Source organism: Neovison vison, chromosome 11 (assembly GCF_020171115.1).
Source record: "Neovison vison isolate M4711 chromosome 11, ASM_NN_V1, whole genome shotgun sequence".
NCBI lineage: Eukaryota > Metazoa > Chordata > Mammalia > Carnivora > Mustelidae > Neogale > Neogale vison.
The window spans coordinates 20,579,231-20,723,409 of record NC_058101.1 but is presented as its reverse complement, the minus strand read 5'-3'; positions in this window follow the sequence as shown (position 1 = coordinate 20,723,409).

The window sequence follows — 144,179 nt, the reverse complement described above, 5'->3', positions numbered from 1 at the left end:
GTTTACTATTTTTTAAATAGAAAAAAAATTGATCCATATAAGTCTTCCTTCCTAGAAAATTAATACCATTATTTCATTGCTAATGACATACACATTCCTTATGTAGAAAATGATCAGCGATGATATTCAAGTATCAAAACTGATAATATAGAAACAATACATGAGAAGCGGTAGACAATTTAACCAATTCCTATCACTAAGGATCATACAGTAAATGGCTGAATTGGTGGAATCATACAGTCCCTGGTTTAAAGTTTATTTTATTTTTGATTTATCAAAAAGCATACACCGAGACCAAAAAGTATTACAATACAAGGACTTTACTTGGAGGGTCCCAGGAAGTACATGTAGGGGGATGTAGAAATGAATCTGGAAGGAGAACACAGATAATAAAGTGTTAACAGTCAAGAAAGTGGTTTTGTAGATAAAATAAGCTTAATCTGACAAACCCAACTCTGGCACCCAGTGTGGAACATCTGATTTAGAATCATCTCACCAGAGGGGAAGGGAGCTGAGGATATAAAGACCACCATTTGGTAGTGGTTGAGAGCTGTTCTTCAGAGATGGGAACTGCTTTGCACTTTTGGCTCACTGCAGTGATGGATAGGATGCCTTCAAGACCCAGATGAACCTCTTGAGGTGAAGAAATGCATGGACTAGCAGTTGGACATCTGCCAACCATGTACTGAAGAAGAGGTAAGGTTGAGTTATCGGAGTCATAATTCAGTAATCAGTGAAATAGAACAGTGGGAAGTAACTAGCAATAAAAACTAAAAGGGCAACTTACATGAGTGATCTATAACCGGATTACTATCTTACACATACTGGGGAGTTAAAATAATTACTAGGCATCCATAATCCCCCAGACTATATTAGATGCTCATTCTGTGAACTCCCATAGCATTTTATACTTCCTCAGTTGAAGTATATCAACCTTTATTTATTATTTTCACTCTAATGGTCTGTCTTTTGTAGAAAATAAGCTGTGTGAGCACAGGGGCTGTACACATCTTAATGTCATATCCCGGTAATTAACAGAATGCCTGCCTTGTAATGAATAGGTTCTCTGTAAATACCTGCTGGATAATGGGTCAGTAATTCTAAGTATATTTTGAAATGCTATTCTGTAAAAGGAGGGTATGCTTTTAAAATCAGACATAATGAAATACAGCTTTTGGGACTTCATTTAAAATGGCTTTAAATAATATTCATTTATAAAAATTCAACAGAAATAGTATTGTTGCACTTTGTTTTTTCCTATGTAGCTCATACTTGTTGGGAAAGATTTCACCTTTATAATTTCACCTAAATTAGTTTCAGTTAAATCAATTCGCTGGTATTTTTAGAAAGTTACTAATAGTTGAAAAGGGTAAGTTTGTGCTACGATCTGATAGCATTTACTTTTGATCTAGATGTCCTTTCAGACTCAGATAAGAATGTTTCTGAACTGGCAGGAAAAAAAAATAGTAAACATTAAATGTATTATGGTATTCAGGTGATGTTACTTTGAAGCAAGCATAAACCCTCAGGAAAAATAAAGGAAATCAGCAGAGCACTTAACTAGCACTTACCAAACCTTTCTAAAATAATGTTTAATAGGCCATACGATAGGTAACATTTGATTCTTCTCTAAAAATTTTGAGACTGCATTGATTTGGTAAAATATCAAAATAAATGCTTTCAGGTTTAAGGAAAAAAATGTCCCCTCTGAGTGATCCTGTATAATGCATTTTTTTTTTTTTTGTCAACTTTTTAGAGTTGTGAGAAGCAGCAAATTAGTGTAATTATAGGAAGGGGTAGAAATTGGGAGGGGGGAAGAAAGCTCAGGGCTTTTAAGTTTATATAAACAAGAAGCTTTCTCTTTAAGCTTTACAGATTTGCCTTCTTTGGGAAAGTGGAGGTTCTCAGATGTTTCATAACTAAATTGGCAACAAAATTATTGTTGAGAGTAATGGTAAGTTTCCCACCATGTACATTAACTTTACACAGCTGATGTTTTAGGCAACATTTTGTTTTTCTCTAGTTAGAGATTTTATCTGTGTTTCTTAAATGGAGAATTATGATTGCTGAGTGTGGCCGACTTTGGGCTCTATCTCAAGAGCCTGAAACTATGACCTGAGCTGAAATCAAAAGCTGGACCTTTGGGACGCCTGGGTGGCTCAGTTGGTTAAGCAGCTGCCTTCAGCTCGGGTCATGATCCCAGCGTCCTGAGATCGAGTCCCACATGGGACTCCTTGCTCGGCAGGGAGCCTGCTTCTCCCTCTGCCTCTGCCTGCCATTCTGTCTGCCTGTGCTCGCTCTCCCCCCGCCCTCTGATAAATAAATAAAAATCTTAAAAAAAAAAAAAGTTGGACCTTTAACCAACTATGTCACCCAGGCACCCTAAACTCTTTACTTTTAAATGAAAACCTATTATTTTATTAATTCATAATTGAGAAATTGTGCAATTTATGAAATTTCCGTAGCATTTCAAAACTTGTCAGTCTTATGAGGTCATTGACTAAAATGTATCTTTAGCTAGACAGTGAATGAATGACAGGTTAAATTCCCTTTGGTTCCCTCATTGGAAATGTGATTGCTCACCTTTGTAGCTGCCATAGATCATTGATTAGGAGAGTTCAAACTCCTTGCTAACTCTGGAATATCAAAGGGGAGGGATTAATTAGACTCTGCACACCCACAAAGACTGTCAGAAGACCAGTGGCTTTTCCTGAACTATTGCAGATAGACTTACTTTTAATGAATTAAATTGATGAGTTTAGGGAGAAGTTTGATGCTGTTAAATACATCTAGAGTGGTTTTACTAAAGTCTCAATGAGAATCAACTCCTCCATGTCAAAGCTGGAACATTTTGGCTTTTAAATGCCTAAAACAGCTGATTCATGGCCATCCTGAGTTATCATAGATCAGTTATTTCAATAGCCATTCAATCAGCACTGAGAATTAAAGCAGAGTGAAGCCTATAATTATGGAAATTACAATTTACACCTTGCTGTAGTAGCAATAATATAATTAAATGGATCTTATACGACATGTACAAATTTTCACTATCAGTTTTTGGTAAGTGTTAAATAATTTAATGGCTAAGTTTAAGACTAAGGTCAACATCAATATTAATCAGGTTATCTTTGTAACCTATACATAAGCATATGCTTTTTGTTTTTGTAAATATACTATTGGTTAATAATGTTTTAGGCACAAATTACTTTATAAATATACATTCTTATATATATTACACAAACACATATTTATGTTACACAAATGCATATTTAGGGGCACCTGGGTGGCTCAGTGGGTTACGCCTCTGCCTTCAACTCACGTTATGATCCAGAGTCCTGGGATCGAGCCCGGCATCAGGTTGCCGGTTCAGCAGGGAGCCTGCTTCCCTCTTACTCTCTGCCTACTTGTGATATATCTTTCTCTGCCAAATAAATAAAATCTTTAAAAAATGCATATTTAAGATAAAGCATATCTCTATATACTTTTAGCGGATATGGTTTTTGTTTTGAATGTATGAATATAATTTAAATATTAGTAGTGTTATTAGCTCTCAATAAAAATTCTGAGTCCATTTTCCAAAAGTATAAATAGTGGCTTTTTATATTTTCCTTGAATTTGGAATTCTTTTTTTCTTACTTTAGAAACCAAGACTCTTTACATTATGTTATAATTTGTTCATTCTTTTTTGAAGTCATTAGAGATTTTTGCTATAAATACCACTTTTTGTTCTATGATGAGAAATCTAAGCTGGTGCATAATTTAACTGGCAAGGGACACATTCGTATTACATGCTTGCATTTTTTTTTTCCCTTGTGCTACTTTTTGCTTTATAAGATTCCTGTGAAGAAATCTTGATGGAAGATGGAAGGGAAATGTCAAATGGAATGTTTCGATCTCCTCTGGCTTTGGAAAACATTAAAAATACATAGGTCAAAGTATGTTCAGTTCCTACTCTAGCTTTATCATTGAGTTTTTTTATTCCATGTGCATATAGCGTTTTACCTAACAAGTGCTCCATCGGATCCACGTATCTTCTTTATGATAATGATTCATATGCTTAGTTCTGAGAAGAGCTTAAGTCGATGATGATGTTACAGACATGAAACTATAATAATCTAGGCATTTTAAAAAAATGTTTAATCATTTGAAGGAGGACCTAAATACAAGATATAAAAATACAACTGGTCAGTTTTGAGATTATAGACTTTCAAGAAGTAATCAAATTTTATCAAGTAAAAATTAATCAGGAGCACCTGGGTGGCACAATCAGTTAAGCATGTGACTCCTGGTATCAGCTCTGGCAGTGACCTCAGGATCATGAGATTGAGCCCCACGTCCAGCTCCATCTTCTGAGTGGAGACCACTTGAGACTCTCTCCTTCTCCTTCTGCTCCTCCTGTTTGTGCTTTCTCTCTCTCTCTGTGTGTCTCCCTCTCAAATTAAATATATATATTTTTTAAATAAATAGGTACTTATCAGAATCATAACTGCAAAAAGCTTTGAATCCTTACATTCATTGTATAACACAGTGTATTGGGCACTCATTTGTTTGATGCTGTGTTAGGTGTGGGAGGAATAATGGTGAACAAGATTTTCCTGGTGGAGTTTACAGTGTGATGTAGAAAAGCAAATAGGGGAATATAATAGAGTTTTAGAGAGGTCCTAACTTTCATTTATTATAATAATCATTATTGAACCACTATATGGATGGCTATATGACAAGTTGAAGCAATCCTATTTCCTCCCTGAGGTATTTCTAACGAGAATTATTTTGGGGGAAATTCTTCTGGTTATGCAGCTTAAATATTTACTCCATGGCCGTGCTTCCCACATGGATGAATGAAAAAGTGTTCAGAGACAAAGTCTACAACCTTGCTAGAGCATCTCAGATTCTCTAAACTCCCCTTTTGATTTTAATCCTTTAAATATATTTTAGCATGAACCTTACTAATATTTTTGGGGGGAGGTCAATGTGACTAATGACTATGACTGTGATTAGTCAATATAAATAATAAGCTTGCATGGTTACTCTTAATAGTTTTGATTTTGTGTAATTAGGTGACTTTGCTCCACAAGTGTTAATATAGACCTTTATGAGACTGACGCGCTACCTACTGCGCTAACGAGGCACCTAATATAGACCTTTAGATGGCAAAAAGTTGGGTTAATCTTCTATTGGAATTTTGGCAGGTGGGGGTGAGAGAGAATGAAAATAAGGAAATCAAAGGTAGCAGCAAATGAATGAGAAACTATGGTAGATGACACCTTAATCAATGACTCCTCTGTATAAATGTGTATACCTACTGTTGTCATACCTCCAGCTGCATCATTAAGCTGTCCAGAATGTCTACAGCCAGGTTAACAAACTGCCTTCTCCCCCCACACCCATCAAGGGTGTTTTCTTTAATGTTTCCTTTATTTTTTTGCCCCAGCAAAAACCTATTACTGCCCTGGGGATACAACTTCCCCTAAAGTCCCTTCACATAAATGTGTACTGTGTGAAAAGAAAGGGGGTGACTTCATCTGTTACTTTTACCACCACACATGAAGTACAGTTACTGTGACCAGAACCACAGATATGTAACTTCGATGGAGTGCTGCATTTATGCTAGGTACAATGAAGTCAGTGTTCTATATCCATTTCATGGATTATTTTACTTAGTGCTAAAAGCAATCCTTAAGATAGGCTCTAGTTTTATTTGCATTTTATAAATTATTAAAAAAAAAAAAAAAAAAGTAGGCCCTGTGTGATTCCTTAACTCCAAAGTGGCCCAGCTAGAAGAGCTTTTTGTTAACTATTGACTTCTGCACAAAGAATTCCTGTGAATACAGCTTAAAATGCTGATTTCTAAGAACCCATTCCTGACTTGTCTAGGACTCCTTGGGGTCAAAGGGCTTGTAAACCTAAATAAAGGATATAAACTGTGGCTGGTTCAGATTACCAGAAATTCAAATTGAGTTTATTTGGGAATAGAGAGAAATTACATTTTAGAAGCACACACTATAGCAAGCTACCAGTGAGTCACCGAAGTTTCGAGGTGAGTGTTATTTATGGGCAAAAGGAATTTAGGCAGGGAAAAGCCCAGTGAGAGTTCAAGTAATAATTTCATTGGCTTGAGGGTGAGAAGAGATTCTTGGCGAATGTTCATGGGCCAAGAGATAAGAATCGATTTTCTGGTATTCAGGCATTTAGTGGAAATTAGTCTCTCAGTTAAGTTCCATTCTTCTGAGGGAGCATGTGTGAGATTCTCCATTTTATATACTGTTTCCTTTTTAGATAGAAATTCTTTCATAAACCCAAGAATATGAATGTTCAGGAAATTTTCTGGAAGATACTCATGCATCCTGATGCTTGGCAACCAATGAACTTTGTAAATGAAAAGAAAATAGGATTTTAATCCATATACTCAAGAAATCTGAAATCAGGAGTCCTTACCTCTATTTAGTAACATAAAATAATGCCTCCTAATGTGAATGTCCTGGAGTCTGGGTGATTGGGTCTCAAGGAACTGCAGTCTGGTGTTACATAATACTTATTGATCTATATGTGAAAGATAATTGACCTAAAATGTGCTATGATGTATGTAATTAAAAAAAATTATTACCTTCCTAGTTACTATGAGATTCCTGGTCTGTTAGATATATATTCTTTTCTCAGAATATTTAATGACAAACTTTCTTAAGTATAATTATTAAAATTAAGTAAAATCTGAGTATGTTGTAAGTTAATTATAATATCGATTCCATACATAAGGATTATTATTGCAGTATTTATATTGCGGTATACTTTCAATAGTGTCATCAAATTTCTCGTTTGTTCTCATAATAGATCGATTTGGAGTGTTCACAAAGTGATTTTTTTTTTTCAGGTTTTCTTGCTTTCCTTTTATTTATTTATTTTTTAAAATTCAACTGAGATAAAATTTACATAACAAAAATTGACCATTTTAAAGTGTAAATCCGGGGCATCTGGATGGGTCAGTTGAGCGTCTTACTCCTGATTTTGGCTCAGATCTCAACCAGCCCAGTGTTGGGCTCCATGCTCAGTGCAGAGCCTGCTTGAGATTCTCTCTTTCTCTCTCTCTGCCCCTCACCCTGATTGCAGGCCTGTTCTCTCTCTAAAATAAATATATAAATCTTAAAAAAAATAGAGTGTACGGTTCAATTTATTTTAGTATATTCACTAAATATTCATATATATTCTCCTCACAACATTTTCTCCCTTTCTGCTCACCAAGTGATTTTTTTAAAGTCAATGCTTATTGTTTGGATGTTGAACCAGTATTTTGCAATTATATATGGTGCCATTTAGGCTATGAAAATTATACTTGACTATATTTAATTTTGTCCCTAAATTCATTTTGTGAACTTTCCATGTAACATGAGCTTATGTATTTAAGCATAATATTTTCTTTTTCAAACTATGTTGATAACAACATTTTAAAACAGTGTTTTCATTTGTTTTGTCTTTCTGATTCATGTCATTTTGATGAGTATCAGCAATTACTTTGAGCTCTGTGACACCATAATTTCCTAAAGCTATTGCAGTGATCAGGGCAAGAACAATGCTCTATCTAATTTGTTCCTTTTACACTCTTACAGGAAGAGTAACCAGAAAACCAATTTTCTTACAACGAGGTCTAAAATAATGTTTTAAAAAATCCGAGCAAGGGCTTCTATAACTACAAATGAACCCTACAGAACTACAAAAAAACCTTAAAGATCTCTAATTTCTTTCTTTGATATTGTGGTTTGCTTTTTTGTTATTTCTCAACTCCTTTGTATATTTAGCAGGCAGGAGTAGTAAACTAGTTAAGTGTAAGAATACTATCAGAATTAGCAAACTTAAAAAGGAAGCCTTGGATTGTAGAGATGAGAGCATGCTGAAAGAGGATAATTTTTTATTCATTTATGATTCACCCCATTTCTTCTTAGCCTCTTACCAGTACAGGTATAGGTTTCCCCCTTTCCCATATGCTGAAACAAGAGAATTGAAACATCATATACCAACCATTCCTCACAGGCTTAAAGGCTTTTATTCCTTATTCTCTAGTGAGGGCTGATGACAAACTATCAGAAGCTCTAGGGAAATTATCCCAGGTGGTGGCTCTAGCAAGGGAAAGGAACATTGCTCCTAAATAGTGGATTGATTCCGAATGAATGCCTTGTATTAGATGATCCCCAGTCTCAGCAGGATTTTCAAAAGAGATTATTGACTTGCTGCCCCAATGTCTCAGGCCAACAACCTGTAAATCATATGACAGAGACCAAGGGAAGTTTATCTTTTTGGACAGAAAGAAAAAGAATTCAGATTCCCGTAAAGAAGATTGAAACTCTAATTATTGATTTTTGAGAAAGACAAAATTAATAGAGGTTTCTTGCCTCCATCCAACAAAGCTCAATTTCAGCTAGCTGAAATTTTTCCTACCTTTAAAATCTAAAATGTAACACAGAATCAGTTAGAGTTAACCCTAAAAAGTTAAACCCAGACCTGTTTTCTTTTTAATTAATTTGGTTTTGCTCATTACTAGTTATGTGGGGTTTTGTTTGTTTGTTTGCTTGTTTTTGTTTTTAAGGAAAAACACTTTTTTTACTTATGTATATATGTTCAGGGATATTCTGCTAGTATTTTCCTGAAATCCAAATCAGTTTTGTCAAAGTTTATTTTTGCTGTGTTCAATTCTCTAGTTGTTTTCAGAGGTTTTATTGAGGCATTTATAACTGAAGGGAGAGTTTACATATTATGCTGGTACCAGGTAATTTGATAACAGAATCACTACTTTTGAATTGCTTGTGGTAGCTTTTTGAAACTATAAATATGACAGATATTCATCTCCCTCATGGCTACCTTTGGTCTTGAGAGCATTCCCCCAAGGCCTCTGATTATTGCCCAAATAACAATAACCTGAGAGTTACTAACAAACATGTCTCCTTGTGTGTCGCAGAGTGCAAAGAGATCAGTTATGAACACAACAAAATATCACTGTAAATCCTTTTGTCATTTGTGCATATGAAAAGGAAAAGGAAAAGGAAATCCAGAAGTAGGATCTGTGGTTAGGTTGCATGTACCCATGGAGGCATGTGACTTTTTTATGCCGACACAACATGCATGCCTAGTCTTCTCCATATCCAGTGACCTGTGGTTACAAAATGTTTCTATTTCATCTTCTTCCTCATTCTTTTCTAAAATATTCTAAACCTTTACCTTAGCTATTGAGATATGGATTATATGTATATTTTGAATTGATATCATGTGATATCATCTGAGATACATAGAAAGTTGAAAATTGATTTAATTTATAAAATTTTTATGTTAGCCCCATTAAGCATGTATGACTTATTGAGTGGTCTTTTACTTGCTCATTTTGGCAAATTATAAACAAAAACAACAAGCAGCCTTTTACCTAAGCTTTATTATTTTATACACTTCTATTACTATTTTTCTTTCTCCTAGAAGAAACAAAAAGTGGTAATGAAACATTACTAATAAACTCAAGCAGTTAAATGCATCATCTACTAGACTCATAATGCCTAATGCATTCCATTTTAGAACATACTTACCAAAGAGCTCTGTTCACTTTTATATTCCTTTATAGAATCCAGAGCCTTATATAATCACAAAGCACATAATACTGTTTTAATATGCACATACATATACGCTTATTATTCAAAAATTTAGTTCAACTGTACAAAATTCTATTATTAGAACTCCCAAACAATTTTAAACTGAATTAATTGCTAACATTCAGAAATAGTTGAGTTTTACATAACATTTAGATTCATATTGTCTCAACCATGAGAAAATCTAGGCATTCTAGGCTCCTATTTGTGTGGCATTAGTGTCCTTACACTGAAAGTTAACTGCTCTCTTTGGTTCACTACTATCACTTTCTGATGAAGCACCTTCGTTTCTATTATCTTCCTCCCATTTCTGTCTTGGACTCAGGTTAATTTATCTTCTCATCTATTTCAGGATTCCTTTCTCAAGTACCCAAGAAAAATTTCACCGAAAAGATTTCAGTTCCTCGTAACGTCATTTCTTTCATTGTTTATATTAGAGGTCTGCTTTTCATTAAACCCATGGCCTGTCTGTATAAGAAAAATCTTAGGTGTACAATAGCTAGCAACAAGCTTGCGAAAAAGTCTCACATGCAGCAAGGATGAGTTATATCCTGTGGAATTCTGGAAATGAGAAGACAGAATATATGGGAACAAAAAATATTTTCAATATATAGGAAGGCGCGGGGCACCTGGGTGGTTCAGTGGGTTAAAGCCTCTGCCTTAGGCTCAGGTCATGATCTCAGGGTCCTGGGATCGAGCCCCACATGGGGACTCTCTGCTCAGCAGGGAGCCTGCTTCCCTTCCTCTCTCTCTCTGCCTGCTTCTCTGCCTGATTGTGATCTCTGTCAAATAAATAAATAAAATCTTTTAAAAAAATATATAGGAAGGTGCTTATATGGGTATGTTTTAGTTAGGTTTTGCCGGACAACAAATCACCCCAAAATTCAGTGGCCTTAAACATGTTGTTTAGCTCACTAAACTTTATTTAGCCAACAGAGCTGGCTGTTCGTTCGATCTGCGGGAACTCAGCAGATCTTCGTCCGGCTCGTTCATGCAGCTTCAGCACTTACCCCTACGTTAGCAGGCTGTTGTTGGCCATGGCAACATAGATGACTTTGTTACTTGTCTCTCAATCTCCAGCAGGCTTCTGAACATTCCGGAGTGCCAAGAGAAGGAACATGGACTGCAGGGTCTCTTGAAGCCTAAAATGGATTTCACCCTTTAACGGGAAGCAAGCTGAAATTATTAGTTATTTTTCTGCAATCCACTAAGTAGCCACAAATAGTTCCTTATTTACCAGAAGTGGTTCTCAACAGCAAATGTAACACCTGGGATATTCTTCTCAGATAAATTCACCTATGCATGTATGGTTAGCAACTTCTACTTTCCTTCGTAGCAAAAAAGTTCTTTCCCTTTTCTTAACTGTCTTCTGGAATATCAACTAATTCTCCAATTATTGTTTTCTCTTTTAAAAAATCTATCAAGTTTACTATTTCTGATATTGTAAATATGGAGACAATATAAATACATAGGATCTATTTGTCTCTTTCTCTTCTTTTTTCTTTTTTCATTATCCTTGCCTCCAGCTCATGTCTCTATCATTTCCCTTCAAGGATTGAAACTTTGCCTCTGGCATTCCTTCCGCTGCTAAAACTTAGCTTCTACCTAACAAAATGATATGCATTCTTCATGGGTTACTTCCAACTGCTCTCATGAACTCCTTAAAAAAATTTGCTGTTCCTGTTTCCCCATCTGTTTCAATTCTACTTCACCATCGCTGACCATATTTAATGTAGTTATAACTCATTTGTGGATGTGATTTATTTCCCATGTTAGATAATTCTCTGGTTCAACTTTACTTCCCCACAACAGTGAGTGTATATGATAGTTAAGCATAGTATTAATTCAATGAGTGAAAGATAGAATTAATGGAGTTAAGAACCCATACCAGCCTACTTATTTTTCCTTGTACCCTGTCTATGATACACATTCTTTGAAGACAGAAACATATTTTATTTATTGTGGTGTAGGAGAATCTGCCTAGCATGCTGTCTGCTTTCTAGTAAACGTTCAGTGCATATTTGTGTAATCACTGAAGTACTCCAATCTCTCAGTTGTTGTGTATTAGGAAATACAGCAAGCTCAACACCCCATTATTGATATGCTTTCATTAGCACAAGATTGTATGGAACGAGTATTTTTATGTACTCAGAAATCTACTGTTTTCTAGGATAGGCTTTCATAAGAATTTCGGCTGTCACATAACATTATTAATTTGTATTCCAATGACAAATATTTAAAGCAGATGGGTGGGGTGCGATATTGGAAGGGGTCTATATAAATAGCTGTTAAGAAAGAAGGTTTCCTCCTTTTCCAAACCAGTGCTGTTTTTAAATTGAAAGTGGAATTCCACAATACTCCAGTTTTGCCTTAGTTTTTATTTCATCTTGTGAAGAATTCATGAATCTTGACTTTTTTCACAACTGTTTATTTCAGTTCATGTCATAATTAGATTTAAAAGCATACTTTCTACTTATTAATTCAAGAGAAATAGAACAGGACATCTTTTATGACAGTTACTAGACAAAATAAGCCAGGCTGACATAGATGTATGGATACTATTTGGATATTATAATTCACTCTATCCTGTTTGCTTAACTTTACTAATGAAACTAAAAATGATCATTCTTTACTTACTTAGTGTTATAATAATTACACACACACACACACACACAAAATCAGGCAAGCCAAATATCAGTTAATCTCTTTGAAAATTCCATACTTCTATCTCTGTATGCTAGTATGTCTCCAAACTGATCAATTATATTACTGTAGAAAACAGGTTAGGTATTTTATATACATGGCACCTCTCCCCAAATATTTTCAGTATCATTATTTTAATATGAGAATAATTTCTCCTTTGTTAATACACACACACACACACACACACACACACACACAAATTTACTCACTCAGTTTGTCACAGGATGGCCAAGAAGAAAGAGTATAAGAAAAAAAAAAATCAGGGTGCCCGGGTGGCTTAGTGGGTTAAAGCCTCTGCCTTTGGCTCAGGTCATGATCCTAGGGTCCTGGGATCGAGCCCCTCGTTGGACTGTCTGCTCAGCAGGGGGCCTGCTTACTCCTCTCTCTTTGCCTGCCTCTCTGCCTACTTGTGATCTCTGTCTGTCAAATAAATAAGTAAAATCTTTAAAAAAAAAGAAAAAAATCATAGTATCAATAACAAATATAATCTCTCAAATAATCATGCATATCTTATAAAATTTGTGTAGATGAATATTGTCTGAAAGGAAGTTAGGTTTCTTACTTTCATATAAATGACCATTCTAGATAGTACATGCAACTCAGTATCACTAATGTGTAAAGCATTATGGATTCCTTCTTCTGGAATTAAATCAGTGAATGTTTATCAAAAGGGAACACAGAACTGTAGATGAGAAACTACTTTTTAAATTAAATGCATTTTATAATACATCTCAGCTCTAAGGGAAGTTTATGCTGTTTAAATGTTCATTTGTTACTGGATGGAAATGAAACAGTATAAAGTAGTTATATAGATATATCTGCATCTTAAACAATCTTACATTTTTATTTCTCTTTGCACAACAATGAAACACTTAACAATATTATCTAAACTGCTGAATTAGAGAAAATTCCAAATATTGTTTTTCTACTTTTTATGCCTTATTACTGTGTTCACATTGTTTTTGCTCACATGAAACTCTACAAACAGAAGACAGAAGAGAAAGGGAGTTTACCATGTCTGTACAACTAAATTAATTTAAAGATTCCCAGAGTCTTTCCTAACAAAACATCACTGTGGCCATCCATTAGAAATGTCAAAGCACATTATTGATTTTTCTCTTCGGAAGTGATTTGTGCACAAAAATATGGATATAGACTGTACTTTTAAAATACAGAGGTTTCTAAGAAGTTATCTTCTATTCCATATTAATTTGAATTTGCAAAAGGAGAAAAACCAAATTCTAGAACCATGATTTGTACTTTTTAATATAAATGCCAAGAAGTCTTTGCTTGCTTGAAAACTGGCTTTCAATTTTTGGAATTAACATTTGTCTTAACATTGTGATGTCTCACAATGGTCAGCATTGCTTTTGTATGGTCAGCAAAAACAATCTTTTGGATAGAATAGAATCATCTCTTTTCCTGGATAAAATGCTGTTTCAAAACAAGCACCTGATTTGTGAACAGGTTCAATGGAGAATTGACTTTTTTTTGAGAATTAATTTTTTTATGCTATAGACATCTTCCAGTGTTTATGTCAGTGCTTCACTAATTGAATGTACTAATCTAGGTTTCATTTTTATTTTCTTTTTCAGTTCTATAAGAACTTTGTTTACCTTTTTGTTTACCATCTATAATCATGGTTTGATTTTTATATTTGCAGTAATATGGCTGCCATTTTTTTCTTTTTTTTCTTTGTGTTTTCTTGTTTAATACAGACACATGATCTCTTTTTTTTCTATATTTTTGGATACACAGGATGATAAATAGCATTTAATGGTATTCATAGGATACTAAAAACATGAGATTTCTGAATAACAAATGTATTATTGCCTATGTTTACTAAGTCAACATTTGAAAGGGAAAACAGCAGGGTAAATGTACTGAAAAATGAAACATATATGCACACTGAAGAAATAATTCAAATGAGTTTTGAACCTAAGTGTAGAGAAAAGTAATAAAAAAACCAAAGCAGACTTTTTTTGAAAAAAAGCATTCTAGATGGAATAAGAAACAGATTTATAGACATAAACAAAATCAGGCATGTTAGGTTAAGTAGTTCTTCCATTTTCATTTGTTACATTTTTATTTCTACTGTGTTTAGAATCTTGTAGCTTTTTTTTTTTGATGTTCAAATGTATACATTCTTCCTAAGTATCCTTTATAAATGAATACAAACTTAACTGAATGTGATCAGATAATGTGTTCTAAATATTAGCAATTTCTTCAAAAATGCTTCACTATCTTATGATATGGTTGATTTTTCAAAATGTTTAATAAATGCTTTGGGGAAAGAAGTGTTGATTCTACATTTGTTAGGTATTTTTTGTGTCTTTTAGGTCAAGCTTATGTATAGCCACCTATATCTTTTGAGTTTGGTGTTTTAATTTCATCTCCTTACTCTATCAACTCTCAAGAGTAGTTTTAAATCTCACAATAATGGTTTGTTAAGATTTTTATTAACCAATTATTGTTTATTATCATGAGAATTAAACATATCTTTAACATGAGGAATATACTTCATACAATTAGATGTTGATATAATTTTCTTTGGGAATACTTAGGATATCAATCTTTTCACTTCTGGACTATTGTTACCATTTTCTCATAGTTTTTTTTCCTTCTTAGTTTGATTCTATTATGTTCTTTTTGGTTTTGTGTGTTTCTTTGAGATGCTTTTTGGTGTGAAACTTCTTAAAATGATTCTTGCTTGGTATGTGTTAGAATTCTTGGATCTCAAGATTAGGGTCCTGAAAAATATCAGTGTTAATTTCTCGATTATTGACACTTTATTATTCTTTCTTCTCCTTTCCTTCAAGATCTCTAGTTCTAGTAATTGATATGCTCACTCCATCTTTCACATAGTTTATTTATCTTGTTTGCTTTCTTTTTACCTCTTTCTAATTTGCATTCTAGATGTTGAAGATAGCAATATACACTGAATATCTGAAACTAGATAACTGAATTCATTTCTTTAAGTTAGCGAAAGCTATGCTAAATAAGCAAAATCTCATTGAGAAGAGTAAAGTGTTGAGGTTTTGGAAAGCATCTGGGAGAGATTATGTTAACTATAAAAATGCGAGGTAGGTTGCTATAAGCTTAGAAGCATGCTCACTGGATTGAGTCCTCTGTAGATTTGCAGACTTTTAATCTATGGGGTTGTCATTGATTGGCTAAACTTCAGAAAATTCATCACTGACACAAATGGTCATTGATTTATTTGAGACTTAAAAAATAAAATAAATTCTGGGAGTGCCTGGGTGGCTTAGTGGGTTAAAGCCTCTGTCTTTGGTTGAGGTCATGATTCCAGGGTCCTGGGATTGAGCCCCACATTGGGCTCTCTGCCCAGCAGGGAGCCTGCTTCCTCCACTCTCTCTGCCTGCCTCTCTGCCTACGTGTGATCTCTGTCTGTCAAATAAATAAATAAAATATTAAAATAAATAAATAAAATCAATGCTGCAACTTACCTGATAGCATGACTATAAACAATATTTTCCTAAAAGTATAAGGACATTAAAACAATCATGGTTAATTACTTCCATTATATTACCTGTGGTTTATTAATCTGCCCTCAGTTCTATCTAATCAGCTGGTTGATCTATATACATTGAGATTATTACAATGATACTTTATATACATAAGTTTGCTTCTTACTTTTCACCTGCTTTTCTTTATCATTTTAATTTATTCTTTACACATATTATATGCAGGCATTCTACACAAATGAATCCCATTGTCTGAATTTTTCACAAGTCTGTTTACTCTGATTTTTGACTCTGCTTGTTTTCTTTGAAATTTTATCTAATATTTTGAAGCATATTTTGAAGTAAAGTTACATAAATTCTGAAAGTAGCCTGAAGATGACTCAGACTCAAATCACTTTAAATTCAATTCTTTATCTGAGGTTTATTCTTTAGTTACACAAAAAAGCATGGATTAAGAATGCAAGCATGACGGTGAAAAGTTGTGGTTATAAATTCTCAGACTTTTTCTGTGCCTTAATATATTTCCAAGATTTAGATAGTTGATGATTTTATTTGCTGTGGGGTTTGTTTCTTAGACCTCCGTGGATAGCTATGTAAACTTTTTAACTCTCATGATTAATAACATGGGAATCCTCTAATACTGCCCCCTCATTAGCAGACCTCCATTTTATCTAATCCTTCCCTTCTTTAATGCAGCTGCCCAGAGTTTAGAAGGAATTTTCAGAGTTAAGGATGGTTTTGGTATTTTGTACCAGCCAGAAATCAGTTTCACTTATTTAAGATTCTTTTCAGATTCTTTACATTTGCAACAGTTTAACAGTGGGTGTGATTGTATCCGTATCTGTTTTTATATTTAAAGACTTACTTATCTGAGAGTGAGAATGGGCCAGAACACCAGTGGGGGGAGGGGCAGAGGCAGAGTGACTCAATCCTGGGACCCCAAGATCACACCCTGAGTTAAAATAGAGAGTTGGCTGCCTAACCAACTGAGATGCCCAGGCACCCCACCTTTTTCTATATTTATATCCACCTCCTTCTATAGAGATATACCAATATGAAGCTAGATATAAGCATATACATATATATATATAAATATATACTTCCTATTTTTTAAATTTATAAATACTTATACTTAAAATCTCATCTTCATTTTCAGCTGTTCTATCTCTTATCTATTAATATTTGTTATTAGAACTATAGCACCTAATACTTAGTGACTGCCTACTATGTTCTTGCTATCACATTCAATACCATTATCCTAATTTATTCATTATCATCATTCATTCATTATCTCAATTCAATTTCAATTCAAAAATTCAATTCAATTCAATTCAAAATTTTGAATTTTCAATTCAAAATTCAATTCAAAAGTCTTTGAAGAAGATACTATTATAAGCTCTATTTTTACATGAAGGAACTGAAGTTTTAGGATGTTGAAAACCCTGAAAGATCCCATATTATAACATTTTCAAAGTCAAGAGTTAAACTCAGTGTATCATGGGCCAAAATTCTAATACTTAAGAGTAATGCTTTGGGGCGCCTGGGTGGCTCAGTGGGTTAGGCCGCTGCCTTCGGCTCAGGTCATGATCTCAGGGTCCTGGGATCAAGTCCCGCATCGGGCTCTCTGCTCAGTGGGGAGCCTGCTTCCCTTCCTCTCTCCCTCTGCCTGCCTCTCTGCCTACTTGTGATCTCTCTCTCTAAAAAAAAAAAAAAAAGTAATGCTTTGATTTTTAATAATATGCTATTTTAATAATTAGGTCAGTAAAGCACTTCTATAAATCTGACATAAGAAACAAAGACCATGTGTCCTGCTGACAGTTTGTTTCAGAGTGTGACTTAGGATGTTTCTCTGTACCACAGTGGTCCAAACTGTAAATGAGGAAGTAAATATGTGTACTTTCCTTCATAGGAAAATTGGGGATTTATTTGTTAATTGGCTTTGAGATCCTAGGATTAAAGCTTTAAGTTCTATCTTTATTAAGGATAAAAACTAATTAAATTTTTAATCTCAAATAATCCTAGGATTAAGGGATCTCTCTTAAATTTATGTAATGGTTAATTGAGATAAACTGCTCCTCTACAGTCACACACCCCTTTCCTTTTGCCTTTCTCCTTCTATGATTCTCATTCGAGTTCTGTCACTCTTCAATGGTAGAATTTTTTCTTATTTTTCTGGTGGAGTAACAAAGTTTCCAATATTTGAATCAAAAATGACTGCAATTTACTTTCAATGGGGACAATTTACCCATGTCCTAAGGATCCCTAGGTAAGTCTCAGAAATCCTAGTCTAATGAGGGTTCAGATTTTGGAGGAGAAAAGCATTTGTATGCCTATGTTTAAAATAATCTCCTGCATGTGTTTAGAAATTATTATTGGTGTAGGGAGATCAAAACCATTTATAACAGTTCTAGAAATTCTCCAGTCTCTTTTTACACTGATCTTTATCCCATGTGAATTTGGCTGGTGACACAAATTTGGGACTAGCGTTGGTTTACATAAATAAATTAAAATTTTCTTCTCACTAAGATTTTCCTTTTCCTCAAATCCAGCTCACCATGGGAAAGTACCCATTTCTGCACAAACTATTTCACTTAAGGTATTACACAGTTTCAGTGTAGCAAAAGATCTACTAAGCAATCGGGTTTATTTTATGCTTATGATAAAATGGACTTCCAAAATCAAAATGTGCAAATATTGAGCAATTTTGCATATATTATGCTTGTACATATATTATGCAATGCAAATATTATGCAAGACTAACCATGACAAGGTATCCATAGTCAATAACATTGTAGATAGGAAAAAAAAAAAAAAAAACAAAGAACATGACCCTTGCTTCCAGTGTTTTTATCTAACTTGGAAAAGTGTAAAATAAACTCTTACACAAAGTTTGTTTTGTTTTGTTTTGTTTTTAAACCATGATAACACAGTTGGAGCCTTGGAGCTTGGAGAACAGAAACATCTCAGTTTGTGATCTGTGAATACTATCTATAGAAAAAGGGAATCTGAACTTGAGATTTTAAGAATGAGGAGAATTTTTAGATACTACTGTGTTGTAGTCCTGAATTAAAGGCTTCCTCTTAGAAATCAGTTTCTCCAGTGGATTCCTAGATTTGAGTCTGGTGTCCTTCCATATAGTAGGCCACCTCAGCTCTGGTAGCTATCCTTCCTATGTTGTGCTCTTAATATGTATGTTTTCTGAGTGCTTGGTTCTCACCAATCTTTTCATATTCCATTTGCAGGTTTTCTCTGAATAAGCTGGGTGTTTATGTTCTATTCCTAGATGCCACTGCCCTAGGAATTCTCATTTATACTCATAACACAGATGCATGGGTCTATTTGGCTACTGGAGCTATCCCTGCTTATTTCAGACACCACAAATTCAACATATTTAAAGAAACAAAAATGCTAAAATACATATTGATAGAAAAACCTTTTTTCCTTATTTTATCATTGGCATTATTATTGCCCACTTTCTTTTTCATGTAAGGAAACTGAGATCTGGTCTGTCTTCCTCATCCCACCTCCATTCTCCCTCTCTATCACAAATTTTATAAACAAATACCTTTTATATTTCTAAATGCATGGCATCTTCTTCATTCCCACACTACAGATATGTCTTAGAGCCTTAACATTTCCACCCAGACTGTTGCAGTTCATTGTCTTCACCCCTTTGTTGAGGTCTCTTTCCCAGCCCAACATGTAACTTCCTTCATTGCTTTTGCTGATGGGGTGTTTCTAATGGAGGGGTTTGTTTATACTATTCTCCTGTCTAAAAATCTTCAATCACTCCATGGTCTTTTCATGATTCATCTGCCACTGCCCATAGTTTACCCCATAATTTTTACATTATGGTATCACTATAGTTTTATAACCTCTGTTTGCACTATTGCATCATCTGTGCCTTTCTTTGTGGTTTTTAACCTCTGCCTTATATATATTCCTGAGACCCCTGACCCTTGAAAAGCTATTATTCTGTATTTTTTAGATTAAGCTTGCATCCCCCTGAGTTCTTTGCAACCTATGTGGTTAGTCTTCAATTTCTAATTAAATCTTAGATACGAAGGGATTATATAATTTATCTGTTTATATGTCCTTCACTATGGTACTAGGGCACTGAGAAGATTCTCTTTTCTATGACAAACATGTAGCAAAAGTGGCTAGCATAATCTAAGTATTATCTACTTATCTAATTTGGCAAAGTATAAATTAATACCTTATTGAATTTATTCAATTGATGATAAAGCAAGTGATCATAATAGAGTATAGTTTATAGGACCATACAGATAAATGTTATAGGTAAAAGAGAAACTTGGATTCAGGCTTCAGACAAACCCCAAATACTGGAGAAGCTGAATCAATTGCTGAAGGTATTCTGAAAATGTTTCCTACATTATGTGAAGTTATCAAGAATAATAAGATAATTTTCTGAAGTTATACCTACTAGATTAGTGGTGGCTAGAATGGGAAAAGGGGTCTAATATGGGAAACCATGATAAGAGATTGATTCTCCTTTCCATATTTAGCATGACCATATTGCAACCAATGCTGAATAGTGTAGCAAGGCTGATCGTGACAAGTTATCATCGCATAGCCACAGAAATAGATGAAACTGAAAAAAGTGCTCTAGGAACTAGACTGGGAAAACTAACGGTATGTATATTGTTGCTGGTTATGGAACCAGACAGAGAGGCAATGTTTACATTAGAGCAGATTTTTTTAATTGAGCTAAAAAATGTTAAAGATCACTTCAGGTTAGATCTCTCTCTTTCTCTCTCTCTCTCTCACACACACATGCACACACATACACACACACACAAACACACAATTCTCATTCTCATGTGTTTCAATTAGAAAGACTTTATTAGACTGTGGATGTTAGAAAAAAATAGGTACAATCTCTCACCTACACACTTTCCGTCCAGCTGGAAGAAGTGGTCAATAATACATTAACAAACATTTGTATAATTTTGATTCCAAATGATGATTATAATTGAAGATCAAAATATACCATATTAGGAGAAATAATAAAGGATGTCTAATTAATTCAAATCAAGGCAATCTCTTTAAGGAAGGAATGTTCTGCTGAAATCTTAAGATAAATTGGCCAGATAAAAGAGCATGTTTGAGTGGATGCATGGCATGAGCTAAAAGAGCAGGTGGGGTTTTGTTACTCATGGCCTGAGATCCTAAGCCATGACACAGTTACACAATTTTTTCCTCACATGCTTTTTTCTCAAAACTTCAAATTAATGTTATCTTCCAAATTCTCTTTTATTTAGAAATTATTTTACTAAATATCCTACACAAACGTTAAGTGTACAAACCACTGGGACTTCTGACCAACATAGCAGTAGATGGGGAGAAAAAGGCCAGGGCTAAGGGAGAAAAGTAAATAAGTATAAACTATTGTTCCATGATGAATGAGGCCACTGTAGCCCAAAATAGCCATTGGGAGAAGTGAGAAGGGTGCTTTGTGTTTCATAGTCTTCTTAAGCCTTATCTCCTAATCAGATATTTAAAAATATGTATACATAAATAACCTCACATGTTTTTAATCTTCATTTCTTTAAAATGAATTTATTGGAACCGTAGTCCCCTCTTGAAGCCTAAGCATGAAACCTAAAGATTGTCTTCCTTTTTTTTTTTTCTAAATTTGGGACAGCTCCTCTTCAATTGGGATAGTATCTAGGCATTGCCCACATCTCCAAAACCTTAAAATTCAAAACTCTTTCAGGATATCTAATCCAATTCTTCTTGCAGAAGACCCAAATCTCAATGTAACCGTATCTCCAAGATCCTTGGAAAGAAAGAATCGGGTTAAAGCCAGAGAGATTCCACATTTCTATAGTGAATACAATTTTCTGGGATTAAAAAAAAAAATTAGAACAAAAAGTCAAAATACACTATGATAAAAACACTAAAGTCCTAGAAGTTGTTTCCTACCATATATTGTAGGATGAAATCATGTTTTCTTTTGGGCCAAATTGAAGACTTTCCTTAAGTTTGGAGAATTTTTCAGATTTGATTATATATGATTGAGCGTTTCCAATTTTTTTCTTCTAATCACCTATAAATTTAACTTTTTCTTTCTGAATTACCAGGTCCTTGATAGTAGCTGCATTTATTATGTAGCTGGAATTTACCTAGTGCATTAAATAGGATGATAATTGGACCACTAATTAAGAGAAACTTTGTTAATAAACAATGAAATTTTTACTGTTAATTGCTAGAAACATGACCATCAAAAGTTGCCCACACCTCTTGTTGATGAATTTCTGTGCATGCAATTATAACTATTTACAGTCAAATGTTGAACATCTCAAACTAATAGTGCTGCTTATTAAAGAAAGTCATTTAATGAGTAGATGTTAACTGTGTCCCTGACACAAAAGACTTCACAAGAATTATTCTTCTGTTCTTAACCACTGAAGTAATTTTTGTCCAAGTAATTAACATGACCCTATCCAAATTAAGGTGGATACTTGAGTTTTTATTTTGAAGTAAAATTTGTACATTACTTAATATGCAAAACCTCATACATGTATTGTCTTATAGCTAAATTTAGTATTGTTCCATTTCATTTATCACAATGTGTTTATTAAAGTGGCTTTTGGAAGGATGTGCAAAAGCATTTTAAATGTGGCATGCCAAATCAGAAGTATTCCTTATTTATAGAACTATGGAAACGAATATTATAATTGTAAAAGTTTTGTATTTATTTTAAAGTGTAGTAAAGTATGGGGCACCTCAGCAGCTCAGCCAGTTGAACATCAGACTATAGCTCAGGTTCTGATCTTGGGGTCCTGGGATGGGCTGCCTCAGGCTCTATGCTCTGTGTGGAGTCTGCTTGTCCCTCCCTCTACCCCTTATCCCCTCCCCATGCTCATGCATGCTTTCTGTCTCCAAAATGAACAAATATAATATTAAAAAATAAAGTATAGTAGATGACCAAACATACACGTACATAAATATGGTTTCCTTAAGTAAGCTGCACTCTGAAAGCTTTAAGATAAACATCATGTAACAGTAAAAATGTGTGTCTAAGCCTAACCCCAATGTATGTACTCTTGATTATTTTTAAGTGTTAGGCCCATATGGATACTTATTTTTAGAAGTTATTGTAATAATGCTTAAAGGTATTAGTGAAATATAATAAACCATATGATATGATTTAAATACCATTTGCCCTCTATATACAACTAATATTTTAGCAAAATGGTGGAGTCCTAATATTTCTCACCAAAAGGTTGTTTCATTCAGCAATTCAAAAGGTAAAATGTTCTCCCAAGTTCCATGTTTGAATTTTTTATTATTGTATTTCTGTTACTGGCTGACTCTTGTAAAGGAAACACATTACCCCATATTCTTTGCCCATCTGAGTTAGAAGGGGCATTTTCTTAACTAAGTTTTTATATGATTATAGACTCTTACATTGTACTTTCTCAAAGTTCAGACTTTACATATAAGCTTGATTATTTCTATATCAAAATCTACAGCTACCTTTTTTTTTTCCCCCTGAGGTACCAAAACTTGATGTCAGGCTCTGATTCTAGGAAGTTCACCTCTCTTGAGCAAAGTTCTTTCAGTGTCCACTACATGAAAACTTAATTCTATTTTTCCTCTTTGGAATGAAATTTGTGTTGTGGTATTAATAGAAATATTTTCATCAAAAAAACCTATAAGATTCAGTATCTGTAATATAGAATTTATTTCTTGACAGGCAGAAATGACTTCAGGTTTTAAACTATTCAATATTCTTGAAGATTTCAGATTGAGATTTTTCTCTTTATGATTCTAGGTAGACATGAACTGAAAAACATAACATCTACATCCTTAGTAAGTTAAACCAGATTCTTCAGAGTATTAGCTAATATTCTGTTATGTTTTCCCCTTCCAATTCCAGTTAAACATATAGTGTGGGGTTTTCAGTTCTCTCTTGCCTTCTCTCCAATAGAATTATAGTCCTTATAAATATAACTCAGTGACTGTTCTATAAGATTTAAGACTACAACATCCAGAGTTTTGAATTTCTAGGACATTAATGGCATCTTCTCTAGAAGATATAAGCATAAATATATGGCTTTCTATACCTAGACTATACAGAAATAATCATAATTTCTAGACTATTCTAGAAGATGCTAAGTTGATTTCCTTGACTATTTACTAACACTTGTTATATCAGTTTCAGACTTTACATGTGACAAGATACTGCTTCTATCACAGCTTTATCCTCCTGAAAATTATCACTGATCCCCATTAAACATCATCACCATTGATATACAGAAGCCCTTAGTTTATTAGTCAAGGTACTTCCAGCAGCACAATCTTTTTTTTTTAAATTTTTAAATTTTTATAAACATATATTTTTATCCCCGGGGTACAGGTCTGTGAATCTGCAGGTTTACACACTTCACAGCACTCACCAAAGCACATACCCTCCCCAATGTCAGCAGCGCAATCTTAGTGAATATTGGGTAACATGATTTTACAGAATCTGCCCAGGAGCATGGTTGTGTCCAACAGATTAAACCAATTTAGTACTACTTGATGTAACATCAAGAAAGAGTTTAATAAGACAGAGTTAAGATTTCTAGAGAGGAAATAATTAAAACATGAATACTCTAGAATAGTAAGAAGAGTCAGGAGAAAGAGACTGACTAGAAAGTTAGGATAAAATCCAGGGACTGAAGTTCAAAACGGCAATGATTTGAAGTTTCCAAGGCAGAGAGATGCATAAAGATAAAAGATTTTGTAGTCAGAGGGAACCATTCACAAGCTGATGTTTTCCAGTGTGTCAATTCCTAATGGTGACTAGATACATGCTATAACTCTGCGCATGGCCAAATGGAAATAGAAAAAGCTTATTTCATTTAAATTGTCAAACAACTGTGAGGTGTGGATTTGTAATGATCCTCAGAGAATATATAGATGCTAATAGGAGACATGTGGTTCAAATTTAATGTGCTAAATGTGAATAATGAGGATGAAACTCTAAGTGCTAAGTTGATAAGAGGAATGAAGCAGAAGTCAGAAATAAGAGCTCCATGCAATCTAATTTTGACTGCTCATGTGAATGCCCGGTTTTGTTGATCTGAGGTCACATCTCAAACATCATTCAAGGTGTATATAATCAAATAGGAAAAGTTTAGTAATCATGTTTCTTAATTATTCCTGCTTTTATAAAAAGCAAATTATAGTGCTTTTAATCTCTCTCTATATTCCTTTTTAATGCCATTATTCAAATTGTGTAGCCTCTCAAATAGCAACTTGCAACAGACTCGTAAACATGGTACCAGGCTATTCAGCTTGACTGGACTGGAGAGCTGGTGCATGATGGACATTGGGGAAGGTATATGCTATGGTGAGCAGTGTGAATTATGTAAGACTGATGAATCACAGCCATGTGCTCATATCCATGTATTCTTTCTCAAGGATATCGCTGTAGTTGCAGCCGTTCTCTGGCAAATTACTGATTATAAACTAATCTTTGGGTTCTTATCTAAAAAGTGACAAAAGTGACTACAATCCCTGAAATTAAAGAGATAAGGTATGTATATGTGTATTTATGTATGTCTTAGAGAAAGCAACAGAGTGGAATTCAAGTGGAGTATAAAAATAGCAACTTAGTAAGCTACATATTGAAACACAATTTATAAATTAGTTTTTGAAGAAAATTATATTTATAAACTACAAGCAAGAATAATATTCATGCTAAAACTTAAGGACAGTTGTAGGTAAATATTTAATACCCCCAAAAAAGGAAAAAAAAAAAAAAAGAGAGTATCATATCGTTCTTGTTCTTTCTTTTATTGATGTGTTGTATCACATTGACTGATTTGCGGATGTTGAACCAACCTTGCAGCCCTGGGATAAATCCCACTTGGTCGTAGTGAATAATCCTTTTAATGTACTGTCATATGATCTCCCTGATATGATGAAGTGGTGATGCAACATGGGGGCTTAAGTGGGTAGGAGAAGAATCCATGAAACAAGATGGGATAGGGAGGGAGACAAACCATAAGTGACTCTTAATCTCACGAAACAAACTGTGGGTTGCTCGGGGGAGGGGAGTTGGGAGAAGGGGGTAGGGTTATGGACATTGGGGAGGGTATGTGCTTTTGGGTAAATTGGAAGGGGAGGTGAACCATGAGAGACTATGGACTCTGAAAAACAATCTGAGGGGTTTGAAGTGGTGGGGGGGTGGGAGGTTGGGCTACCAGGTGGTGGGTATTATAGAGGGCACGGCTTGCATGGAGCACTGGGTGTGGTAAAAAAATAATGAATACTGTTTTTCTGAAAATAAATAAATTGGAAAAAAAAGAAAAGAAAAAAGAAACAATAAATAAGAAAAAGTCAAGGATAGATTTTTGCAGTTTTAGGCAATATTTTGTGGATTAACAAGTCAAGTAAAATAAACTTGACCTAAGACTGACCATGAGTTTTTACCAACATCTGGGATCCTTGCATAATAGTTTTTCTAGAGTCCTTGAAAACTCCTGCATGGTATTTAGCATGGGTATTAAAACTGGATGGGAAAAATACAGCTATACTTTTACTGTTCTTTTACTAAAATTTAACATTTCCATCAATTATGTGTGTGTGCTATAACATAATATACCTGGAATGCAGTATAACAGTACCTGGAATTTTATCCACAATAAAATCAACAGGTTTTTTCCAGCATATTATAGTTGTTGAAATATCTTGAAATAAATTTGGACTCATGTTCACTAAATTCTCATATTTATTTGAAAATTTTATAGGTTATTGAATGAGTTAATAACATAATGTTATCAGATATTGGTGAATTAATTGATTGCATTTATTTAAGAGAGAGAGAAGAGTGAGAGCAAGAAGATAACTCTTTCCTGAGCAGGGATCCCAATGTGGGGCTCAATTCCAGGATCCAGAGATCATGACCTGAGCCACCCAGGCACCCTGCCGTTAAAATTCTCACCACAGGTTCCATCCTGAATGAAAAAAATCTAAGTGGTACCCTACACCGGCTACTATAATGTTTTCCCCACATTTTGATAACTACTGTATTTAAGTATTTTTCCCTTTATATTCTCCGTGTATTGCTTTTTTTGTACATTTAAAAGCATTATTCTGAGATTTTCCTGACAATGGCCAAAGTGTCCATGTTTGAAGGGTGGTAGTTAAGAACCCTTCACCTAGGAAAGACATAAATGGGTAGAATATCAAGCCAAATTTATACCGTGGTAGCAATTTTCCCTAAATACTTACTCATGTATCAATCTGCTAAATGACTCATTAGGCTGAATTGAATAATCTGCCTGAATTATTTGGCTTGAAGAACTTCCATGGAATTCTCTGTTACCACTACCTAGATCTGTTACATCTCTGTTACATCTACCTAGATGTTTTATAAGAATACTTCCTGTGAGATTTCAGCAAAATCTGCATTGGGCTCCAGAGAAATTTCAAGTATAGGCATTCAAAAAAATTCTCTTTGCCACTCTTCCCACTCTGCTCTCAGTCAGCAGAGACTGAGAAAAATCCATGTGTTTCCGTGTGTTTCAAAACCTTAGGACAAAACAATTATTTTTGAATTTGTAACTAAATTAATTTATTGAGGAAATTATGTAATTTCTTTACTTGCTTTCTGAAGTCTCAACTAACTTAAAATTTATCCCAATGATTCTTCACTGAACAGAGTAAGATTTTAGTCTCTAAACATAAGAAAACTAGAAAATCTCAATCTCAGGTAACAAATTTATTTTCTGTAGCTAGCAGAAAATAAAAAATCTTTCTGGAGTCAGTCGTGGTCTTTTCTTATCTAAAGTCTTTATTCTTTCTCTGCTGTATTTGTCCATTTCAATCTTAATATTTTTGTTTATATTGTAAATAATTCCCTGGTACCAGGGAATGATATTTTTTTGGAAAGCTGTATCTCTGTTTATTATCTCTGTAAATTGTCTATTAACAAAGATTATGACATATACAATAGGCACTTTGTACAAATCCATCTTTCAAATTCTTTCTGTGGTGGTTAGTTTTATCTGTCAACTTGTCTGGGCCACAGTGTACCCAAATATTTGGTTACACATCAATCAGGTGTGTCTGTGAGGATGTTTTTGGATGAGATTAACATTTGAATTAGTAGACTGAGTAAAGCAGATTGCCTTCTCTAATGTGAATGGGCCTTATCCAATCTGTTCAAGACCTAAATGAAGCAAAAATGTGGAGGAAGGGAGAATTTGCTCTTTCTTACTGTCTTCTTCTTCTTCCTCTTCCTCTTCTTCTTCTTCTTCTTCTTCTTCCTCTTCTTTTCTTCTTCTTTAAGATTTTATTTAGTTGACACAGAGAGCACATGCAGGGGGACCGGCAGGCAGAGGCAGAGGGAGAGGGAGAAGCAAGCTTCCCCCTGAGCAAGAAGCCGAACTTGAGACTCAACCCCAGAACCCCTGGGATCATGACCTGAGTTGAACCAACTGAGCCAGCCAGGTGCCCCATGGTTCTTACTGTCTTCTAGCTAGAACTTCAGTCTTTTCCTACCATTGGACTCTATCTAGAACTTAGACCACCAGTTCTCTTGCTTTTCACATTTCATACTTACACTAGACCTATACCATTGCCTCTGCTACGTCGTCTTCTTGCTGTTGGCAGACCTTAGGATTTCTTTACTTCCAGAATCATGTGAGCCAATTTCTCTAATAAATCTCTTCTCTCATATTTATATGGTTGTAGATGAATACATATACTCTATTTTTCTGTCTATTGATAGAAACTATTTGGAGAAAGAGATTCTATTGATTTTGTTAGCCTGGAGACCTCTAATATACTTTCTTTCAGTCACTGAGTTACACTACTTGGTGGAAAGTTCTCTTTTTGGACTTAGTAAACAGTTCGTTAGATGATAGATTTGATAAAAAGCTAGGGGGCATAGTGGTATCAGAAATGAGGGAAAAAGTCATATTTCCCATCAACTGTAATTCACACTCTATGGCCTGAGGAGTTAGAAGGACTTAAAAGAATTCAAAATTTGATCTTTGTTTAAAGCAGATCAGTGTTTCCTGATTTACTGACCCAATTTTCCATAGATTCCAGCAACATCTATTTTGTCACTGTGGAAGAAAAAAGGCTCCAGTGCTGAGAAGTTCTGTGCTAAGGAAGTGATGAATGGAATACTCAAAGGCTAGTCCTGTCACCAGCAAAATAGATTTCTGTACAAACTGTGATATTTGGGATTTGGGCTTTCTTAGGGGGAAAATTTGTTGGTGAGTAGAAATTCTCATTTTCAACATCTATTTCAGCTGTTTTTTCAGGGAGAATGTACAAAATCGTTTTATCGAAGTAGAGGAGTCATCATTTGACATACTATGAAGTTAAAAACCAGACTCAAGAAAACACAAAGATGAAAACATAATCTGAAAATTTGGGTTGTAGGAGTATTTTTGGTGTTTTCCTTTTCTTAGGATATTTAAAGACATATATGAAGGAAGGATATTAAATAAGATGTGTAAATGAAGCTCGGGAATGTGTAGGCAGTGATATTCATTAGAATAAATACCTAGACCATTGACTTTAATGGAGGGCAGCATGCTGTTGGTCTACATCACATCCTTGAAATGGGGTTGATGATAATCTGTTTTAGTTTGGAAGTGTTTCAGAGTAAGCATTTCTCAGGAGATCTCTGGGGAAGAAGAATATTGCTTATTGGTAGAATTCTTTCATTATCTACTTATTTATTTATTTATTATTACTGTTTCAGTCTCTGGAGAGAAGGAGAACAAAGTAACTTGACATTGTAGAGCTTATATAATTCAGAGGCAGAATAAAAGATCATAGTCCTTGCAGCCATCAAAAGAAATGAAATCTTGCCATTTGCGACTACCTGAATGGAACTAGAGGGTATCATGCTTAGTGAAATAAGTCAATCAGAGAAAGACAGCTATCATATGATCTCCCTGATATGAGGAAGTGGAGATGCAACATCGAGGGTTATGGGGGTAGGAGAAGAATGAATGAAACAAGATGGGATTGGGAGGGAGAGAAACCATAAGTGACTCTTAATCTCACAAAACAAACTGAGGGTTGCTGGGGGAGGGGGGTTGGGAGAAGGGGGGTGGGGTTATGGACACTGGGGAGGGTATGTGCTATGGCGAGTGCTATGAAGTGTGTAAACCTGGGGATTCACAGACCTGTACCCCTGGGGATAAAAATATATTATATGTTTATAAAAAATAAAAAAAATTAAAAAAATCATAGTCCTATAAAGAAGCAGAGTATAGATAAGTACTATGAAGATAATGCATGGGTAATTAAATAATAAATTAGATTGAAAATTTCTAGTTTGGGTGGTCAAGGATAGTTTAAAAGGTACAATTTTAATAGAAATGTGAAGGATATAAAGTGGCCAACTATTTTTTATTAATGGAGCAAATTATTCTAAATAAAGAGCATGAGTTATCATCAAGAAGGGGCCAAAATCTTGGCCCATTTTGAGAAACAGAAAAGAGGGCATAATTGCTAGAGCACATTGAGTAAGGGGAAGAATGGTTAAGTGAAAATTCTGGAGAGATTTGAAGATATCACAGCACTCGGCATTATATAAGAGAAATATTTTGGATGTTTCTCTAAAAACAATGGACAAAATCAAGGAAATTATCACCCATTATGATATTTAACTCTGACAAGCTCAATATACATTTATTGAATATTCTGTATGAATGAATGAATTGACATAATAGTAGTGGATTGAAATAGAACATTGAGCTTCCCCAGAAGGAATTCTGTAGCTATGTCTTGATCATATTTTTGGTCAATATGACCTCAACATTTTCTATATACCCTATGTTGAGAATTCCACATTAACCTAAAAATACACAGGGAAAGAAGAAAATAGTAAGGGGGACAGGAAATACTTACAGTAAGTTTTTTTATTCTGCTCCATTGCCATCAAAAGCAATTTCAAATGAGAAAGTAAGAATAGCTTTTAACTTTTGAAGTCGTAAGAGAAATAGTTTCCATGTTTGTGCCCAACCTGATGTCCATTTGTGTCTCCTATAATAATCTGGCAATACTTAGATATAAGAAAGACATGTGTATATATAGATATCAAGAATAAGCTGGAAGACACAAGAAAATCAGTAGAATTTAGGGAAATAAAAGCAGAATCAAGATGTGAGCTGAGAAAAATGGAATTCTCTTGGCAGAAGTTCAGAGTTGTATTCATTCTCCCTATAAGACCTAATAGATCATTTATATCAGCATTTCACTTCTTATATCTTAATGTTAACTATATAGAAAAATGACTATTTTTCCTCCTATCATAAAGTGAATTTTCTAGTCTAAACAACTTATTCTTATAAATTTTGCAAATTATAGAATCCAAACCATTCATTTTCTCATTACTATACTTGTCCATTAAACAAGTATTTATAGGGTGCTAATATATGCCATATAGTGTTAGGACATATGGTAAACTAATGGGTAGTTGTAGATGATTCCTCTGTCATCAATGGGCTTTTTGGTCTAACAGTTTATATATTATAAGGTGCAATTTTAAAATAATATCAATACTGTGATGGAATGGATATAGAATTATGCCTTCATAGGAAAGCATTTTATTTATTTTTATTTTTTAATTTTTTAAAGATTTTATTTATCTGATAGACAGCAAGAGAGGGAACACAAGCTGAGGGAATGGGAGAGGGAGAGTCAGACTTCCTGCTGAGCAGGGAGCCCAATATGAAGCTCCATCTGAGGACCCTAGGATTATGACCTGAGCTGAAGGCAGACACTTACCAACTGAGCCACCCAGGTGCCCTAGGAAAGTGTTTTATTCCAAATGTGTACAATCAAAGTTTCTTTTTAATAGAATTGAAATGTAAGCTAAATCCTAAATTTGAGTAGGATTTAGCCAAGTGAAGATAAAGAGGTAATACTGACATAAATAACTTAGAGAAAACTGTTCTATAAACAAATAACCAGAAATCTGGAAAATTAGTGCCTAATAAGAATGGATAATTATGCCTGGATGAAAAATTGTACATAGTATGTGGTATGTAATGGTGGTAGAGTGAGTTATGTGAGCAGAGGTACAGGATAATACAAGAGAAAAGAAGCTTGGATAATAAGAAGAGTCTTGATTTCCCAGGGTTTGTAAGCTGTATTAACATGATTGTCTTTTTTTCTTTTTTAATTATTATTTATTTATTTATTTTCAGAAAAACAGTATTCATTATTTTTTCACCACACCCAGTGCTCCATGCAAGCTGTGCCCTCTATAATACCCACCACCTGGTACCCCAACCTCCCACACCCCCGCCACTTCAAACCCCTCAGATTGTTTTTCAGAGTCCATAGTCTCTCATGGTTCACCTCCCCTTCCAATTTACCCAAATTCCCTACTCCTCTCTAACACCCCTTGTCCTCCATGCTATTTGTTATGCTCCAAAAATAAGTGAAACCATATGATAATTGACTCTCTCTGCTTGACTTATTTCACTCAGCATAATCTCTTCCAGTCCCGTCCATGATTGTCTTTTGTCTAAGTGCTTTGTAAAGCCACAGGAAAGTTTTAATCAGAAGTATCACATAATCAAATATAATTTAAATGATTTCTCGTGCTGCAATGTGGGGAATTTATTGAAAAATGACAAAATAAGCACCAAGTGTATAGATGTTTAGATTCAGCTATCTTTCTTGAGTCTTCCAGTTGAAAGTATCTTATCAACAGAGGACACATTCAAATAAATGCTGCAGCACCCCGTAAAAAGTACTTCTTGAACAAAGCATATTTCTGGTAAAGCTCCTTTTTATGTATATGCAATAACAAAAAGTTCATATTCATTTGATATTACTAAATGCTATTCAAGGATGGATAATACAAATACTTAAATAAAATGAAGGGCAATTTGAATATTCAGAAAGCACTTTTTCATGCTGAATTTGAAGTTTGCCATATGTAATTGTCATATGCAGATATTCTGATTCCAAAAGGGAGATTTCTTTTGAATTCTTTTCAACAAGTGAAACTATTCTCCTATACCATTCAGAAAGGAATTCACATTATAACAGCATTTACCAAGAAGCAGCAGAAAAATTCAAGATAATACATAGGGGGAGAAAAAGAAGAAAATAGCATACACTATAATGACTGTAAGGAGCCAAGAAATGACTCAATGCATATTTGTAATGATGTGTGAAAATGAAGGAGAAGTTTTATAAAGAAAGCTCAAGACCTCAAAATTTTGTAAAATGGGAAGAATCGTCCTCTTGTTTTTGTTACCCAAATAGCAGGCTCTAGGATGTTTCTCCACTTATGCATATATGAGACGGACTGAAAAGAAGCACTGAATTTCCATCATGACATGATCTTTATGCTATATCTATTATTTTAAAAAAATTGCCCAGTGCTCTTTCTTAAGAACTCATATCATTTTGGTCTCAAAGTACCATCCTATAAATAGGAATAACATTTAGAAAGCAACTTTTCAGTATATGCGATGGTTCTTTATAGTAGTTGCATTCTTGACCCAGTATTTCTATTTCTAAGAATCTTTCCTAAAAGAAAGTAAAGAAAATGTTTTATCAGCGTGTGCAGTGATGTTTGTTGCATGGTTACAACTAAAAAATGAAGGGAAATTAAATCAGTATTCCAAAGTAAGGAGTCGTTTAATATGGTAGAATGCATCTATATGATGGACCATAAGGTAATTTTGAAAAATGAAGATTTAAAACAATTTTAATGAAATTTAGTGTTAAGTGAAAAAACAATATAAAAGCTGTATGTTATGATCTTAATTTATAAATGTATTTGCTATTTTAAAAATCTAGTACACCTCCAGACACACCCATTTGTATATAAGGATATAACACACACACACACACACACACACACACACTCACAGTGAATCTGCATACTAATCTACTAAATACTGTAATAGTTTTTGAGTTCTACAGATTAAGCCAATGCTGTTCCCAGCCCACTTAGCTATATTTTAGGACATAATACCTAGAAAGTTATTGTAGACTGTTGATGCTTTATTCTTGTATTGGTATTATTATGAAATACCAATATTCTCCTTATCCTAGTTTCCATGCCTATGTAAGTCAACATTAAAACTTTATATTACTCTGCTTTATATTCTTTCATTTCTGTTCCATGCATGCTTCTCTTCTCCATTATGAATACTTTTTTTTCTTCAGTTATCTCAAACATATTTTCTTTTCTATATCTACTATTATACTCTCCCAGTAAAATGTTTTCATTGAGGTATATCATATTAGTTTTTCATATACAATCTCATGATTCAATATTTGTATATAGTGCAAAGCAATCACCACAATACGTCTAGTTAACATCCACCACCATACATAGTTATGGTTTATTTTCTTGTGATGAGAACTTTTAAGATCTACTCTTAACTTTCAAGTATGTGCTACAGTCTTAAATGTAGTCACCTTACTGTACATTTTATTATTAAACTGTGTGATGGCTTGGAACTGTAGAGGTAGATCCCGGAATTCCATCTATCAAAGGGATATAAAACAAAACCATAAGAAATAAGAATCATTATATTGTCATAAGTGACCTATATATTGATAACATTTGGACCTGATAGGATAAAAAGCTTATTTAATGTCATGTTTATGTTACCCTTCTTGACCTTTGAGTTCTATTGAACTAATATACATGGAAATATTACTTGAGAAGGAAATTTTTGTTTGAAGCAAAATAGCAACATCTAATCAAATTTTTGCTGGTCACCAAATTCTCATATGAAACCAATTAGGCACAATATATCAGTATACTAACACCTAAAATTTATTTGCACACTTTTGGATAACAGTGATTGGAAAATTAGATGAACAGGAAACGTGCTCCTGACACCTAACACCAATTTTCTCTGAAGACTTTGGCTTAAAAAGACCTTTCACTACCTTTCTTAATATATGTGGAGTTATCAGTTACTCAGTGAACTCCACACTAGGCACTTAAAACATAAAAATGTATAAGATACAGATCAAGAAACCGTGTCTGGTTGGAAAAACTTAATCTCTGTTTTTGTTTTGTATTCCCAGGATAGCCTATATCCCAATTCTAATATGAACTAAATTTTCTAAGTTTTCAAAATGCAGGATAATTAGCATTGAGGATTATATGTATGAAGACACATGAGGGAAAGCCTATATGCATTAAAAAATATACTGTGCATTTGAAGTGAATTCCTTATCACATATCTAAAGTGGCTACACCCAACTATTTCTTTCCCATGTCTCTTATTGCCTTTTTCTTCACATTATTTCTAAAATATAAGTAACTTGGAGGCATTTCATGTCTGTTCCATCCTTGATAACTCAATTGCACCGTATTCATTTATTTCTTCAAATATTTTTCTCTTCTCCTGGTATTCTGATTATGCAAATCTTACTACTTTTTATATTGTCCTGGATTTCTTGACCAAAATATTCTATATTTAAATTATCTTTTCCTCTGTTTCATTTTGGGACATTGCTATTGACCTATCATACAGTTCCCTAACATTTTCCCTCATTTGTGTCAGGTCTACTGATAAACCTGTCAAATATACTCATTTATCTTACTTGGTTTCCTACTTCTAGCCATTCTTCTTTTCGATTCTTGTAGCTTTCATCTTTATGCTGATTTTATACCCATCAGATTTTGCATGTTTCTTACTTATTTCCATTAGAGTCTCTGTTGAGATCCCTCAGACTACCTCACACTTGGTGATTCACTAGAAGGACTTAGAGAAGCTAGAAAAACTTATTTATGTAGGACATGTTACATTCAAAGAATACAGGTGAGAATTTAAGGGAAAGGATCCATGGAAAGAAGTCCAGGAAACACAGGCACATGGTTTCTCAGGTGTCATCTCCCAGTAGAGGGGCACAAACGTGTTTAATGCTTTTGCAATAATCTATGATAACACAGAGTACAGGCATTCCTTGGTGTATGGCACTTCACTTTATCAAACTTTGAAGATACTACATTAAAAAAAAAAAATGGAGGTCTACGGCAATTCTGTATGGAGTGAGTCTATTGGCTGCATTTTTCCAACAGCATTTGATCATTTTTATGTCCCTGTCTCACATCTGGGTAATTCTTACAATGTTTCAAACTTTCCATTATTGTATCTGTCATGGTTATCTATGATTAGTAACTTTTATAACGTGATGGCAGTCAGAGCTTCGTGAGTGGGTAAGTGTTCCAGAAGGCACATGGCACATGTGTAGAGCTCAGAAAAGCCCCTGGAGGGCACAGGTGACATATCCCAGCACAGGCCCTCCCTCCTCTAAGAGATGGGATGTAAAGTTTTTTTTTTTTTTTTTTTAAAGATTTTATTTATTTATTTGACAGAGATCACAAGTAGGCAGAAAGGCAGGCAAAGAGAGAGAGGGGGAAGCAGGCTCCCTGCTGAGCAGAGAGCCCGATGCGGGACTTGATCCCAGGACCCTGAGATCATGACCTGAGCCGAAGGCAGTGGCTTTACCCACTGAGCCACCCAGGCACCCTGGGATGTAAAGTTTTTGTGTATCTGTTTTTGTATTTGATCCATCAAACAGATTTCTCTTTCATTTAATAAAATTCCCTTTTGTAAAAAAAAAAAAAATGATAATAATAAATAAATAAATAAAAGGCAGAGATGATTAATCTTAGTGAAAAAGGCATGTCAAAGTTGCAGTAAGCTGAAAGCTAGGCCTCCTGTGCCAAACAATTAGCTAAATTGTGAATGCCAAGGAAAAATTGTTAAAGGAAACTAAAAGTAATACTCTGGTTTACACGTGAATGCTGAAAGTGAAATAACCTTCTTGCTGTTAGGGAGAAAGTGTGCGTGGTATGGATAAACAATCAAATCAGCCACAGCATTCAGTTCAGCTAAAGCTATATCCAGAGCAAGGTTCTAAGTCTCTTCAACTCTGTGAAGGCTGAGAGAGGTGAGAAAGCTGGGTAAGAAAAGTAAGAAGCTAGCAGAGATTAGTCTTTGCGGTTTAAGGAAATAAGCCATCTTTCCAACTTCAAAGTGCTAGGTGAAGTAGCAAGATATCCAGAAGACCCAGCTAAGATAATTAGTGCAAATGGCTACACTACACACATATTTTCAGTATAGCTGGAATAGTTTTCTATTGGAAGAAGATGTTATTAGGATTTTCATAGCTCCAGAGGAGAAGTCAATGTTTGGCTTCAAAGGGAAGGCTCACTCTCTTATTAGGGTCTAATACATTGGTGAATTTCAGTTGAAGCCAAGGTTCATTTGTTATTCCAAAAATCCTAGGACCTTTAAGAATTATTTTAAATCTACTCTGCCTGTGCTCTGCAATGGAACAACAGAGCCTGGAAGACAAGCACATCCATTTACAACATGGTTTACTGAATATTTTAAGCCCACTGTTGAATTTAGTGCTCAGAAAAAAAAAAAAAAAAAAAGGAGAAGAAGAAGAAGAAGAAGAATTCTTATTGAAATATGACTGCTCATTGATGATGTACCAGAGGTTACCCAAGAGCTCTACTGGGAATTTACATTGAGATTTATGTTGTTTTCAACATTGTCTGCTATAACAGCATTCATTTTATAGCCCATGGATCAAGGAGTAATTTTGACTTTTAAATCTTATTATTTAAGAAATACATAATGTAAGGCTATAGTTGTCATGATAGCGATTCTTCTAATGTATCTGGGCAAAGTGAGTTGAAAACCTCCCGAAAGGATTCACCATTCTAGATGCCATTAGAAACATTTGTGAATCATGGGAAGAGGTCAAAATATCAAAATAAAGAAGAGTTTTCAAGAAGACAGTTTCAATCCTTATGGATGATTTTGAGGCGTTCAAGACTTCAGTGGAAGAAACACTGCAGATGTGGTGGAAATAACAAGATAATTAGAAGTGGAGCCTGAAGATATCACTGAACTGCTGCAAACTCATGATAAAACTTGAAAGGATAAGCAGTTGCTTGTTATGGATGAACAAAGAAAGTGGTTTCTTGAGATGAAATCTTCTGACATTGTTGTGAAAATTGTTGAAATAATAGAAAGGATTTAAAATATTACACCAACTTAGCTGATAAACAGTGGCAGGATTTGATGGGATTGACTGATTTTTGGAAGAAGTTCTACTTTGGGTAAAATGCAATCAAACAGCATCACATGCTACAGAGAAAAATTTTGTGAAAGAAAGTCAATGCAACAAACTTCACTGTTGATTCATTTTAAGAAATTGCTATGTAGCCAACCTAGCCTTCAGCAGCCATGACCCTGATCAGTCAACAGCCTACCATCAAGGCAAGACTTCACCATCCAAAAGATTACAACTAAGCTGAAAGCTCAGATAAGGGTTAGGACTTTTTTAATCAGTAAAGCATTTTTTTGGTCATCATGTCAACTTTATTTATGAAGTAATTTTCATATTAAAAGATCTACTTTTTTTTTTTTTTGTAAAGACCAAGATATTATTTAGGTGTTACTCTGAATAATTTGGAAAAGTAACTTTCTGGCTGTACTGACTTCTTAAAAATAAGATAGTTGACATATAATACTAATTTCATGTGTATGATACAGTGATTTGACAGTGATGTACATTACAAAATGCTCACCAGGATAAGTGTAGCTACCATGTGTCACCATTCAAAGTTCTTACAATATTATTGATTATATTCTGTATGCTGTACCTCTCATCCTCATGACTTATTTTATAACTGGAATTGTGTACATCATAATTCCCACATCATTTGCCTATTCCTGTATCCCCTTCTCTGCTGACAATTACCAGTTTGTTCTCTGTATTTATAAGTCAGTTTCTGTTTCTGTTTGTAGACTAGTTTGTTAGTTTTTTTTAATTCCACTTATAAGTAAAATTATAAGGTATTTATATTTGTCTGACTTCTTTCACTTAGCAAAATCACCTCTAAGTCCATTTATCTTGTACACAATGGCAGTTTTAATTCTTTTTATGGGTGAATAACATTTCATCATATATAGATACCTAGATACCATGTCTTTTTTTTTTTTTTGAGATTTTATGTATTTATTTGACAAGAGAGATACAGAGCACCAGTAGGCAGAGCAGCAGGGAGAGGGTAAAGTCAGATCTCTACTGATGAGGGATCCCCATGTGGGGCTCAATCCCAGGACTCTGGGATCATGATCTGAGCCAAAGGCAAATGCTTAACTGACTGAACTACCCAGGTACCCCAAATCTTCTTCTTTTTTTGTTTTAATTTTTATTTTAATTCCAGTATGGTTAACATACAGTGTTATATCAGTTGCAGGTATACAATATTGTGATTTAACAGTTCCATAAATCACCCAGAGTTCCTCATCACAAGTGTACTCCTTAATCCGTATTATCTGTTTCACCCATTCTCTCCACTTACTGTCCTCTGGTAGCCATCTGTATATTCTCAATATTAAGAGGTTATTTCTTGGCTTGTCTCCCTCTAGCCCTCTCTCCCTCTCTTTTTCTCCTTCTTTCTCTCTCTCTCCTTTTTCTCCCCCTCCTCATTCTTTTCCTGTACTTAGTTGTTTTGTTTCTTAAATTCCACACATTAGGGAAATCATATGGTATTTGTCTTTCTCTGTCTTCACTTAGCATTATAGTCTCTAGATCCATCCATGTCATTGCAAATGACAAGATTTTATTATATTTTATGACTGAATAATAGTCTATCATATATCAATCTACTTATCTACTATCTATCATCTGTATCACTTCTTCTTTGTCCATTCATTTATCATTGGACACACAGGCTGCTCCTATAATTTGGTTATTGTAAATAACACTGCTGTAAACACTGAGGAACATGAACATTTTTGACTTATGGTCCTTTTATTCTTTGGGCAAATATTCAGTAGTGTAATTGCTGGATCATAAGGTAGTTTTATGATCTGAAGAATCTCTGTACTATTTTCTACAGTGGCTGCACCAGTTCACATTCCCAAAAATACTGCAACAGAATTACTTTTTCCCTACATCTTCACCAACACCTGTTGTTTATGTTTTTATTTTAACCATTCTGATAGGTTTATCTGGTAAAGACATCTTAGGTATGAGGTGGAATCTTACTGTAGTTTTGATTTGCATTTCTCTGGTAAGTGATGTTGAGCATCATTCCCTGTGTCTGTTGTCCATCTGGATGTCTTCCTTGGAGAAATATATGTTCATTTCTTCTGCCCATTTTTAATTGGTTATTTGGGTTTTTTTGAGTGTTGATTTGTATAAGTTCTTTATATACTTTAGATACTAACCCTTTATCATATGTCATTTGCAAGTATCTTCTTCCATTCTGTAGGTTGCCTTTTAAATTTGTTGATTGTTTCCTTCACTGTGCAGCTCTTTTATCTTGATGTAGTCGAAGTAGTTTATTTTTGCTTTTATTTCCCTTGTCTCAGGAAATGTATCTAGAAAAAATGTTGCCATGGTCACTGTCAAGACAATACTGCTTATGTTCTTTTCTAGGATTTTTATGGTTTCAGGTCTCACAATTAGATCTGTAATGTCTTTTGAGTTTATTTTTGTGTATGGTGTAAGAAAGTGGTCCAGTTTGATTCTTCTACATATAGCTAACCAGTCTTCCCAATACCATTCATTGAAGCGATGGTCTTTTCCCACTGGATATTTTTTTCATGATTTGCTGAAGATTACTTGAACATATAATCAAGGGTCTATTTCAGGGTTTTCTGTTCTGTTCTATTGATCTTTGTGTCTTTTTTTGTGCTGGTACAGTACTGTTTTGATTAGTATAGCTGTGCAATGTAACTTGAAGTCTGGAATTGTGATACCTCCAGCTTTGCTTTTCTTTTTCAAAATTAGTTTGCTATCCAGGGTCTTTTGTGGTTCCATATAAATTTTAGGATCGTTTATTTTAGTTCTGTGAAAAGGGCTGCTGATATTTTGATAGGAATTGCATTAAATGTGTATATTGCTTTGGGTAATAAAGACATCTTAGTAATATTTGTTTTTCTACTCCGTAAGCATGCAATACCTTTTTGTTTGTGTCTTCTTCAGTTTCTTTCCTTAGTGTTTTTATAGTTTTCAGAGTACTGAGTGCCTAAAGAGTACCTCTTTAGTTTGGTTTATTCCTAGACATTCTACTTTTGGTGCAATTGTCAATACTATTGTTTTTTTTTTTTTATTTCTTTATCTGATGCTGCACTACTAATATATAAAAATGCAACAGATTTTTGCAGATTTATTTTATCCTGCAACTTAACTAAATTCATTTATCAGTTCTAGTAACTTCTTGGCAGAGAATTTAGGATTTTCTATATAAATTATCATGCCACCTACAAAGAGTTTTATTTTTTCCTTACCAATTTGGATGCTGTCTGTTTGTTTGTTGTCTAATTGCTAGGACTTCCAATTCTATGTTAAATAAAAGGGACATCAGAAAGTCTCAGTTGGTTAAATGTCTGAATCTTGATTTCAGGTCATGATCTCAGGGTCATGATATCAAGACCCCTACATTAGGCTCTGCATGCTGGTTGTGATGCCTGCTTAAGATTCTCTTTTTCTCCCTCTGCTCCCACTCATGCTCTTTCTCTCTCTTAAAAACAAAAAGATAGTGGTAAGAGTGGACATCGTTGTCTAGCTCCTGACCTTAGGGGGGAAGCTCTTAGTTGCTCCCTATTAAGTATTATGTTAGCTGTGGATTTTTCATGTATAGCCTTTATTATGTTTAGGTACGTTCCCTCTAAACTTATTTTGTTGAGGGCTTATATCATGAGTAGATGTTGTACTTGGTCAAATGCTTTTTCTGCATTTACTGAAATGATCATATGGTTTTTATAATTTTTCTTATTGATGTGATATATCACATTGATTGACTTGTAAATATTGAACCACTCTTGCATCCTGGGAAAAATCCCATTAGATTGTGATAAGAATTATTTTTTTTAATGTTTTTTTAGATTCAGTTTGCTAGCTAACATTTTATTGTGGGTTTTTGCATCTGTGTTCGTTGGAGATATTGGACTATAGTTCTCTACTTTAGTGGTGTCTTTATCTGGTTTTTGTATTAAGGTGATGCTGGTTTCATAGAATGAATCTGGAAGTTTTCCTTCCTCTTCTATTTTTTGGAATAGTTTGAGAATAGGTATTAACTCTTTTTTAAATGTTTGGTAGAATTTGCCTATAAACCTCTCTGGTGCTGGACTTCTATTGGGATTTTGATTACTAATTCACTCTCCTTGCTGGTAATTAGCCTGTTCAAATTTTCTATTTCATTCTGCATCAGTTTTGGTAGATTATATGTCTCAAGGAATTTATACATTTCTTCTAGACTGTTCAACCTTTTGGCATATAGTTTTTCTTAATATTCTCTTACAATTATTTGAATATCTTTGGTATTGTTTGGTATTTCTCTTCTTTAATATATAATTTTAATTACTTGATTCCTTTCCCTTTCTATTTTGGAGTCTGGCTAGAGGTTTATGAATTTAATCTTTTGAAAGAACAGCTCCTGGTTTCATTTATCTGTTCTACTCTTTTTTGTGTTTTTTTTTTCTTGTTTGTTTGTTTTAGTTTCTTTATCATTTATTTCTGCCTTAATCTTTGTTATATCCTTTCTTCTGTTAGTTTTGTTTTTTGTTTGTTTTTGTTTCTGTTTTGTTTGTTTGTTTTTTACCCCTAGTTTCTGTAGGTGTAAGGTTAGGTTGTTTGAGATTTTCCTTGCTTCTTGAGATAGACCTGTACTGTGATAAACTTCCTTCTTAAAACCACTTTTGCTCTATCCCAAAGGTTTAGGACCATTGTTTTATTTTCATTTGTTTCGGTAATTTTTGATTTCTTCTTTGATTCTTTGGTTAACCCATTCATTGTTTAGTAGCATGCTATTTATGTTCCATATATTTGTGATTTTTCCCAGATTTTTAAAAATTTTTCTTGTGGCGATTTGTAGTTTCATAGCATTGTGTTTGGGAAAAAATGCATAATATGACTTTAATCTTTTTGAATTTTGAGATTTGTTTTGTGGCTTAATATGTGATTTATTCTGGATAATGTTCCATATGAACTTGAAAAGAATGTGTATTCAGTTGTTTTAGGAATATATCTGTTCTAAACATTTCTGTTAAATCCAAATGGTCCAATGCGTCATTCAAGGCCATTGTTTCCTTCTTGATTGTCTGATTGCCTGACCTGCCCATTGATGTAAGTGGGAGTTAAACTCACCTGCTATGGGGCGCCTGGGTGGCTCAGTTGGTTAAGCAGCTGCCTTTGGCTCAGGTTGTGATCTCAGGGTCCGGGAATCGAGCCCCACATCGGGCTCCTCGCTTAGCAGAGAGCCTGCTTCTCCCTCTCCCTCTGCCTTTTGCTCTGTCTACTTCTACTCTCTATCTCTCTATCTCTGTGTCAAAAATAAATAAATAAATAAATAAATGAATAAAATGAAAAATTTTTAAATTAAAATTAAAATAAATAAAATATAATATTTTATATTATATAAATAATATATCATATATTAAACAATATATTATATAAATAATTTATAATTAATATTATAAATAAAATAAAATAAAAATAAATAAATAATATAAATAAAGAATAAGATAACAAATATAAATAAATAAATAAATAAATAGAATGAAATAAAACCTTTGAAAAAAAACTCACCTGCTATTATTTTATTACTATTGATTAGTTCCTTTATGTTTGTTATTAACTGTTCTATGTATTTGGTTTATCCCATGTTGGGCGCATAACTGTTTACAATCATTATATCTTATTGAATTGTCCCCTTTATTATTATATAGTGTCCTTCTTTGTCTCTTTAAAATCAATTTTATCCAATATAAGTGTTGTTACTCTAGCTTTTTTTTACATCCATTTACATGATAAATGTGTCTCTGTCCCATAACTTTGAATCTGCCTGTGTCTTTAGGTCTAAAATGCGTCTCTTGTAGGCAGCATATGTATATATTTTTTTATTCATTTTATCACCCTATGTCATAATTAGAGTGTTCATTTGCTTTCAAAGTAATTCTTGGTAGATAGATATATTTATTGCCATTTTATTACTTGTGGTTATTGTTAAAGTTTCTCTCTGATCTTTCTTTTTATTTCATGGCTTACTGATTTTCTTTAGTGATATATTTGGATTTTTTTCTCTCTATTCTTTGCATGTCTATTAGTAGTTTTTGATTTGTGGTTACCATTACGATTGTATGTAACATCTTCTGCATATAGCAGTCTATATTAAATAGATGCTCAATGTTTTAGGCATATGATGTCCTATTTTACATCTTTTTATTTTATGAGACCCATGACTATTTTTTATGGAAATATTCATTTTTACTCTTTTTGTGTTTCCTACTTCCAAACTGTCACTTTTAGTCTTTTCTTTCCACTCAAAGAGTCCCTTTTACTACTTCTTTTAAAAAAATATATTTATTTACTTATTAGAGAGAGAGAGAGAAGGAAGGACAGAGAGAGAGGCAGAGAGAATCTCAAGCAGACTCTGCTTTAAGCACAAAGTCTGACATGTGGCTTGATCTCATGACCCTGAGATTACAACTGGAGTTGAAACCAAGAATCAAACTCTTAACTTACTGGTCTACCCAGTTGTCCTCCTTTAATATTTCTTGCAAGATCTTTAGTGGTCACGAACTCCTTTAGTTTTTGTTTCTCTGGGAAACTCTTTTTGGGGGGGTGGGGTCCTTTTTAAATTTAAATTCAATTAATTATCATATACTATATCATTATTTTCAGAGTTGGAGTTCAGTAATTCATCAGTTGCATACAACATACAGTGCTCATTCTATCAAGTGCCCTCCTTAATGCCCATCACCCTCTTTATCTCTCCCTTTATTCTGAATGATAGCCTTGGTGGATAGAGTATTCTTGGCTGCAGAATTTTCCCAATAATTACTCCAAATATATTCTGCCACTTGCATCTGGTTTGCAAAGTTTCTGCTAGAAACTCCATTGATAGCCTTATGGAGATTCCCTTATATGTGTGTCTTTTGTCTTTCTGCATTTTTTTTTTTCCGTCATCACTACATTATGCTATTTTAATTACAATGTCTTGGTATGGATTTGCTTTTGTTGATTTTGTTGGGGGTTCTCTGTGCCTCCTGGATCTCTGTGCCTCCTAGCCAAGGGACATTTTCAGCCATTATCTCTTCAAATAAATTTTCTGTTCCATTTTCTCTTTCTTTTCTTACTGGGATCTCATGATATGGATGTTGTTTGATGGAGTCAATGAGTTCCTAAGTCTGTTCTCATTTTTCATTGTTCTGTGTTCTCTCTTTTGTTCATCTTGATTACATTATTTCTGTCTACTAGGTCATTCATTCATTTTCTGCTTCTTCCATCCTGCTGTTCATTTCATGAAGTGTATTTCTCATTTCATTTTTTGATCCTTTATCTCTGCTATGTTATTCCTTATCTCTGTGTTAAGCATCTCACTGATGCCTTCCATTCTTTTCTCAAGTTCACTGAGAATCTTTATGGTTAGTACTTTAAATTGTCTACCAGGCATGCTATTTATATATCTTTCACTTAGATCTCTGGGTATGGCTTAATTCTGTTATTTCATCTGGGACAAATTACTCTGTGTTTTCATTTTGTCTAAGTCTCTGTGCCTGTTTCTGTGTGTTAGGAAAGTCAGTTTGTCTCTTGTTCTTGAGGGTAATGGCCTTACAAAGAAGAGATTCTGTAGTACCCTGAAGTGTAGTGTCCCCTGTTCCCCAGGACCTGATGCTCATGGGAATGTCTCCAGTGCATGTTGTATGTGCGCTATTTTATCCTTCCAGCTAGTCAGTTCTTTGTCACTTTGTGGGCAGTGTTTGGTCCTTGGCCTGAATGTGCTTTGTTTTAATAGGTGTACTCTGATCTGCTTGTGCAATGAGACCTGTCATCACTGTCACTGGAACTGCGGCCTTGGAAAACTCCCAGGTCAAGAGATACAGTGTTGGTGGGGGTTTGAGCTAGTCTGGGGTAGGAGGCCCATTGCTGGGACTGAGGAGAGCTTGACTGGGAGGGGTAATTATACTAGAACTGTGTAATTGGAGTTGGAGTTGATATAACCAAGTTAGGTAATGTGTCAGAACTGTGTTGGTTCCTACACATATTCCTGTGCTTATGCTGAGGGGCTGAGGAGGGAAATGTCACCTGACAGTTCTTTGTTCCTGGAGGTGATTTTCTGGGACATGCTCTGAGATGAGCAATTAACCTCCCCCACTGTGAGCTCCAGGTGCTCTTCAGATAGCTATTTCCAGACTATGTCTGTAGGTTGTTTGCCTGTCTTCTCTCCAAGAGCAGCACAATGCCCTGCAGGCTCTATTCTGGCTAAGCCTGCTGACCTTTAAAACTCCAGGCTTTAAGCCCTGCTGATTCCAAGAGCTCCGTGAAATTCAATCCCTTTTTGCTTTCCAAGCTAATTGTTATGGGAATTTGTTTTCTGCATGTGCTCCCCTGTGTGTTAGTCTATCTTTCACCTTTCTCTGTAACCATGATTCCTTCCCCACCTCAGCAGCCATGACCTCTTTCCCTCCCAAACGTTGTCTCTGCACTTCCAGGTTTCTTTGATGTGGCCCTTTCTCTACCTTTAGTTGTGGAGTTTGTTCTGCCAGTCTTCTGGTCAATTTCTGGGGTATTTATGATGATTTCAGAGTTATCTAGTTGTAAGATGAGGTGAGCCTAGGGTCCTCCTACTCTTCTGTCATCTTCCCTGTCCTACCACATCTTCTTTATCCATTTGTCAATGAATGGACACTTAGGTTGCTTCCATATCTTGACTATTGTAAATAGTGCTACAGTAAACATAGGGGCACATATATCTTTTCAATTAGTGTTTTCATTTTCTTAAGTTAAATGCCCAGAACTGGAATTACTGGATCATATGGCAACTCTATGTTTAATTTTTTGAGGAAATCCATAGTGGTTCTACCAATTTACTTTCTCACCAATAGTTCATGAAGAATTCTTTTCTACACATCTTTGATAACTCATATTTCTTATCTTTTTGAAACTAGCCATATTGGTGTAAGATGTTATCTCATTGTGGTTTTAATTTCCATTTCCATCATGATTAGCTATGTTGAATGTATTTTCATGTGTCTTTTGGCCATCTGTATGTCCCTGGAAAAATGTGTATTCAGGTCTTCTCATTTTTTAATCACATTTGTTTTGGTATTGCCTTCTAGGAGTTATTTATATATTTTGGATGTTAACACCTTATATTTGTACATATCCTCTTCTATTCATTAGGTTGCCATTTCATTTTTTTTCCTGTTTTTGTGAAATATTGTGTCCAGTCTCTCATTCAGTGTATGTTTACAAAATATAATTTGGCACTTAGATGCAGGAAGACATGCAGAATTTCCCCCCAACTAAGTTCCTAACATTGAAACACCTGTGTTATATGCTCATTCTCCCATAAACTGACAAGTCAGACACAGTCCTTAACATCATTTTCCTGAAAATGAAATACTCCTAAAAAACTTGAGGTTACCATTTCATTTTGTTGATGCTTTCCTTCACTGTGCTAAAACATTTTAGTTTAATGTGCTTCTAATTGTTATTTTTGCTTTTTCCCCCTTTGCTGAAGAGAGAGATAAAAAAATCTCTATTATATATATATATATGTGTGTGTGTGTACACACACACACACACACACACACACACTGCTGAGGCATATGTCCAAGAGCTGCTCATATATTTTCTTCTAGTAGTTTTATGTTTTCAGTTCCTACATTTATTAGGTCTTTAATCCATTTTGAGATGATTTTTTATATGATATCTGAAAGTTATCCAGTTTTATTGTTTTGCATGTACTGTTCAGTTTTTCCAACAGTTTTATTAAAGAAATTGCCTTTTCCTTTGATCATACAACTGTGGATTTATTTCTGGGCTATTTTGTTCTATTGATCAGTGTCTTTTTCTGTAGTACAACCTTTTTATTTCTATAGAATTGAAATATAATTTGAAATCTGGGATCAGAACTCCAGCTTTGATTTTTCCTGAAGATTGCTTCGGCTATTCATGGTCTTTTATGGACATTTTCCGTGCACGTTTTAGGATTGTTTGCTCTAGTTCTGTGAAAAATACTATAGGTATTCCAATAGGGATTGCATTGAATGCAGAATGCCTTGAGTAGTGTAGACATTTAAACAATAATAATTCTTCTAATACATGAGCATTGTATGTCTTTCCATTTATTTGTGTTGTTTTCACTTTCTTTTTTTTTTATTTTTTTTTGATTAACCTATAATGTATTATTTGCCCCAGAGGTACAAGACTATGAATCATCAGGCTTATACATTTTGCAGCACTCACCATAGCACACAAGCTCCCCAATGTCCATAACCCAGCCACGCTATTCGTACCCCGCTACCCCCACCAAACCTCAGTTTGTTTTGTGAGATTAAGAGTCTCATATGGTTTGTCTCCTTCCTGATCCCATCTTGTTTCAATTATTCATTCCCTACCCCCCACAACCTCCCACCCTATATCTCAAATTCCTCATATCAGAGAGATCATATGATAATTGTCTTTCTCTGATTGACTTATTTCGCTCAGTATAATACCCTCTAGTTCTATCCACATCATTGCAAATGGCAAGATTTCATTTCTTTTGATGGCTACATAGTATTCCAGTGTGTATATATGCCACATCTTTATTCATTTATCTGTTGATGGACATCTAGGTTCTTTCCATAGTTTGGCTATTGGGGACAATGCTGCTATAAACATTGAGATGCATGTGCCCTTCAGATCACTACATCTGTATCTTTAGGGTAAATACCCAGTAGTATAATTGCTGGGTCATAGGGTAGCTCTATTTTCAACTTTTTGTGGAATCTCCATGCTGTTTTCCAGAGGGGCTGCATCAACTTGCATTCCCACCAACAGTGTAGGAGGGTTCCCCTTTCTCCACATCCTCACCAGCATCTGTCATTTTCTGACTTGTTAATTTTAGACATTCTGACTGGCATGAGATAGTATCTCATTGTGGTTTTGATTTGTATTTCCCTGACACCAAGTGATATGGAGCACTTTTTCATGTGTCTGTTGGCCAACTGGATGTCTTCTTTGCAGAAAAGTCTGTTCATGTCTTCTGTCCATTTCTTGATTAGGTTATTTGTTCTTTGAGTGTTGAGTTTGATAAGTTCTTTATAGATTTTGGATATTAGCCCTTTATCTGATATGTCATTTGTGAATATCTTCTCCCATTCTTCCAGTTGTCTTTTGGTTTTGTTGACTGTTTCCTTTGCTGTGCAAAAGAATTTGATCTTGATGAAGTCCCAATAGTTCATTTTTGTCCTTGCTTCCCTTGCCTTTGGTGATGTTTCTAAGAAGAAGTTGCTGCAGCTGAGGTTGAAGACATTGCTGCCTATGTTCTTCTCAAGGATTTTGATGAATCCCATCTCACATTGAGGTCTTTCATCCATTTTGAGTCTATTTCATGTGTGTGGTATAAGGAAATGGTCCAGTTTCATTCTTCTGCATGTGGCTGTCCAATTTTCTCAATACCATTTGTTGAAGAGACTGTCTTTTTTCCATTGGACATTCTTTCTTGCTTTGTTGAAGATCAGTTGACCATAGAGTTGATGGGTTATTTCTGGTCTCTCTATTCTGTTCCATTGATCTATTTTTGTGTTCCATTGTCTGTTTTTGTTCCAGTACCATACTGTCTTGATGATTACAGTTTTGTAATAGAGCTTGAAGTCTGGAATTGTGATGTCACCAACTTTGGTTTTCTTTTTCCACATTCCTCTGGCTATTTGGGGTCTTTTCTGGTTCCATATAAATTTTGGATTATTTGTTCCATTTCTTTGAAAAAAAGATGCTATTTTGATAGGGATTTCATTAAATGTGTAGATTGCTTTAGATAGCATAGACATTTTCACAGTATTTTCTTCCAATCCATGAGCATGGAAAGTTTTTCCATTTCTTTGTGTCTTCCTCAATTTCTTCCATGAGTACTCTGTAGTTTTCTGAGTACAGGTTATTTGCCTCTTTGGTTAGATTTGGTATTTTATGGTTTTGGGTGCAATTATAAATGGGATCGACTCCTTAATTTCTCTTTCTTCTGTCTTGCTGTTGGTGTATAGAAATGCACTTATTTCTGTGCATTGATTTCATATCCTGACAATTTAGTGAATTCCTGTATGAGTTCTAGCAGTTTTGGAATGGAGACTTTTGGGTTTTCCACATAAAGTATCACATCAGCTGCAAAGAGTGAGAGTTTAACTCCTTCTTTGCCAATTCCAATACCTTTAATTACTTTTTATTGTCTGATTGCTGAGGCTAGGACTTCTAGTACTATGTTGAATAGCAGTAGTGATAGTGGACATCCCTTCCGTGTTCCTGACCTGTGGGTGGTGAGGGAGTTCTCAATTTTTCCCCATTGAGAATGATAGTCACTTTGGGTTTTTCATAGATGGCTTTGATGACATTGAGGTATGTACCCTCTACCCTTACACTTTGGAGAATTTTGATCAAGAAAGGATACTAACTTTGTCAAATTCTTTTTCTGCATCTATTGAAAGTATCATATGGTTCTTGTTGTTTCTTTTATTAATGTATTGTATCACATTGATTGATTTTCATATGTTGAACCAACCTTGCAGCCTAGGAATAAATCCCACTTGATTGTGGTGAATAATCCTTTTAATTTACTATTGGATTGGGGTACCTGGGTGGCTCAGTGGGTTAAACCCTCTGCCTTCGGCTCAGGTCATGATCCCAGGGTCCTGGTATCAATCCCCGCATTGGGCTCTCTGCTCGGCAGGGAGACTACTTCCCTTCCTCTCTCTCTGGCTGTCTGTCTGCCTAGTTGTGATCTCTGTCTGTCAAATAAATAAATACGATCTTTAAAAAAATGTACTATTGCATCCTATTGGCTAGTATTTTGGTGAGAATTTTTGCGCCATGTTCATCAAGGATATTAGTCTGTAATTCTCCTTTTTGATGGGGTCTTTGGTTTGGGGATCTAGGTCATGCTGACCTCAAAAAATGAGCTGGAAGCTTTTCTTTTTTTTTTTTTTTAAAGATTTTATTTATTTATTTGACAGACAGAGATCACAAGGAGGCAGAGAGACAGGCAGAGAGAGAGGCAGAGAGAGAGAGGAGGAAGCAGGCTCCCTGCTGAGCAGAGAGCCTGACGTGGGGCTCGATCCCAGGGCCCTGGGATCATGACCTGAGCTGAAGGCAGAGGCTTTAACCCACTGAGCCACCCAGGCGCCCCTGGAAGCTTTTCTTCCATTACTACTTTTTTGGAACAGTTTCAGAAGAATAGGAATTAATTCTTCTTTAAATGTTTGGTAGAATTCACCTGGGAAGCCAACTGGCCCTTGACTCTTGTTTGTTGGAAGATTTTTGGTGACTGCTTCAATGTCCTTACTAGTTATGGGCCTGTTCAGGTTCTCTGATTTGTCCTGGTTCCAATTTGTTCATTTATATGTCTCTAGGAATGGATCCATTTCTTCCAGATTGTCAGATTTGATTGTGTATAGTATCTCATAACATGTTCTTATACTGGTTTGTATTTCTTTGGTATTGGTTGTGATCTGTCCTCTTTCATTCATGATTTTATTTATTTGGATCCTTTCTGTTTTCTTTTTGATAAATCTGGCCAGGGGTTTATCAATCCTATTAATTTTTTAAAAGAGCCAGCTTCTAGTTTCATTGATTTGTTCTGCTGTTCTTTTGGTTTCTATTTCATTGATTTCTGCTCAGATCTTTATTATTTCTCTTCTCCTGCTGGGGTTAGGTTTTCTTTGCTGTTCTTTCTCCAGATTCTTTAGGGGTAAGGTTAGGTTGTGTACTTGAGACCATTCTTATTTCTTGAGAAAGTCTTGTATGGTTATATACCTTCCTCTCAGGTCCACCTTTGCTGTGTCCCACTGATTTTGAAGAGTTGTGTTTTCATTTTCATTTGTTTCCATGATTTTTTTCAATTCTTCTTTAATTTCCTGGTTGATACATTCATTCTTTGGTAGGATGCTCTTTAGCCTTCATGTATTTGAATTCTTACCAACTTTCCTTTTCTGATTCAGCTCTTGTTTCAAAGTATTGTGGCCTAAAAATAGGCAGGGAATGATTCTAATCTTTTAGTACTGGTTGAGACCTGATATGTGACCCAGGATGTGATCTATTCTGGGGAATGTTTCATGTGTCCTAGAGAAGAATGTATATTCTTTTGCTTTGGGATGGAATGTTCTAAATATATCTGTGTTGTCCATCTGGTCCAGTGTGTCATTTGAAGCCTTTATTTCCTTATTGATCTTTTGCTTAGATGATCTTTCCATTTCAGTGAGGAGGGTGTTAAAGCCCCCTACTATTATTAAATTATTGCCAATGTGTTTCTTTGATTTTGTTATTGTTTTTTTTTCCAATTTATTTATTTTCAGAAAAACAGTATTCATTATTTTTTCACCACACCCAGTGCTCCATGCAAGCCGTGCCCTCTATAATACCCACCACCTGGTACCCCAACCTCCCACCCCCCCGCCACTTCAAACCCCTCAGACTGTTTTTCAGAGTCCATAGTCTCTCATGGTTCACCTCCCCTTCCAATTTACTCAAATTCCCTACTCCTCTCTAACGCCCCTTGTCCTCCATGCTATTTGTTATGCTCCACAAATAAGTGAAACCATATGATAATTGACTCTCTCTGCTTGACTTATTTCACTCAGCATAATCTCTTCCTATTATGCCTCCATCAGAAAGGATGAATACCCAACTTTTGTAGCAACATGGACAGGACTGGAAGAGGTTATTAATTGGTTTACTTATTTGCCTGCTCCCATGTTAGGGGCATAGATATTTAAAATTATTAGATCTTTTTGTTGGATAGACCCTTTAAGTATGATATATTGTTCTTCCTCATATCTTATTATAGTCTTTGGCCTAAAATCTAATTTATCTGATATAAGGATTGCCACCCCAGCTTTCTTTTGATGTCCATTTAGTATGGTAAATTGTTTTCTACCCTGTCACTTTAAATCTGGAGGTGTCTTTGGGTTGAGTTTGGGATGAGTTTCTTGCAGACAGCATATTGATGCATCTTTTTTTTTTTTTTATTTATCCATTCTGATACCATGTGTCTTTTAATTTAGCCCACTTACATTCAAAGCAACTATTGAAAGATATGAATTTAGTGCCATTGTATTGCCTGTAAGGTGACTATTACTGTATTTTGTCTCTGTTCCTCTCTTTTCTGTTATTTTTAGTCTTTCTCTTTGCTTAAAGAACCCCTTTCAACATTTCCTGTAGGGCTGGTTTGGTGTTTGAAAATTCTCTTAGTTTTTGTTTGTCCTGGAAGCTTTTTATTTATTCTTCTATTTTCTATAACAGCCTAGCTGGATATAGTATTCTTGGCTGAAATTTTTTCTTCTTTAGTGCTCTGAATATATCATGCTAGTCCTTTCTGGCTTTCCAGGCTCTGTGGATAAGTCTGCTGCCAGTCTAATAGTTCTGCCATTGTATGTTATAGACCTCTTGTCCCAATCTGCTTTCAGGATTTTCTCTTTGTCACTAAGACTTGAAAGTTTTACTATTAGATGACAGGGTGTGGACCTATTTTTATTGATTTTGAGAGGGGTTCTCTGTGCCTCCCAGATTTGATTCTTGTTCCCTTTGCCATATTAGGGAAATTCTCTAGTATAATTTGCTCCAGTATGCTTTTGCCCCTCTGTCTCTTTCTTCTTCTTCTAGACAATTCTAATATTGTCTCATCTTTTTTTTTTTTTTTAGATTTATTTACTTATTTATTTGACTGATCACAAGTAGGCAGAAAGTCTATCATGTGATATTTCCTGGAGAATCTTCTATATGTACTTGTGTACCCTGCTTTTTCTTAGTAAAAAAAGCAGGGTACCTTTATTATGTTTGCTCTTAAGAGTGAATATTTTTCTTTCATAATTTTATTACCTGTAATTATGGCCATTTCTCTCTCTCTCTCTCTCTCTCTCTTTTTCTCTTAAAGAAGTCCCTTTAAAATCACTTACAAAATCAGTTTAGTGGTGATGAACTTCTTTAATTTGTTTGTCTGGGAAACTCTTTGTCTCTCAATTCTCAATGCTAATCTCACTGGGCAGAGTATTCTTGGTTGTAAAGCCCCCACTTCTTTTTTCCCCCAGCACTTTTAATATATCATGATGCTTTCTTCTGCCTCCAAATTTCTGATGAGAAGTCAGATAATAGCTTAGGGAGTTTCCCTAGCATGTAACTATTTGCTTTTCTCTTGCTACTTTTAAGATTTTTCCTTTAAATTTAATTTCTGACATTTTAATTATTATGTGTCTTGGTGTGGATCTCCTGGGTTCATCTTGTTTGAGATTCTCTGTGCTTCCTGAATTTGGTTGTCTGTGTCCCACCCCTGATTAAAAAAAATTTAAACTCTTAATTTTTCAAGTCTGTTTCCTGTTCTTCCTCTTTTCTCTTTCTGGGATCCATTGATGTTAATGTTAGTTGTTTCAGAGGTTCCTTAACTTACCCTCATTTTAAAATTCTTTTTCATTTCTTGCTATTCAACTTGGGTGGTTTCCCTTACCCTGTCTTCCAAATCACTAATTAATTCTGCATCCTCTAATCTGCTATTGAGTCCTTCTGGTATATTTTTCATTTTTCATTCAGTTATTAAATTCTTCATCACTGATGAGTTCTTGTTTTATTTTCTATCTCTTTTTTTTTATAAGTTTATCTCCCCCCCTTTTTTTTTAATCCAGTGAGCATCTTTATGACATTTACTTCAAACTCTTTATCAGGTAGATTTTTTTTTTAAATTAAAAAAATTGTTATTTTTTTTAAATTTATTTTTAGTGTTTCAGAATTCATTGTTTATGCACCACACCCAGTGCTCCATGCAATATGTGCCCTCCATAATTGTCGATGAACTGGAAGAGAAATAGATTTGCAACACTGAAAATGTTATTATTCTTATTATATAGTAATTTTTAAGGGCTGGCTGATTTAGTTGAAAGAAAGCCTAATCAGCAAATTAAAATGAAAACAAAGTAGCAGCCCACATAATATCCATGTTTAGAGTTGATTAAGGATTGTTGCTATTTAGCTATTAAGTCTTTCAGGAACCAATTGACTTCAATAATATTTGTATATAGTGTAAATGCACGCGAATCTATTTTAAAAGTTAAATTTTGACCCATTATTTTTTTCACTTCTACAAACTTTAAATTTTAACATACTTATGTTAGTTCTACTTAAAATTATAATGTAAGGAGGAAGACATAATTTATTTTTGCATTTGTACCCAGCAGTGTTGAGGAGCAAAGGTGACAGTATTATGGTGTAGCGTGGAATAAAAGCTGTGGGTTTTTGTTGTTGTTGCTTATTTCTTTGGGTTAGACAGTTATATATTTTTTTCAATTTTCTCTTTATTTTTGGTGCCAGAAGCATCCATGTTTGTATTGGGAAGTACGTTTTGGGTTTTTTTTTTTTAAGATTTTATTTATTTATTTGACACAGAGAAGTCACAAGTAGGCAGAGAGGCAGGCAGAGAGAGAGAGAGAGGGAAGCAGGCTCCCTGCCGAGCTGAGAGCCCGATGCGGGACTCAATCCCAGGACCCTGAGATCATGACCTGAGCCGAAGGCAGCGGCTTAACCCACTGAGCCACCCAGGCGTACCGTTTTGGGTTTTTTTGCATCTGTAGCTTCCCAGTCAAGATTAAGAATCACTACAAAGCTCTCTCCATAGGAACTCATTGTCTTGAACATTCCTGAGAAGTTAAGGACTGGATCCTGCATGAAGAACAATTATTACCTATTCATATAAAATAAAATGTTAGAATTGAAACTAACTGAAGGATAAGAAAAGTATTTTTAAAATTTATTCAGATAGCTTGTCATTGATTGAATTTTTTATCATATTAATTGGTGATATTTGATAACAAGTATAATCATGAATATACCCAGTCTCCTAAATATTTTAAAATATGTGATCACTTATTACTAATAATTTAATCTATATAGAAAAGTATAATCTGTATAATTAAAAACTTCAGTGAAGCTAATAAGCTTGACCTATTAGCAAGAAAGAAAAATGGTAATATTTTTATTACATTGCTGGTAGCTTGACGAAGGACTGGTAAAGGCAGTTATTATATATTTGATCTTTCCTTAGGCTAAAGTAAGCATATTCCATAAATTGTAGAATTTACTGGTTTAGCAATGTAGCTAAAGAGAATCAATCTGAGCAACTTGCTGATGTGTATGAGTGTTTGCATGAGTGTATATGTCCATGCACATGCAGATATCCAAAATGTCCTATGGAAAAGTACATTATTAAAACGTTATTTTAAGATTTAAAATAAGGTAAGATTTAATGTCTACATTTTAAAGAATGTTGACAGTGTGTGATCCCCTATTGATTGGTGTGCTAGAACTGACTTTAACTGGCTCACGATATTTGACTGTTACATGTTCAAGAATTTGTAAGCCAGTAATTAAACAGTTGGTAGCTTGAAATTAACCATTGTAGGGAGAATTTACACCACAAAATTCAGCAAACATTATAAACTGGGACTCTTTTCCCTCCGGAATACTGGCTAAGGAGTACACCAATAGCCATTCTTTTCCTTTTAGGTTAAACAATCAGATGGCTACTAACTGAAAAGTTTTTTCCCTACCTTTTATTAAAGGTATAGTGAAGAGGAATTTCTCAGTTGACCATAATGCAACTGACATCTGTTTATATTTACTTCTTGCCTTGCCCTGGTATGTAGACCAAAAGCACCCGGCAAATCTCTGAGCTGTACTGGGATAAAACTTGAGCAGGTGAATTAGGCATAGAATCCAGACTTTTCACACTTTATTCCTTAAAGTATGACTTTTATTCTCCTACAAATTACAGAATTGATAATTGGTAAAACTGTCAAATAACAGGGAACTTTTATGTTCATAAGCCACAATAGTCACTATTATAATGTAGGGCAGGTAATATGAAGGGTATTAAGCTTAAAAATAATACAGAGGAGTGTAATTAAGCTGATAAATCTCAAAGAGTTAATTTGTAGAACATTTTTAGAAATCAGACATGGGTAAAATAAGCCAATCAACAGCATGCCCTTCCTATGTATATGAAATGCTTTAGAAATAAGTTGTCATTTTCTACATACGAATTTCAAGTTAGAACAAAAGGCAAGGCTTAAGCTACTAGATGATAGCTAAGTGTTTTAATTCTGACATTTTCATGTTAAAAATATATCAGTTTCAGCTTATAAAAGTGTTCTTTATAATTATAATTTTGGGCTTGTTTGGTGTCTACATTCATTTTTATCATGCTCCATGTTTGTTGAACAACAAGGAAATTATTTAAATTTCTCCAGAGTGCTCATGTTCAGGAATTGCCAAATTGTTTTAATCCATGGAACCAAGTATTATAAACTCTAATAATTATTTCTATTTGGAAACTGTGGTGACTAAGTCTTTTTTCTTCTTTACTTCCTTTTTTTTTCCTTTGTTCATTAAGTTGGACTACAGAATATTCCACTTTACATAATCAGCAATGAGTTTTAGGTCCCAAAACTTGATTGGATTCTGAAGCTGAGGAAAAGGAAAAAATCAGTGATAAGCTTCTGAAGTTATTACTTAGAAAATCAATGATCTACTGTGAGGTAACAATAGTGAACAGCTTTCTGGAAAGATGAGAGAGAAGAACAGTGAGAGAGGATTAATGGAGCAGTTAGCACAGTATTGATTAGACCTCAAACTAGCAAATTTAAGTCTGGATCTTGCTAAAAAGGAGCAAAAGTCAATTTGCCCGAATAATAGTTTAATAACTATTTGATGAGAAAAACTTTAAGACCTTGCCTCATATATGTGGTAGAGAACTGCATAAAATGGGCAAATCAGATACACAAGGACATTCACATACACACAAACAAAAGTTATAAATTAGAAGCATTCCAATGGAATCATTTAATTTTAATTTTCAGATTTTTATCTTCTCCTGATAATGTACTAATTATCAGGTGAAATATTAACAAGTCATAATATTAACCTTTAGGAGCTTAAATAGTGCATGAGGGACAAATAGATTCTTCTACAGACTTTAAAGTAGTGAGATTTTGAGACTTATGCTAGGCAGTTTATTTCTAGGGGAATAAAGGATAAATGTAATGATTAACTTAAAAAAACAGAAAATTTTAATGAGCTGAACATTTTATTTCTACTTTAAAAATTTCTGACAGTCTAGTCTTAAATTTTGAGAGAGTTACATATACTTAGAGTTTGAACTAATTCTCATTAGTCAAAATATCAAGAATAATTGGGGCGCCTGGGTGTTCATTGGGTTAAGCCTCTGCCTTTGGCTCAGGTCATGATTTCAGGGTCCTGGGATTCAGTCCCACACTGGGCTCTCTGCCCAGCAGGGAGCCTGCTCCCCCCCCTTGCCTTCCTGTCAGCCTACTTGTGATCTCTGTCTGTCAAAAAATAAGAAAGATTTATTTAAAAAAGAATAATACTATTAACTAAATGAAACTTTCATACTTTGATACTCTTCAGAGCCCCTAAAATAGTAAAAAAGCAAATGGTTAAAAGAAATTATTGTGTATGTGTGTCAGTATTCATGCGTAGGTGCTATTTGCAATATATGTGATAGAAATTTTTTAAGTAATATAGTAAAATCATTTAAATAAATACACCTATTTATACCATACTCAAGAAACTGGTGAACACATTTATGAAAAGGAATTAGGGTTTATGTCTTGATATTCCACTTTTTATAATAGCTTGAAACTTTTAAATCTTCCATGCTTTTGTTTTCATTTAAAACTAAGGATAAAATGTGAATTAAGATGTTTTGAATTCCATATGTATGCATATAATGGTTTTCAAAGTTGAAAAAACTGTTTCTTTTATTCTAAGAATATTTCAGTGTATATCTCCCTTTCCTTTTTAAATTTTATGTTCTTTTTCTCAAGTTTCACTATCAAAATCATACTGTCATGACTTGAAGATAGAAACATACAACAGAGGGGCTCCTGGGTGGCTCAGTGGGTTAAGCCGCTGCCTTCGGCTCAGGTCATGATCTCAGGGTCCTGGGATCGAGTCCCGCATCGGGCTCTCTGCTCTGCAGGGAGCCTGCTTCCTCCTCTCCCTCTCTCTGCCTGCCTGTCTACCTGCTTGTGATCTCTGTCTGTCAAATAAATAAATAAAATCTTTAAAAAAAAAAAAAGAAACATACGACAGAAATAATTGTCAAGTTTGATGGAAGGCAAATAGTTGCTTTTCACATTACACTAATGTAGTGGCTAGATAGATATGGTATTTTAATATAATATACTATCACTGATAGTTATGTGTAAGCTTGATAAATGAGTTGCGTAAGACATCTCATGCCTTCCAGCATTCCACTTTGACTTGCTTTTATTTGGGTTTTCTTTGCCAATCAATAATTTTCACTGTAGCATTTTAGTTTACACATTATCAAATAAAAACTAAAATTTTCTGGATAGATATAATGCAAGAAGATATTATTATGGTCACATTTATGTTTATAGAACTTAGAGGCAAATTTTTATTTAATATTTGAACTATGACCTCTTCATTAATAATGTGGAAAATCTTTACATAAGCTATGATTATGATCAATAGTTATACCACAAGCATTAGCTATTTAGATGTTGCCTTTAAAATAAACCATCTGGCTACATGTTCTACAAATATCCTAAGAGCAGAAAATATAGTTATATAACAACAAATCAAGAAATGAATGGAGTTATAAAAATGTTTCATGTGTTCATAAATATATATGTTTATAACTTACTGAATTTTAGCTAGAAATTTTTCATTTTGTTTCAGCATTAAATTGATATGATCAAAGATGCGTCATTTAAAAATTCTTAAATAATTATTGAGTAGGATAAAAATCATAGAAAGTTCATTGGCAGTATTTATATTAAGCAATACACTGTTCAAATGAATACATGAATCAGCTTGTCCTTCAATTTAGTTGCTTACTAAAAACTGATTCGTATTATTCCTTGGTCATGCTTGATCACTAATTATAGTAGAATAAATTTCCTGTGCTTGATGCATTTATGTCTACCTCACATCAAGATAGACTGAATAGATAAGTAAAATACAGAATTTAAGAAAAAATTATAAAATAATTTTAAATTAAATTGAAAAATGGCAGCTCTTAGTTATCCGAAAGGTAAAAAAAACAAGAAAAATAGAATAAATGCCTAATTAAATTGGAGAGTAATCCCAAATTAGTATCATACTATCAGAATAACACAATTCAGAATATTTTTAAATATCCTTAAGCCCAGGACTCCTGGGCAGTTTAGTCAGGTAAGCCTCTGACTCTTGGTTTCAGCTCAGGTCATTATCAGGTCACGATCAGGGTAATGAGATCTAGCCACACATCAGGCTCTGCACTCAGCGGGGAGTCTGCTAAGGTTTCTATTTCCCTCTGTCTTTGCCTCCCCTCTGCTCACTTGCGTTCATGTGTGCTCTCTTTCTCTCTCTCTAATGTAAGTAAATAAATATTAAATAAATACAAAATAAAAAGACGTCCCTAATCCAGGACGATTACACTTTTGAATGTGATTTCTAAGAAGTCTCAAGGTTTATATTCAGTAATGGTCAGGTCTTAGTAACAAGCTGAATTGTTTTTTGTCTTGTTTTCCTATTTTAGTATTTGTTCATTTAATAGCTATGTCCTGAGAAGACCCTGCATTGAAATATTATCTAAGATTTTACTATATAATTTTTGAGAAGAAATTATACCTGATCACCAAAATTTATAATCTTAATATGAATTTTAGGTTCCAGAAATAAAACATTCCTTAGTAGTGTTCATTTAAGAGATGATGAAAAAGAATACAAATAATGATTTTGAATCATGTCTCTCAGTCTTAAAACATATAAATGCATTTAATAGAAGAATGACTTTGAAAACAGTGGGTTTGGATAATGGAGAGGGTGTGATATGAAATAGAATTTAGACATAATAAGCTCAAGATGATGATAAATTAATCAATAGAAGTAGCATGAAATAGCTGAAAAAACTTTTTCCTTTTGAAAATTGAGTGTTGTCTGTTATATAAGGAAGTACTCATTGTGTTAGTATTTGGGGTAGACTGGAAATTTGTTGGTTTAGAACTGGAAAGATCCTTTTCAATTGAATAAAGCTGTGTAATTATGCTTCTACCAAACAGATAAAAAATAAAACTGTTCTTACTAAAGAAGGTTTGGGCCTGTATTCCCATGTACTTGGTTTCACCATTCAGTCATGGAGTTGCATTTGTGCACCTAGGCTATTAAGACAGATGGCTGGCCAAAGTAATCTAATGAGTTTCTCATATTTGCAGCTATTTCTCTATGTCAGTGACAACATGAATGCATAAAAAAGATTTCTTTCCTATTAGGTCTGCTACTTTTTACTAACTGGAATGTTTAAGGAAAAAAAAAGCCAAATTTGATTTCCTTAAATGGAAAACTGTACCTTAATTAAAACAATCTAGAATAACAATTGAACTTGACAAATAGTCACATGGTAAATTATAACTGAACCCTCACATATTGCCTATTAGTGCAACAAATAGCATCAGTCCTTTAGCATTTTGAAAACATGACATAAAATATATACATCATACACAATGCAGTTTTTTATAAAGTGCTAAAACAGAGATTTATATTTATATATCATTTGGGACTACCTTAAACTGCTAACTATCGGGGCTTTAATTAGAGGTGCAAAGCAGATAATTTACATCTTTTGTTATTTTATAGCGATCACTAGTATCTTTAGTATTGGGAAAGATCCCAGAGAGGCTATAAATCAAATTGAATGAGAGACAACTATGTTTACAAAAATAAGAATGGATACCAAATAGTGCATTCTTATAGAATGTTTATAAATCAAACCCCATCATAAAAATAGTCCCAACAATAATAATTCCATAAATTAAAAGAACAATTTTAGCAACTAAATACTTACTAGTGCTTTTTGAAGTATTAGGAGAAATTTTGATAAATATTAGTAAAATAAAATTATTACTGATGTAAAATCTTTTTCTGAAAATGTTAATACTTTGCATTCAAATTCAAAAGCAAGCTAGTAAATACTTTTAACTTTAGAATTATTTTTCATTAAGTATCTTTGATTTATTTAGCCAAAACAAAAGGGTTAATAATTGTTCATATTATGAACTTTTTAATACTAATGTTCATAGTTCATTTTCTTATGGAAGTTCAATATCTCTTGCCTAGAATATTTCAGGAACTATCCGGTCAAACTAATTCAAACTTGTATTATTGAGTCTAGACATTGCATCAACAATTGCTTAATCACAATGTGCATGTGATTTTAGCATCACTCTGTTGCATTGAAAAGGTAAATATATGTTCTTAAATATTTAACAGCTAAGAAGTGAAGCAGACTTTCTCTGCTAATTTTTATTTTTATTTTTATTTTGTTTTAAAGATTTTATTTATTTATTTGACAGACAGAGATCACAAGTAGGCAGAGAGGCAGGCAGAGAGAGAGGGGGAAGCAGGCTCCCTGCTGAGCAGAGAGCCTGACTCGGGGCTCGATCCTAGAACCCTGGGATCATGACCTGAGCCGAAGGCAGAGGTTTTAACCCACTGAGCCACCCAGGCGCCCTTCTGATAATTTTTAAATTTGCAAAAAGAAAATAAAAAACCTAGCATTGTTGCTACTGAAAGCATCTACCAGTAGGACTTTGATTCAAATTAATTGACACTTGGAATATTTAAGTATTTAGGACAAAAAGGATAAAAGCCATGTGATAATATTTTGCCAAGCAAAGAACTGAAAGAAGCCAGCTTATATTTATATGAAGGGAGATGCCAAGAAGGGCAAAGTGTAACATAGTCATGAGAGGACTGGAATTGCAAAGAGTGAAAAAAAAAAAATGTGAACCAAGGGAAAAAGCAAGCTGTAATCAGGAATTGAAGCGTGCATCAAGAAGAAGGCATAGAGCCAATGATCTCAGGAGATACAGAGCAAAGCCACATATCAAGGAAAGTGATCAGTTCTGTGAAACACATATTTCTTTATTTTTATTTATTTATTATTTCTGTGTGTGTGTGTGTGTGTGTCTCCTGGTTTTGTCACAGCAGACATTGGGCACAATCTGCATTCATTGTTTATCTGCAAGATTTAGTGGAAAAGTCTCATCCTCATGCTTATTATGTACCTATTCATCAAAGGTCACACAAGTTATCATTTTATGTTAGAATTGTGGCTTTCAACGTCTAGGAGATCTTTAAACAGATCAGTAATTTGACCAGAGAAAATCATTGTTAGGAAGTAGAAACAGTTACTGGGTAATAGATGTTTAAGTCCCAGACCTTCAAGTACAAATGACGTGCAGTTTCAGTTTCTCCGTGTAAGGAGGCAGCGGTTTATTCAACAGTGACTGTGTAGAATGCGGGAGTCATTTGAAATTGCTGAGTAAGGAGACCGAATCCATTTTATGGTAGGGTAATGTTGGATTTTGTTTAGTGTTATTGTTTAGGTCTTTCAGAGGGGAAATTTTCAATTAATTGGGAAACTTAGGCTTCTAAGACAGAACTTCACCCTGAGTGTTTTGAAGTCCAGGACACATCAATAAAAATAGAAAAGAAAAAGAGTTCATTCTGTCTACCTTTTCCTAAATGTGTTTACTATTAAACATACTCCAGTTAGGTATCTAAGGGAGTGGAGTTTGGTATCTAGAATACATTTTGTTATGAGTGATAAAGCTAAAATCACCTATGATCAATTTCTGTAAGAAAAAAATTTTTAAAAAACTGGATTAATAGGTTTAAGCCAAGAAGGAACAAGATTTCAATGCTATAATTAAATGTATTGGTTTTATATGCCAGATATTGGAGCAGACGAATGATGAGACAAAGCCAAGCTATGCTTGGGTTTGAGATATAGTCCCCCTTAGGGTAGAGTATGAAAAATAGTTTTTATTGAAATAAAAAGAAGCAAGAAGTATCAGAAATATAAACACCCACTGAAATTAATTTCTGGAAACTATTATGTTTAGTAAGTACATTTCTCTTTAAATTTGTGATAAGTTGACATATCACAACAAATATAAAGAAGAGAAAGCATTTCTGGCCATATTTGCATTTTGGGGGTTTTAAAGAAAAATTTTCAAAGAGACAGTAATAAGTGCATTAGATTTTGTATGCCGACCCTTGTTCTTGTGGTAGATGAAGTTATCTATATTGCCGTAGTACATTTTCAATCCTAAGTTTTATAAATTACAATAAAAAAATCAGATCACTACACCTCCAAAACATGGGCTACTGTGAGGCTAAAGGAATATGCAAACATACAATTAGTTTTCATAGACCCCTACAATATGAAACATTCTATTTACCTTTTTACAGCTCAAGAATCAACTTTGTGTCCATTAATTTCATAATTATAAGTTTGTATTTTTGTGGTATCTGTTGTAGAATCTCCTCTTTCATTTCTGATTTTGAGTCCTTTTATTTTTGTTCTTGGTGAGTCTAGCTGAAGATTTGACAATTTTACCTTTTCAAAGAAACAGCTCTTAGTATTATTGGCATTTTATATTGTCTTGTTAGTTATTTATTTCCATTCTGATCTTTATCTCTTACCATGGAATAACTTTGGATTCATTTTTTTGGTTTTTTTATTTTTTTTCCTCCTTTGTTGGTTTTTTTTTAGTTCCTTAAAGTATTAAGTTAGGTTGAGATTTTTCCTGTATCTTGAGCTAGACATTTATCTCTATGAAGTCCCTTTTAGAACTCTTTTTTGCTGCATCCCATAAGTTTTGGTACTTTGTATTTCCATCTTTATTTGTCTCAAGGTATTTTTTATTTGTCTCAAGGTGTTTCTATTTTGATATCTTTTTGACCCATCTATTACTTAGCAGTATGTTGTTTAATTTTCACACATTTCTGAATTTTACAATATCCTTCTTATAATTGTTTTCTGGCTTTATATTATAGTAGTCAGAAAAGATGCTTGCTATAAATTCTATCGCCTTTTTTTAAATTAAATTAATTTATTTATTTTCAGCATAACAGTATTCATTATTTTTTCACCACACCCAGTGCTCCATGCAATCTGTGCCCTCTATAATACCCACCACCTGGTACCCCCAACCTCCCACCCCCTGCCACTTCAAACCCCTCAGAATGTTTTTCAGAGTCCATAGTCTCTCATGGTTCACCTCCCCTTCTCCTCTCTATACCCCTTGTTCTCCATGATATTTGTTATGCTCCACAAATAAGTGAAACCATATGATAATTGACTCTCTCTGCTTGACTTATTTCACTCAGCATAATCTCTTCCAGTCCCGTCCATGTTGCTACAAAAGTTGGGTATTCATCCTTTCTGATGGAGGCATAATACTCCATAGTGTATATGGACCACATTTTCCTTATCTATTTGTCCGTTGAAGGGCATCTTGGTTCTTTCCATAGTTTGGCGACCGTGGCCATTGCTGCTATAAACTTTGGGGTACAGATGGCCCTTCTTTTCATGACATCTGTATCTTTGGGGTAAAAATAAAATACAAAAAAAAATTCTATCACCTTAAATTTATTAAGACTAACTTTGTGGCCTAACATATGATCTACCCTGGGAAATGTTCCATGTGCACTTGAAGAACATGTATTCTATTGATTTTGGATGGAATGTTTTGTATATATGCTAATTCGACCTAGTCTAATTTTTTTAAGGCCAATATTTCCTTACTGATTTTCTGTCTGAATGACCTATCCATTAATGTAAATAGGATATTAAAATCTTTTACAATTATTGTGTTTATCTGTTTATCTATTTTCCCCTTTTGGTTTTTAATACTTTCTTTATATATTTAGGTACTCCTACATTAAGTACATATATATATATATGTATATATCTTTAAAGATATATATTTTTTAAAGATTTTATTTATTTATTTGACAAGACAGAGATCACAAGTAGGCAGAGAGGCAGGCAGAGAGAGAGGAAGGGAAGCAGTCCCCCAACTGAGCAGAGAGCCCAATGCGGGGTTTGATCCCAGGACCCTGAGATTATGACCTGAGCCGAGGACAGAGGTTTTAACCCACTGAGCCACCCAAGCACCCCAAGTGCATATATATTTATAAATGTTTGATCTTCTTGTTGGATTGACCCCTTTATCATTAGATATTGCCCTTCTTTGTCTTTTGTTACAGTGTTTGTTTTCAAAGTCTACTTTGGATAGGAATATAGCTATACTAGCTTTTTTTTTTTTTTTTTTCCCCCTATGTGCATGGAATGTCAGTGTGACTCTGGGTAAGTTAATTTTTTAGCTACAAAATAACATAAAATACTTCATAGTAACATGAAAAGTAAAGTATTAAAGCTATGCCTAGGAAATATATTATTGAAGACTTACTATCAGAATAAGTAGAGAAGGAAGAGTAGAGAATAAGATTAAGAATAGGAGTCAGTGATGACTGAATTGAATGAATATTGGACAAATTATCACTATGATTTAGATTCAGATTCAGAACTAATAAAAGGATCCAGTAATTATATTAACAGATGGAATCTGCTAACATAAAGCTCATCAGTTAGAGTTGAACCAAAATTTCAGAGTTGGGATTGTCATCAGTTTGACTTGCTTCTGAGTCACCTACACATCAAGGGTATGTATAAATCCCTCTGGATTTTTCTAAATTGAAAAAAAAATGGTGTAGTAGATATCAGCATGGATACTGATGTCTCTGACATAATCCAAACAAATTCTGTAACCTAGGATAAGAACAAGACCATGAAAAGACACACATGCTTCAGCCTTGACCTCTAGGAATTTTAGATTTCTCACAAAGTAGGTTTGCTCTGAGTAGCACCCTTGCAAAATCTTTGAATACGTTAAATCACTAGGTTAGAAGCAGCATTTTTTTCCTATTATTATTATTAGAAACAGCATTTTTAAAAGAAAGTTAGAAGCCAAGTCAGGTTTTGTTTACAAAACCACATTTCAAACACAAACTTCATTGTCATATTTAGCATATACCGAGCATGGTCTGTGCTGTCTAGGGAAATCCACTGATTTCCATAGCCTAGATTTTTGTATGTTCACTATGGTCTGTCAAGGTTACATTTGGAGGCATATTTGCAAGTGTGACTCTATTTGATATATTATCATTCCACTAAATTTATAATCTATATTTAAAATTTTCATGTTTTCTATTCTTATGCTTGGTTTGATTAGGTATATCAAAATTTATGTCTCCTGTTAAGTCTTCTGTTGGTTATACACAAAAGACTATTTGTAAACATATTAAAGTGATTCATTAATTGACAGTTTACAAACAGGAGACCAAGTCATGTCTCCCATGCAGGATGGTGTTTCTACTTAAGTGGGATACAATTTGGCCACTCATAAGAAAGTGATATTATGGGGCGCTGGGTGACTCAGTGGGTTAAGCCTCTGCCTTCGGCTCAGGTCATGATCTCGGGGTCCTGGGATGGAAACTGCTTCCCTCCCCTATTTCTTTGCCTGCCTATCTGCGTACTTGTGATCTTTGTCAAATAAATAAATAAAATCTTTTTTAAAAAAAGTGATATTATATGTTCCTTATCTATTTTCTTCTTCAAGATTATGTGCATTAATGATCATATATAGATCACTAGTGAAGAAATTATTACTCCTGTGAATTTATCATATAAATATATTTAACTACCCATATGTTTATTTACCATATAAATTATAATACAGGTGTTATAAAATAAGATATAACAGGGATATTGCAGCCATATTGATCTGTTTACCAATCCTGAGTTGGCTACTGACTAGTCTTCTAATCAATTTATCTTCTATCTAAAATTCGTATAATAATGCTCAAGTTTTAAAGCTGTTATGAAAAGTTTATATAATAAGCATATACAATTTCTAACTTAGTGTTTAATCAGTAATGCATGCAATAAACAGTGTGTGTGTGTGTGTGTGTGTGTGTGTATATCCTCAGTAGAGTAGTAAACTGGATTTCTGACTTAAGCATCAGATAGTTCTAGGTTTAAGTAAAATAAGAGTTTTCATCCTGTGTTTGATTATTGGTACCTGATTATTTATTAGTACACCAGAGATGAGCTTCATTCTTGGTATTCAGATTCAATCTATCACTCAGTGTCAGATTTTTTTTGCCCTTTAAAGTTCTAAATGTGTATGTCAATGAAAAGTTCTAAATGTGTATGTCAATCACATTAATAGAAATCTTGTATGTGATCAATTATAAAGTGACCTCATAAGGTATAACCTATTTAAGCTGTGTAATCCTAGTACTATGAAATAGATATTTTATTAGAGTGATTACCTTAATATTAATTTTATATTCTAGACATGACTTGTACTGAAAAACCCCATTGTATTCTCTACATATTCAATTTCTATCAGTTTGTGTATGTGTTTAACTATGCATATATGTATATAATTGAACATAATGTTAATATTAATACTAAATATTTTAATATAGAAATAGATTAATAAAATTATTATTAAAGCAGTACTATTTCTATTAGAAAAATATCCTTGAGTCCATAAATCTCTCTGATTTTTAACTATTAATATCAGACAAGATTACAGTGATTATAATATAGTATAAATAATTTTGTATAGTTGCTTGGGATGTTAGCTTTTGTAATATCAAAATAGCTCTTGAACAATTCTTTAAATTAGATATTTCTACATATTCTATAAGTATTTCAAAAAAATTATATTTGAAACTTCACATCTTATAAGAAGGCTAACTTTGTGACATTGTAAGTTGATAAATCCCTAATGTCAATAATATCAATCATATATATATGAAAAAAGTATGTTTTCCAACACAAACTTTATTCTCACTAATTGGATTTCAAACAAATTTTTAAAAACTGCTCAAAAAGACATTTCTCTATAATTTGTCATTTTGGAAGTTCAAATTTTAAATAAAAATTGTCAAATAATTTTCTAGAAACTACCACAATTTTCAGCACTTGCAGAAGAAGAATTTTCAATATTGGTTTAAAATTATGGCTCCTAGGAAATTTAAGAAAAAGAATACTAGAACATTTCCTTTAATTACATGTTACTATGCCTCAAAGGGTTATTAAAACCATTAAATGTCTTACTTTTTGTTTTATTCATCATATATCTAGACATAGGGAAACCATCAGAATTCTATCTTAAATCCAACACCATGATGATTGATTGCTTTTCTTTTACTTGCTGGTACAAGATATAGTATAGGCATAACACACCAAAATCATGGTGAATCTGATTGAATAAATATTTATAGGAAGGAAAATCTGTGAAGAAAATATGCATGTAAATTTCAATAGCAGTGGGACAAAAAGTTGTAGTTAAAATTTATTAAAATAGGAAGGATAACTCCCCCAATATACCTTAATTGAATGTTCAGAATGGAATTATAAAAGTGAATATGAGAAGTGTTGACCATATGCAAAAACTAGTGGGCCACTTCTGTCATTTTGCTTCAACTAATTTTGAAATTTTCTATCATGTAAAAGGTATTTTAAAAAAATAGAGAAGTAACTAAAAATGTGTAAAAGGATGCTTGAATCAAATAATTTTTTTAGTGTAAGGTGACAAGACCAATACTAAATAGCAAGATTATACCAATAACCAACTCTCTAAATTATTTTTTTAAAGATTTTATTTATTTATTTGACAGAGGGAGAGAGAGAGATCACAAGCAGGCAAATAAGCAGGCAGAGAGAGGGGGAAGCAGGCTCCCTGCCAAGCAGAGAGCCTGATGCGGGGCTCGATCCCAGGACCCTGGGTTCATGACCTGAGCTGAAGGCAGGGCCTTAACCCACTGAGCCACCCAGGCGCCCCTCTCTAAATTATTTTTAATGAGTATCAATGTTTTCAGTAGTTAAAGGAATTTTTTAGATTAACCCAATTAGTTTGCCAGAATCTTGAATGAAATAGTTGAAGTGCTGAGCCTCTTAGAAAAAATAACTCTGACTTGCTACTTGCTATAAAAATCCCCTTAATTCTGGGTATGTGGGCATGTAGTCAGTTAAGCCTCTAACTGTTGGTTTTGGCTCATGTTGTGGTCTCAGGGTCATGAGTTCGAGACTGGCACTGGGCTTTGCACTCAGTGTGGAGTCTGCTTGTGACTCTCTCTCCTTCTCCCTCTGCCCCTCCTCTCCATACCTCCCCCTCTAAAATAATTATTTTTTAAAAAATCCCCTTTATTCTTCTACTGGAAGATAATACAGAAAAAACCAGAAATGATTTCGTATTTTTGAGTATTAATTACTCTAATGCCACATTTCTAGATCATGGTATAACAGCATCTTTTTCAAGTAATTATGTAAAGAAATGGTTGTGTGTAAAAATAGGATAACAATTTTGGTAAAATTTCTCTTCTTTGGGCAAAACTCTTCAGTTTGTGTTCATTGAACTTAAATATCAAATCATCATGACCACCATCATCAAATCTTCAAATTCAAAGCCTGAAGACAAAAAATAATCTCTATTACCTGCTATTAAAGATAAATGAAATAACTTGTCACCAGCATCATTTTAACAATTTCGTTTACATGAAAAAGTAAGCCAAAAGTAAACCTTGTGCTCTTTTACCAATAGCAAATGAACATGAACAACACCTGTTTATAGCACAATTGTGAAGTATAATGACCTCTGAGAGCATCTAGGTGATTCTTCTGCTGAAAAACTACTGTGCCCATGCAAATAGTTCAAATTTAAAAAAAAAAATCTGTCTATCAAAGCTTTAGTAATACAGTTATAAAAGTAATTATCTTCAATTTTAGATTTTTTCTTGTATCCCCCCAATTCAGTCTACACTAACAATATAATGACAATGGTAGATATTGACCTTAATTTTCATACACTTAGCATTTGGCCAGAATATGTATTTGGCTCCCTTCTAAAAGTGTGACATCTTTCTTCTTTTCTATTATTTTCTTTTTTCTTTTCTCTTCTCTTCTCTTATTTTCTTTTCTCTCTCTCTCTCTCTCATTTTTTTTTGAGAGAGAGAGAGAGAGAAAGAGAGAGAGAGAAAGAAAGTGAGAGAGCAGAGGGGAGGAGCAGAGAGAGAATCCCAAGCAGATTCCCCACTGAGTGCACAGAGCTGGAGGTGGGGCTAAATCTCAGGATCCTAAAATGATGATTGGAACAGAAACTAAGAGTCAGATGCTTAACTGACTGAGCAACCCAGGCACCCCTAAAAGTGTGTCATCTTAGTAAAACCTCCACTCCTTTGTCCTAAGACTGCACCTCTTCTCTGCTGATACATGAGATCTATATAATTTTGGTTATCAGGCTGATTTATTCATAATGGGGAAGTGGAAGTGACTAAACATGAAAATAAATGAAAAGCCTGAATCCTTCCATGCTTAATGGAAACATATTACAGCATACCCAAAACTCATAAAAGCAAGACATGTGTGTCCTGTTAGATCTTTTTTTTTTTTTTTAAGATTTTTTTTACTTATTTATTTGATAGACAGAGATCACAAGTAGGCAGAGAGGCAGGCCGAGAGAGAGGAGGAAGCAGGCTCCCTGCAGAGCAGAGATCCTGATGTGGGACTCAATCCCAGGACCCTGGGATCATGACCTGAGCCAAAGGCAGAGGCTTTAACTCACTGAGCCACCCAGGCACACCTGTCCTGTTAGATCTTAAATCAAAGGTGAATTGAAGCATGCACTGGCAACGTGATTTCCTTCAAAGGTATCAAAGGCTTAAGAACAGGTATAATTGCTTTGTCACTTAGTTAGAAATTATGCAATTTACACCAGGTGACTTTGAAAAGCATCTTGGATTTGATCAAAATAATTGTTCACAAATAAGTATGAAAACAAAAAAGTTGAATTTATTTGCTTTATGTCTTTCTTGCTAATATTGAGGAAGAATAATTACAGAATTCATAAATAATTAACAATGTTGATCTGCTCTAAATACAAATGCCTGCATTCAGTGTTGAATTGAAATTGCCTTGAATTTGATAAGCCCAAAGAATATATAATGATTATTCATACCTTTAATCTATCTATAAATGAGTGGTACTTACTGGATGCTCTAGCATGGAAAAGGCTATGTGGCTTATATAAATTACAACAATGAATTAAATTATATTATCTCAATATTTACAAAGAATGGAATGTTCTGGGAAAGAAATATCCAATTATTAAAATACTTTCAAGTTGAAAGAAGAATATTTACCAAATATTTTATTTACAAGTAGATTTTGCTCGTGCTTATTTCATTTTCTTTAGGAGTCTACCAAGTCCTTTTCTGACCCATTTATACAACCTTTGCTTTCTTGCCCTGTGTTCTTTGCATTGGCTTTAGTGATTTAGTGATTACATACACTTACACACACAACAGCTATCACCTTCAAAAGATCTTAAAAAAAAAAACCAAGTCATCCCTATTTTAAGACATTTTCAGTATTATAATAGCAAGATGTACTATCCAAAATAAAATTAATTAGAAAAAATAGAAATAAGAAGGAACTAGAAAGAGAAAGCAAAAACTAATCTTATGATAGTTTTGACTTTTTAACATTTTTAATAATGTAATTTAAATATAAAAGCATATGTATAGCACCCTAAGGTCTGAGACTCTGAATCTTGCACTTGCTAATCGTAGAGATTTGATATTTGGGTGGAAGAATAAGAGAAATCTTGAAGGATGCATAAGATCAAAGAAAGAATCTATGTATTTGATATATATGTATTTTGTATAAGCAGTCAATTTTCTCCTAAAATGGAATTACTTGGGTGGTTTAGGTGATTGAACTAAATTTTTCTAATCTTAATTATCAGCAGAAATGTTGATTGTTGTGCATATGTGGAAATGGAATGGATGACTGTACAAGTATCCTAGGAATGGGAATAAGATGTTTATGGTTTGGCTTAATATCCATAGGGTATTTTGGATCTGTAGGAACAGAACTATATGAATTGGAAATGACAATACTAAAATAAATCTTCAATGGATTTTCAAAAATTATATTATCTATTCAGGAGACTAGAGGGATTTATTTTCTTTGCAAAGTAGAATAAATAGTATTTAAACTTTGATATTGATATTCTTACTTGCAAATTTCCTTCTATTCTCCATTATATTTTATCTTATTTTAAATATTTGAATATATTATTCAATTTTATATTCTTTAGATGTAATCCTTTCAATCTGCAATCTACATTCTACCTCTTTTTTTCTAATTTGCTCATCTCATAAATAGGTGCCACTATCTAGTCAGTTGCTCAAGTAAAAGGAAACATTAGTCATTTTTTTATTCCCAAATTCGTATCTTTACATATGCCCTTTTCTCTGAACTCTAAACCAGTATTGTCCAATTGAAACTTCTGCAGTGGCTGACATGTTCCATATCTGTACTGTCCAGTAATGTAGGCAGAAGTCCCATGTACCTATTTAGCTCTTGAAATCTAGCAAGTTGAAATGATGAACTGAATTTTAATTGTATTTAATTTAAATTAGTTAAATTTAAATAGCCATATGTGACTTGTGGCGACCATATTGGACAGTACAGCTCTAGGCATATATAGTCAATTATCTAATTTCTATCTCCTTTTAGATGCTGCAAGAAACTTAATATCCACTGGACTCAGTGCTCCTCATTTTTCAGGCCAGTTTACTAACTCACATCCCTTTCATTTTCCTATATAAAATCTGTCATTACTATTCTTTATCTCTTTACATCATTAAAGTTTGATAGCTCTATAACTGTTTTAAACTCTAGTGGCTTATGTATTCTTGCTGTTTCCTTGATTATGGATAGGGTGGTGATATAGATGGATAAGATCCCTTCTTCATGTTTCTTGCATTATAGTCTACAACTGAATTATCATATAGTAATCCCTCAATATCTCCTGAATATGTGAATGAATTAATAACATGCACTTAAAGAGAAAAATCACAATACTAGAGTCAGAGATTAACAGTGCTGAGATTAAAGACAAGTTTTAGCTAAATATTAATTGTATTGGATCTTCCTTTTATAAGTAATCTATCCTCAGGGAAATTGCTTATTTAACCTCAGTTCCCTTCTATGTACAAATAGATTATAAAATACCTACTTTATTAAGTTATTTTAGTACTGGAATAATATAAAGCTTGTGTATGGGATATAGTCGATAAATGATGACCATCAGTAGAATGGTAATGATATTTTATCTATTTATATAAATATTTATTATATAACAATAATTAGTTTAGTTTTGACTTCGATGTAATGGATATCCTCAGCCAAGTTTCTTATGTTTTCTGGGATCTGCTTATTCATCTGTTCCATGGAGGAGTTGGACATTACAATCTCTGTTTTTAAAACTAGCCAACTGGGGCACCTGGGTGGCTCAGTGGGTTAAGCCTCTGCCTTCGGCTCAGGTCATAATCCCAGAGTCCTGGGATTGAGCCCAGCATTGGGCTCTCTGCTCGGCAGGGAGCCTGCTTCCTCCTCTCTCTCGGCCTGCCTCTCTGCCTACTTGTGATATCTGTCTGTCAAATAAATAAATAAAATCTTTAAAAAAATAAAAATAAAACTAGCAAACCTCCAGAATTCTGAATATGAATTCATTATCTTGTGCATATTTCAAGTGAACTGAAATTGTGCTAAATATGAACATACAGTAAAATACATAGTTTTCTTCCCCCATTCAGAATCTTTGATCATTATGTTAGAAAATTGACATTTCTTTACCTCTTCAGTTTAAAATACCTCAAGGAATCACAATATCGACCATTTAAAATAATCAATTACTATCTAGGTTTGCTTTGCTAAGTACAAATTTCAGACTATTGGCATTATTCAGTTCTCCATAAAATTTTATCACATTTTACCTTTTGAAAATTTTGTCTCCTTGACAAATTTAACTTACAAAAGAAAAGATCAGGAGGACCTCATCAAACTGAGTGCAAACTGTAAGACACTTTAATGTTATTTAGTGATTTTAACTGGCATCTTTATAAGCAGCATAACAGTCCAATAGCTAAAAAGTAAAATGACCCAAAATTCTGATGCACAACATGTGTTACATTCAGAAGCAATGAAAGGAAAAGTACATCTGGAAGAAAAAGATAATGGCTTTGTCTTGGACTGAGCAGTAGAAACCCTAACTGATGCACATGTCCATTAATCTTCAAGTTACAGTAGCAGGATCTGGCAATTGGATAGAAGGGACTATTTGCATTAAAAATATGTCAATTTAAAATGCAATAAAAATAAAAAATCAATAATAATACATTTAAATTCAAAGAGTCATCACAGCACTGCAATCGCAATCAGTCATATTTACCAAGGCCACATATGTAATAATCCTCCTGATCCCTATATAATTACTAGCTTTGCCTCTTGAATTATCAACAGCTCTCATGGCTTATTGCCTCATACTTGCTTAATAAGCTTCTGCAATCAATAATCTTGCCACAGAGTAAGAGGCAACCAGCCAGTCAGGCTCAGGGTGTAAATGCTGCAGAAGTGATCATTACATCCGTGTGAATGACAAGGAGGTGGCTGTGCTAATGGAAGAGGCATGCAGTAAAGAGGTAATTTAGAAAATTTGTTTACTGGAATGTGTGGATCTTCCCATGGCTGCTGGTGTCTTAGTCACCCTTGAAAACACATTTCAAATCCTTCCCAGAGGTGCTTTTATGGTGTTCCTCTCCAGCAACTGTCCTCTGTATCTTGCTATCAACATAACACATCCAGTTCACCTGAAATGCTTTTATCCAACTGAAAAGCAGTTATTTTATTCACTCACATGTTATATGATGGAGAACGGGAATTTATATGCAAATTTGAGTGTTGGTGACACTTTGATGAAAAGAGTTTAAGGACCAATTGTAGTTGTCAAAAATATTTGAAAACCCCTATTAATGCCATTCACATGAAAAATGAAATTGAAAATTCCAGTAGGGAAAGTGTGTTGTATGGGTAGCAACATAGAGCTAATTTTATTCAGTCTGTTGAATTAAAAAATTCCCATGTTTTTACAAAAGGACAATTGGAAACACCATCAGGATGATTTTCATTTTTAACTTTGTAAATATTAACTATGCTCATTGCTATTATTATTTAAAATTCAATATTTATCCATAATTTAGGAGACATGAGAATATATAAAAACTGCATTTCATCTCAGTGTATTTATAGTACATGGATAATACAGAAAAAAATAATTGTTTAAAAAGACTCTGGAGTGCTTGCTTTATATTCTTATTTGGAAGTGATATTCTAGATACATTAATTTTTCTAGTTTTCCACATTTTTATTGAAGTACAGTTGTTATGCAATGTTACATTTGTTACAAGTGTACAACATAGTGACTTGACAACTAACATTATGTCATGTTCACAAGTGTAGATACCGTCTGTCGCAATACAGTGCTATTATGATACCATTGACTATATTCCCTGTGCTGTACTTTTTATCTCTGAGACTATTATTCTGTATCTGGAAGCCTGTACCTCCTACTCTCCTTGACCCATATCCCCAACCCTCCAGCTCCCTCCCCTCTAGCAACCACTAGTTCTCTGTATTTATGGGACTTTGTTCTGCTTTTCTTTTTGTTTTGTTTTTTGTTTGCTTGTTTGTTTTGTTTTCTCTTTTAGATTCCACATTTAAGTGAAATCATATGATATTGGTCTTTCTCTGACTGGCTTATTTCACTTAACATAATACCTCTAGGTCAACTCATGTTATTGCAAATGTCACACTTCTTTTTTCTTTTTTTCTTTCTTATGGCTGAGTAATATTCCATATATAAATACATATATGGAATATGTATATATAGATCCTGATCCTTTTATTTCTCAGTGGACACTCAGTTACTTCTATATCTTGATTATTATAAATAATGCTTCAATAAACAAAGGGTAAATATATCTTTTTTGCTTTTATTTGCTTTGGGTAAGTACATAGTACTAGAATTACTGGATTATACGGTAGTTCTATTTTTAATTTTTTGAGGAACCTCCATACTGTTTTCCACAGTGGCTACACCAGTTTCCACCGACAATACATAAGGTTCATTTTTCTTCCCATTCTCTCCAATACTTGCTTCTTGTCTTTTGATACAAGCCATTCTAACTGGTGTGAGAGGATATGTCATTGTGGCTTTGGTTTATATTTACCTGATTAGGAGAGATGTTGAGTATCTTTTTACTTGTCTGTTGGCCATTTGTATGTATGTCTTCTTTAAAAAAAAATGTCTATTTAGCTCCTCTATTTTTAAATCAGATTTTTTTAAATGTTGAATTGTATGAGTTCTTCATATATTTTGATATTAACCCCTTAACAAATACATCATTTAGAAGATTCTACTGAATCTTCTATTCAGTAGGTTGCCTTTTTGTATTGTTGATAGTTTCCTTTGCTGTGCAAAAGCTCTTTATTAAAAAAAAAACCACACACACACAAAAAAAAAACTTTTTATTTTGGTGTAGTACCAATAGTTTATTTTTAACTCTCGTTTCCCTTGCCCCTTCAGACATATCTGAAAAAAGTGTTGCTAAGTTCAGTGTCAAAGTGAATACCACTTAGATTTTATTCTAGGACTTTTATGGTTTCAGGTCAAATCTTTGATCCATTTTGAGTTATTTTTATGTATAAGAGACTGGTCCAGTTTTCCCAGCATCATTTATTAAAGAGACCTTCTTTTTTCCCATTGTATAATCTTGCCTCCTTAATTATATGTTAATTGACCATGTAAGCGGGAGTTTACTTCTGTCCTGTTGATCTGTCTTTTTGTGCCAGTACCATTCGCTTTGATTAACCTTTAAAAAAATACTTATTTGAGAGGGTGGGAAGAGAGAGAGAGGAGAGGCAGAGAGTGTAAGACTCCCCATTGAGCATGAAGTCCTACTTGGGGCTTAATCTCACAACCCAGAAAACATGACCTGAGCCAAAATCAAGAATTGACTGCTCAACTGACTGAGTCACCCAGGTGCTCTTGTAGTGTATCTTGAAATCTGAAATTGTGATACCTTCAGTTTTGTTTTCTTTCTCAAGATTGTTTAGGCTATTTGGGATCTTTTGTATTCCCATATAGATTTTAACATTATTTTAGTTCTGTGAAAAATGCTATTGGTATTTTGATAGGGATGACATTGAATCTGTAGATTGCATGGGTAGTATGAAGCTTTTAATTTCTTTAATTCTTCTAATCCATGAGCATGGAATATCTTTCCATCTGTTTGTATTATCATTAATTTCTTTCATCAGTGTTTTCTATTTTTCAGAGTACAGGTCTTTTACCTCCTTGGTTAAGTTTATTTCTAGGTATTTTATTATTTTTGGTATAATTCTAAATGAAATTATTTTCTTAATTTCTGATATTTCATTATTTATGTATTGAAGTACAATGCATTTCTGTATATTAATTTTGTACCTATAACTTTACTAAATTCATTTATTACTTGTATTAGCTTTTTGGTGGAGTCTTTAGGACTTTTATGTATAGTAGCATGTCATCTGCAAATAGTGACAGTTTCTTATCAATGTAGATGCCATTCATCCTTCTTTCTTGTCTTACAGCTATGACTAGGACTTCCAGTATTATGCTGAATAAAAATGATGAACGTGGACATCCTCGTCTTGTTCCTGGTTCTAAAGGAAAAGCTCTCAGTTTTTCACCACTGAATATTATGTTGCTATGGATTTTTCCTATGTGGTCTTCCTATGTGGTGGAGGTATGTTCCCTCTAAACCCACTTCACTGAGAATTTTTATCAGAATGTTGAATGGATGTTGAATTTTGCCTAGCGCTTTTTCTACACATTGAGAGGTTACGATTTTTATTCTTCATTTTTAGTGTGATATATCATATTGATTTACAGGTATTGAACCTTTGTTGCATTTCTGGAATAATTATACTCATCATGGTGAATGATCCTTTTAATGTGTTGGTGAATGTGATTTTTCATATTTTGTGGGCACTAAACTACATTTTACATGAATTTTAGCATAGTTCAATACTGTAAAATGTGCTACATAGTACAGAATTTAAGCATGTCCTGGTTACTGGGTGAGATTTATTTCATGGCTTCTACCCATTAGAATGGAGCAGAATCTTACTGGTCTATGCTAGAAAGATCTCCTCAGGCCCCTATGGAGACTTTATTAAGGAAGGGCTGAGTGTGATTACCTTTTCGTGGTGAGAATTTGCCGAGTCTCAGAACCAGGAATACAACTAAGGTTATAAGTAAATTAGAGCAAGTGATTTTCATTACAGCATGCTAGTTAAGGGCTGTCAATTTAGATTTTCAGTAGTTTCTAGAATGGTACTTTCATTTATTTGTTGCCCTTATACCTTTTGGTAATTGTTTATAGCACTAATATTTTATTTTAGTAATTTTGGAGAAGGAAAAAAAGAAAATTGACAAAACTATATATAAATTTCAGGCTTGTGGAGAAGAGTCAAGTACAGGATGAGTAGAATCAATGGAAACAAATGATTCTCTAGGGTTTGTTCTAAGGAGATGAAAAAAGCATAGGGAATTATGTTGGGATAACATGTGGCTGTTATATTAAAATGAAGATATTCACATATGTCTTAGAAATAGAGTAAACCTAACAAAGAAACATATATTTTCATTGCAGCAATTGGCTCCTTATATTTCCTATATATAGAACATTTCCATTTTAATATTTTATTAATATTTAAAACTCAAAATACTTAGCACTAAATTTATCAATCTTTCTCTTTTCATTTTTTCTTATTTCCAAAATTAGAACAGGATTAGAATCTTCTATTGTTAGGAAAATATTAAATGTTCTCAACAATTTTGTGCAAATAACTGATTAAATATATATCTAAACATATATAACTATAAAGTTTTATTTGTTAAAATGGAGGTCTATATGCATATTTGTGAAATTCTGCAAGATAGCTAGGATTAAAAATTGTGGCTTTTAATATAATAAACCAGAAGAAAAAAATTAAGTGGAGCAGAATTATCTGTATTATCACCTTTTAATAAATACTGAAAAAGAATCTCGATGATCACATGTGTCTGTGTGGCCATGAAGTCATGCTACTTTAATTTTCCTGAACTAATAATAAAAACATTGAGTTAAATATTCTACCTTTGTAATACATTCAGTCACAGTAAAGAAAAAAGAAAGATGTCCTGTTCAGAAAATTATATTTTAGGTATAGAAAAGAAATGGGAGAATTGAAGTATACTGTGTCACACAACTATAGAAACCTCCAGAATTAAGAGCTCATGATGAAATACTTATTATCAGTTATGTCAGCAGCTGTGATTTTCAAATGTCATTCATCATATTAATGCTGTTAATTTGAATGCTAAGATTTTTATTCATATTTGACATATACACTTGATTTGATTCACTATTCTTCAAAATCTAGAAGCATTAAATGTTGCATTTATGCATACTCAAGTAACATTATAAGAAAATAGTCAACACTGGTTGTCCACATATTATTCAGGTTTGAGAAACACTGCTATAATAGAAATGCTGAGTGTATAAAGAGTATATGTATAGTAATCCTTAATGAAGCCCCAAGTTCAAGAAGTAGAGCCAATCTATCTAAAATTTTCTCCCCACTAGAACACTTCATAAGACCCATAATTCATCCTCAGTGTTTTTATAACACATAAGGTATATTTCCCATTGTTGCATCTATAGTCACTGCTTACTCCCTTGACACAAATTGCTCTCTGTCCCATTATCACTGCCTTTTGATTAAATATCTCAACTAACAGCTTCTCTCCACTCTTAAATTACTATAGTATTTACTACAGTAATTTAAGTAATTACTTTCTTCTGAAAGTATTATTTGCCACTTGACACATTTTACTAATTCATATATATCAATGTATCATATATCATTCATATATAGATAATATTTGTATATATCATATACATATCATTATATACAATATTTTCTGGGATCCCCCAAAATCTATAAGCTCCTTGAAGGACTGAATAGTGCCTTGTAAATAGAGGTGCACCATAAACATTGTTTTAAATGCACACAGAGTAAGAATATACCCAGTGTCAGTCCATGCCAAATCTCCATTATAGAAGCATATGACCATTTAAAAGGGAGACATATATTTGGGCATTGAAAAGGAAAATCTTCAAAGAAAGCCTTATCATCCCCCCCCTTTGCATTATGACATTATTCAGTCTGTACACAATGAAGGATCTATTCTTTATTAAGGATTAAAAGACATATTTTTTTTGTCTGTCTCCCTTCATTTAAGCATAGTATTTTTTAATTTTCATCCATGTTATAGCAGTCTTGGTACTCAATTCCTTTCTATGGCTATATAATGAACAATATCTCACTGTATAGATAGATCAAATTTCATTTACCCATTTGTCATTTGATAGACATTTAGGTTATCTTCACTTTGGATATTATGAATAATGCTTCTATAAACAGTTTTGCAGAAGTTGTTTTCAATGGACATGTTTTAAATCTCTTGGACATATACTTAAGACCAGAATTGTTTGATCAAATAAATTCTGTTCTTAAAATTTTTGAGGAAAAGCCAAAAAGTTTTCCAAGTGGCTGGTCCATTTTATATTTCAATAAGGAGTGTATGAGATTTCCATTAACTTTATATTCTAGCTAGCACTTATTATTGTTTCTTTTAAATTATCACTATAGCCATCATAGTGGGATGAAGTGGTATCTCTTTATGGTTTGACTTACATTTCTTTAATAACATGATGTTTAGCATGTCTTCATCTGCTCCTTGGTCATCTGTATATCTTTTTTGGGTAAAGGAAAAAATACATTCTGCATTTTAAATTAGGTTGTCTTTTAATTGTTGAATTATAAGAATTCTTTAAGTATTTTAGATACCAGACTCTCATCCAATACATAATTTGCAAAATTTTCTCCCATCTTGTGGATTGTCTTTTCAAAAACTTCCTTGGTAGTGTCCTTTGAAATACGAATCATATTTATCAGCTTTTTTTGACTTGAGCTTTTTGTGTCATGTCTGAGAAACCACTTCTTAATGCAAAGTCACAAAGATTTACAACTATTTTTTCTTCTAAGAGTTTTATAATTTTAGCTCTTAGAGTTAGGCTGTTCATTAATATTAAAATTTGCATATAGTATAAGGTATGCACCCAAATTACAGTTGAAAAGCCAGTTCTCCCAATACCATTTGTTTAAAAATATGTATATATATTTGATTTAGTGAATCATCTCAGAACTTCTGTTGAAAATCAACTGGCCATAGATGTATACAACTTTATTTCTAGATTCTCAATTCTATTCCATTGAACTATGTGTTTATCTTTATCCTAGGAGAACAAAATTTTCATTACTATGACTTTGTAGTGTTTTGAAATAAGGAAGTATTAGTCCTCAAATGTGGTTGTTCAAGTTTCTTTAGCTATTCTGTATTATTTTCATATGAATTTCTGGATCAACCTGCCAATTTTTACAAAGAGACCAAATGAAATTCTGATGGAGATTGCAATGAATCTATAGATCAATTTGGGAGTATTACCTTTTTGACAATAGCAACTCTATGAACATGTGATATCTTTATTTTTTTTAAAGATTTTATTTATTTATTTGACAGACAGAGATCACAAGTAGGCAGAGAAGAAGGCAGAGAGAGGAGGAAGCAGGCTCCCTGCTGAGCAGAGAGCCCAATGTGGGGCTCGATCCCAGGACCCTGGGATCATGACCTGAGCCGAAGGCAGAAGCTTTAACCCACTGAGCCACCCAGGTACCCCCAATTAACTTTAAAAAAAAAAAAAAAAAAAAAAGATTTGCTTATTTATTAGAGAGCATGCATGGGTGAGGGGAAAGGGCAAAAGGTGAGGAGAGGAGAGAGAGAATCTCAAGAAAACTCCCCACTGAGCACAGGATCCCAAGATCATGACATTAGCCAAAACCAACAGTCAGACGCTTAACCAACTGAACTATCCAGGTGCTCCAGAAATATAGTTAACTTTCATATCTTGTATCTTTCAAACTTGCAGTATTCATTATTTCTAATTATATGTATTTATGTGAATTTCTTAATAATTTCAATATATAATATCATGTAATCTGCAAAAAAGACATAGTTCTACTTTTTCCTTTTCAACCTGAAATGACTTTTTTTTTTTTTTCTTTTCCTTCCCAGTTTCCCTGGGTAGAATCTTCAGCACAATCTTGAGTACGTAGTGATAGCAGATATCTTTGCTTGTTGCAAATTATAAAGGGAAAGCTTACAGTCTTTTATCATTATGACTCTGTTGTTTGTTTTTTGTAGATGGCCTCCATTAGGTTGAGAATGTTCCTTTATATTCCTAGTTCAGGGAGAGTGTGTGTGTGTGTGTGCATGTACATTTAATCATCAAAGAGTGTTGACTTTGTTAAATGCTTTATCTTTTAGTGTATTAATATGTATAGTACAATGATTATTTTTTGTGTTGAACTACCCTAGTATTACTTAGATAAATCCTAGTAAGTCATGTTGCATAACCCCTTTATGTATAACTTAATTTGGTTTATTATTTTGAGGATTTTTGTGTTTATATTCATAAGAGATAATCTGTAGTTTTCTTTAAAATGTCTTTATCTGGTTTTAGTTAACAATAATATTTATATCATGTTATGAGTTTTCTTCTCTTTGTTTTTTGTAAACATTTGTGAAGCATTATTATTACTCTTAAAGAGTTGGTAGGATTCACTAGGGAAGAAATCTAGTCATGAGATTTTCTTGGTGGAAATTATTGTATTAATTCAACTTCTGTATTTCCTGTAGTTCTATTCAGATTTTCTATTTTTTAGTTGATTTCTATAGTTTTTGCCTCTAAGAATCTATCCATTTTATCTAAGTAATATAATTTCTATCAAAAAATTGTTCATCATATCTCTAACAATGCTTTTTATTTCCATAACCTCCTTTATTTGATTTGTGAGTTTAGTAAAATGTGTCTTTTCACATTTTTCTTGCCTTGTCAATTTGTTGATGTTTCAAATTTCTGAAAGCTAACTGGTTTTGTTGCTATTCTGTATTATTTCTGTTCTATAATATATTTATTTCTGTTCCAATACTTATTTTTCTAGTTTCTTTATGTGGAAACTAATATTTGAAAACATTCTTATGTGTTTAGAATTATAATTTTTTTCTGCAACCATAAATTTAGCTGCATCTTATAAATTTTGATATATTTTTGCTCTTATTCATTTACACTTATTTTCTAATTTTCTTGTGATTTATTCTTTGATGCATTGGTTACATTATTGCTTAAATTTCACATTATTTTGACTTTCTTAAATTTTCTTCCAACTTCATTCACTGGTGGCAGGAGAACATATTTTGTATGATTTATACCCTTTTAAATGTATTGAAATTTGTTTTATGGCCTCACAATGTCTATTTTGGTGAACATTCCAACTGCACTTAAAATGAGTATGTTTTCTGCTGCTGTAGAATGGTGTGCCAATCTGTCTTTTAATTGTATTGTTTAATCCATTCACAGGACACAGATAGAATTTATATCTGTCATTTTGTTATTGACTTTTATATATCTTATGTATATTTCTATTTCCTTATTCCTCTATTACTGTCCTTTTTGATAAATTGATATTTTCTAGTATACCAATTTAACACAATTGTCATTTCTTTTACTATATATTTTGTGTATGCTCAGTGATTGCTTAAAATGATTACAATCTAGTTTAGATTAATAGCAACTAAATTTCAATGGGACAGAAAAATCTACTCCAATACAGCTTCATTCCCTCTTCTTTCCTTTGCACTTTCATGTTAATATATATTACATTTTTATACCCCACACTTCTATAAATGTATCTCTGATTATAGTTTTATGCAGTTCTTTGAAATCAGATAGGAAGAAAGAGCAGTTACAAAAATCAATTATACTATCATTTATTTACCTTTATTAATTTTTTTATTAAGCAAATTTGAGATACTGTTTAGTGTCTTCTTGTTTCAACCAAAAGGAGCCCCTATATCATATCTTTTATAGAAGATTTAGGGAATATTTTTCTTAGTTTTTGTTTTGGTGGGTCTTAATTGCTCCCTCATTTTTAAAAAAAATATTTATTTGAATATATAATTCTTGATCAACAGGTTTTTTTGTTTTGTTTTTTCTATCAAACTATTGAATATGTCATCTCACTGCTTCTGTCTTTCATAATTTCTGAAGAGAAATCAGTTGTAAATCTTATTGAGGAGCTCCTGAATGGGAGGAGTCATTTTTCTGTGCTTTCAGGATTCTATGTCCTCTCTTTGGATGTTGGATTACAAAGCATCTAGTTATGGATCTCTTTGAATGTCTCGTAATCACAGGTCAATGAATAACATAGATGTATAGATTAATATTTGTCACTAAATTTTGTAAATTTTCAGAATTTTTTCAAGTATTTTTTTGTCCATCCCTTTCTTTCTTCTCCTTCTGGAACTCCCATTGTACTACCATATTGGTACACTTAATTTTCATAGAATTCTGGGACTTTATTAATTTTCATTAAAAAAAAAAAAAAACAACTTCCATAGACTGAATAATCTCAACTTACTCTTCAGGTTGACTTACTGTTCCCTCTACCTATGTAGCATTGCTACTATGATGTCAAATGAAATTTTAAATTTTAGTTATTGTAGTTTTCAACTTTAGAACTTCTTTTGGTTATGTTTTGTAGTTTTTGTTTTCTGTAATATGATCTATTTGGTGAAATATTACTCCCATATCTGCCTTAAGTTCGTAGGCTATTTCCTTCTGTTCTTTGGATATAATCAAAATCATTGCTTAAATCTTTGTAAACATCTGGGTTTCCTCAGGGACAGTTTATATTGACTCCTTTCTTTTCCTTCTTTTTTTTTTTTTTTTTTTTTTGGTGTGTGTGTGTGTTTATTTTTTTTGCCATATATGGGAAATCATATGCTGTTTCTTTCAATGACATAATTTCCTTTTGAAAATGAGGTTCAGCAATTTTCCTTGAATAAATAAGCCTCAGATTCTGATAAGTCTTTGGTTAATTTCCGGAGTCCTAAAAGAGGTGCCTCTAACAAATTTCTTTCTAGTGTTCTTGCTGTTTTTACAGATGACAAGAGTTTTTGAGGTCTTCACTTTGCCATTCACTGACATCATTCCCAAAATATCATTATAATTAAATTTAAATCCCTTTAGTCAGCATTCATTAATGAAATTTCCACTATTTCCTATTCCCTTATGCCTAACAGTCTATTCATACTCTTTGACCTGTGTATGAAGACTCTGAGTGTGCAGCCCTTTGTAACAATTCATATCTTTTGAATTTCTAGGCCAAATGTGGAATGATTATTTTGGTAACTTATAACCCCCCAAATTATAACGGTGACCACCTAATCACACACCTACTAAACCTTAATACTATATTATTTTTACATCTTTGCTAATTTGAAACTTTAAAATGCTCTCATGCTTGCTTAAATTTGCTTTTTTTACAAAAGATTGGATTCCATGTATTAATTTATGATCTGTTTTTCTGCTTGTGTTAATTGCTTAATCATCTAGTTTGCCCTTTTTGCCCATAGTTTAATTTGTATTGAGTTGTATTCTACTGAATTACAAAAAGCAAATTACTGACTGTGTTAAAAGGGACTCACTGAATGATTGTGCAGAGAAATGTTTAAGAAACTTCAAGCTAGACTTCTTATGAACCTGAATTTTATATAGTGTTTGGCATACTATGGAGGATTCTGGAATATGAAAGCCAGTGTAATGCCCCATCAGTAGTAGGTTGTTCTATTCATGACCTAGTTCTTTCACTGTTTATTACTATAGCCATATCTTTTTCTTTTTTGTATTCTATTAATCTCTATAGCACACTTACACTTAAGGCTTCTGTTTTCTCATGGATTCTATTGTTTCTGTTTGCTATTCTATCATTTTGTATTATTCTCTGCAACTGCTTATTTATTCCATTTAGTTGATATTCAAACAACCAAGAGAGATTATTTAATTGGGTGAGACTATAACAACCCATTATGAATCCTATCAGTTGCATAAAGTTTTCATACTTCTCCACTTCATAAGTTATTGGCCGTTATAAACAGCTGAATTTGTTAATGTGTCCATCTAGCTAGTTTTTGTAAAATTGATATGGTAAAGTTAGGTTATAAAAGCAAAAGGAAACTGCAAAATATGAGTAATGAGCAAACTGATAAACTAAGAGCTTTTGTAAGATTTCATCTTTCATAGCACATCTAATGAAGAACTTCATTTGCTTGAGAATATATACATTCCCTCAAATTTATACTCCTTTATTTTGAATTCTTTTTTTTTTTTCCAGGCTCACCTAACCCCTCACCTCTTTCCCCTCCAAACCCCTCAGTTTGTTTCTGAGTCCACAGTCTCTCATGGCTCTTCTCCCCCTCTGATTTCCCCCAATTCAATTTTCCTTTCCTTCTTCTAATGTCCTCCATGTTATTCCTTATGCTTGACAAGCAAGTGAAAACATATAATAATTGACTCTCTCTGCTTGACTTATTTCACTCAGCATAATCTTCTCCAGTTCCACCCATGTTGATACAAAAATTGGGTATTCATCCTTTTTGATAAAGACATAATATTCCATTGTGTGTATGGACCATATCTTCTTTATCCATTTGTCTGCTGAAAGGCATCTTAACTCTTTCTACAGTTTGGTGACTGTGGCCTTTGCTCCTATGAGCACTGGGGTACAGAAGGCCCTTATTTTCACTACATCTGTACCTTTGGGATAAATACCCAGTCGTGCAATTTCAGGGTCATAGGGTAGCTCTATTCTTAATTTCTTAAGGAATCTCTACACTGTTTTCCAAAGTGGCTGCACCAACTTTCATTCCTACCAGCAGTGTAAGAGGGTTCCTCTTTCTCCACATCCTCTCCAACACTTGTGCTTTACTGTCTTGTTGATTTTGGCCACTCCAACTGGTGTAAGTTGGTATCTCAATGTGGTTTGATTTGAATCTCCCTGATGGCTAATGATGGTGAACATTTTTTTATGTGTGTTAGCCATTTGTATGTCTTCTTTGGAGAAGTGTCTGTTCATGTTTTCTGCCCATTTTTTGACATGATTATCTGTTTTGTGTGTATTGAGTTTGAGGAGTTCTTTATAGATCTTTATAGTTCTTTATTGATCTTTATAGATCTTTATAGATCTTTGTAGTGTCATTTGCATATATCTTCTCCCATTCCAAGGGATGCCTCTTTGTTTTATTGACTGTTTCCTTTGCTGTGCAGAAGCTTTTGATCTTGATGAACTCCCAAAAGTTTATTTTCTCTCTCATTATATTATATTCTTATTCTTTTGGTGAATAACAAATTGCCACAGTTGCATTAAAAAAATTATTATCTCATAGTGTCTCTGGGTCAAGAATCTGAATATTGTTTATCTGAGTCCTCTGTTAAGGTTCTCATCAATCTTAGATCAAAAATTTGGCTGTGTTTTCAGCTCAGATTTTAGGTCCTCTTCCATGATCGCTAAATGTCAGCTTTTTTCTTTTCTTTTTTTTTTTTTTTTTTGTAGTCTTTGTATTGAAAAGTGCATTTTCTTGCAAGCTGTTAAGAAAGGACTACCGTTTCTTTGCCACCCTCCCACCATAGGTCCTCATATAACACTGTAACTTACATCAAGGCAGGCAAAGTAATTTTTTTCTAATTCTACTATGACAGAGTCTTATATATCATAACATAATTATGGAGCAGTTTATCCCAATACCTTGTGAAATGATGTAACTTAAATAAAGTATATACACCTTAAATAAAGTATATATACCTTCAGATTCACAATATCCACCCAAACTCAAGAGGGAATGGTTATAAAGAGCATATACACCAGGGGACAGGAATCTTGAGGGAGCATCTTATATTTCTCATAAAGTGTAATTTTATGTACAAATTTAGATCATTTCTTATCACCACAATTGCCATAATGTCTCTGACATTATAGATGACCTTCATGCTTTTGTTTTTGCTTGAACTTTAAAACTGTTCTATATTTCTTGATTTGTAAAAAGCTTTTTCATGCTGCTTAGAATGCCAAATGCATGTAGCCCTACATGCTGTATCTGTGACCTAAATTAGTAGAAATTCCAAAGAAGGCTTTTAATCTCACCTTAACTACCTCATTTGAAATACTATTCCAAATGTGTACACTCAGATTGTCAGAAACTCTTAGGGCAAAAAATTGTGGGATAAGAGAGTTACAAAGAGAAATTTGTTACTCTCTATCCCCTCCCCTACTGATGGAAATGTTGTAAAATATTTTAGGTAAAACATATGTATACATATATAAACTGTAAGTATGGGACCAAATCAAGCTTCATAGATAGAACTACAAACTGCATAAAGAAATATAGTCTAGACTATTACCCCAGAAATTCCTTTTGAAGGCCATCCTATCCCTAGTTTATCCAGAGGTAGAAGCTATTCTTTGTTTATCTTTCCTTTATGTAAATTAAACAAGGGTACATGCTCCTTCATTTCTGGTTTCTATGTTCAGCATTTTGTGAGACTCTTTCATGAATTTGCTATGTATAAGTGTTTGAATGAATACACTACAATTTGTTGATCTATTTTCTTTGGCTGCTTTTGGAGATTTTTTTTGTATGCTTTTTTTTTTTCCAATTTATTTTTTTTCAGAAAAACAGTATTCATTATTTTTTCACCACACCCAGTGCTCCATGCAAGCTGTGCCCTCTATAATACCCACCACCTGGTACCCCAACCTCCCACCCCCCTGCCACTTCAAACCCCTCAGGTTGTTTTTCAGAGCTTTTTTGAAAATTTTACTGATAGATATTTCTTTCCTTTCTTCCTTTATTTCTCTATTTGGGGCTTCGTAACTTGAATCTTTGGGCTAATGTCCTTTATTAGGTTTTGAAAATTGCTACTTCTATTTCTTCTTTTATTATTTCTATTCAACTCTTTCATTATTCCAATTATACACATGATAAAACATGTTCACTGTCTCTTGCATTTCTTTTATACTCTTTCCTATATTTGTAACCAATTATCATCCCTGTGGAGGAATTTTTATATTTCCTATTGACCTGTCTCCAAATCTACTGGGAAACTTTCCTTGCATATTTGTACACTTCTGTCACATAAGTATCCCTTCTTAAATATTTTTTAATTGATGGATAATTGGCATATAACATTAATTTGGTTTCAGGTCATACAACATAATATTTGTATGCATTACAAAATGACCACTATGGTAAGTCTAGTTATCATATGTCATCATAGAAAGTTTAACTTTTAAGACTTACTCCTTTGATAAATTTCAAGTATGCTTTACAATATTATTGACTATAGTCAGCAGGTTCTACATTATATCCCCATATCTTACTTTGTAACTGAAAGTTTGTACTTTGTAATCCCCTTCACTTATATAATCACATTTCTTCTGGTAAGCAGCATTCAGCTCTCTGTATCTATAATTTTTATTTGGTTTGTCCACTTGTTTTTTTATTTTTATTTTTTTATTATGTTATGTTAGTACCATACAGTAAATCATTAGTCTGCTTTTTTTAGATTCCACAAAGAATAGAATTTGTCTTTGCCTCATTTATATCACTTTTCAAAATTACCTTAAGTTTCATCCATGTTGTCACAAACAGCAAAGCTTCATTTTTCTGTGACTGAACAATATTCCATTGTATGTATATGCCACATTTGCTTTACCCATGAATCCCCTAATGGACATTTAAGTTGTTTCCATATTTTGGATATCAGTAAATAACGCTGCAATGAACACTATCTTTTTGAATTAGTGTTTTTTATTTTCTCCAGGTTAATACCCAGAAGTGGGATTGCTGAATCATATGGCAGTTTTATTTTTAATTTTTTGAGAAAAATTCAGTTTTCCACAGTGACTACACCAATTTACATTTCAGTAGTGCACAAGGGTTCCCATTTTTCTGCATTCTTTCAATGCTTGTTATTTCTTGCCTTTCTTAGATGACCACATATGTTTTCTTTGAAAAGTTTTATGGTTTCCGTTCTTATATTCAAGTCTTTAATCCATTTTGGATTAATTTTTGTGTATGGTGTAAGCAGTCCAGGTTCATTCTTTAGTATGTGACTGTTTTCTCCATACCATTTGTTGACGAGACCAACCTTTCCCCATCTATATCCTTGGCTTTTTTGGTCATAGTTGACATATATTGACATATATGCATGTTTATTTCTGGTATCTCTATTCTGTTCCATTGATCTGTTTTTATATGTCAGTTCCATATGATGTTTATTACTATACCTTTGTAGTATAGTTTGAAATTAATGAATAATGCCTTTAGATTTGTTCTTTTTCTATATTGGTTTGGCTCTTCAGGATCTTTTGAGGTTCCACACAAATTTTAGGCTTGTTTGTTCTATTTCTGTGAATTTTGGTGGGTATTGTATTGAATCTGTATATTGCTTTGTGTGATATGGACATTTTTACAATATTAATTCTTCTAGTCTATGTGCACAGAATATCTTTCCATTTCTTTGTATCATCATCTATTTTTTCATCTATGATGTAGTTTTCAGTATACAGTTATTTAACCTCCAGAAGTGTTCTTTCTTGTTATTTATAACTTAGTTAGCTCAGCAGTTGGGGTTATGGGAAGGTTTCTGTTGTTTTAATTATGCTTTAAATTTATCTTGCCTTTTTCTCTTGGAACTTAATTAACTTTTGCAACCACAACCATACCCCAAAATGGCTCTTAACAAATGTCTTCATTTGTTGAATGTAGTAGTCAATTTCAATCTTTATCTTGTTTGAACGTAGTATAATGTTCTTATCAAAACATTCTGCACATGGCTTCCAGGACTCTAAATTCCCATCATTTCTTTGGGTTGCTTTTCCTTAGACTCCTTTGTGGAATCACTTTTATTTGCACATTCTATTAACACTGGGTTTCTCCAGATTTGTTTTTTGGTCTTTTAATCTTGATAGCTATGCTAATTCCCTAAAAGATGTCATCTAATAGCATGTCCTTACATGCATCATTTTATTGATGATTCCTAAATTTGTATTTCTAAATAAGGCATCTTAGACTCTCTAGAATTACATACCCAACTGACTACTTGAAAATTATTCATGAGTGTCTAGTAAGCTTCTAAAACTTTTCTAAAGAAAAAAAATGATTATTTTACCTTCCATTAATTTTCAATCAACTCTCTCATTTTGCACTTTTCCCCATGGCTACGCCCTCATTCAAATAAAAAAGAAAGATACATTTCTCTTCCCTTTTTCTCAAAAACAAATATCCTCCAGTTAATGCTGTTGGACTTCTATAAAGACTGTATCAACATCTCTACTTAACATCTCTATTGCTACCACTCTGTTTCAGGCTACCAATATGTCTATGTATCCATCCTTATGCTTCTTTAGTCTATTAACCTAGCAGTAAGTCAAGCCATGTTATTTTCCTGCTTACAATTCATTTTCTTTCTTTTTCAGAGAATATCAGTTCTTCTCTCATCCTCTAAGGTACTACATGAATTAGGAGGTATAGCCTAAAACAACAGAACTAACACTTTATCCTTCTATACTTGTCTCCTCCCAACATGCAAGCGGCTTCTCCAGAGTCTTTATACTTGCTATTCCCAGATATCATTAAGGCTTATTCCGCCCACTATCTTAAATGCTTACACTCAAAGATCATTTTCTCAGTGAGAGTTTCCATGGCCATGATGACAGTAATTTCACCTCTCCTTGGAGATATCACATAACATCATACAAAACTTCATTTTTTTTCTCCTTGACACTTGGCATACACAAGCTTTCTATTTTATGTATACAATATGTATCTTTCTGTCACTAGAATATAAACTGAATGAGGGTAGGGATCTTTTTCCAATTTACTGCTACATCTTAATTAAAAAACAAACAAACAAATAAACAAAAACAAAAATACAAACATGAAAAAGAGCAGTTTGTACATAGTTGTGCCCTAATATTATTTAGATGAATTAATACATTTTATTCTGTAGCCCAAATAACATTTTCAATATTCATGATTAAGGTCTTCTTTATAACCATAATATAGGTCTTTTCCACTTAGATGTTCAATGTGGGCACTTTAGATTCTTCACATTACCAGGGAAAGAAGGAGATCAAGTGTGCTTTTGCATCACAAGATTAACAGTGGTATACTCTGCTCCTTGCAAATAATGGGCTTCAAGTTTTGAGTGATCATATATATATATATATATATTTTATGTGTTATGTTAGTCACCATACAGTACATCATTGGTTTCTGATATAGTGTTCTATGATTCAATATTTGCATATATCATTTGTTTTTGATGTAGTGTTCCATGATTCATTGTCTGCATATAACACCCAGTACTCCATGCAAAAATGTCATTCTTAATACCCATAATCAGGCTCACCCATCCCCCCAATCCCCTCCCTTCTAAAACCCTCTGGTTGTTTCCTGGAGTCCACAGTCTCTCATGGTTCATTTCCCACTTTGATTCCCCCCTTCATTTGTCCCTTCCCCTAATGTCCTCTATGCTATTCCTTATGTTCCACAAATAAGTGAAACCATATAATTGACTTTTTCTCTTCGACTTATTTCACTTAGCATAATCTCTTCCAGTCCACATGTTGATGCAAAAGATGAGTGTTCATCGTTTCTGATGGCTGAGTAATAGTCCATTATGTATATGGACCACATCTTCTTTTTTTTTTTTTTTAAGATTTTATTTATTTATTTGACAGAGAGAGATTACAAGTAGGCAGAGAGGCAGGTAAAGAGAGAAGGAGGAGGAAGCAGGCTCCCTGCTGAGCAGAGAGCCCGATGTGGGACTGGATCCCAGGACCCCGAGATCATGACCTGAGCCGAAGGCAGCGGCTTAACCCACTAAGCCACCCAGGCGCCCTGGACCACATCTTCTTTATCCATTCAACTGTTGAAGGGCATCTTGGCTCGTTCTACATTTTGGCTATTGGATACATTGTTGCTATGAACATTGGGATGCATATGGCCCTTCTTTACTACATGTATATCTTTGGGGCAAATACCCAGTAGTGTAATTGCTGGGTAATGGGGTAGTTCTGTTTTTAACTTTTTGAGGAAACTCCACCTGTTTTCCAAAGTGACTGCACCAATTTACATTCTCACCAACAGCATAAGAGGGTTCCCCTTTCTCCACAACTTCTACAACATTTGTTGTTTTTTGCCTTGTTGATTTTTGCCATTCTAACCTCAATGATTTGAATTTCCCTGATGGCTAATGATGACGAAAACTTTTTCATGTGTCTGTTAGCCATTTGTACTTCTTTGGAGAAGTGTCTGCTGATGTCTTCTGCCCATTTTTTTACTTGATTATGTGGTTTTCTTGGGTGTTGAGTTTGAGAAGTTCTTTATAGAGCTTGGGTATCAACCCTTTGTCTGTAGTATCATTTGCAAATATCTTATCCCTTTTTGTGGGTTGCCTCTTTTCTTTCTTTCTTTCTTTTCTTTCTTTTTTTTTTTTTTTTGTTTGTTTGTTTCCTTTGATGAAGTCCCAGAAGTTCATTTTCACTTTCATTTCCCTTGCCTTTGGACATGTGTCTTGAAAGAACTTATTGTGACTGATGTCGAAGAGGTTACTGCCTATATTCTCCCCTAGGATTTTGATGGATTTCTATCTCACATTGAGGTCTTTCATCCATTTTGAGTTTTCTCTGTGTTGTATAATACAATGGTCCAATTTCATTCTTCATTGTCTAATTTTCTCAGCACCATTTATTGAAGGGACTGTCTTTCATCCATTGAAAATTTTTTCCTGCTTTGTCAAGATTAGTTGATCATAGAGTTGAAAGTCCATATCTGGGCTATTTTGTTCCATTGGTCTGGGAGTCTGTTTATGTGTGAGTACTATGCTGTCTTGATGATCACAGCTTTGTAATACAGCTTAAAATTAGGCAAAGTGATGCCCCCAGCTTTGTTTTTCTTTTTCAACATTTCCTTGGCAATTCAGGGTCTTTTCTGGTTCCATACAAATTTTAGGATTGTTTGTTCCAGAATTTTGAAAAATGCTGTTGGTATTTTGATCAGGATGGAATTGAAAGTATAGATTGCTTTGGACAGCACAGTCATTTTAATGATGTTTATTCTTCCAATGCATGAGAATGGAATATTTTTTTTTATCTTTTTGTGTCTTCTTCAGTTTTATTCTTGAGTGTTTTGTAGTTCCTAGAGTATAGATCCTTTACCTCCTTGGTTAGGTTTATTCCAAGGTATCTTATGGTTTTTGGTGCAATTGTAAATGGAATTGATTCTCTAATTTCTCTTTCTACAGTTTCATTGTTAGTGTATAAGTTTCATTGTTAGTGTATAAGAAAGCAACTTATTTCTGTGCATTGATTTTATATCCTGCCACCTTACTGAATTGCTATATGAGTTCTAGTAATTTGGAGGTGGAGACTTTTGGGTTTTCCACATACAGTATATAAGGATACAAGGATGCCCATTCTTGCCACTGTTGTTCAACATAGCTTTTATTTCTGCACTACCCTAACTAGTTGAACATTCCACAGCTTGATTATGATAGAAAAAAAAATCCTCAAAAGACTATGCATATATTTCTCAAACTTCAAGATTATAAAGGATATCATCATTTTCTGATGTTTTCTAAGAGGTAAGTCATTAGGCTTAGTCAGCCTTGACCTGCTATCCAGTATTTGGGAAAGCATGCATTGCACAGCAGTTAAAGAAGTTTGGTGACTGAGGAACACTGACTTATAAAATATAAGTATGCAGTGTTATAAAACTTTAAAGCTGTTCCTAATAAAAAGCCTCACCAAGTTTGGAAAATAGATAATGTTTCCAACAAGCTGAGATTTGTTTTAATATCCTTATCAGGTTGTTCTCTGGGAGATGGGAAAAATGGGAACCCATGAGTGACTCTGCAGTAAGGGCAGATAAGGAAAGTATGGGGGAAAAAAAAATCTAAGATAACCAACCAACCAAAAGTCCTTGATTAATTACATTGGTATTCTTGCTCTACTTATTCTCCACAGTTGTTGTTAAAGCTAATAAAAATCTTGGTTTAGGTAAAATAAAGCAAGGCTAATTTCTTTTCAAACAATCTCAATAGTTAGATAAATTCTATTAACCCAAGGGATGCATCAACTCCTTAAATAACGCCTTTCCAAGGCACAGTCCTATTGTAAAAATGTCTAAGAAGACTTTTCCATATGACATTTAAAGGTAGACTATATTATTCACATTTCCTTGTTGATTTTAAAATTTGCCTTCAATTTCAACCATAATCATTATTATCCTTAATGCACAATGATTAAAGAATTACTATGTGTTAAGTGTTACAGTTTACAGAGTCATTTGACTTCTCCTCATTACAGAAAAAAAAGGCTGCATTTTAAAACAAGTCATTTTAAAACAACTTTCTTTCATTTCACTTTCCAGGCAGTTCCACATCAGACTGTCTCTACCTAGAGCTTGCAATTCTTCCCTGTTATCTCTTCTTGACAGTTTCTCATGTATTATAGCTCCATGGAGATATTTCATATTTTATTCTAACTCCTGTCATTTGCTTGACACAGCACTTCTAAATTATGTATATATGTGTGTATACACACACACACACACACACACACACACACACACACAATGTATTAGTGTTTCTCATAGGAAAGTTTTTGGCATTTTGTGTGAGATGATTATTCATTATATAGGAATGCCCCTCTTTTTATAAAAAGATTACTGTTCCTGACCCTGCCCTCATACTTATTACATTTACTTGGGAGAATAGAACCAAAATGTTACAATTCTTTCCCAAATGCCCTTTAAGGGAGTGTTACCATACTTGAGAACTACTGCATCTAAACAAAATAAACATTTTCCAAAACCTATGATTTACTATTTAAAAATGTTGGAGGCCATAATTCTACTAACATATATATTTGGTAGAGTCTCTTATACTCATAACTCATATCTTATCAAAAGAATATAAACAATTACTTCAGGGACACCTGGATGGCTCAGTCAGTTAAGCATCTAACTTTGGCTCAGGTCATGACCCCAGGGTCCTGGGATGGATCCCCATGGGTTCCCTGTAAAGCAGGGGAATATGTTTCTTGCTCTACCTGCTCCTCTTCCTGCTCCTGCTCCTCTTCCTGCTTGTGCACTGGCTTTCTCTTTCTCTGATAAACAAAATCTTAAAAAAAATATATATATATATACATATATACACACACACACACACACACACACACAATTTTTTTAACACTAATATCCTAGGCTTTATCTACTCCCTAATTTTTATTTGTATTTCCATCATATCTAATAGTTTATTTAATTCTTATTACAACATTTGAAGGTATATTATGTCCTCTAAAAGCTGATAGCTAGGGATTATAAAAATTCACATTTAAATTCCACACAAATAAGCAAGCTACAACACCAATATTTGTATGTAAATCTGTACATTTGTAAGCATTGTAAGCAATATTTACTATTGAAGATAGATAACTAAAATAAACACATAATTGTATCATAATTTGAGGTTCTGCATATTAGAAAGCACAGGCTGGCATTAGCTACTTACCTGCCATAGTTATTTCATGTAGATAATCATGGTAATTTTTGCTTCTAGCCTTGTTCTCTTTGTGGTCATCTTTAAAAATTTCTTATATCACTGAGGTGAAAGATAGACATCCTTTGCCTATTATTTAAGACATTAATTTCTAATGATTTTTGTTATAGTGTATATAATTATACTTACTATGGATAATTTGGAAGACAGACTAAAAAAAATGTAAGGTCCATATAGCTATAATACCTGTTTCTACATGTTGCTATCTATGCTTCCAGAAAAGATCTTGGCTACAGAATCAGGTAACTTTGACAGGGACTGCAGGACTGTCCTTTATAGTTAAAAAAAAAATCCTTTCAACAAAAAGTGTTTGAAAACATATTCACATTATAGTGAACTACACTAAATATTTTGGCGTTTTTAGCATATGAGTAAAAAGGTGAGACCAACCTCTTGTAAAACATTTACAGAGCTGAGTAATTTCAAAATCTATGTTGGAACTGAGGCTAAAGTTTTTATTTTTTTTAATTTAATTTTATTTTTTAAAGATTTTATTCATTTTTTTGAGACAGAGATCACAAGTAAGCAGAGAGAGAGAGAGAGAGAGAGAGGAGGAAGCAGGCTCCTGGCTGAGCAGAGAGCCTAATGCGGGGCTTGATCCCAGGACCCTGAGATCATGACCTGAGCCAAAAGCAGAGGCTTTAACCCACTGAGCCATCCAGGTGCCCCGAAGCTAAAGTTTTTACATTGCAGTTTAAACTTCTAATTTTCTAACATTATCAAACATGATACATTGAAGAATATGTCCCAATAACTAACTACATAGATTCTAAATTAAAGAGTGCCTATATCAATGCAGTGAAAACTATTTTAAACATTTTTTTTCAGATATAATCTTGAAGTTTCAAAAGTCAAAAATACACTAAAATATATTAATAAATATTTATTCTAGTACATATACTCAAATATGAGCTTTTTAAAGCAAAAAATAAAGATTCCTTTTTCGATATTTTCTGTACAAATGTTGCATGTAACAACTTTTGTAATAACCACATAGGCTTAAAGAGTGTTAGTATTTTATTTTAGAGAGAGTTAGCTTGTGTGAGAGAGTGCACAGAAGGGAGGGGCAGAGAGAGAGAGAGAGTCTTACACAGATTCCATGCTGAGTGAGGAGACTGACATTGGGCTAGATCTCATGAACCCGAGATCATAACTTTTAGCCAAAACCAAGTCAGAGGCTCAACTGTTTATGTCACTCAAGCACCCAGAGTGTTAGTATTTTATATTATAGTTTGTTCATAATTAATAATAAAGAACATGTAATTATAAAAATAATTTACTTCCCTAATACTTCACCAAATTGTTAATTCATATGATTTTTTGTGTGATGTTCAGTAACCTACTATTTTCTTGGACTCAATTTGTTCTTTTGTTTATTTGATATCAAAGAAACTTTATAAGTATAAATGTGCATAACTGAACTACTTTAAGGCTTTAACTATTTTGCTATGTCTTACCTCCCAATTAATTACATATGCAAGTAACTCTAGGGTCTTTGTCACCCAAGTTCAACTTTCACTCAACCAAAAGTGCTTTAGCCTAGGCAATAGCCTAGGCAATAAGACATGCACATTGAAATATTTAAGGGTATATAAACCTGGTATTGTAATTGATTACTCACATTAAGCAACTGGAAAAAAATGCAAATAATTTTGAATCTGGAAAATGCATATACAGCATTTTGTTAAGGTATTATATTATTCTTGAAAATATACTATATTCAAAAGAGCCAGGAAAAAAAAAAGGTGTAAAAATTTTAGTTAGACTTTAAAAGAAATAGCTTACTAATCCAGGTTAAGTGCATTTTTTAGTTAAGATATAATGCAAGCAGGAGCAAGATGGAGGAGGAATAGGAGACCTAAATAACATCAGGTCCTAGGAGCTCAGCTAGATAGTTGTCAAACCATTCTGAATATGTACAAACTCAAGAGAAGATCAAAGAGAAGAAGAGCAGCAATTCTAGGAACAGAAAACCGGCTACTTTCAGGAAGGTATGACATGCAGAGAAGTGAAACCAAGGTATATATGGGAAGAGAGACCATGGGGGAAGGGGCTGACTCCTGGAAAGTGGTGAAGCAGTCGAGAACAAAATTAGGACTTTTAGACGTCTATTCCACTGAGGGACATCACTACAGAGGAGGGTGGAGCCCTTGCAGGGACAGTGTAGTTTCAGGAACTGCAGGGTCACAAAAAGACCACAGGTGTCTGACTGTAGCAGAGTTTCCAGGTATCGGAGTGGGGAAACCAGCTGCAGAGACAGAGTCAAGGAGTGGACTCTCAGCTCAGGGTTACCTTAAACAATGATCCAAGGCACTATCAGGCCACTGCTCTTTGGGCAAGGACCCCATAAATGGTAGATGCAGGGAGAACCCCTTCTTCCTCCTCTGGGAGGAGCAGAAGAGGAGTGTGACACAGGAATCTGCTGGGATTAGAAACTCCAAATGGGGCCATGCACCAGAGATAGAAGCACTTGGTCACAGGCTGGGTGAGCTGGGGGTGCAGCCAGAGAACAGGGAAATGGGAGGGACTGGCTGATTTTCTCTGAGGTAAACGTAGGGCAGAGATTAGAACACTACCATTTTCATTCCTATCTGACAAAGCTGTACAAAAACCATTCAGGGAACAAAAGCTACCAAAAGAAAAACTGAGCAGTTTACATAGCATGGTTGCTGGCAAGGGTGGTGCAATTCTGCCTCAGGCAAAAGCATTTGAGAATCACTTCAACAGGCCCCTCCCCCAGAAGATCAGCAAGAACATCAAGCCATGGCATTCTTCCCATGATCCTTTTGTCTTTCAAAGTTAAATTAAAAAAAAAAATTCCTATTCTATTTTTAAAAATTGTTCTCTTTCCTATTTTACTGTTTTTTAACTATTTTATCTTATCAATATCTTTTAAAATTTTCATTGTTATAGTCATATTCTATCTTTTCATTGTACTTAACCTTATTTTTTGTATACATATATGTTTTCCTTTTTTTTTTAATTTTGGGATATGGCTTCTTCTAATAGATCAAAATATACCTTAAATCTACTGCATGGCTTATTCTGGTCTCCAGCCTGATCACATTATTTCCTCTTTTTTTTTTTTTTCCATATTTCAACCAATTTCTTATCAATTACTTTTTTAGAATCCTTTTAAACTTTCATCTTTACAGTCATATTTCATCCCTTCATTGTGTTTACCTTTATTTTTGTGTATATATATATATATATATATATAGTTTTTTTTCCTTAAAATTTTGGGAGGAAGTTTCTTCCAACAGACAAAAATACACCCAAAATCAAGTGGGTGGCTCTATTCTATTCACAGTTTAATATATCCATGTATTTTTTTCTTTCTTTTTTTCCTCCTTTCTTCTCCCCCAGTTTTGGGTCTCTTCTGATTTGGTTACTGTATATTTTTTCTGGAGTCGTTGCTACCCTTTTAGTATTTTGTTCCCTCATTCATCTATTCTTACCTGGATAAAATGACAAGGTGGAAAAACTCACCACCAAAAAAAAAAAAAAAAAAAAAAAAAGTATTGATGGCTAAGGTTCTAATCTATAGGGACATTAGTAATATGTCAGAAATAGAGTTCAGAATGACAATTATCAAGGTGCTAAGTGGTCTCAAAGAAAGTATGGGAGATACTAGAGAATCCTTTTCTAGAGAAATAAAATCAATTTCTGGAGAAATAAAAGAACTAAAATCTAACCAATTTAAAATTTAAAAAAGCTATTAAGGGGTACAATAAAAAAAAAAAAAAAAAAAAACAAGGCCCTTACCGCTAGGATAAATGAGAAGATAATTAGTGATGTAGAAGTGATGTAAAAGACCAAATGATCAGGAATAAAGAAGCTGAGAAAAAGACAACTACAGGACTATGAGGGGAGAATCTAAGAGATAAGTATACCATAAGACAAAACAATGTTAGAATAATTGGGATCCAAGAAGAAGAAGAGAGAGGAGCAGAAGGTATATTGTAATAAATTATGGTAGAGAATTTCCTAACATGGCAAAGGGAACAAGCATTAAAATCTGAGAGTCACAGAGAACGCTCCTCAAAATCAAGAAAAACAGGTACACATCCCGTCATCTAATAGTAAAACTTATAAGTCTCACTGACAAAGAGAAAATCCTGAAAGCAGCTCAAAACAAGAGGTCTATAATGTACAATGGTAGAAAGATTAGCAGCAGACCTATCCACAGAGATCTGGCAGGCAAGAAAGGATTGGCATGATATATTCAGAGCAATAAACAAGAAAAAAATATGCAGCTAAGAATACTATACCCAGCTAGGTTGTTATTGAAAATAGGAAGAAAAATAAAAAGCTTCCAGTACAAACAAAAATTAAGAGAATTTGCAAACACCAAACCAGCCCTACAGGAAATATTGAAAGGGGTGCTCTAAGCAAAAAGAGAGACTAAGAGTAGTAGGCCAGAAAGGAACAGAGACAATATACAGTAACAGTCACCTTACAGGCAATACAATGGCACTAAATTCATATATTTCAATAGTTACACTGAATGGAAATAGGCTAAATGACCCAATCAAAAGACACAGGGTATCAGAATGGATAAAAAACAAGACCAATCAATATGCTGTCTCCATGAAGCTCATTTTAGATGCAAAGACAGCTACAGATTTAATGTGAGGGAGTAGGAAATAATTTACCAGGCTATTGGACATCAAAAGAAAGCTGGATGGCAATCCTTATATCAGATCAATTAGATTTTAAGCCAAAGACTATAATAAGAGATGAAGAAGGACACTATATCATACTTAAAGTGTCTGTCAAACAAGAAGATCTAACAATTTTAAATATCTATGCCCCTAATATAGGAGCAGCCAATTTTATAAACCAATTAATGACAAAATCAAAGAAACACATTAGCAATAATGAAATAATGCAATAATAAGGGGGCTTTGGGGCACCTGGGTGGCTCAGTGGGTTAAAGCCTCTGCCTTCAGCTCAGGTCATGATCTCAGGGTCCTGGGATCGAGCCCCACTTCAGGCTCTCTGCTCGGCAGGGAGCCTGCTTCCTGCTCTCTCTCTCTGCCTGCCTCTCTGACTTGTGTTCTCTGTAAAATAAATAAATAAAATCTTAAAAAAAAAAAAAAAGAGTAGGAAGCTTTAACACCCCCCCCTTACTGAACCGGACAGATCATCTTAGCAAAATATCTACAAGAAAATAAAGGGTTTAAATTACACTGGACCAGATGGACATTGTTGGGTCCGTTATCAAAGGAACGAGACTGAGACAAAGTTGTGCAAAGCCTTATTCTATGCCAAGCATTAGAAGTTAGGCTGACTGGCCAGGGAAATGAGGCTGAGACAAAGTGAGTTATGTAAAGCTTTATACTATGCCAAGCATTAGAAGTCAGACTGACTGGCCAGGGCCGCCTCCAAAGAGAGTGACGCCCCTTGGTCTTACAGGCTAGTTTTTATAAGGCACAATTGCAGACATCTGCATATGTGGCCTTGGCTGATTGGATGTCTCCTACCTGTGTGTTTTAGTAACGGTTACCAATGGCCTTGTTTTAGGTATGTGTTTTAGTAATAGTTACCTGGAAATGGCCTTGTTTTAGGTGTTGTGTTTTAGTAACAGTTACCTTGTTTTAGGTGTTGTGTTTTAGTAACAGTTACCTGGAACCGAGAGCAGTAACTTTTCTAGACAACAAAATGTCTACCTAGGCAACATGGAGTCACTATGGCTAAGTAGGCCCAGGCAGTCCAAGGGGGTTAACATGTTTTAACGTGGAATCGACCCCAACAGACATCACAAATATATTTAGAACACCCATCCCAAAGCAACAGAATATACATTCTTCTCTAGTGCACATGGAACATTCTCCAGAATAGAGCACATCCTAGGTCACAAATCAGGTCTCAACCTGTACCAAAGATCGGGATCATTCCCTGCATACTTTCAGACCACAATGCTCTGAAGCAAGAACTCAATCACAACAGGAAATTTGGAAAGAACCCAAATATATGGAGGCTAAAGAGCACCCAACTAAAATGCTAAATTCTTTAGCATTCAACTAAAGAATGAATGGGTCAACCAGGAAATTAAAGAAAAATTGAAAAAAAATTTTGGAAACAAATGAAAATGAAAACACAATTCTTCAGAATCAGTGGGACACTGCAAAGGAGGTCCTGAGAGGACAGAATATAGCAATACAAACTTTTCTCAAGAAACAAGAAAGGTCTCAAGTACATAACCTGCCTCTATCCCTACCCCTAAAGGATCTAGAGAAAGAACAGCAAAGAAAGCCTAACCCAAGGAGGAGCAGAGAAATAATAAAGATCTGAGCAGAAATCAATGAAATAGAAACCAAAAGAACAATAGAACAAATCAATGAAACTAGCAGATGGCTCCTTAAAAGAATTAATAGGATTGATAAACCCCTGGCCAGATTTATCAAAAAGAAAACAGAAAGGATCCAAATAAATAAAATCATGAATGAAAGAGACAGAACAGATCACAACCAACACCAAAGAAATACAAACCATTATAAGAACATATTATGAGACAATATACACAAGCAAGTTTGACAATCTGGAAGAAATGGATCCATTCCTAGAGACATATAAATGACCAAAACTGAACCAAGAAGAATCAGAGAACCTGAACAGGACTATAACCAGTAAGGACATTGAAGCAGTCATCAAAAATCTCCCAACAAACAAGAGCCAAGGACCAGAGAGCTTCCCAGGGGAATTCTACCAAACATTTAAAGAAGAATTAATACCTATTCTCCTGAAACTGTTCCAAAAAAGGAGAAATGGAAGAAAAGCTTCCAACTCATTTTTTGAGGCCAGCATGACCTTCATCCCAAAACCAGATAAAGACCCCATCAAAAAGGAGAATTACAGACCAAAATCCTTGATGAACACAGATGCGAGAATTCTCACCAAAATACTAGCCAATAGGTTCCAACAGTACATTAAAAGGATTATTCACCAGAACCAAGTGGGACTTGGTGTGACACAATATATTAATAAAAGAAAGAACAAGAACCATATGATACTCTGAATAGATGCAGAAAAAGCATTTGACAAAGTAAGCATCCTTTCTTGATCAAAACTCTTCAAAGTGTAAGGGTAGAGAGTATATACCTCAATATCATCAAAGCCATCTATGAAAAACCCAAAGCAACGATCATTCTCAAGGGGGAGAAACTGAGAGCTTTTCCCCTCAGGTTAGGAACATGGCAGGGATGTCCACTATCAATACTACTATTCAGCATAGTACTAGAATTCCTAACCTCAGCAATCAGACAAGAAAAAGAAATTAAAGTCATCCAAATACACAAAGAAGAAGTCAAACTATCACTCTTTGCAGATGATATGATACTTTATGTGGGAAATCCAAAAGACTCCACTCCAAAACTGCTAGAACTCATACAGGAAGAGAGTAAAGTGTCAGGATGTGAAATCAATGCAAGGAAATCAGGTACATTTCTATACACCAACAGCAAGACAGAAGAAAGATAAATTAAGGAGTTGATCCCATTTATAACTGCACTCAAAACCATAGGAAACCAAACCCAACAAAAGGGAAAGACCCTGTACTCGGAAAATTATAAAGTACTCATGAAAGAAATTGAGGAAGACACAAAGAAATGGGAAAACTTTCCATGCTCATGGATTGGAAGAAAATATTGTGAAAATGTCTATGTTACCTAGAGCAATCTACACATTTAGTGCAATCTCTATCAAAATAACATCATTTTTTTTTTTCAAAGAAATGGAACAGATCATCTGAAACTTTATGTGGAACCAGAAAATACCCTGAATAGCCAGAGAAATGTTGAAAAAGAAAACCAAAGTTGGTGGCATCATGATTCCAGACTTCAAGCTCTATTACAAAACTGTAATCATCAAGACAGTATGTTACTGGCACAAAAACAGACACATAGATCCATGGAACAGAATAGAGGGCCCAGAAATGGACCCTCAACTCTATGGTCAACTAATCTTTGATAAAGTAGGAAAGAATGTCCAATGGAAAAAAAAAAGACAGTCTCTTCAACGAATGGTTTTGGGAAAATTGGACAGCCACATTCAGAAGAATGAAACTGGACCATTTCCTTATACTACACACATGAAATAGACTCAGAATGGATGAAAGGCCTCAATATGAGAAAGGAATCCTCAAAATCCTTGAGAAGAACACAGGCAGTAGCCTCATCGACTTCAGCCACAGCAACATCTACCTAGAAACATCACCAAAAGCAAGGGAAACAAGGGCAAAAATGAACTATTGGGACTCCATCAAGATCAAAAGCTTTTGCACAGCAAAGGAAACAGTCAACAAAACAACAAAGGAAACAGTCAACAAAACCAAAATACAAATGGCAGAATGAAAGATATTCACAAATGACATATTAGATAAAGGGCTAGTAACCAAAATCTATAAATAATTTCTCAAACTCAACACCCAAAGAACAAGTAATCCAATCAAGAAATGGGCAGAAGATGTGAACAGACATTTCTGCAAAGAAGACATCCAGGTGGCCAACAGACACATGAAAAAGTGTTCAACATAATCTGTCATCAGGGAAAAACAAACCAAAACCACAGTGAGATACCAACTTACACCAGTCAGAATGGGTAAAATTAAGTCTGGAAATGATAGAAGTTGGCGAGGATGCAGAGAATGTCGGTGGGAATGCAAACTGGTGCAGCCACTCTGGAAAACAGTATGGAGGTTCCTCAAAAAGTTGAAAATAGAGCCACTCTATGACCCAGAAATTGCACTACTGGACATTTACCCTAAAGATACAAATGTAGTGATTTAAATGAGCATGTGCTCCTGAATTTTTGTAGCAACAATGTCCACAATAGCCAAACTATGGAAAGAACCTAGATGTCCATCAACAGATGAGTGGATAAAGAAGATGTGGTATATATACACAATGGAATACTATGGAGCCATAAAAAAATTGAAATCTTGGCATTTTCAAGACATGGATGGAACTAGAGAGTATTATTCTAAGTAAAATAAGCCATTCAGAGACAACTACCATATCTCTCTAGTATGAGGAATTGAGAGGCAGGGTGGAGGATCATGGGGGAAAGGAGGGATAAATGAAACAAGATGGGACTGGGGAGGGAGACAAACCATAAGAAACTCTTAATCTTAGGAAAAAAAATGAGGGCTGCTGGGGTTTGGGGGAAGGATAGGGTGTCTGGGTTATGGACATTGGGAGGGTATGTACTATGGTAAGTGCTGTGAATTGTGTGAGACTGATGATTCACACACCTGTACCCTTGAAGCAAATAATACATTATATGTTAATTTTAAAAAAAGATATAATGCAAGCAGTTTCATGTAATCCTTTAGTCCTCAGATTTTTATCTTTTTTTGTTCAAAGTAGTAACAAGTCTGCCTATACAATTTATTGCAAATAAAGCAATCACAGATTAGCAAAGAACCAATCAAAGACTTTTGAAAAGGAGTTAATCAAACAATATTTAATACACCAATTATAATAGATGACACTATACAAAAGAAAACACCTATCATTTCTTGTTGACAAGGTGTGCTAAAGCCATATATTAGAAGTTATTGTCTAAAAGCAAGCTATAGAATTAAACCATCTAGGTTCTAATCTTCTTTTGTTTTGTTTTGTTTTGTTTTTTTTCTGGAAGCTCTGTGCTCAAGCAAGTTACTTCAACCATCTTCCTTCAGTTCTCAAACCTGTAAAATGGTTGCAATAAAAGATAGCCCCAAATAGAGTTATGCAAATACATATATGTAAGTTGTTTAGAAAAAAAATATGTATGGTATAGATCATACTGGTAAGTTATTAAATTTGTGTAACTTGAATATTTTCTTCAATGGAAGTTTTATAGAACTCACCTGAAGCCTCAGCCATAGCAAGCATTCCTTTTTTTTTTTTTTTAAAGATTTTATTTATTTATTTGAGAGACAAAGAGCAAGAGAGAACATGAGCAGGGAGCAGAAGAAAAGCAGTTTCTCTCTGAGGAGGGAGCCCAATGCTGGGATCTATCCCAGGGCCCTCAGATCATGACCTGAGCCAAAGGCAGATGCTCAACCAACTAAACCACCCACGTGCCACAGCTAGCTTTCCTCTTTGCTGCTCTATAGCATCCATTGTCTAAGAAAATATTTGTAGTTTGGTCAGAGATCATTTTATGTCGTAACTTACTAATTATTGACATATTCCCTCAGCTATTCATTTATATATTGAATAATCTAGTGTTTTGCCAACCTAGAAGAGAAAATGCATAGAAATACCTAAAATGAAAGATATGGATAAATTCAGCAGAGAGAATTTAAGGATGTGTAGGAGGTCTTGGGAAGGGTTAACAGAGATGACTTAATGTAGAGGCTACTTGAGGCATGGTTTGAAGGGTCAGGTTTCATAAATTAAAATGGGGTAAAACAGCATTCCAAGTGAAAGAATGATGAAAGTGAAAGTGCTCATGTGTCTTTAAGTTACTCCTATTGTCCTTAGTTCGGATGCAATGCCCTGCAGGCTTCTGTGGCTGCTATTTTTATTTCCTTTGCATTATTTTTGATTAACACCTTGAATGGAGAGCCAAACGTTCCCTCTTCACCTGACCAGCAATGGTTACACCATTACACCAAGAGTTACACCACTGAAAATTTGCTGAACAGATTCTCAAAACCACAATAGCTTTGAAAGTTTTAGTTTTAAGCTATAGTTGATACCATCTTTTCTTTATAGTCTCCTCAAAACATTCCACTGCTCTTCAGTTTTTTTTTAATTGAGAATGCCAGACCTTTAGAAATAGAAATCTCAAGATTCGTCAGTATTAGGACTCATTACATATGTGTGTGTATGTGTGTGGTTGGGAACAGCCCCAAAGACAAATGAAAGGTGATTCCAGGGGTAACATATAACAATCTACCAGGAAGAATCCCAACAGTAAACAATAAAGAGTTTGGCTACAGGAACTATAAAATATCACAGACTATATTTAACAAAAAATAGGACCAAGAAACATAACCTCTATAAAGAATGCTATAAAATTTTATTAAGTAATATAAAAAGATCTGAATAAATGGAGAGATACATTATATTGGGTTGAAAACTGGATAATGCAGAGATGGGTAACTGCTAAGGTTAGTGCATTTTAATCCAAACCCTAGAAGGGTTTTAATCCAAGTCCTAGAAGATTTTATCTTAAGATTCTCCAAAATCATTCCAAAGTTCATCTAGAAAAGAAAATAAATCAACATTTAAATTAACTTGCTTTTAGAGTATTTCTATCAGATATATTTAAATTCACTTAAAATAAAAATGTAGTACTAAGACATGAATAAACACAATACAAATACACACAGTATAATGGTATCCACTATTTGTGAGTATTATTTAGAAAAGCATAAACAAACTATAATATCGGGGAAAACTCAGAAAAGCCTATTTGAAGAATAGGAACTTTGAATAAAATATTTAGCTGGACACCTTGCCACACTATTCTTTTATCTAAGGAATAGATTATAAACATTGGAAAATAACAATATTGTTTAATTCTATAGAGATAAATAGTTGAAGAAAAATTATTATGCAGAAACTATTCATAATTATAATACATAATTTCACTTTAGTGTATCAAAAATATATCAATCACTGAGGAAGAATATTTAATGCATTTCTTATAAACTCATTCATTTTTAAAAATCAGTAACATAAGCAAAAATATGCACTCATAAAAGTAAACAAACAGAGATATAGCCTCCTATTGCCTACTAAATCAATCACATTTGAAAACTTAGTTCAATAAGTCTTCATCAACATTGATTATTCTGTTACTTTCAAAAAGTGTTGGCAATATAAGGTAAAAATATGTTCACATCCTTTAACTCGGTCTTCCCATCTTTGGGAACCTATAAAAGAGAGGTATTAGAATCTATTAGAGAAGTAAGTACTGGGGCACATGGGTGCTTCAGTCTGCTAAGCAACCAACTCTTGATTTCAGCTCAAATCAGTAATATCAGGGTCAGAACTTGAGCTCCACATCTGGTTCTGTGCTTGGTGTGGAGCCTATTTAAGGTTCTTTCTCTCTTTTTTTCTGCCTCTCCCCCCTCCATCTACTAATGCACAGTCTCTTAGAAAAAAAAGTACTTGCCATTTGCGACAACATGGATGGAACTAGAGCGTATTATGCTTAGCGAAATAAGTCAAGCGGAAAAAAAGTACTATTACATGTACTACATACAGTATTGTGATAATTCTCATACTATAAACATTCTCAAATTATAAATTATTGGGTCCTTTGATAGAAATATGTGCACATAGTGAAAAATGAGTAACAAGGGTGCCTGGGTGGCTCAGTTGGTTAAACATCTGTCCTTGACTGAGATATTGATCTCAGGGTCCAGGAACCCTGATTAGCACAGGTCTGCTTCTTCTTCTCCCTCTGTCCCTCCCCCAACTCATGCTCACTTGCTCTCTCGCTCTTTCAAAATAAATAAAATCTTTAAAAAATAAATTACAAAAACAATTGGCAGGAAAAAAATATACAGTGGAAAAAAGTCTCTTCAATAAATGGTGTTGGGAAAATTGGACAGCTATGTGTAGAAGAATGATACTCAACCATTCTCTTACACCATACACAAAGATAAACTTAAAATAGATAAAAGACCTCAATGTGAGGCAAGAATTCATCAGAATCCTAGAGAGAAAACATAGACAGTAACCTCTTCAACATTGGCCACAGCAACTTCTTTCAAGATATGTCTCCAAATACAAAGGAAACTAAAGCAAAAATGAACTTTTGGGACTTCATCAAGATCAAAAGCTTCTGCACAGCAAAGGAAACAGTCAACCAAACAAAGAGGCAACCCACGGAATGGGAGAATATATTTGCAAATTACAATACAGACAAAGGGCTGATATCCAGAATCTATAAAGAACTCCTCAAACTCAACACACATACACACAACAAATAATCATATCAAAAAATGGACAGAAGGCATGAACAGACACTTCTACAATGCAGACATACAAATGGCTAACAGACACATGAAAAAATGTTCATCATCATTAGCCATCAGGGAGATTCAAATAAAAACCACATTGAGATACCACCTTACACCAGTTAGATTGGCCAAATTTAACAAGAAAGTGAACAAGTGTTGGAGAGGATGTGGAGAAGGGGAACCCTCTTATGCTGTTGGTGGGAATACAAGTTGGTGTAGCCACTTTGGAAAGCAGTGTGAAGATTCCTTAAGAAATTAAAAATTGAGCTACTCTATGACCCTAAAATTACACTACTGGGTATTTCCCCCAAAGGTACAGATGTAGTGAAAAGAAGGGCCATCTGTTCCCCAATGTTCACAGCAGCAATGGCTACAGTCATCAAACTGTGGAAAGAACCAAGATGCCCTTCAACGGACAAATGGATAAGGAAGATGTGATCCATAGATACTATGGAGAGTTATCCCTCCATCAGAAAGGATGAATACCCAACTTTTGTATCAACATGGATGGGACTGAAAGAGATTATGGTGAGTGAAATAAGTCAAGCAGAGAGAGTCAATTATTGTATGGTTTCGCTTATTTGTGGAGCATAAGAAATAACACAGGAGAAGGGAGGGGGAGACAAATCATGAGAGACTGTGGACTCTGAAAAACAATCTGAGGGTTTTGCAGGGGTGGGGGTGGCAAGTTGGGTGAGCCTGGTGGTGGGTATTATGGAGGGCATGTATTGCATGGAGCACTGGGTGTGGTGTATAAACAATGAATTCTGGAACACTGAAAAGAAATCAGAAAAATAAAAAAAGAATGGGAAACAGTAATGTTTGTGAATGACACTTCGTGTGTATATGTGCACGTGGGAGGAAGGGTATTTATGGATAATAATTTCAAAAAATTTAGATTTTATTTCTTTGAACTTTAGTGTCTTTACCTGTTCAAAAACCTAACAGGATTTTTGCAAGCACAAAAGAAGGAAAAAGTCTGAAGCACAGTGGAGTGCTATAATGCATGTAAAAGTACATATAAAGCATGTGGTAAAGAGTCTATACATTAAAAAAAATATTACACTACTTGCTTTTGCCTATCCTTTTCATTAGCAAGCTGATAGCCTATGCATTTATGTAACAGTTTAGATTCAAATAGGAGTAATATTTTATACATTTTTATGACTTGAATTATGCATATAGTGTTAGAGTCACAGTTACACACTTCACTTGAATCAACCAAGAAAATATAGCTCTTTAAACTTTCAATAACTGATCACACCTTCTTCCTCTGTTGTGTAACAGAGAAAATTAAACTTGCCAATAAACAGTATATAAATCTTTTCAGGGTTGAGCTGCCTCTGTTGCATTTTAAATTGCTTTTTTTTAGTAGGTAGACAAAATATTATCTCACCATAATAAACTAGCTTTGAATAAGGGAGTGTAATGTAATCTGTTAAACACATAAGGTATTTAATATATTCTTTTTTAGAATAATCAGAGGTCATCAAATGTGCCTCAGCACAGGAAAATATTTAAAAAAAAACACTATATCTTTTTCTCAATTTCTTGCCTATTAAGCAACATTCTGATAAAAACTTGATTTTCCAAGTACACAAATACTGAGAAAGGAGTATGCTAAGGAATATAACTACTATTTAAAATATAAAAAATATGAGAATCCATTCTTCAGGTTGTGAATTTTCCTTTTAACATGTCAACTAGAATCTTATTTTGCATAACATGAATCAATTCTTGAAACCTAACAGCACTGAACCTTCATATCTGAGAGTATGAAAACCCAAAGCCTCATGTCAGTGACATGGGAGTGACTTGATAGAGGCTGCAGAGGAAGACATTTAAACCTTCCAACAAACACGAATTTCTAGTATGAGCAAATGATATTTTCTGACCCTTTTCGGAAAAAAGGTATGTAAATGAGCTTCAAGTTTCCTACATCCACTTTCCAACATTGCCAAATTCGTAATTTGAGGAAAGCAGTGATCCAATACTTCACAGACCAGTGTTTATCTCTCTCACCTTCTAGGGTTAGAGAGGATATATTTTTAAAAATGTACAGGTTATTTTAGTTCCTGGGAGCTGAAAAACAAAGTTAGTTTTTCTACACAAACTTTTTTTTTAAGATTTTGTTTATTTATCTGGCAGAGAGAGAGAGAGATCACAAGTAGGCAGAGAGGCAGTTGGAGGTGGGGAAGTAGGTTCGCTGCTGAACCAATAGCCCAAAGCAGAGCTCCATCCCAGGACTCTGAGATCATGACCTGAGCTGAAGACAGAGGCTTAACCCACTGAGCCATCCAGGCACCCCTATAAACACTTCTTTAGAACTAAATGACTCAGGTAAAAGCAAAGCTATTTTAACTGGCAAGGAGAGAATGGTCTCATCACAGAGAATTATTAAAAATTAGAATTCTACCTAACTATTAATACATGTACTGATGACTGCTCAATTTAAAGTATGTTCAAGCAATATAAATCAGAAATCAATATAAATGGACCCATCACCAATCTCAGGTCTTGATGTCCACAATGAATGGTAGTAAGTAGGAAGTTTTTTGTTTTGTTTGTTTTTTTTTTTTTTAATATTATTTTCTTCACTACTTAGAATGTTGCTACAATGAAGAAAGACAGCAATTTCCGTTTAGCTGACCAACTCTTTTTTTTTCTCCCTTCAATCAATATTAGTTATGACTAATTTATATAAATGTCTATTTATATTAGATTCTACATTTATAAAGTTATATGCACTTCAAATATATGTAGAGTTGAACCTAAGATTAAGTGTTAAAGAAGCTAAATTCTTACAGACTTCAGCTAAATTTTAAAAATACCAACAAATTCTATCTGGTAGCAGGGGGAGAAGAAACTAAAATTCATGTTGATATCAACAATGTGCTAATAGCTGACCAATATCTTGGGAGACTACTTCACCGTGTTTATAAAAATACCTGTACTTTTTCAAATTAAAGATTTTGCTGCTTCTCCTTTTTTTTTTTTTAAGATTTTATTTATTTTTGAGAGAGAGTGAGAAAGAGAGGTAAATCATGAATAGGGGAAGAGCAGAGCCGGGGGTGTGGTGGGGGAAGAGGGAGATAATCTCCAGCACACTCTGTGCTGTGTGCAGAGCTCAGTGTGGGGTTGAAATTACAACATCAAGATCAAGACCTGAGCCAGGACCAAGAGTCTGAAAACTTAACCAACTGAGCCACCTGGGCATATGTTGCTTCATTTAAGTGGCACAATATTTTCAGATGCTTTTCAAGCTATAATTTAGATTTTTAAAAAATATTAAAAGCCAGACCTCAAGATACATTACAAAGTTGTATTGATCGAAATAGTATGGTTCTGGCACAAAAACAGACACATAAATCAATGAAACAGAATAGAAAACCCAAAAATAAACTGATGATTATATGGTCAATTATCTTTTACAAAGTTGGAAAGAATATCCAATGGGAAAAAGTTTCTTCAACAAATACTGTTAGGAAAATTGATCAGTTATATGCAGAAGCATGATACCAGACCACTTTTTTAAACCATACGCAAAAATAAACTTCAAAATGAATCAAATACATAAATGTGACACATAAAACCATAAAAACCCTAGAAGAGAGCACAAGCAGTAATGTCTCTGACATTGCAAAATTTTTCTAGATAGGTCCCCTGAGGCAAGGGAAATAAAAGCCCAAAGTAAACTATTTGGACTACATTTAAAAAAAGAAAGAAAGAAAAAAAGAAAAGAAACAGCAGCAGCTCCTGCACAGTGAAGAAAATAATTGACAAAACTAAAGGGAACCTAGAGAATGGGAGAAGGTATTTGCAAACTACATACCTGATAAAGGTTAGTATGACTTATAAAACTCAGCACCCGAAAACAAAATAATCCAACTAAAAGTGCGTAGAAGACATGAACGTTTTTCCAAAGACATCATACAGATGGCTAACAGACACATAAAAAGATGCTCAAAATCTCTTGTCACGAGGGATATGCAAACCAAAACTACAATGAGATATCCCTCACACCTGTTAGAATGGCTAAAATTATAAACACAAGAAACAAGTTTGGGCAAGGATGTGGAGAAAAAGGAACTCTGTGGCACTGTTGAGGTGAATGCACGCTGGTGAGGCCACTCTGGAAAACAGTATGGAGTTTCCTCAAAAAGTTAAAAATATAACTACCTTATGACCCCGTAATAGTACTACTGGGTATTACTCCCAAAATACAAAAAACACTAATTCAAAGGGATACATGTATCCCAATATTTACAGCAGCATTATTTACAATAGCCATACTATGGAAGCAGTCTATAATAGCTGAATGGATAAAGAAGAGATAGCATACAAAGGAATAATATTCAGCCATAAAAAATAAAATCTTGCCAGTTGCAGTAGCATGAATGGAGCTAGAGAGTATAATGCTGTGAGATCAGTTTGGGAAAAAGACAAACACCATATGATTTCACTCATATGTGGAAATAAAGAAACGAACAAAGGAAAAGAGAGAGAGAGAGAAACCAAGGAACAGACTTTAAAACTATAGAGAACAAACTGATGGTTACCAGAGGGGAATTAGGGGTGGGGATGGATCAAGTAGGTGATGGGGATTTAGAAGTGCACTTGTTGTGAAGAGTGCTTGGTGATGTATGGAACTGTTGCATCCTTATATTGTATGCCTGAAACTAACATAACACAGGATGTTAACTATAGTGGAATTAAAATTTAAAAAACTAAAAGGATCACAGTATCCATGAGTCTAAAATATTTTAATAAAATCAATAAAATCTAACTATAATTTATGCTACATCATGTTATCCATTATAAATACCTTAAAGAATTTTCAGTTTGCTTTACAGAATTTGTCTAAGCACAACTTGAATTTACCTTGCACACAAGTACAGCAGCTCAAGGTCACCAAGTTATTACATCCATAAAATGAAGGACCATAAAGGTGCATCTCAGAATGCTTCAGTCAATTTCAGTAAATGAATGAATTAATAAAGGAACCAACATATCAATCATAAAGGTAAAGAGAAAGGAAATGCAATAACCTAATTAATAATCCAACTGAAATATTTATCATCAGAAATGAAATAAAATTATTATTGGCTCTGAGTTGAATCCAGACACTTTAAATTTTGAGAATTTTCCTAGCACATTAAAGCAGTCATTATTTACTGTAAACAAATTAATGCATGCCTATAGTAAGCTTTTTAATTCCAATAAAGATATTGTATCCATGCACATCTATTGGACAGTATTCACATTTACATTAGCTAATTATTTCATAGTCTATGCAGTACTTTTCTGGAAAAATCATCAGGGTGTGCAAAATTATGTATGAACTTATGAACAACAGACAAAAATCTTTAGAATTATGGAGATAGAAACAAATATATGAATGCATAGAAATTGAAATCACCTTGTCAACCTGAGAGAACATGGGCATATGATTTATGAGCTAAGAAGAGGTATTTTGGTAATAACAAAGGACAGAATAAAGACAAAATAAAATTATGTTTCCAAATATAGAACTGTATTGGATTTAATTAAATTTTAAAAGCTAGACTAAAAGATTTTAAAATTTTTGCATTTTTCTAGTATCTATTTCACAATTTCATGATATATAAGAACAGTTCCCTAATTTAAACAAAAAAAAATTGTATATATCATGCATATATACATATATACACATGTGTTCATATGTGTATGTAATAGGAAATACTTTTTTTTTTTAAAGATTTTATTTATCTATTTGACAGACAGAGATCACAAGTAGGCAGAGAGGCAGGCAGAGAGAGAGGGGGGAAGCAGGCTCCCTGCCGAGCAGAGAGCCGGATGCGGGGCTCGATCCCAGGACCCTGGGATCACGACCTGAGCTGATGGCAGAGGCGTTAACCCACTGAGCCACCCAGGCACCCCAGGAAATACATATTTTTATTAGCACCATGCTCTAACCAACTGAGCAAACTGGCCAGATGGAAACACATATTTTTAGACAATTGTTTGGTTTTGCTTTATTCTTAAAGTTTTCCCTCTGCTTCTCTTTCTGAATCCTACTAGGCACTGCCTTGTATCTATGGTTGTAGATAGCTTTTTATAAATATTCCTATTTGTAAGTTCATATATTCATATTAGAAAATATTAAAGATGTACATACATAGTTGTTTTCTGCATTTTGGTTTTCCTCTCACAGCACAATATCTCTGAAGACCATGCTAAAAAGGTAAAATGATATTCACTTTTTTCTGTAACATATTATGGTTTGGAGGACTATGATATCATCCACCTTTTTTATGGTATTTACTCAGACTAGTTTTCTGACACCATAGAAAACACAATATTGTACACATACATTACTAATTTAAAAAAATGCTTACAGTATAGATTTTCAAGGAGTGGACTTAATGGGTTAAAATATACAGGAACTTTTAATCTATAAAGAAGTTATCAGTTTACTTTTACCAACAATCTATTACTCTAGTACTTGCTCACATTCCAAGCTTGTATTAGATACTAGAGTTTGTTTTTCCCTTATAGTTTAATGATTTTTTTCTTAACTTGAGTTGTGTTTCCCTGTCTACTATCAATATGGGCAGTTTTAAATATGATTTGTTACTTGTACTTAATCTTTAAAAAAAAATCACCTGCTTCTTTTACTTATTTATATTGGATATTTTCTTATGATTTTACAAAAGTTCACTGCATATTATAGATATAAATACTTTATTTTACATATTACTAAATTTTTCAAAATCTATTGGCTGCATATTGGTATTATATAAAGTATTTTATACTTTATATCAAACTGTAATTAAACTCACTCTAAAGTATACTACTTAATGCTAACCTATAAGGCACCATACACACACACACACACACACACACAAACAGCATCTAAGTTACTAGTCTTGGTTAAGAATTTCTCCTCTGCTTTTTCTACATTTTCTGGAAAAACATTAATTACTTATTCAAATATATGTTTTTAGACCATCAGGAATATATTTTTGCATATGATAAAGATAGAAACTTTTTTTATTTCCTTTCAAATATATAGCTATTAATTTGAGCACCATTATTAAATAATCTCTTTTCTTCATTGAATTTTACCTTTTCCATTTTAAATGATAGTATTGAATTTGTATTGAGATTTATTTCTGATTGATTCATCAGATTGATTGAAATATTGATTCATCAGTTTTTATAATACTACTGGTGGCTTTCTAATATCTTTGTATTATGTTTTGTGACACATCTTTCACTATTTTTCATACTTGCTCTGACAATTCTTTAGCTAAGTAAGTGTAGAAAATGATACGCATAATTTAGAAGCAAGGGACAACTTTATCCCCTCATAAGATTTGAGGTTGTTTATTTGATTTAAATGAAAAATTTCCATTGGGATTCTAATTATAAATTAGTACTGCATCAATTTTGAGGTAACAAATTTTATGATATTATATCTTCTTATTACAAAGGCAGCATATCTATTATCATATTCTCATGTTACTAAGATTTTTAGTTTTCTTTTTCCAGTATCACATTTAATTTATTCTTAATTATTTTGCAATTTTCCCCAAGGTGCAAGTAATGTTTTATCTAACTCCACTAAATGGCACTTATTGCTAGATTATAAAGAAAAATAATATTTTTTCTCCATTTATTTGTGAATGAAGTATAACTTTTATCTAAAGAAATCTGATTTTATTGATTTAATGAATTATGCTGATAATTTTTAATTAATTAGGTTTCTATAATATGAATAAAGAATGCTTTATCAAGCATCTTGTGATCTTGTTATTTTGCTAGATCATCTGAGTGTTTCATGTGAAAATATTTTTCTGTTAGAAAAATTGTCATTTTTATACAGTTTTTTAAAACTTTTACGATGAAAATTTTTTTGGCTTACTAGAATGATTTGAAGAATTGTTATATTCCTTTTGTCTTGACTAATGTAAGTAAACTGGAAATTATTTTTTCAAATATTCTAAAAATCAGATGTAACATTCTAGTTTGGGTTCTTTTTACGGAGCAAGATTTTAAGTAATCCTCGTGTTTTCTAATTGTGCTAGTTGCAATCTCTGCTAATTTGGGGGTCAATTTAAGGTACTTAAAATTCTACGAAATTATCTATTTTCTATAGGCTTTCAATAATTTACCATAGCATTATATGTAGTAATTTCTTCATTCTTTTTAACTGTACTTCTAAAGACATTTCTTTCTCATTCTTACTCATAACTTTGTTCATCTTATTCTTTCTTACTCAAAATATACCCAGGGCTATTTTACCATCCTTGACTTTGCTATCTGTATCATCAATTTCAATTTTTAGTTTATGTTTATTTATTCTTTATTTTTTCTAAATGTAAATCATCAAATAATAAAGCATATAAAAATATTTTCCCTTGAACCTGTTTTTTACTGGACTTTTTTCTTTGATGAATTATTCTTTTTATTGCTTTTTAAATACTCTCAGTTTCACATTATCTTCATTTCAGTATACAAATACTACCTGGATATATATTAATTTCATAAGATGTATCATTATTTTGGTTCTATTTAGATTTGAATCAAAGAATGTGACCTATAAAATATCTACCTTTTTGGAATATTTAGTCACTTTTCTTTCTCCCCGCCATTACACAACTGACTTTACGATTTTTTTCATCAAATATACCCAGATAAATAAGACAGAATGATAAGTTTATTGGAAAATTCTATAATGCCTATTTGTTTTCTATTAAATTGGTCCACTTCAGAATGAAAGTTAATTCTCCAACCATAAACACAAGTTTAGCAAGTTATCATTTCTATTATTTATATAATGTTACATTTAGGTTTATAATATAATTTCTGTCATATATAATTTTATACTTTTCTGGTTGTATCTTTAATTTTCTACTTCATATTCAAATTATTCTTCCTAGCTGAATCTTGTCATTGGCTTTTTAATGCTTTTTGTTTTTAATAAGCTATTATTGCTCTTGTTTTACCCTCCATGTTTTAGTATTTCTTTAGGAACTAAGATGACAGTCTCATTTCTTTCTGTCTTAGGTGTTTTTATTTATTTATTTTTTTATCTTGTCATATTGGTATTCTTTTTATCCTTAGAATTCAAGAATTTTACAAGAATATGTACAAACTTTTTTTATCTTCAAATTCAAACTTTTCAAGAGAGAATCAATTCTCTGATAGCTTATAAAAGATGTCTTCTGTTATTTACTTCATCATTAACACTCTCTCCTCTCAAACTTCTACATTTACATGTAGAGCCAATTGGATCTATATTCCAAGTCTCTTTTTTTGCTTCAGCATTTTCATCTTCTTTTTTATTGTTGTTTTGAGAGAATTCTTGTGTTTTGTCATTTAATCCGCTTAAAGAAGATGTAAAATATACTGAAATTTTCTTGGATGTTATGACTTTTAGGTCTAGAAAATCTGTAAGCTTAATGCCACTTTAAAAGAGAAGAAAATGCTAAACCACATACTGCATTCCAAGTATTAGGGAAGATGGTCATGCTTTAATTCTTTCAAGTGGCCTGCCAAGTCAAATGATTAAGGGAATATAAAAACACACATAAAAAGGGAAGAAACATCAGAAGCCACATAAATTCTTATCAAAATCTGTTCTCTAGGAAGAAAACCCTTTTTTTTTTTTCACTCTGGTTAACTCATCCATCTTTTAAATGTAGAATATTAACATAAAAAGAAAGCAAGGTTATATTATATAATTAAAGAATAGGAAAATTCAACAAATTACTGAAAGGTATTAAAGGAACCTAAGGTTCCTCATAAGCAAAGCACAAAATGTTCATTTTAAGGCTTGATTTTTGAGACATTAATAAAACAATTGATTAATCTGACAGTAAACTGATAAAGAAAAGAGTTAGTCAAATTGCTAACTCATTTCAACAAAAAATTAAAATATACACATAAGAATTGAGAATTTTCTATGAATAATGTTAATATGGAATTTTCTTCTGGAATAATCATATTTTGTCACGTTTTCACTGAATTCCTTCTTTACTCATTCAGAAGTATTTGACAGCTTATGACAAAACCAATTTGAAGTCATGTAAAATTACCTAGCTGACACTATTTTGCAAGTATGAGTCTTTTTTTATTCATGTGATTCTCATTCAGTTCAATATTAGATTTTACTCTCAAATGCTCCAGTGAATTTTGTAGATTAATTACTCACCAATGCAAAAATTACATTTGGAATTTGATTTTTTTCATTAATGATTTCAATTTTTTAAAAGATTATACCTGACCTATGTAATTTGTGTACTCCAAATAATTTTCCATTAGTTCACAGTATGATCATAAATAGCATACATGAATATAGAGAATATGTATATATGCAAGTATGTATAAATGTGTATATACATATAAAAACATACAAACATATATATTCATACAGAAAGAGAAGTGAAAGTATTGGTAGAATTATATTCATGGGAAGAATATTAAATACATTCTTTGGAATTCCTTTATATTCTCTCATATTTTTCTAGTTTGGGAAAAAATATATTTTACATATATCTCGGTATGGCAATAATTTTGAAGGAAATAATTAGGTACTTTTAAGACAAACTAATTTTGTTTTCCAAAGAAATTATTCATATTTAAAAAGAGCAAGCAAATAATCATCCACAACATAATAGTGCATATAGATACACACACAAATGGGATTAAATATAATTTAAGATGTGACTTCTATTTATTATAATTGTGTTCATTCTTAATTATTCGGCATATTGCAAATTTAGAAAACTGATGTTTTTAAATACTTTAACTTTATTTGAAATATGTGTAATAAAAATTGTGTGATTTTTCCAAGTGATGCAGTAATTGTTTTGTATCTGTGTTATCAGGAAACTAAATTGGGTAGGATACTGTACCAATAGTGAAAATGTTCCAGAATTAATTATACTCTGTTTAGCTTGTGAGTTCTCAAAATAATGATTAAGCTTGTGATGGAGGAAATGTTTTATGTATTTATTTATTTTTAAAATTTATTTATTTATTTTCCAATTTATTTATTTTCACAAAAACAGTATTCATTATTTTTTCACCACACCCAGGCTCCATGCAAGCTGTGCCCTCTATAATACCACCACCTGGTACCCCAACCTCCCACCCACCCGGCACTTCAAACCCCTCAGATTGTTTTTCAGAGTCCATAGTCTCTCATGGTTCATCTCCCCTTCCAATTTACCCAAAAGCACATACCCTCCTCAATGTCCATATCCCTACCCCCCTTCTCCCAACCCCCCTCCCCCCAGCAACCCACAGTTTGTTTCGTGAGATTAAGAGTCACTTATGGTTTGTCTCCCTCCCTATCCCATCTTGTTTCATGGATTCTTCTCCTACCCACTTAAGCCCCCATGTTGCATCACCACTCCCTCATATCAGGGAGATCATATGATAGTTGTCTTTCTCCGCTTGACTTATTTCGCTAAGCATGATACGCTCTAGTTCCATCCATGTTGTCGCAAATGGCAAGATTTCGTTTCTTTTGATGGCTACATAGTATTCCATTGTGTATATATACCACATCTTCTTGATCCATTCATCTGTTGATGGACATCTAGGTTCTTTCCATAGTTTGGCTATTGTGGACATTGCTGCTATAAACATTCGGGTGCACGTGCCCCTTTGGATCACTACGTTTGTATCTTTAGGGTAAATTCCCAGTAGTGCAATTGCTGGGTCATAGGGCAGTTCTATTTTCAACATTTTGAGGAACCTCCATACTGTTTTCCAGAGTGGTTGCACCAGCTTGCATTCCCACCAACAGTGTAGGAGGGTTCCCCTTTCTCCGCATCCTCTCCAGCATCTGTCATTTCCTGACTTGTTGATTTTAGCCATTCTGACTGGTGTGAGGTGATATCTCATTGTGGTTTTGATTTGTATTTTCCTGATGCCGAGTGATATGGAGCACTTTTTCATGTGTCTGTTGGCCATCTGGATGTCTTCTTTGCAGAAACATCTGTTCATGTCCTCTGCCCATTTCTTGAATGGATTATTTGTTCTTTGGGTGTTGAGTTTGTTAAGTTCTTTATAGATTTTGGACACTAGTCCTTTATCTGATATGTCGTTTGCAAATATCTTCTCCCATTCTGTCAGTTGTCTTTTGGTTTTGTTAACTGTTTCCTTTGCTGTGCAAAAGCTTTTGATTTTGATGAAATCCCAAAAGTTCATTTTTGCCCTTGCTTCCCTTGCCTTTGGCGATGTTCCTAGGAAGATGTTGCTGCGGCTGAGGTCGAAGAGGTTGCTGCCTGTGTTCTCCTCAAGGATTTTGATGGATTAAGGACCTCAGTGTGAGAAAGGAGGAAATGTTTTAATTTGAACAATAGTCCAAGTGTTTTCTTTCCTACAAATAATTTAGCTACTCTGTTTTCTAAAACTAGGGCTTAATTTTGAGCTATTTTTAAAAAAAAAACACAATTAATAGATCTCAAAACATTAGGTCTGTGAGCCTCAAAATTTGCTACTTTCAAATCCAAATTGTCTAATTTTTTAAATGTATGTAATTAACAAGCATTTAATCTCAGTAACTGTTAGTGTTATTCATTGTATGCAATAAATGTTAAAAACAATAACGCCAAACTTAAGTAAATGGCTAATTACATAAAAACAGGTGAACAGTGCATTACATTTTGTATTATTACTGTGCAGATACATCATAAAATTTTAACTTATTGGTAGTACCTATTCTCAGAATATCTATTCAGTTATTTTACTATAACTTGCAAAATGTAGATTATAATTCTTTTTAAAAAATGAAAATAAGTAAAAGGGTCCTTCATTTCTTGCTTTTTCATCACTAGCAATTGTTTGTTCCTTTCCCTACTATGTGTGTCACTTGTCAGTTTGAGATAAAAGCAAATCTTTATTCTTTCAAGATTTCCTTTCCCCTCATGACAAAGCACTCTAAAGAGAAGAGAGCTCAAAAGAAATTGCAGATTCTGTTTAGCACTGCCTCTCTATCTATCTAGATAGATAGATATAAATTTGTATATATTATAATTAGGATTCATGCCTTGAAAGGTCATTACAAAATTACTTTAAATATGTTTCAGAATGCATTTGTTTATAGTTTAAGCAAGATTATCTAAAATAATTTTGCCTTCAATAAATCTTGAAAATTTTCAGATTATAATAGTAAAAGATTCTTGTTAAAAGAAGTAAAAAATTCTAATAGAAAAAAAGGCAAAACTATTCCTCATCACCACCTGCCACCCACAATATGACACATTTTGGTGAGCTATGTATTCTATAACATATTATTATATCATTCTGTTTATTGATTTATATTTATACAGGAATCTATACAAATATATCCACTTATTTGCTTGCTTTGATCAAATTTCATAATTGTAAGCTACATGTTTGCGGCCTGCTTTTACAACACTGTGTATTACCATTTGTGTATGTAATTCACAGTTGCCTTTTTTCCAAATTTTTGTCTATTAAGATTCAAGTATGACCCATAATGGTCATAAATTTTTCATAAACTTAATTGTTGGATATTCTTTAAATTTTCTTATAATTGTGATTTAAAAAATTATTTTTATCTTATATTCAGCCACTACATTGTAAAAATTGAACTACCAGCAAAACATCTTATATTTGGGGGAGAGGGGCAAGATGGCAGTGAAGTAGGAGGACCTATTTCAACTGGTCCCCTAAAGTGAGCTAATTAGTTACCAGAACACTCTGAACACCCATGAAATCAGCCTGAGATGTAGGATTATACACTTCTGGATCACTATGGGGGCAAAAGACTCCAGTGAAAAGGTAAACCAGAGTGGGAATGATCTGACTGATACTGGAGGATAATCAGGAGGGAGAGGGAGCCACCAGAAGCAACCCTATGGAAAATAATACCTCAATATGAGAGTACCCTATGATTGGGGAATAGCGTTATCCTGGAGTCTAGTTAAAAGCACTCAAAAAAAGCAAAAGATCTTAAGGGGCAACTGGTAAAATCGGGTGGTCACTGGCACAGACCTAAGCCCATGGAGCCAGGATGGCTACCACTGGCGATCACCCTGTGCCAGAAAGGTGTGGCTGAACCCCCAGGGCTTCAAGCTTGCATCACGGCTCAGCTGGGCACACTCCCACCCCCACATGAGGGGGTCTGATGATGGTAGCCTGCATTCTCTAGAACTTTTACGCACTGCACAATTGGGGTCTGACCCACTCACTACCCACCAGCACTGAGAAAGCTCCTTCCTGGAGCTAGCTAGAGGTCTCTAGGACTGGCTGAGTGTCTAGACTCTCACAGCTTCAGCGCGATCACCTGAGTTGGCAACCTGAGGTCCACAGTCTCAGCAAAAGCAACCACCGGAAGTGGACTCTCTGGACCAATATCCCTCTTGGTTTTGGCATAAGGATGCAGAGACAAGTGGGAGCTTCAGGTGACCCCTGAGACAGTGGCTGGGGATGTGCTCTGCCTATGGGAGGTTGCACAGATCAGCAGATTTGCAGCAGGGAGTCTGTGTGTTCTGGACCACTGAGGGGAGCAGGCTGAGGCTTCTCTCTGAGATGGAGGTCTGGGTGCAGTTTGCTTTCCTCTAAACCTCCAAAAAGCCACAGAAAGCTGCCAAAGAACAAAAACCTCAAGAGAAAATCCTGAAAAACCGATTTTCACAGAGCCCAGCCCCTTGATAGGGGGCAGAAGGACTTAACCGAAGCAAGATTGACTAAAAAGCAATGTGGCAGTCCCCTCCCTGGAAATCCAACCAAAAGAATGCGAGGACAGCCACCATAAGGGTTCCAATAAAAATGTAAGACCCCAATATCAGGGGAAAACAATATATTAAGCCCCCGGTATTACCCTAAAACCTATATATTTCATAGATACAACTTTTATTTTTAATTCATTCTCATTATTCTTGTTCTGTTTAATTCTTTCAACCTACTTACAATTACAACTAGAGGCTTAATATAATATATTCCATAATAACCTTTTTTTCAGATATATATATATATATATATGTTTTTTTTTCCAATTTATTTATTTTCAGAAAACAGTATTCATTATTTTTTCACCACACCCAGTGCTCCATGCAAGCCATGCCCTCTATAATACCCACCACCTGGTACCCCAACCTCCCACCCCCCCGCCACTTCAAACCCCTCAGACTGTTTTTCAGAGTCCATAGTCTCTCATGGTTCACCTCCCCTTCCAATTTACCCAAATTCCCTACTCCTCTCTAACGCCCCTTGTCCTCCATGCTATTTGTTATGCTCCACAAATAAGTGAAACCATATGATAATTGACTCTCTCTGCTTGACTTATTTCACTCAGCATAATCTCTTCCAGTCCCGTCCATGTTGCTACAAAAGTTGGGTATTCATCCTTTCTGATGGAGGCATACTACTCCATCGTGTATATGGACCACATCTTCCTTATCCATTCATCCGTTGAAGGGCATCTTGGTTCTTTCCATAGTTTGGTGACTGTGGCCATTGCTGCTAAAAACATTGGGGTACAGATGGCCCTTCTTTTCACGACATCTGTATCTTTGGGGTAAATACCCAGGAGTGCAATTGCAGGGTCATAGGGAAGCTCTATTTTTAATTTCTTGAGGAATCTCCACACTGTTCTCCAAAGAGGCTGCACCAACTTGCATTCCCACCAACAGTGTAAGAGGGTTCCCCTTTCTCCACATCCTCTCCAACACATGTTGATTACTGTTTTGTTAATTTTGGCCATTCTAACTGGTGTAAGGTGATATCTCAATGTGGTTTTAATTTGAATCTCCCTGAGGGCTAATGATGATGAGCATTTTTTCATGTGTCTGATAGCCATTTGTATGTCTTGATTGGAGAAGTGTCTGTTCATATCTTCTGCCCATTTTTTGATGTGTTTGTCTGTTTCGTGTGGGTTGAGTTTGAGGAGTTCATTATAGATCCTGGATATCAACCTTTTGTCTGTACTGTCATTTGCAAATATCTTCTCCCATTCCGTGGGTTACCTCTTTGTTTTTTTGACTGTTTCCTTTGCTGTGCAGAAGCTTTTTATTTTGATGAAGTCCCAGAAGTTTATTTTTGCTTTTGTTTCCTTTGCCTTTGGAGACGTATCTTGAAAGAAGTTGCTGTGGCTGATATCAAAGAGATTACTGCTTATGTTCTCCTCTAGGATTCTGATGGATTCCTGTCTCACGTTGAGGTCTTTTATCCATTTTGAGTTTATCAAAAAGCATTTTTTGAGAGAATTTTGTTTTTAATGTTGTGGTAGTCATGATATAATACATCATTAGTTTTTGATGCAGTGTTCCAAGATTCATTGTTTATGTATAACACCCAGTCCTCCATGCAATGCATGCCCTCCTTAATACCCTCCTTAATACCTTAATACCCACACCAGGCTCACCTATCCCTCCGCATCCTTCCCCTCTAAAACCCTCAGTTTGTTTCCCAGAGTCCACAGTCTTCACGGTTCATCTCCCCCTCCTATTTCTCCCCCTTCACTTTTCCTTTTGTTCTCCTAATGTCCTTCATGTTATTCTTTATGTTCCACAAGTAAGTGAAACCATATGATAATTGATTTTCTCTGCTAGACTTATTTCACTCAGCATAATTTGAGGGACATTTTTAATGGCAACAGTGTAAAAAGTTACTAATTTTTTTTTTTGTAAATTTTTCCTGTTCCATGTCAGTTATTTAAAGAACTAAGCAAAGAAACTTTACTGCAGTCCTAATGGCTATATTTTTATTTATGAGACATGATTTGGACTTAGTTATTCATATTCACTTATTCTAAAAGTTGATACCGTTTTCTTACACTCCTTACAAGTTCTAGGCTTCTCCATATCAGATACTCTTAATTCATAGCTACAGCATTTAGGCGTTCAACCCTATTGAACAAAGGAGGCTGTATATTTATTGAATTGCAAATTTCTCTCTCCCAAGAGAATTTGAGAAGTCCAGAAAGTGATAGTCTATTTCTAGTAAGAATCCATGAAGTGACAGTTTGGCCAAAAACACAAAACCAACCAACCAACCAAACAAACAAACAAAAACCCAAAACAATAATAAGCTAAAGGAAACATGAAAAAGTATAGAAACAACAAAACAATAACTAAGAAATTAAGTAAAAAATAAGAAAAAAAAATAGAAACAAACGTGCATGCATATCTTTTAGAACATTAAATGACAGACCACAATGGAGGCAATGGAAGCATCTGTAGAATATTTTAAACAGAACATCAAAAGTGGATGGAATCACCAAATCCTAACAGATGTATTAGAAAGTAAAACATCACAAACTATGATATACTAAAATCATTGCTGAAGAACAGATTAACTATAAAAAATTAAAAAATATATAAAGTTTTAGAAATAAATCAGTTTATACAAAAATAATAAATGATCATACAACAGTGATTTTAAATGTTGCTGCGGGTGTCAACTTGTTAAGAATTCGTTCTGCCACCTATTAATTCTGAATATTTATAAATTGTTCAATATCTCTAACTCACAATAATGGCAACTATACAAGTGTTGATACTACTGGATGTGCCTGGATTGCAACACAGTTTAGCACTAAACAGTACTTTATAAAATTAGGCATTATTCCTGGGCAACACAATAGGGGTTGTGTATTTAGTCTTTATAAGTCTTCATGCACATAACAAAAAGAAATAACAAAGCCCAAAGTTAGTGGAAGGAAAGAAATGCAGAAAACAGTGATAGACCCAAAAGAAAATAGAAAAGATAAATAAAACTAAAAGCTGATTCTTTTGTTTATAATTTCAAATGGGAAAACCATCAGTTAGACTTAAGAAAAAGAAACCTCAAAATAAAAATGGAAGCTTATAAATGATATGAGAGAAATACAAAGGATCATGAGACTGTTAATGAACAGTTATATGCCAAAAAAATTTGACAACCTAGAATGAATAAATTCCTGGATATACAAACTATCAAGATTCAATCATGAAACAGAAAATCTAAACATACCAATTATTACCAAGGAGATTGAATTATAAATCATGAATCTCTTGGTGACATCAGCATCATAGTAGTGCGAGTCATTCCTTTCTTTCCCTTTTGATTTACAAGCAATTGGACATCCATAACAGAACAAATGTACCTTTCCACAGTGCACTAGGACAGCAGAGATCCTTCCATCTGTACATCTCTAAGTGGATAGTCTGGACCACAGGGGCGGCAATAGTGTCAAGGGAGTTGTGAGATAGAGCAGCAGTAGTGACCACTCTAACAAAGGAAGTGCACAGTGAAAGTAGTGAATGAAAGTATTTCAAGTCACATGGGCTGCAGCCAGAAAGGACCTATTTCTTTTTCTGAGAAAGGGCATCCATAACTGGGAAGACGGAGCAGAAAGGGCAGAAGAGAGATGAAGAAAACTGAAGACAAGATGTACACTCAAGGAGGGCTACTGGAACTCTCTCAATTGAAGATCTGCCTATTGGGCCATGGGCACACTCAAGCCCCAGGCATTTAGTCCACACCTACATCCACTCTGCGGCCAGTTTTTGTTTTTACTCCAGCATTTTACATATGTCAAACTAATCCTGAAAAACACAAACAAAAGCAACAACAACAACAACAACAAAGCCAAAACTACCATTTTGCCTAATTTCAAACTATACTATGAAACCATGGTAATAAATACAATATGGTAGGGGCATGAAAACAAACACATAAAACCGTAGAACAAAACACAGAGCTCAGATAAAATTTTGGCATATACGGTCAACTAATCCTTGACAGAAGAACCAAGACACCAAAGAGGGAAGTATAGCCTCTGCAAATAATTGGTGCTGGGACAAGCTGAAAAAACACATGCAGAACAATGAAATTGGACCACTACCCCACAACATTCACAAAAATTAACTCAAAATGGATTGAACACTTAAACATTAAGACTGATATCACAAAACTCCTAGAATAAAATCTAGGGAAGAAGCACCTCAACATTGATCTTTGCAGTGTTATTTTAGATAACACTAAAACATCAACAAAAGCAAAAATGAATAATTGGGACTATATCAAACTCAAAAGCTTCTTCACAGCACTATATATATATATATATATATATATATATATATGTATATAACCAATGAGAGAAATGAGAGAAAATTTTTGCAATCTGCATATTGGGAAATGGGTTAAAATATATAAATAAAAATCTAAAATATGTAAAGAATTCATACAACTTAACAAAAGATAAGAAATCTGATTAAGACTGTAGAAGAACTAGTTACCTTAATGTCCTATTTGGAAAAATGTCTAACAGGCAACTGAAATGATACTCAACAGGGAAATACAAATCAAAACCAAAATGAAACATCACATCACACCTGTTAGTATGGCAATCATCAAGAAGATAAGTGTTAACAGGAGATAGCAAGAATGTCATGAAAAGCAAACACTTAGACACTGTTGGTGGGGATGTAAATTGCTGTAACCATTATGGAAAAACATATGGGGGTCCTTCAAATGTAAAAGTAGATTGGCATCTACTGGCATCTATTGGCATATGATCCAGCAATTCCACTTTTGGGTATACACCCAAAGGAAATGAAAATAGGAATTTGAAGAAATACATGCACTCTTATGTTTATCTCAGCAGTAGTCACAAAGCCAAGATATAACAACAAACTAAATGTCCACCAATGCATAAAATCTTATCTATATAGATACTAATACACATAAATGTATATGTATGTAAATTTGTGTATATGTGTGTACATATATGCACATATATGTATTTCATATTTGAAAGTTGTTAAGAGTACGTCTTAAGTTTTTGTCACAAGAAGTAGTTTGTAATGTATGGCAAGTTTGTGATGTAATATATGGATATTAACTAGAGTTATTGTGGTAATCATTTAATAATACACACAAATATTGAATCATTATCATAGAAACCTGAAAATATTATATGTCAATTATATCTAAATAAAAAAGTGCCACAAATATATAAAATAAATATAAAAATAACATTATATGTATTAACAAAATAGAAAATAGTGTCTGTTCTTATTTTTTTTCCTTTTGTTTGTTTTGTTTTTCTGAGTAGTCTTAGTCTTATAGAACTCCTGTTTTATGTATCCAAACTGAAATGGAATGTCATTCATAGAGCCAGTAGACGTGAGATTTGATGGTCTGTACTATTTAGGAAGGAAGGACCTTTCATAAATAAATCTGTGAAATTGTCCTTAACTGGCATGAAGACTAGATAGATATATAGATATAGATATAGATATATATAGATATGAGTAAACAGATACCAGCTTTAACCATTAAGGTTAAAGCATTTTATCTTAATTACTTTCAAATACCTTTATCATTTTATTTATCTTGTGATTGTAAAAATTAAGGATTTTTTTTAAAAAGATTTACTATTTATTTGAGACAGGGAGTAAAAAAGATTTACTATTTATTTGAGACATAGTAAAAAAGATTTACTATTTATATATATGAGCAGGGAAAGAGGCAGAGGGAGAGAGAGGGAAAGAGAGAGAGGGGACAGAGAAGCAGACTCCCTGCTGAAGCATGATGTCCCACATGGGGCTGGGTCTCAGGACACTGAGATGATGACCTGACCAGAGATCATGATCTGAGCTGAAATCAAGAGTTGGACACTTAACTGACTACCTACATGCCCCCCAAATTATGGATTTTGAAAATTGTGAATTGCCTCAAATTAAATAGATATGCACTATCACCCATGTGATAGTAGAAAAGCCACAAACTAGGAATCAGACATTATCCTATTAAGAGTTCTCAAAATCCACTAATATAGACACTGTACCCCTTATTCATTAAAATACACTTATTCATGCAAACCCATAGCATCTTGATACACATGATCATATAGCTAATGTGATTCTACAACTAACCCAAAAGTAGTTAATGTGCTGAAAATTTTGTATATTCTAGGAATTGTGTTAAACTTATCTACTTGCACTTTTTTCTTCTAATGTTAATAAAAACACAAAAGAAGAAAACAGCATTATAAACTTATGTGTTTCTGACTCTAGATTTCATGACCTCAGCCATTAAATTTCTACATACCAGAAATGGAATCAGAGTTCCACCCCCCTGACCATAGGGCACATACTTTTTTTAGAACATGGAATGCTTACTTACATCCCCTCCTGAACTCGTGCTTAAATGTCACGCATGAAATCTAGAAGTATAACTAGGTGAGATATTATGGAAATTTTGTGCTCTATACTCAATTATTTCAAAATGCAAATATCAAGAAAGTACTCATATTAATGACTGAAAAGTAGATGTTAATTCTTATCAAAATAAATTTATTAGATTATGAAGTATACATTTCTCTTATTTAAATTTTATTTTGGAGAAAACATCATGCTTTCCTTTCATAAATATTTATTTACTTTTTTCAGGCTGATTAGCATTAAAGAAATAAAAGTGGACTTTGCTAGTGAAAGAATATTTATCTTGTTTTACTTTAAATGCAATTTTCAGGGTCTCCTGGCTTGCTCATTTGGTTAAACATCTAACTCTTGATTTCAGCTCAGGTCATGATCTCAGGGTCATGAGATCAAGCCTTATGTAGGCTGGGCATAGAGCCTACTTGAGATTTGTTCCCTCTCTCCCTCTTCTTCTGCTCCTCCTATCTTTCTCTCAACAAGCAAACAAACAAACAAACAAAAAATCCTGCAATTTTCACAAGAATTTCTGTTTAAGATAATAAAATTAATCACTCCTAGAATTCTCTGGAAATTTAAGATCTTTACAGGAGAATAAAATGCTTAAAGCTCTTGAAAAAGCTTGAAATTTGCCTTCTAAGTACTTGTTTCTTTTTTAAAAAATCTATTTTAATTACTATATAAATCAACATTATTGTAGGTTTCCTTGACTTACAATGAGATACCAACTTTGTTCACATTTTCCTGCCTCTTTATTTAACATAAGTTGGTTTATAATACAGATGAACTATGTTTAAACACTTTCATGAGAAAACCTAACAATGTTACTCAGGTAGATTTCTTTCAGTGTTTTTTTGTTTTTGTTTTTGTTTGTTTGTGTGTTTGTTTGTTTTGTTTTTTTGTGTGTGGTAATTCTTTGTGTATGAGGATGTGCTCTTTGTTAGCAATGTTCTTTTATCTGTGCCAATTGGTTTTCAGTTTAGAATTAAAACAGCTTTTTATGGTAAAAAAATTACTTAGGAAATGCCGAGTCACCATTTAAATACACAAAAGAACAAAATTGCATGTTTCCTTTGGAAAATGCAAACAACTTTCACAACTAAAATCATAATTCACCTCATGCTGGCAATTTGTCCAATGGTAAGTAATCAAAGATGTGGGGAAGAAGAAAGGACTCTAGAAGTACCACTTGAACACTGTATGTAAAATTGAGAGAAAGGGAATAGAAATATCCATTATAATACTGAGTTTAGCATCTCATGAGGAAGAATGCCCCAAAAAAGCAGTTGGAAATATGGAGGAAAAAAGATATATGAAAATGCTTTTCAATTAGGAAATTAATTCATCTTCTAAAAATAGTTACTGAAATCCTTATAAGTGAAAGGAAGTGAATTAGGCATAAAGGCATCTTTGAATAGGTCATAAAGTTCAGCTCGTGTACACTTTCACAGTCAAGAATTATGGATAAAATGCTTGGATTCATTGCCGATCCCTTGTTTTTTTTTCCCCATAAATTGTCTTAATGTGAAATGAGAAATTCTAGCAGAAAGGGCACTGAAATTGAAAAGTGTGTGCTTGGATTATATCCCTAGAAATGTGGGATAAATATTAATCTCTTTGTTTATAGTTCCTCATTTCTCTTTAATTTCCCTAGTTTCAGACTTTAGTAGGACTAAAACAACAAGAACAACTTAAAAATAATTGGATGTTTTATAAAATAGTATTGGTATATACAAAAAATTTCATTAAAAAAAAAAAAAAAAAAGGACTTCAGCCTAGTTCCTACTCTACTTAGCCACTAAGTAATGTGTTGGGTTTTAATGATGTAATTTTATCTTTAGAAAAGCATCTCAAATTTTCTTTTTCTGAAATTAGGAATTTGGAGTAAATTTTGATGTTTAACCAGGAATGAGGAATAATTCACTAATAAAGCTTTTCAGAATGTTTTTTCATCTCTCCCCCGTACTTAATTTAGACTGGATAGGTTTCAGACACATAGACTTTGAAAAAATTCCCTTGGTGACTGAAATAGAGTCATTAGAATACAGATCTGTTAACATCTGGATGGTCCCTTCCAGCTTCCAACAGTCTATGATGCTATGATATTCAAAGGCACTGTAAATAAATAAATAAATAGATAGATAGATAAATTTTACTTCTAGCTAAGATGGAGTAATGCTGGCAATATTTACCCTTCCATCTGAAAAGAAAAAAAAAATTAGTCACTGTGAAAATATAGAACAAGTTTATTGTTTTTAATATTATCCACCAACAAAAGACAGTAATTTGAACAATAGCAACAAATGAGAAGAGACCTACAATGTCAGAATGTCATAGATGACTGCTTAGAAGGAGCATCTAGACTATAACATGATGACAGGGATGAGAAAATAAGAAAATCTCCTGATTTGAAGATGGAACTGGAAGTCAATAAAGGCTAAAGTAGCTGGAGTTTACAAAGCAGATAAAACAGAAAAGATTATTAAGGGAGATTAAGGGAGAACTTAAGGGAGCTATTAAGAACTTAAGGGAGCTATTAAGGGAGACCTCTGGAGACCTCAAGATAGTTCTCTCACTTCAGCTGGGACTGATCAACCTGTTTGTGTGAAGAGACGTAAAGCCAAGAAAAAGACTATCAGGAAGATCTGGGGAATAAAATATTCAAAGCTCAAACAGAGGAGAGAATTGTTCCTATTTCCCTTAGCCAAACTGAAAACCTCATAATTCACAGGGAACACTGAAAAAAGTATTTAAATAGAATTTAACTCAGTACTGCAGCAAAATTAGTCCTGTAGTAAATGCTGCTCTGGTCCTGCATAAAAATGTTAAAATCAAGGCCTGAAAATATCAAGCTGTTTATATGTAAATTAACTACGTCCCATAGTATAAAGCTCATTATAGGGACATACAAATATATATCATACAACAAGGTAAAATGTACAATGTCTGGCATTCTTTCAAAAATCATTAGGCATGCAAAGAAGTAGCAAAACACAGACTCTAATGATAAAAAATTGATACAAACCTAGAAATAGCATAGATGCTAAAATTAGTAGAATTAGTAGACAAGGATATAAAATGATTTATGACTATTTCATGTTTAAGAAACTAGAGTACGTTAAGTAGAAACATCAAAGGTATATAAAAATACATGAAATCAATTTCTAGAGATGTAAACTACAACTTATGCAATGACAAATATTTTGAATGGGATAAATAGAACATTAGATAATACAGATGATTAGTAAACTAGAAGACTTAGTATATTGTTGAACAATGGCCCCAAATATGACAAGTCTTTGTAAAAGTGATTAGGTTAAAGATCATTACAGAGAGAGATTATCATGGATTATCCAGCAATGACAATAATAATCCAATGTTATATAGAGATTATGTAAGGAAGATGAGAGGGTAAGAATCAAGAGTGAGCAAGAAAGAGAGCAGACTGAGAAAGACAGGGCTGCCTGGGTGTCTCAGTCATTAAGCATCTGCCTTCAGCTCAGGTCATCAGCCCTGCATCTGGCTCCTTGCTGGTAGGAAGCCTGCTTCTCCTTCTCCCACTGCCCACCCCTCCACTTGTGTTTCCTCTCTTGCCATGTCTCGGTCAAAAACAAAAACCAAACCAAACCAAACCAAAACAAAAAAACTGAGAAAGAGAGATAGAAATTGGAATATGTTATAATTCTGGATTTGGAGATATAAAAGTTGGCCAAAAAGCCAAGGAATGCAGGCAGCCTCTAGAAGATAAAAAAGGCAAGGACATAAATTTTCCTCATGAATACCCAGATTTTATTTTAGGACTTATAAAATTTAATGCTTTGAAAGTTATTTGACCCAAAATTAATACTTAAGTATAAATTTAACAAAGTATATGTAATATTTTATATGAAGAACACTACAAAACTATGATGAATAAAATCAAAGTCCTAAATAAATGGAGAGACTTCATATTCATGAATATGAAAATTCAATATTGTCAAGATGTCTATTCTTCCCAAATAAATGTATAAATTCAAAATAATCCCCATCAAAATCCAATCAAGTAATTTTGTTTATCAAAAAAAAAAAACAATTCTAAAGTTTATATGGAAAAGCAAAAGACACAGAATAGCCAACAAAATACTGAAGAACAAAGTTGAAGGACTGACACTAATGTCAATACTTACTATAAAGCTGCAATAATCTAGATAGTTTGGTATTAGCAAAAGAATAGACAAATAGATCAATGGAACAAAACAGAGAGCCCAGAAATATGCCTACACAAATACCATTAATTGATCTTTGGCAAAGAAGCTAAGACAATATAATGGAGTAAAGACTATCTTTTCAACAAATGGTTCTGGAGCTGGACACCCACATGCAAAATGTTGAATCAAGACACAGACCTATTACCCTTCACAAAAGTTAGATCAAGACAGATCACAGACCTAAATGTAAAATATAAAACTATAAAACTACTAGTAGGTAACCTAGGAGAAAACTCAGATGATTTTGGGTATGGTGATGATAATTCTAGATACCACACCAAGGGCATGATCTATGAAAAAAATGGGTGATAAATTGGAATTTATTAAAACTTCTGCTCTGCAAAAGACAACATCAAGAGAACTAGAAACAAGCCAGCAACTACAGAAATTACTTGCAAGAGACATTTGATAAAGGACTTATCGAGAAGGTACAAAGAACTCTAAAAATTCAACTATATAATATATATGTATACAATGAAAACTATACAATATATAATATTCTGGAATATACTGAGATATAAAAATAACCTGAAAAATTATATAATTTATTATGAATATATATAAATTATATGTTTAACCAGGTATTCACATATTTAAATATCAGGGATGAAAATTGAGATCATCTGTGTCAACATAACAGCTCTTAATTCCAGAAAATTCTTGACCAAATAGATGGTATAATCCAATAAATCACTTTTTGCTATAGAAAACTTTTGTAAATTAATTTATCTAAATTATTCATTCATCTAAACAAATAGTTCACAATAATATGTGTGATGTCCAAAAATTTTGTTATCAAAATTCATCTCAAGACCTTATCTTTGATGAGTCCACCAAAGCTAAATTATTTTTTCATGAACATTGACTGAAATGTTCATGAAAAAATGAAGCTGGGCTCATTGGCTCAGTGACCTATTGAGTGACCCTCAGTGACCCACTTTAAGCCACATGAGCCCAGCTAGTAATCTCCAGTAATTTTCTCCCACTGAGATTTGGATTATTTTGGTCTCTATTACACTAGATCCCATAAATATGGATTCACTTAATCATCTGGTTATTCTAGTAATCTTTTTGGGTTGAGGAGTTGGCCCTCGACAATATATTTATATAGACATTACAAGGTTCATTTTCTTGCAATATCCTTTAGTTTAGTACATAATTGTCTATACAGATATTGCCTCACATTTTTATTCTTTATATTGATTCACTTGAAAACCATGCTTATTAACTTTTTAGAAATATTTATATTTCATTTTGCCAAAGCCAAGTAGGATTTTTTTTTCAAACTAATTTTGGTTTACAGCATTATTAAATAATGTTCTTGGTCTAATATACATAAAGTAATCACTGAGCCAACTATTAGATATAATCAAAATTTAAAGTAATAAGTAAGCTTATGAACTTAGCTTCTGCCTGTATCTATCACCTTCATAAATCATTGGTAGGCTTTCTTTCATTAAGTCAGAGGATTGGGGTATTGAAAGATCAGTTTGTAATCCATCTTCATGGGTTCAGAATCAGGCTTGCAGGGTCCAGATTATCCTTGCTTTCTCTGGTTCCTTTGTATCTTCCCTTCTCAAATGTCTGCCCTGCAGAGTTTGCTAGTTCTAGAAACAGATGGAAAGAGTAGCCTGATAGAGACCGTTTAACCATTATCCAAATTAGGGTCAAACCCTAGCGGTTTGATTTCTCTGAATGAATGCTAAAAAGATACACCAAACTACCGCATATTATCACTTTAAATACCTGGTCTGCTCCAGTGATACCAGGCTATAAATGATACTCTAAATTTATCATATTCAAATTATTTTTACAGCCTTGCTGCTTACAGATTGGTTTGTTTATGGGGAATCAACTCATTCCCCTTCAAGTGAAGGAATCTACTTTATCTTTAAAAGAATGATTCAGGGAAAAAGAGAGAAAGAGAGAGAGAGAGAGAGAGATGCAAATTATAAGACTCTTAACTAAAGAAAAAATGTGAGTTGCTGGAGGGGAGATGGGTATTAAGGAGGGAGAGCACTTATGATAAGTAAATGATGAATCAATAAAGTTTACTCCTGAAACCAGTATTACATTGTATGTTGACTAATTAGAATTTAAATAAAAACTTGACTTTTTTTTTTTTTTTTTTGAGATATAGAGAGCATTGTGTGTGCATGAGCAAAAAGAGGGGCAGAAAGAGAGGGAGAAGCAGACTCTCTGGATACGGATGTGAGGCTCTACCCAGGGACACCAGAATCATGATCTGAGCCAAAAGCAGACACTTAACCAACTGAGCCACTGAGGCACCCCCGGTTTTATTTTTCTGTATAATAAACCTGATATTCCTTTGGACTGAGATTTGACTACACACTAATCTATAGAATTCCTCTACCTTCCAAATGTGGTTGGCAGATTGGGAGAAAAAAAACAAAAACTTTTATAATTATTTCTGTAACACCATTAGACACATAGTGTGAAGTCAACTAATCTCTTTTAAGTATTAATGCACAAAATATACATCTCTACTTTAGAAAAAAAAATCCATTTTCTAATCCAGAATACTATAAAAATGTGAAAATAGTCATATAGGAAATGTCACACATCAGAATCCAGATGGGGAAGACTGAGGGTTGGTCCTGCAATCACAGCGCAAAAATTAAACTTGAAGAAAAACACATTACATTTACTCTAATTCTTTTGAAAGACTTTCATGAAATTTTACTATAAAAACATGTAGGACTAATAGTATTGTTTAAAAATTAATTTAAAACTTAATTTGAGTTTTACTGTTTTGTTTGCTATTGGATATATAACTTTCTATAAGCAAAGAACGGTGAAAAAGTAGACATTCCAGTCCAAAGTAAAATGGATATCAATTTTACATTGTCTTTAAAAAATGTATTTATAAACTTAAATTCTAAAGGTTAATGAAAGAATTTAGTACCCTGTAATAGATTTCTTATTAATACAACCAAGTCTTCTTTCTTTACACAGATTTAAACACATTTCTACATTCTGATAGAATCATATATTGAAAGATTGAGAATATGAAACACATGGTCTCAGACAGCCTTACGAAAAAAAACACATGGTCTCAGACAGCCTTACGTGTATAATCAATTACACAGTCCTGTAAAAGTATCTGACACATTTAATCATTTGTCATTAATTTATAAAATGTAACAATAACTATGCCTTCAGAGTAAAGAAACAAGTTGAAGAAATAGAATTTAGCAGGGAAAAATAGATTTTAAAATATAAATTTAGACTTTATACATGAGCTAGAACATAAAAATAAATGCAATGTGCCTGGCACTTATCTGTTTTATGTCTAAAATATCTTAACTACTTATTTCCCATTTTAAGTTCTGAATTCCGATTTATGTTACTGGATTGATTGTTAAATGGAGTCATCATTCTTTTTCAAATCATACTGCTGGCAGACATTCACCAGTAGCTTATACACTAATTAAGGTCTTCATTTTATTTTAATATATCCTTCAAAGTCACTCACTTTCCTAGACCAGAGTTGAAATTAAATAATTTTCTCCATAAATTCAAATTTGGGCAACATGAGGCTTAAATCAGATTAATTAATGATTGACAGGTTATCTTTTTAAGTCTACTTAAGGTAAGTATCTAAAAGATTAAGTACCTAAAAGGAGACAACCTAAAAGAATGAAACAAGAGAATAAAAAAATATTTTTAAAATATGATGTTAGAAGACAAAAATAAACTAATGTGATCATAAGATATCATTAGATCCCCCCTAGGCTATAGTAACCACCTCCTAACTGATTCTCTAAAACCTATTCTTGTCCTTTAAAATCTGTGTGTGCACTAATTTTTAGTGCAAATTTAATGATGCCACTCTCCTGTTTAAAATCATTCAATGGCTTGTCTTTGCTCTTGGGATAAATTCCAAAATTCTCAATGTGGCTGGTAAATCCCTAATGGTCTAAGCCCAGTCTTATTCCTCACTACAGTTGTAATCTGTTCTTAGGGTTAGTGAACTTTCAGTTACAATCTGTTCTTATGGGTAGTAAACTTCCTGTCTTAGGATTTCACAAATCATTTCTTTCTACAGTAGACCTTTTCCATTATCTTCTCCCTTGCTATGTAGGAAATTCATTTCTTAGCTCATGCTTAAACCTCACCACAGAAGAAGCCTCCTCTAATTCTCAGATTTCAGTAGAATCTTGGTTACATTTCTTCAAATCATGCTGTATTTTTTCACTCTTAATCAATGTTTTCTTTCCCATCAGTGTCTATATTGTTTTTAAATTTTATATTTTCCAGTATTTAATATAGAACATGTAACATAGAAAATGATCAATAAATGTGTGAATTCACAAATTATACTAATGCTATTCAAATTTATTATAAAATTCACCTTCTATTTTAAGTTTAACTTAAACTTAAACTTTAAGTTTAACTTAAACTTAAAATGAATATTTATAAATGGCTAGTAAAATATTCTTTATTTTAAGTCATTACTAATCACTGGCAGATGGCTTTCTAAATGTATAACATTAGATATGGTCCTTGGTAAGAAACATACTATAAATATTACCAAAAAATTTATAACTTAAACCAGGATTCAATTCATTTCCTTGGTTGCTGACTAATATTTTGTATTAGGTGCCTGAGTCCTGAACCAGTCCATGCTCAACAAATTTTTGCTAGCCATTGATATAGATATATATATATATATATATACACACACACACGCATGCATGCACGCACACACATATATCAAAAGAAAAAGAAAAGAGAAAGCAGTTCTAAAAGGGAAGTTCATAGTGATAAATGCCTACCTCAAAAAACAAAACCGATAAAATATTCAAATATTCAAATACACAATCAGATTTTATACCATAAAGAACTAGAAAAACAAGAACAAACAAAACCCAACGTTAGCAAAAGGAGAGAAATACAAAAATCAGAGTGGAAATATATGAAATAGAGACTGAAAAAGATAAAAATTAAGAGCTGATTCTTTGAAAAGATAAAATTAACAAACCTTTACCTAGACTCAAAAGGAAAAGAGAGAACTCAAAATAGGAAACAAAAAAGAGGTTACAACTAATGCCATAGAAATGCAAATTATCATAAGAGACTTCTAAGAACAAATATAGCCCTACAAATTTGAAATAAACCAAAAAAGCATGAACTCCTAAAAACGTGTAACCTACCAAGACTGAATCATGAAGAAATAAATATCTGAAGAAAAATATTACTAGTTAGAACATTGATCAGTTATCAAAACCTTCCCAAACAAACAAAAATGCCCAGGACCAGATGACTTCACTGACAAATTCTATGAAACATTCAAAATATTAATACCAATCCTTCTCAAAGTCTAAACAAACAAACAAACAAGGGGGAAATACATTTTAAGAGGCTAACATTACTCTGATACCGAATGACTCCACAAGAAAAGAAAATTACAGACCAATCTCCCTGATGAAGATAGATGCAAAAACTGTTAACAAAATATTAGCAAACCAAATTCAACAGTACTTTAAAAGGATCATGCATCATGATCAAGTGCAATTTAATCCAGAGATGCAAGGATGGATGATCATCCACAGATTAATCAATGGGATACACCACATTAAAAAATAAATCATAAATATCATATGATCAACTAAATAAATGCAACAAGGCATTTGACAAAATTCAACATCCATTTATGATTTTAAAAATTCTCAGCAAAGTGCGTATAATGGAAACACTCCTCAACATAATAAAGATCATATGTGTTAGCCGATAGTAAATTCATGTTCAGTATGAAAAGCTCTTATCTGGGGCACCTGGGGTGGCTCAGTGGGTTGAGGCCTCTCCCTTTGGCTCAGGTCATGATCCCAGGGTCCTGGGATCGAGCCCTGTGTCGGGCTCTCTGCTCTGCAGGAGCCTGCTTCCTCCTCTCTCTCTTCTTGCCTCTCTGCCTACCTGTGATCTCTCTCTGTCAAATAAATAAATAAAATCTTTAAAAAAAAAAAAAAGAAAAGGAAAGCTCTTAGTTTTTCACTAAATTCAAAAATAAGACAAGAATGTCCATTCTCAGTACTTCAGCTTAACATAGTTCTGGAAGTCCTAGCTAGAGAAATTAGGCAAGAAAAATAAAAGGTATCCATACCAGTAAGGGATAAGTAAAATTGTCACTATTTGCTGATGACATTATATATAGAAAACCCTAACCAAAAATAATTAGGACTAAATAATTCAGTAAGGTTGCAGAATATAAAAATCAATATATAAAAATCTGTTGCATTTCTTTTCACTAATAGTGGACCATCAGAAACAGAAATAAAACAATTATATTTATAATTATATAAAAATAAAATACCTAGGAATTCACATAAAGAGATAAAAGACTTGTACACTAAAACTCTAAGATGTTTCATGCTCATCAGTTGGAAGAGTTAATAATATCAATATGTCTATACTGCCCAAATCAATCTACAGATTCAGTGCAATCCCTCAAAATGCCAATGGTATTTTTCACAGAAATAGAACAAACATTTTAAAAATTTGTTTAAAGTCATAAAAGATACAGAAGGGCCAAATAAATCTTGAGAAAGAACAAGCCTGGAGGCATCACAATCCCAGACTTCAAGCTATATTACAAAGCTATAGTAATCAAAACAGTGTGGTACTGACATACAAACACACACATAGATAAAACAAGCAAACAAACAAACAAAAAAACAAACATAAAAACGGAATAGAGAATCCAGAAATAAACCCACACACATATATGGTCAATTATTTACAATAGAAGAGTCAAGAATATGCAATGACAGAAAAACGGTCTTTTCAACAAATGGGGGTGCTGAGAAAATTAGAGAGCCATATACAACAGAATGAGACGTGACTGCTTTCTTATACACAAAAATTAACTAAAAACAAAGACTTGAATGTAGGACCTAAAGCCAGAAAACTCCTAGATGAAAACAGATGGTAAGCTTCTGGAGGTCAATCTTGGATAGGACTATTTGGATCTGACATTAAGGCAACAAAAGCAAAAACAAACAAGTTAGACTACATCAAATTAAAAAGTTTGTGCACACCAAAAGAAGCCGTCAACAAAATGAAAAGTCAACTTACTGAATGGAGAAAATATTTGAGAGTAATATCAGATAAGGGGTTAATGTCCAAAATATATAAAGAACTCACACAGTTCAATAACAGCAACAGAAGCCATAAAACACAATCTGATTTTAAAATGAGCAGAGGATTGAATAGATATCTTTTCAAAGAGTATATACAGATGGCCAAAAAGTACATGAAAAGATGTCAACATCACTAGTCATCAAGGAAATGCAAATCTAAACCACAACCAGATACTGCTTTACACCTCTTAGAATAGCTATTTTCAAGAAGACCAGAAATCACAAGTGTTGACATGGATGTGGAGAAAACGGGTCAATTGTGCACTGTTGGTGAGAATGTGAATTGGTGCAGCCACTATGAAAACAGTATGGATGTTCCTGAAAAATTAATTAAACTACCATATGATCCAAATTCTACTTCTGGGTGTTTATCCGAAGGAAACAAAAACACTAATTCAAAAAGATATATGCATCCCTATGTTCACTAAATCATTATTTACAAAAGCCTGCACCACCACAATTGTGAACAACCTTTGTCTGAAAACTGATGAACATAAAAGAAAATGTGGCACATAGGTAAAATGGAATATCATTCCACCACACAAAAAAGAATGAAATCTTCCCCAACAGGTTGTGGATCCTTATGGTATAATGCTAAGTAAAAAACCATACAACAACCAAGCTCATAGATATAAAGAACAGATTGGTTCACCACCCAATATAGAGGGTGTGTGGTCAAAAGGTAAGTATTTCCAATTATAAAATAAGTCATGGGGATGTAATTTATGACATTGTGATTATAGTTATTATAGTACTGCATACTTAAAAGTTGTTAAGAGACTAAATGTTGACGTTCTCATCACAAAAAAGAAAAAAAAATTACAACTGTGTATGGTGATCAATGTTAACTCGAGTTATGGTGCTGACCATTTCACAATATATACAAATAGGAAATAACTGTATTGACACCTTAAGCTAATATGTTATATCTTAATTATACCTAAAAATGAGCTTTCCTAATTATTATATTGGAAATATTAACTTTGATATTATCAGTTTTGAAGAGAGGATTCTCATGCTCTGCTGATACTATTAACTGGCCCATAGCCACTTTTGAGGGCCATTTATTGCTTCTATATCAATTAAAACCCACAATGCACAAATATATATTTGCAAGGATAAATGTAAAATCATTGCTTTTAATTGCTTAAGTTTGGATCCTAAATACCAATGACAAAATAGTTTAAAAAAATTTGGATACATCTATTCAATAAAATACTAAAATATATTTTAGAAGCATGATGTAGATCTTTTTATGTATTGTGAGAAATAAATATCCATGTAAGATGTTTGACCATTCAGTTTAACTTGCCTGATTTATTGTTGCCTGAT